Below are 115,591 nucleotides of genomic sequence, written 5' to 3' on the forward strand. Positions count from 1 at the left end.
TCACATCATAGCCGACCAATCAGATTAAACGTAATGCACCACACCAAAACAGAATTGAATAAAGGTTATTTTCTCTGTTTTAGAGTTCATAAATGTAGCTATACTTAGAGCCTGAGAATTTTTGTTTTTATTTTGAATTGAATTCATTGGTGTTCTTTTATTTAAAAAAGAATTGTACATCTTGAAAATCCTTTTTATTTTATACAGATTACATTATTTTTAAGAAACTTGAAAAAAAGTTCCAATTTTTCAATCTCTTCCTTTTTAAGTTTATACATCAGATGTTTACTGTATGCAAGGGAACCGTGGCATGATTTATTACCAAAAAATAAACATGATGGGGGGGGGGGGGGGGGGGGGGGGGGGGTGAAAGTAACTAGTAACTTTCACTTTCAGTACTATTTAATTGAGCTAGTTTTTTCTTGTACTTGAGTATTTTATGTATGACTTACTTGTCAACAATCAAGTAACTTCTTCTTCAGTAGGATATATCAGTACTCTTTACACCTCTGGAAACTACTAAAAACCTTTTCCAACTGTTTGGTTTCTATTAAAATAAGAATAATTCGCTCAAACCTAAAAACACTTTCAAGCAGTGAAGACAGATTTCTGAATGAGGCAGGTTTACTTTTGTTTTAATAAAGCTTAATGGTCAAAGTTCAATCTTTAAGCAACTCCACGTGAGTGTTAATCCTCTTGGATGTAGTGTGGGAGGCTCACACGCACGCAGCCTCTCCACATTCTTCAGTGAGAGTGTTTCAGAGCACGGCCTCTCTGCACCTTCAGCTCCTGCAACGATGGGGATGGACCTCCAAGTCAATACGTCTGGGAATTTTGAGCAATATGAGGGAAAGAGTGTGTTCACCCAAACGGAGCACAACATTGTGGCTGGATATCTTATTACTGCAGGTAAAATATTTAATGTCGACAACAATCTTTTGTGTAGGGTTGGGCATCGTTTGAAATTGAACAATTCCGGTTCCGATTCCTTGTTTCGATTCCGATTCCTAGCATTTCCTGATTCAGATTCTTTTAAGAAGCATGGCCAAAAAAGTTTCCATGTTTTAAATGTGCTGCTAACCAGAGGTTTTTCTGGATGAATTAGTAATAGTAATAATTTTGATTATATAACCTTATTACTTTTTATAAACTTTACTAGGAATTTCTCACAGGATGTTTTCAACTGGTATATAAATATCAAATATATGAACTTGAATATGAATATACACATTTTCTTTTCATTAGAGCTTTATTTTTGAAAACCTAAAGAAAACCAATTTACAAATCCTAAGTATGTGACTGCATTTCTATTACCCTTTGAAATGCGCAAAATCTAAATAGCGCAATAAAAATTGTAATGGAAACGCCTGAATTTTGAAAAAACGCTCAAATAATGCTAAAAAGTTTTTACGCTTTCATGAGGATATTGAAATACTGAAATGTGTCCCAAAAGGAAACATCTTTTCCACAAATACGCGTCACAGGACTTGATGTACCTGGTCACGTGACCACTTCTCTTGTGAATATGATGCGGTACGTGTAAACAGAAGAGGAGACCGGGACATTTCTTAGCATTATACTTAAAGGGCCCATGTTACGCTAAATCAACTTTTCTGTGCTTTAAACATCATAAAGTGCTATATGGGCTTCATACACATGCCCAAAGTGTTTTTCTCATTGATTTCCTCAATTGTTAGTTAGAGGGTGATTTGCTCCTTTCTTACTGCAGGGCGAGGCCAAACACTTCGCTCCAATTTGATGACGCGTTCCCACTTGATGACGAATTTGACGCGGCACTGAGCTGGAGAAGCGGCCTCCAGGAAACTCTCTGCCATGATTGACATGTAAACAGACACGCCCACGAAGGCGAGCATTTCAGGGTCTATGTATGTACCGGCGAACGCCCCACCCCCACCGTTTGTCTTGTGTTTATAAAGCAGCATGAGTTTGGCTACGGAGTGGGTGGGAGGAGGGCGTGCCATCCTCTGGCCCTACGTCACCGTGCAGGGAGGAGGAAGTCAGTGTCCCGTCTACAAACACGCCCACTCATGAATATGCATAAGTGGGACACAAATCAGCCTGTTTGTGTAGAGTTGCTCAAAAAGTGACTTTTCAGAGGCTAAAACTCTGAAAAACAGGCGAGTTTGGGAAAATAAACCTAAAATACTATGTTTTTGGGGCTCTTAGAACAAATGGAGTTGGGTGAAAAATAGCATGATACGGGACCTATTAAAATTATTACTGCCACATTAGAGGTGAAACAACAAAGTAATACGGAGTGTTAAAGAGGTTTGAAGTGTCTGACTTACTGCGGCGAAGTCTCGCGGGATGAGATTTAACAGGAGTTACGAGGCTCCTGCCCAAAACAGCCTTCAATGGAAACACGTTCAAAACTTAAGCCATATCACACTGGAGGTCGTGCTGTTGTGATGAAATATCAGCACTGGTGTGATTCGGTCGTAGGCACGAGGCCGAGTGTTGTAGATAATCACACCAGTGCTGATATTTCAGTACAACAGCACGACCTCCAGTGTGATATTGCTTTTATACAACAGTTCGACAAGCACATTTTATTAGTTAACAGTAATAAGTGACAACAGATTATGATTTATTTGTTTACTTATTCATTTGGTTCCACCAACAAAAATAGTTCCACAAGTGGAGAGCATACACGCTATGTTGACACTGCAGGCAAATGTGACCCAAACCGGATCTTTTTGCTCATATGCGACCTGTATTTATCTGACATCCCTATCCCACTGCTGACTCCAACTCCAAAGAACATTTCTCAGTACGACACACAGTACTGAATGCCTAAATATTTATTTCCATAAACACCATAGCCTGCTGGGTCATGGATCACCTTAGGACCTCTTCTGCGCATGTACGTTCCTTCAGCATCGCATTCCGTTCAAGCTTCAAATTGATTGAAGACACATTTAATATGTAATATGACGATCACAGACCAAAAATCTGAGTTTTTGAAAAAATCTAAACTGTGCATTAAGACCTGCAGTGTGAACATAGTGACAGTGTACTGTGTTGTGGAGGCCAAGATGTAACATTAATGAACTGTATTTAGATCAGCTGTACAGCAGAGTGATATGATCCGTAAGAAGTACCAGTGCCGTTGGTGCTCTATATCGGCACTCTTGGAATGTCTGTCGTCCAATCAAATCACTTGGTCTTAACCAACTGTTGTATAAAAGAACAACTTGTGCAACCCAGTTCAGATTAGCGGCAGCTACAGGATAAAAAAAACTGTTCAGTCACACACTGTAATGCAAACACTTCAGGTGGATTTTTCTTCGTTGGTGTTTGGTGGCTTCTTCTTCCTTCGGTTTGCGGACTGGGTATCGGAAGTAGGAACCAAAATTTAAAAATTTGAACAATTCCGGGAGGCTCGGAAAGTTAGTGCCGGGACCAATCGATGCCCAACCCTACTTTTGTGTCTGCTTATTTAGTTTTCACACCATTTGATTTTAGAGAAAAAAAATCATTTTTTTATTTAACCCTTTCAGTTGTCTTTAAATTATAATCTAACAGCTTTTGGGGTCTAAATTGCACTTCTCTAACTCAAATGCAACAGGACAATCACTTCTACTTAAATGGATGAATACAGACTGTTTTGTTAATCCGCCTCAGGATGAGCTTTTTGTCTCTAATTGCTCTGCATGACTAATAGACGACTACTGTTCCCATCATGTACACAGATTCCTGGCAACCGTAGAGCCCTATTGAAAGGCCATTTAATCAATTCACAAATTAGAGGAAATTAGTCATTATGGAACATTTGAAAGTGACTGCATCGAATCACACTAATGTGACTGAAAGACTGTGCAGCAGCTGATATTATGTCTTCCAAACTTTAAATATTGTTTCATTATTGTTTAAGTGCTCGAAAAGCAAACTTGAAAAACTCTGTATTTACAGTATGTAGTATGTATGTAGTAGTACATACTACATACATATTTGTATGTATGTCACATGAGTCTGACAAAGAATGTTTTCATTGTCTGTTTCATTCTTTTCCTCCACCCCCTTTTTTCTCTTTTCTTCTTCCCCACTCTTTTTTTTCTTTATTTGTCTTTCCTTTTTTCCCTCTTTTTTCTCTTCTTCTTTTGTTTTCATTGTTAATATTATTATTATTATTATTTTGCCTCTTTAATACACACATTTGTATTATTACCCAGTGCTTTGGGAAGAAAACAATTTTATCTGTCAAACTTTGATCAAACTCACTAAGATAAGTTATTTTTGATGTGGCAAACCAACACATAAAATACTGTTACACAAGCTAGAGAGAAAACAGTAAGATTATGGCCTAGGGTATTTACAGGAACCACTAATCCATTAAGAGGAAATATAATCTGGGGAATTATTGTTTTCTGACTTAAAATGAGAAATAGTTTTTTCCAAAAAAAAAAAAACAAATACAAATAATTTGATGCAATGGACTGGTGCCATGTCCAGGGTGTCGCCTCGCCCAATGACTGCTGGAGATAGACACGCAGACCCTGAAAAAGAGCGAGCACGTTTGGAAATTGTTGGAATATACAAATTATTTAAATTTGAGCTTGTTCCCAATGTTTTATTCCTTCATCGGAATTCAGCGATCCCACCAAGCTCTCAAGGAAATCAGATAAATGGCCATCTTCTTTCATTATGCCTGTTTATTTATCCTGTTAAAGGGATCTTCCACTGTTTTTACAAGCTTAGCCTAAAATCTTTTAAATGTACTCCGTAGAAAATCTAAACCTAACAAAACACATTATTATGCACCATATTAATTGTGTTTCCTTTTGAAAATAGGAACTTTACAGTTTTAGAGCCTGTGTTCCACCATCGTTTGTGACCGCAGGGGGCAATAGTTCCAGTGAAGACAATGAAGCAGAGAAGAAGAGTTCTCCTCATGGACATTTACTGTCCCTTAAACAGTGCATGGCTGACGCTCTGATGGCTGAAGTTAGAGAGAGTAATCACGGACTGTTGAAGACACACAAACCCTGAGGATAGAAGTCTTTTTGGGTAGGAGTCCTTCAACAGTCCGTAATTACTCACTAACTTCAGCCACCAGAGCATCGGCTGTGCACTGTTTAAGGCTGTGTTGTAATTGTTATACTAACATACTAAGTCTGAAGTCAAAATGAGTATGTAGTGTGTTTACATTAGATAGTATTAAAAGATTGAGTACATGAGAAATACCCGGATGTATACTATATGGCGACATTTTTTAAGTATGCACAGTGAGCACACTAGTCATACTCAACCGCCCCATGATGCATTGAGCGGAATGTGAAATGATCCTGGGACCGAGTGTCATGGTCTGAGTTCACATCGTACTGAGATTGTATATGCGCATGTGAGCACATGCAAACTACCGAAAAATAAATTTTTGCTAAAAAAATTATTAGTGTTATTCATTTTTGTTTATTTATGTTTTCAAAGTGAATGGACACATGTTTCATTTGTTTATTGGATTAAGTTAGGGTTAGGGGTCAGGGTTATAATCTCAGTACGGAGGTAAACTCAGACCGTGACACCAGCTTCAAGCTAAAAGTCAAACATCCCCTTTTCACAACAAAAGCCTCTCTTCTTTCATTAGTTTTTAACGCTTTTGTAAATAGGGCTCTTGTTTTGAAGTTAAAGGATCAACAGTATATCAGTCTATCTTAGACCTTCCAAAGTCAACTACAGCCACATATGGTTAAAATTTTACATTTTCATACAAATTTATTAAAAAGTTTATTTAAAAATATGACTTATTTTGTTTTAACCCGGAAGTTGAGACGCACGGTTCCTCTGGAGCGCCGCTTCTCCCCGTGACCAGACAATATCTTTTGGTACAAAAACAAAGAGCGATTGTTTTTCCTGTGCAGAATGTATAACAAAGGAAATAATTAGATGTTCTTCAGCCGCTCGCATGCCTTTAGCTCAGAGAGAGTGGACATGTATGTCCACTGTGGAGGCGCGGTGCAGACTGTGGAGGGACCACTCGATTTCAGAAGAGGGCGGAGCAGCAGCTCAGAGAGCAGGATTAGTGAAAATTTCTCAGAGATGCAGGAAGGAAGCCCAATAATACTTTGGGGGTGTTTTTGATAAGGAATTAACATTGTAACAAGGTTAAAAGCTCAAAAAAGATTTAGCATGATATAAGACCTTTGACAGGAGGTTTAGTCAGTAGAGTCCCCAAAAATCTCAGAAATGTCCGAATTAAATGTGTTTCCGCAAGTTTTATGTATCAAAGACCACATATTATCCACTTTTTAAATTAAAATGTTTTCAGAACTTTCAAAGTTCCTCAGTGTGCTTCAAGTTTTTGTCCTTGTAGGTCAAAATGCATCTTAGGAAACTTGAAAGTATACTTCAGTGGGAACGCTCATCCTTCTAATCATACTTATAGTATACATTAGACAGTATATACTCATTGAGTGTGTAGTGTATGTACATAAGCGTTCTGTTTGGAACACAATTAATTTAAAGTAGTGTTTGTATCGCCACCTTAAAAATGCCAACTTTTCATCAGACTGCTCCACACAAATCTGTAGTGATTGTGTATGTGGCGCGTGTGCTGGCACTTGTGTGAAAACACTGGCTCTGATTGGCTACTATGAAACATGACGCCGCCTTAGCCAATCATTTTCTCACACCTTGTTTTTAACCCACCATGAAGCCAGGGATGCTTTCGGATCACAGGTTATTCAATAAATGCATGTAACGCACCGCATTTAACGCTCAGTAACGTTAACGGCATTGTAACGGCGTAAAAAATAATTAGTTAGATTACCCCGTTACTGAAAAACAAACGCTGTTATTTTTAATGCCGTTTTTCCTAACACTGCTTTTAACCCATTTTATTTCTGATTAAAACAAGGAATTACATCTTTAAGATGACTATATACTATGGCCCAAATAATAATAAACTTCCTGGATAACAGTGGATATTATTCAGATCAATAAATAAATATGTTATCACAGATTCATAGAACAATGGACCATCATTTTGCTGACTTTATGGCTTGACCCCAAAAATCTCTCCTTTATTCCCCCTTATAGATGGCCCTGTCTCCACATGACTGTTCTTCAATGTTCATGTCTGTGTTCAACCACCTTCAGCTACAGTGGGGTTCCCAGGTCTCTGGAACCTTTATTTTGGGGGTCACGGGCTGAAAAGGTTGAGAACCACTGCTCCCATATGGAGCCCGTACCATGAGTTTGACACATGTGCATTAACGCGATCATGGGGAAGCCTAAAATGTTCACAGAAGACTGCATTATGAAAATCAGTCTCATGTTTTAAACAAACAGTAACGTAAAGTTGAATGAGAATGTTTGTAGCTGCTAAAAGAATGGTGTTATCTATTACCCCATATTTGTCTTGGGATCCTTTCCACTTTTTTTTTTTTTTTAATTTCAGGTGTCGTCAGTTTGACAAGCAACATCGTTGTGCTGATTATGTTTGTCAAGTTTAAAGAGCTCCGCAATGCCACAAACTACATTATAATAAACCTGGCTTTCACTGACATTGGAGTGGCTGGGATTGGATATCCCATGTCAGCTGCTTCCGACATTCACGGCAGCTGGAAATTTGGCTACACTGGTTGTCAGGTAAGTAAAGCACGCAGCTCGTCTTTGCTAAATGGAAAGCAATGTGATGATTTAGCATACAATAGCCAGACATTTGGGCAATGTTGTAAATGATTAATGTCATTATTGTGGGTTTTCTAAAAGAGTAAAAACAAACAGATTCGATGGCTGCGTCCGAATAGTCCCTCCTATCTCCTTTCCTATCCACTTTTCCTTAACCCCTTGGATGACGTCACGGGTTAAGGGAAGGTATTAGGAGACTTCCTAAAGGAGTTATGGAAAGGCCATCACATTGTTTTGACAATCAGATACACTTCCACTCGATGACTTAATAATCCAACGGCAGCAAAGGTCAGTGACGTCACCTGTGGTGAAAAAAAACAACAAATTTCCGAAAATGGACTATTAAAAAGCGCTTTTTGAAAAACTTCCCCTGTGCATCTAACTGCTGATATAATCACAAATATCACAAGGTTATTCACATATATCAAAGGAAAAGATGCTACCAGGCTACGAAGAACAAAAGTGAAACTAAAAGAACGTCTCATTGAGAATGGTTGCTCACACTCACCTTCCACTCAGAAATCAACATTATTCCAATATAAGTATGATTTTATGAAATTGTTACATTTATGCAAGATATAGGCCTACATAACGTTGTATACATACAAATGTACAACCACACAAAGCATTCCTAGGTGAATCAAATATGTTGAATAAAACATAATGTAATAATAATAAATAATATAATAATACATTTTAGTTGTAATGCACTTTACATTTGATTCCAAATCTCAAAGTGCTAATGTGGCTAAAAATGTCTCTGATCCCTTTTTCTTGAATGACTGAGTGCATATTTTATATCAGTTATAATCTTTATATCAGTTTTAGATTATTTAAAGTCAAAGTCAAAGTCAAGTCAAGTCAAAGTCAAAGTGTTTATTGTCATCTGTACAGTTAGAAACACGTTTCCCTGTACAATGAAATTCTTGCTTTGCCGACCGCCAGTGAATGCCTACGTAATAAAGGAATAAATAATAAAGGAATAAATCGAGATAAAAGAACTATAATAAATACAGTGGCATGCAACACTGTTATTCAACAAAACCTGAACATTAAATACAAAACACCTGTACAATTAAAAATACAAATATATTAGCTATACAGAGGAGAGGTGATATATACAATGGTATGTGCATAAAAGCTGTTTCATAATAGAGAGACATGGTGTTAGCTGTGCATGGGCGCATCTAAAGTGCGAATGCAGGTGGTGTGCAAAGTACAGTGGAGAAGGGGGTGGGGGGGGGGGGGGGGGTGAATGAATAGTTCATTAGACTCCAATCACTTATTTAGGAGTCTAATGGCCGAGGGGAAGAAGGAGTTTTTGAGTCTGCTGGTCCTGCATTTCACACTTCTGTACCTCCGGCCTGAGGGTAGAAGTGTGAACAGTCCGTGTTGGGGGTGAGTGGAGTCCTTGATGATGGCGGCAGCTCTCCTGTGGACTCTGCGCTTGTAGATGCTCTGCAGAGAGGGCAGCGGAGACCTGGTGATCTTCGTAGCAGTCTTCACTACTCTCTGCAAGCGTTTGCGGTCCATGACAGTGGTGTTGCCGTACCACACGGTGATGCAGCTGGTCAGGATGGGCTCAACAATGCAGCTGTAGAAGTTGCTGAGGATCTTTGAGGACATCCCAAATTTCCTCAGCCTCCTCAGGAAGTACAGCCGCTGTTGAGCTTTCTTCACCAGCTGTGTGGTGTTGAGGGTCCAGGTGAGGTCGTCTCTGATGTGGACCCCAAGATATTTGAAACTGCTCACCCTTTCCACTTCCAGCTCCTGGATAGACAGTGGCTGATGAGGACGCCTCTCCTTCCTCATGTCCACTATCAGCTCCTTCGTCTTTTCCGTGTTGAGGGTGAGGTTGTTGTCTTCACACCACGTCACCAGACTGGACACCTCCCCCCTGTAGGCCGCTTCGTCTCCGCCAGTGATACGTCCTATCACTGCGGTGTCGTCCGCAAACTTCAGGATGGTGTTGTCCTTGTGGGAGGCGACACAGTCGTGGGTGAAGAGGGTGTAGAGGATGGGGCTGAGGACACAACCCTGAGGAGTGCCAATGTTCGTGATAAGGCTGGCTGAAGTCCTGGACCCAATCCTGACAGACTGGGGCCTGCCAGTAAGAAAGTCCTGGAGCCAGTCACAGAGGGAGGGGTGGAGTCCAAGGGAAAACAGTTTGTGGGTGAGTTTGTGGGGGATGTAACTCATCCAAAACCGGAATAATGGAATTAATTAGTTGGTCTCTCAGTGCTATCGATCAGATTTTTTCGACGAAAAGAACCGGGGGTGGTGAACCCGCATGTCCAAGCGGGACGTTTGCGGCTGGATACACCCTTGACCCTTGGAACAAGTGGCGAGTTGTGTGTCTGTCCATCCTTTCCGTGGAAGACGTGGAGGACATCTACATGATTGGAATAATGATAGTAGGCATGCTGCTGATCGGAGCTGGTGGCTTCCTAATCTATCGAAAAGTCCGTACTACGCTGGCGACTGTTTTGGAAAAGCTGCCAGTGATTTCTGAAGGATGTAGCAGGGCTCTGAACACTCAGACTCATGTGTTGATCGATATCAAAAGCAAGCAAGAGCTGCTTTTGGATCGTCTACGCGTTATGGATAACAACTGGGAGAAGTTGGAGGCCCGGCTTGGAAGTGGAAACTAGGCCATTCATTGGATTACAGCAGAGAGACCCAGGACAGAAGGCTATTGGAAATTGACATAGCCTGTATCAAATCACATTGCTTATCTCCCTTTCGGCTCCCCAGCTAGCCAAGGCTAAAGCCAAGGTTGTCTCAACTCTTATCACCAGGAAGTTTCTGCAGACGGCGGCTCTTACCCCCACTCCCTCCCCCCGCTCCTTCCCTACATTCCCACCTGGAACTGTTGATGCTGAACTTTTCCACACGTCATCTGGTTGTCAGTAACGCAGCTACAGGTCTTCAACTTCAAATGCCTCGTTGGCCATCTTTCCCCACCTCCCATCCACAGCTGCATGGAGGCGTGGTTGCAGCGCCCATTGGCAGCACGCCCATGTCCCCAAACGGCTGGAATCCTGCTGTTCTTCCCACCTGACCCCCTCCCCCAGCCAACCTCCCACCCAACCCTTCCCACGTGCCTTGTCTCGAGTTGTTTGACTGTGTCATGCTTACATTTATGTTTGCAGAGGCGTTTTTTTTTCCTGGTTTCACACTGTTTTCTCTGTTTAGGGAAATCAGTTTCAAACTGGCAGTTTTTTTTTTCCCCTCACCCCTCCTCTCCTCCTGTTGTTGATCCCTTTTTCACCTAAATATGTGGGCGCCGCAAAAGGCTGCCCCGGTGTGTTGATGTGTCTTCTTTCACTGCAACTACCAAGTCAAATTCCTCGTATTGTTCTAAACTGTACCTGGTCAATAAAGCTGATTCTGATTCTGATTCTGATTCTGATGACCGTGTTGAAGGCAGAGCTGTAGTCTATAAAGAGCATCCTGATGTAGGAGTCTTTATTTTCCAGGTGGGAGAGGGAGAAGTGAAGGGCAGCAGCAATGGCGTCCGAGGTGGACCTGTTGGGACGGTAGGCATACTGCAGGGGGTCCAGTGTGTCCGGTATGCTGCTCCGAATGTGGGTCAGCACCACCCTCTCAAAGCACTTCATAATGATTGGAGTGAGTGCTACTGGCCTGTAGTCATTCAGGCAGGTGGGGGGGCTCTTCTTGGGGAGGGGGACGATGGTGGTGGTCTTCAAGCAGGAGGGTACGGTGCTCTGACTGAGGGAAAGGTTGAAGATGGAGGTGAGCACGTCTGTCAGCTTGTTGGTGCATGCTCTGAGGGCCCGCCCAGGAATGTTGTCTGGTCCTGCTGCTTTGCGGGGGTTTATCCTCCTCAGGACCGTGCGTACCTCGGCTGATGAGACGACCAGTGGGGGGTGGGAGGGCGGTTGGGGGTTAAGTAGATGCCTCCTCTCTGTGCTGGGGTTGGAGATCTCAAAGCGTGCGTAGAAAGTGTTGAGGTCATCTGGCAGGCTGTCTGAGGTGCTGGTGGTGCTGGAGCTGGTCCTGTAGTCAGTGATGTGCTGCAGGCCTTGCCACATCCGCCCAGAGTCAGCAGTGGAGTAGAAGTCATCCAGCTTCTCTCTGTACTGCTTCTTGGCCGCTGTGATGGCCTTCCTCAGTCCGTACTTTGCAGTTTTGTACTCACTCTCATTGCCAGATGTGTATGCAGCAGAGCGAGCACGCAGCATGTGTCGTACCTGACTGTTTATCCAGGGCTTCTGGTTGGGAAACTTCTTGACTTGTGCGGTGGGTACGATGTTGTTGACACAAGTGCTAATGTACCCAGTCACGTACTCAGCATAGTCCTGTACGTTGACAGAAGAGTCCTCCAGTGTGGCTGCAGCTCTAAACACATCCCAGTCTGTCCTAGCAAAACAGTCCTGCAATGTGCCCTCAGTCTCTGGGGTCCAGAGCTTAACCTGTTTGGTGATCGGGGGTGAGTGCTTCAGTCTTTGTCTGTAGGCCGGATACAGGAACAAAGAGATGTGGTCCGATTGTCCGAAGTGGGGGCGGGGTGCAGCCCTGTATGCCCCACGTATGTTGGTGTAAACATGATCCAGGGTGTTTTTCTCACGGGTGGGAATGTCCACATGCTGGTAATATTTGGGAAATACAGACCGTAAGTTGCAGTGGTTGAAGTCGCCGGCGGCAATCAAAACGGCATCGGGATGTGCCGTCTCGAGTTCGCTGATGACGTCGTGGAGTTTACCGAGCGCTACGGTAGTGTTGGCTCGCGGCGGAATGTACACAGCGGCCAGAAACACAGACGTAAATTCCCTTGGTAGGTAGTAGGGACGGCATCTCAGCAATAAAAACTCCACGTCCGGTGAACAGTGCTTGTGTACGGTCCGTATATCTCCGCACCACGCGTTGTTGATAAACACACACACACCGCCCCCTTTCCTCTTACCGGAGGCTGCTGTCCTGTCTCCGCGGTGCACCGAGTGAGTCTCGAGCTGCACCGCCGACTCCGGGACGTTGTGTGAGAGCCAGGTTTCAGTGAAAATGAGGGCACAGCATTCTCTCATTTCCCGGTGTGTTGTCATCCTGGCTCTTAGCTCGTGCAGTTTGTTCTCCAGAGACCGCACGTTAGCAAGCAGGAGGCTGGGTAGCGGTGGTCGGTTGGCACGGGCTTTCAGCCGAGCATGGAGCCCTCCCCTCTTGCCTCTCTTACGTCGCCGTCTCCGGAGCACTCTCCTTGGGTCAGCTGGTTCACTCGAGGTCGAGGTCGGTGCATCTGGGTCTTCCTCGTGGTGATGGCGGTGGCCGCCGGAGCGCACAATGAGTTGTAGCTCCGGAGGTAAAAATCCAGTAAACTCAGATCTTTTTGAGTTTGCAATGTTCAGTAGAGTATGTCTATCGTATGTTAGCAGCGCACGACAGTTGTGCAATGTCGTGGGAAAAAAGAAGAAAACACAAAAAAGAAGAAAAAGCCGGCATTCGCGAGCGGAGCGAGCAAACACGTCTGCCTCGGGGGGCGCCATGCTTGTTCAAGGCATATTATTGCCTTTGATAACTTACATGATCTACTTCCTTTTTCAGTCTTTGTGAGTTTCCATGAAGACACAGATGAGAGGGTCCCTTTAAATGTTGTCGCCGCAAGGAATTGTGGGTCAGCATTATCTGGTCTCCTTTGGTAATGGATGCATCAGAGTTTCCTAGGCTGAAGGAAGTAATAAAGGAAGCATTGAGCCTCCTTTCCTTAGCTTTTAGAGAATTGGAACGCTCCTTATCATGGCCGCCACTTAAACACTTCCGGGGGTTAAGGAAAAGTGTATAGGAAAGGCAATAGGAGGGACTATTCGGACGCAACCAATGAGTGTTGCTGACAGATAATTAACCATGACATTGTCACAGGGTTAGGGTTAGTTGGGTTAGTTCACAGAAACTAGTGGACATCTTGGCTTTAACTAGTTAACTAGTAAACATTTTGAGGCTCACTAGTTAACGAGTAAACACAAAATACATGTTACTAGTTAGCTAGTGGGTATTTAGTACCTTATTAGTTAACATGTTGACATTTTTCCTCTCTACTAGTTTACTAGTACATGTTTCAGTGTTCTACTAGTAAACTAGTGAAGTCAAAGACCTCACTAGTATAGGAAACTGAGCTTTGATATCAAAGATATCTAATAAATGCTCAATCAGCTTTCCATAGACGCTGCAGGTGCAGGCGGGCAGCGAGCACGGTAGGCAGGTGTGTGCATTGTGCGTACATCCTGGAAGCTATAGTGTATTTCATTCATTGGGAAGCATAGTGCTCTGCCCTGTGACTGTCCCTGAACAGCCCCTCCCTCTCTGTATATTCAGCTTTCTCATCAATAATCTCTAAACAATGATGGACACATTTATACCATGTGGTAAATGGAGGCGATGGATACACATTTATCCTTATATATTATTACTGATTGTTTAAACACAGGAGACTGTGGTGATCTCATTATAAGGTATGGGACACATTAAACACATAATAAGATCACGATTCTATCGTCATTTGTATCAATTTAAAATCACATTTAATAATTTACCGTGATATTGTGTTTAATTTTATTTTAAAATACCATATTAAAGTGGTATGACTCTTTTTTCCTTTTGTAGATCTTAAACATCACTAATGACTTCTTTAATAATGATGACATGGCATTATGAGAGTGTGTCTGCAGCTTAAGCCAAGCATGCTGCTTAAACCTGCTGTGGAGCACGTTTGTGCCACGGACTGTGTTACTATGGTAACCAAGGTGTTTTCTTGTTGATGAAACGGCCGTTCCAGTTAGAACTGAACGGAGACTTAACCCTGAGCTGGGTTTGATGAAATACTCCTCTGGGAACACAAAGACAAGAGTTAACGCATGAAACTACAACTATAATAGAAACTAAACAGAACCAACAAAGACTTACAGAACAAAAAAAGGACCACAAGGGTTACAGGCAACTAAAACTAATCAGAACCTGACAAGCACAAGCTGTCATTTTAAGTGAAAAAGCTGCTAAATGATCTAAAAATCAGGCTGAATTCTTCACTCCAATATAAAACAATGGTATGTTTACAGGCAGTGTGACATCATCAATCAAGTGATTTCAAGATGGCGGTATTCCCATTTTTAAAAGGCAATTCAATGAATACAGTGCATAATAATGTGTTTTGTTAGACATAGATCTTCTAATAAGTACATTTAAAAGATTTTAGGCCAAACTTGTAGACACAGTGGAGATCCCTTTAATGCTGGGGTCGAATAATAATTCTGTGTGATAGATTGGATACAAATTCACTTCCAATTGTTGAATAATTCCCAGCAGCGGACATAACTTATTTCATTTGTTATGATTAACGGTGTGACAAAATATCACAATTTTATTGTTGATGGTACGAGTGGTAGCACTAAGTGTGGGTTTGTTAAGCCTATCATTCCAGTTTGTTCTAGGTTGAGTTTTTCATAACTTGTTATATATGTTAAGTTCATGCACAGAGAGGAATATTTGTTTAATGAAGAATGTCATGGTGACATGATATGGTTTCAATTTCAGACTGGGATGAATTGTCAGTGTCTTTATAATCTTCAAACAGGAAAAATTGGTCTTCCTTATGTCATTATTGTGTATTTTATTTTTATATATTCCTATTGAGTTGAAAAGGTCAGAGTTCGTATGCAAATATGTCCAGAGTTAGTCAAATAAAAACTTTGGTTATTTTTCTCAATGTTTCCTCCCTAAAGTACTGTATCGTATTGTTAGTGTCTATAGTCCCAGCATTAGGTATTATGCCTTACTGGATACTATTTCTAATAATATATATCACCTAATCTAATTCAATATGTATAAACAACATGAACACATATTTTAATGCTAAGTCAAAAATAGAAATTCAACCGATTTAGGAGTAATGGTTCTGGTATGTGTTTTATATTTATTGTACATGTTGTGGTGTGTGTGTGTGTGTGTGTGTGTGTGTGTGTGTGTGTGTGTGTGTGTGTGTGTGTGTGTGTGTTTCTCAGATCTATGCAGCACTTAACATCTTCTTTGGAATGGCAAGTATTGGTCTGCTCACTGTTGTGGCCATTGATCGTTACCTCACCATCTGCAGACCTGACCTAGGTATTCACTGGAAGGCTTTTGCTGTTCAGACACAATGTTGACTTCCACACACAATAAACAAACGCATACACACATAATTGGTTTGAACAACATAGTCTGGTCTATGTTCAGCTGCTAAAAAACATTTTTGCTTTGGTTTTTGTCATAACTTCATCTTCCTCCAAATTATGTCTGTTACGCTAACGTTTATCCCTTGCTCAAAAGAACGAGAGTGCGGATTAATTTACTTCAATACTCGTACACATTTACATGGTTGGAACATGTTTTAACAGAAAATGTATGTTTAGAGTGTAAAAAAAAATCTATTTGAAGATATATCGCATTATTTTACTGCGCAATTATCGTATTGTCATGACAATAGTTGTTGTGACCTTGAAAGGTCACAACAACAAGAAAGGGAGACAAGACCATGGTAATCATTCAAGAAATATGAATTGTTTAATTGAGCAAAATCTAACATTCATGTTAAATAAATCAAATTAAACCAAATTCCATCAAAGTAAACATTCCTGTGCATTTTAGCCCGTCAGGTCGGGAAAGCAACCATTATATGGCAACCCCCCTGCAGCAGCGGATGTGCAATCTAACAAGCATAAAGCTCTACACAGAAACCACCACTTTAAGACAAAAAACGGACACTACTCCTGATTAGAAAATGTCCCTCCAACGTAACAGAGTCCTCTGTCAGTGAGTCATGAGAATCAGTTCATCTGAGTGGTACCAACAAACCAGCATCAACCACTAATCAACTAACAATTAAAATCTGAGTACTAACAAAGAGTCATACCAGACAAAGCTAAATGGTCAACTTGTCATAACCCGACTTGAAAGGTCACAACAACAAGAAGCGGAGACAAGACCAAGGCAAACATTCAATAAATCTTTATTGTTTAATTAAGCAAAATCAAACATTCAAGTTTAGTCAAGTTAAGTCAAATTAAACCAAATTCCATCAAAGTTAACCAAATTACGCCAAATAAAACCAAATTCCAATTAATTACATATTTACTTCATAAAGTGTGTATATCAGTAGAGTCAGTAGTGTAAAATGTGCATGACTGAAGATAATGTGAGTGTTGTACGGCGTAAACAAAGCTAAAACTATCTAACATATTTAAATCAAACCAAGGTGTGGCGTATACCTGTGTGGAAGCCGGAAGTGAGTGAGTCTGGGAGCTTAAAGCTGATATCCGGAGTTTCTGAGAAATTTATGTTTATGTATTCTTTTACTAGTCTTTTACTATGATCTTTTGCCGGTGGTCATTCATATACATTAATGTATACAAGTCCCTCCTTCGTCCTATAGACCTCTATACAAATGGAAACGATCGCCAAGTGCACCCAGCCAATAGGCTTTGACTTCCTGTTTTTACTAAATTATAACTAACTTGACCCTTAGTTTACGATTCTCTCTCACGATTTATTTTACAAACTGTTGACAAACTTTCTTCGAAAATAAAAATAATACTATATAATTTTCTTTTATCTTTCATTGTCAAAATAATTCCTTGATAAACTATGCAAAACAATGCAATTTAATTAAAAATAAATCCTGAATGAAATAAATAAAGAACTATGCAAAACTGCATATCAGTTCTGAAACTGAAAATGTGTTTTGTGCCTTAACAATTGGACTTTAAAACAAATCCCATATCAAAGAAATAATATAAATAAACAAACTATGGCTTTCATTCTCTCTTCCTTGTTTCTCCCTTTCCTCTCTGAGCCTCTCTTACCTTAGATTCCACATGTTCTTTCTTTCTCACCTCTTTCATTTTATCTTGGGGAAGCCGAAATGCTTCCATACTTCTGATTTAAAACATGGTGGTGCGTCCTGAATTTCAAATTCAAAATAGATTGCGCCCTTTGCTGTAAAATAAATAAATAACTAAATAAGTGTGTATATATTAATATTTTTTTATGTACGGCGATTCAGTTTCAGAGTATTGATGTGAACCATGACACTTTTGAATCAATTTTTAACTGCCTCATGATTAATCTTTACATCCCTATTTCATACAATTTTGTACTTGTAAAGTTGAAATTTGTAATTATTGATATTGCAATGTATATCATATTGTTTGTTATTGGGATGTATCGTATAGTGACATGCAAATCGTAAAACATATTGCATTGTATCGTCAGATTCATGGCAATGCACACCCCGAATATACTGTATATGTGATATTTTTAGTGCATTTTACATATAGACGTGATCTAGGTATATCTAATACAGTTCCATGATTTATCAGCTGTAGTTCCAGTACTTCTAGCAGCTAAAGATTCAGTTGGCTTGTTAAAATGTTGCACGTGTGGAACATGAGCATTATGATGTGTCTCCTCAGAACAGAAAATGACAACACGGTCGTACAACCTTCTCATACTGGGCGCTTGGCTGAATGCGGTGTTCTGGTCTTCGATGCCCATCGTAGGCTGGGCGGGTTATGCCCCTGACCCCACTGGAGCCACCTGCACCATCAACTGGAGAAACAATGACGCGTATGTTATCCATCTTCATTGGATCTTCAGTAGTAACAACATATGTTTAATGCAGATCTAACAACATTTGAACACAAGTAACACATGTCTAATGAACAATCTGAGCACGCTCAGTTATTGATCAGCTTTAGTAAACATACATGGACAGAATGTTACTGTTGAATTAGTGGCTAAAGCCCAATACATTTAGCTTTTTTTAATGAATCCTCCAATATTAGCATTAGTTCCTGTTCGGAAGCTATTTTGTGTTTTGTATTATGTGCAGAAGTGTAAAGTACTGATATATCCTACTCAAGTAGAAGTTTACATACACAGTGCACTTTATTTCTCAGTCTGAAGTTAAATCAGACTAAACCTTTCCTGTTTCAGGTCAGTTAGGATTACCAAAATTATTTCATTTTGCTAAATGCCACAATAATGAGAGAGAGAGAATTTCTCGGACATTTTTATTACTTTCTTTGAGGTCAAAAGTTTACATACAATTCCTTAGTATTTAGTAACATTGCCTTTGAACTGCATGAATTGTCAAAACGTTTTGGGTTTCCTTCCACAAGCTTCTCACAGTACTCTGCTGTACTCGGCCCATTCCTCCTGACAGAACTGGTGGAACTGAGTCAGGTTTGTTGGTTGCTTTGCTCGCACACGCCTTTTAAGATCTGCCCACAAATTTGCGATGGGATTCAGATCAGGACTTTGTGATGGCCACTCCAAGACATTGACTTTGTTGTCCTCAAGCCACTTTTTAACTATTTTGGCAGTATGCTTAGGGTTATTGTCCATTTGGAAGACCCATTTGTGCCCAAGTTTTAGCTTTTTGGCTGATGTCTTGAGATGTTGCCTTAATATTTCCACTTAATGTTCTTTCTTCATGATGGTATATATTTTATGAAGAGCTCCAGTTCCTGCTGCAGCAAAACAGCCCGACAACATGATGCTGCCGCCTCCATGCTTCACAGTTGGTGTGGTGTTCTCAGGTCTACAAGCTTTCCCCTTTTTCCTCCAAAAGAAACAATGGTCATTATGGCCAAACAGCTCCACTTTAGTTTCATCAGACCACAGGACATGTCTCCAGAAGTTAGGATCTTTGTCTTGGTGTCTTTTTGCAAACTGCAATCTGGATTTTTTTAATGTTTTTTTAGGAGTAATGGCTTCTTTCTAGCTGAGTAGCCTTACATCCCATGTCAGTGCAGTACTTGTTTCACTGTGGATAATGACACTTTCTTACCAGCCTGCATCTTCACAAGGTCTTTAGCTTTTGTTCTGGGGTTGATTTGCACATTTCGGACCAAAACACGTTAATCTCTGGGACACAGAGCCCGTCACTTCCTGAGCAGTGTGATGGCTAGACGATTCCATAATGTTTATACATGATGTACAGTTGAACGTGTCACTTTCAGCATCTGGAAATTGCACCCATGGAGGGACCAGACTTGTTGAGCTCCACAATTCTCTCCCTGATTATAAGCTTCAGCACCATGGGGAGAATTTTGAAGTCCATCAGACAGACATGAAGTATAACAAAACAAGAGAACAACAAAAACATTAGGATGGTCACTATTATTGTAACAACACAAATTCAAAGAAGTTCAGCACCACGGATAGCGACTGCATCATTTTGACACCCACTTTAACTATTTCAACTCAGAGGCTGTATCAGTAGCTATAAAGTTTAGTAAAACTGGCACAGAGGCCCACATGTTCACAAACACTATTTCAATATGAAGTACTATAGGCCTCAATTCAATTCTGGTTCTATAGTGTTACGGCAGAATTTACGGTTGACCTCATTTGAGACATGATTCATTGCTCTGGTTGAATGATAGAATCCAGGAGAAGCATTGATGATTTAATAAAAAATGATTTTATTCTAAACTAAATAAAAGAATACAAAGTGGAACAAAGTGAAACAAAATTAGCGTCCGTCCAGGCGGACGTCCAAAGGAAGTGCCGCGCCCCGCTCCAACAGTTTCAAAGCTTAAGCTTTTTATACAGATAAGAAAAGGTCCCAACAGTGAGAGACAAAAGGGAGGGAGTCAGATGCCCATAGTGGAAATGTTGGAGGATGATGAAGATGTTATGAGAAGGTTTGGCTCCAGTCTTTATCTGTCCTTGATAAGTGTGTGCGTCAGTGTATATCTGCATGTCAGCAGAGACTGTGCTGCACTGAGAATAATACGATCTGTACTGTTTAATCATGATTCAGCTGTTCAAAAGTGTAAAGATTAATGGAGTCGTCATGTATTAAAACATGACAAATTGTACACATGAACATACATTTGAGGATATGATGATGAATATAAAATTTGCCATGACATTCCCCACTTTTGGTCGCCTCAACGACCAAATCAAGAAACAAAATTATTATATTCCACCTTTGCTGTCTGTCGCAAGCAGCTTCAAAAAGGGTAAGGTACAGATTGTTTACGAGGGTATCGGTCAAAAAAATGTCAAAATTTAAACTTGTTGAGGCTGCAGTCCTCAATCTCTGTCTCAATTTTCCTGAAATTGAGTAAAAACAAAAGAGAAAAAGAAGAATCGTTCAGAAATAACAAAGGAGAAAAACGTGTGAGCTCAAAAAAAATCATGGCCAATAAAAATTAAAACTTCAGCTCCAAAAGCTGAGGCAACAGAGGGCTCTGTCTTCAGCGGATGTAACCATATCTTGCATTGTGGGGGCCCTCCCCTCAATCAAGAAAATAAATGAAAGAAAAGCCTTATCAGTAACACTATTTTCTTCCCCTTTGTTTGTTGTTTTCTCATAAAGGCCAAAGCAGTGTAAATAAATGAGCAACATAATGAATAAAAGCAAAGATAAATGATGGGCACACTTGATCTCATGTGGCAAACAGAAGGGTTCTGTGTGAAGTTCTGTGTTTCTCATAGTTATGAATGTGGGTGTGTGACTGTATGTCTGGTCTGTCTGCGTGTGAGAGAATAAATGAAAACAAAATAATCTAGTGCACAGTCAGAAGATAGAGGGGTTAGTATTGTGCGAAGGAGAAGCTTGTTGGCTATTTGCTAGTTGTCCCCCTCCATGCCAAAGTTCAAGGCTAAAGTGATTTAGCTCTGTGCGTGCGCGTGCCTGTGCGTGCGCGTGCGCACTACCACCAAAGGCTGTGGTGGACTTCTTGTGGCTTGGTATCCTTGTGGCTTTTGAAACAGTGTCTTTTTGGTGAAGATTTCCAGCAGACGTGTGACCAGTCTGCAGTTGCTGCCCATCATTCAGGCAGTAGTCGTGGCATTTAACTCGCAACTCATTGGTGGGGGAGTGTCCAACCACTCCGACGCCCACAGGTTCTCAGTCTTTAATGATGGGGCATTGGCATGCGGCCCATTCATAGACGATGAAGAGTTGACTTGGGACTGAGCGAGTTATTTCAGCATTGCTTTGCTGAATGGGAGTTGAGTCCTTGAGTCCTGAAAGGTCACACACCTTTGATTGTCCATTTCCTTCTGATGCTTGGTCCTTTGAATGATGTTGACATTCCATTAGCGTAAGAGTTGAAGGTGATTTCATTCTTTCATTGAAGATGTCGTTTCTTCAGGGGACAACCACAAAGCCAACAGAAACTAACAATTTAAATAATAAAAAATGATAATGATGGTAACAGTAATATTAAAATAAAATAAAATGAAATACTGTATTCATCTGTGTGTGTGTGTGTGTGTTGCCCATCAAACATGAAATCAAAATAAAATTTAAAATAAAAATAAAAATAGTGTCTGTGTGTAATGGCACTATTCTATCGGCAGGGGAGAAGTGAGAAATCACAATGTTGTGTCACAAGTGTGTAGTGCACTAAACTGGCCAGTGAGGGGCGCCACCTCTCTCTCTCTCTCTGTTGGGTGTGGCTCTCTGTGCGTGTGCGTGCGCCCGTGCGCGTGCCTGTGTGTGTGCTCTCTCTCTGTCCCTTTCTCTCTCTCTGTACGTGTGTGTGTGTGTGTGTGTGTGTGTGTGTGTGTGTGTGTGTGTGTGTGTGTGTGTGGCCACACGTCCAAAAAAAAAGAAAAACACAGCAGCGACGTGTGTGTGTGTTTGGCTCTCTGTATTTCTCTCCCTTTCTCAAAAGCTGACACTCGTCAAATGAAAGCATTAAAGCCAAGCCAAAGGGAGAAATCTGATTCCACGTTTAAACAAAATAAAAACAAAGATAAAAAAAAAAAGTAAAACTCGCCTGAAAGCATGATCTGAGTTCACATCATACCAAGATTGTATATGCGTATGCATATATTATTTGTTTATTGGGTTGTTCATCTGTTTGATTCACAGAAACACAATTTAGGTTGGGTTCGGGGTTTTAATCTATTTTGCTTTCGGTACAGAGGTGAACTCAGATCATGACACCGCTGGGATGTTTTGGAAACTTTGGTTGCCCGTCTATCTATGGTCAGGACCTCACAGGCTGTGGGAGTCCGAACAAAACCAAAGTAAATAATGACCTAAACAAAATATCCGAGCCCGAAGAAAACCAGAGAGAACCTACAGCATTAAAAAGCACAGAACCTCAACCATTTGAGCCTTTCTCATGGCTATTCACTGCGTCAAAACACAGAACAGCTGAGGATCAAAATCAAAGCTCAAAGCTGAAAATCAATACAATGCTTGACTGGTTCAAAAAAAAATCAACACAGAGCGAATATATATATATGTAAATGAAAATTTACATATATATATATATTTATAAAGGCAGCTTTACCTTAGTCCGAATTGGTGTTTGAGGTTCAACCGATGGTTCGTGCTCCAGTCTCTGTCCGAGGGGTGGACAGAAGATGATCCTGTTCGTGATCGCCAATTGTTACGGCAGAATTTACGGTTGACCTCATTTTAGACATGATTCATTGCTCTGGTTGAATGATAGAATCCAGGAGAAGCATTGATGATTTAATAAAAAATGATTTTATTCTAAACTAAATAAAAGAATACAAAGTGGAACAAAGTGAAACAAAATTAGCGTCCGTCCAGGCGGACGTCCAAAGGAAGTGCCGCGCCCCGCTCCAACAGTTTCAAAGCTTAAGCTTTTTATACAGATAAGAAAAGGTCCCAACAGTGAGAGACAAAAGGGAGGGAGTCAGATGCCCATAGTGGAAATGTTGGAGGATGATGAAGATGTTATGAGAAGGTTTGGCTCCAGTCTTTATCTGTCCTTGATAAGTGTGTGCGTCAGTGTATATCTGCATGTCAGCAGAGACTGTGCTGCACTGAGAATAATACGATCTGTACTGTTTAATCATGATTCAGCTGTTCAAAAGTGTAAAGATTAATGGAGTCGTCATGTATTAAAACATGACAAATTGTACACATGAACATACATTTGAGGATATGATGATGAATATAAATTTTGCCATGACAATAGTAAACAATGCAAAACTGCATAATAGTTATTTTTCTTTTTAAAACTGCAACTGAAAATGTATTTTGTGCCTTAACAATTGGACTTAAAAAAAAAAAACAGTCTGCATTGTATTTACGTCAGATATTTGTTTGGACCAGCAGAGGGCGCTGGCAACCCAGTGGTCAGTTGCCATGCAGCTAATCTGTACAGTGAAGAAGAGATGCTACGCTAGCAGACAGAGCTAACAGAAAAACATGACTTTTACAGATATTCACGTAATATTACAGATATTCTTTCGGTGCTAAAGGGGTAAGGAATCATTTATGAACATGTTTAAGAGTATAAGGCGGCCAGAAAGAAAGTAGTAGCAGATTCCGCCTGCCGCCTACACTTCTGGATAGCACCCTCTGCTGTTTAAAAAAAGTACTGTGATTCAATTTTCAGAAAATTTATATCAACTGTGATACCTATGAATAGATTTTTAACTGCCTTACGATTACTCGTTACATCCCTAATATACATCCCTAATATAAATATAGATGCATTAAGTCTCTAGATGTTTATAACTACTTGTTATGAATGGGCAGGAAGGCAGGCTGCTGTACTCCTGTTAACAAAGGTTTCCGTGTATTGCCGCGTATTCTGATCAGTTTCAATGAATGAGTTTCCATCTCTACATAAGTCTCCTCACTGTCCCACGTCTGCATATCAGTCCATTTACAGCTTTTTATGGTCACTTTTTACTGGATCCAGACTGAGATACAGCTCCATCCGTTCCTCGTGCACCATCGCCTCAGCAGTTCTCCAGTTGTTTTGCACCGAGCCTGCGCGCGCATGCACCTAATTTAGTATGCATACGTTACACAAAATGGGTCTATATAACCCCTGTATAAATCTGCATGTTGGGTGACTGCCCATACTCTGGGCACAAGTCATGGGAGGGCCCGCCTTCTCCAGCTCCCCTGAGCTGTTGTAGAGGCCCAGGTCCCTTATGTCCTACCTCCTATCCGGAGGCGTGGGTTTTTTGAAAGAACTCCCATTTCCCACCCCAAAAAAATTCCTGCAAAATATCCTCAAATTAAATAAGAAATGGTCAAAAAAATAAAGAGAGAATTTGTTCATCAAGGATATTGTTGGTGCCTTACATATTTTACATATTATTTGTACGTAAGTGCAAACTAATGTTGAAATTGCAAATTTTCCCGCCTATAATCTGCAGTTCACTTGAGATCAAACTGGTCCGAATTGGGCCCCTGAACTAAAATGACTGTGATATTTCTTCTCTTCAATGAAACAAAATGGTAATGTTATGAAAATCTTCGAGCATACACTATATGTCAGATAAAATAAATTCAAAATTGACCAAACTATATTTTGTGGATTTTATTCCAGAGCTCTAGCATGGAAAATGAGTACAGATGAAATGGTCTTGTGGGGTGGGAAAGGAAAAGTGGCAACCACACCGTAATAGCACATATTTCTTATAGGCTGGAAAAGAGCAAATGATCAGAAAGTCTGCTATTGGCTAATCACACTGGAGAGGGGAAGGGAATAAGTTTTTTCCAGCGTAATCTCTGTGGGAACAAGACATGTTTTGTGAACTTGTCTGACAGAGAGACATAACACTAGGGAAACGGAGCTCTGACATGAAGGAAGGGAGAAATATATATAAGTATCTATATTGACATCTTATAAGCTCAGAATTATAATGTGCATATAACGTAGTAACTACATGTAGAAATGTTTGTTTTGCTCTCTCCACAGCTCCTTTGTCTCATACACCATGGCTGTGATAGCTGTGAACTTTGTGCTCCCTCTGTCCGTCATGTTCTACTGCTACTACAATGTGTCCATGACTGTGAGGAAACAGGGAGCCAACAGCTGTATAAACAGCGTCAATGTCGATTGGTCGGATCAGATGGATGTCACCAAGGTAACCAAGGTTTGATTCATGCCTTTAAAGGGTACCTGTAGTGGAAGTGCACTATTAAGAAATAATAATAATAAAAAAATACACAAAAGGACTTCTTAGAACGAATTTATACCTTGGGGCATAAACTATTGAGAGCTGCCATTTTGGTCAGGATATGACGCACATTCGATATTCAGCCCGGCCTGTTGCTTTAAAGAAATGGTGCATTGTGGGAGGTCCAGGCGTAACAGGTCTGTTTACACTGCTGCAAGGTTAGTTTTTCTGCTGTTATCGTTCCATGTGTGCTTTCGGCACAACTACATTTTGAGGACCAGCACCAGATGAACAGAGAAGTTCTCCTGACAGCTTATCATTTAGCCACCAGGAAAAAAAGGGACAATCTGGTGGGGATGTGGTTAGTGTCATAACAGTATTTCTCTGTAAGCAGAAACATAGTGGTGCTCTGAACAAGTACATTTACAAGCTGCATTGAGACTTTCTGTGAAGAAATTCTGTTGGTGCCCATTAGCTTAGCCCATTAACTTAGCCCACAGATCCCTCTTGTAGCAGCACGGCTTGAAGCAGTCCTCCCTTATCACCAAATTTCGACAGACCTGAAATGTTTTTAGTGTATCATGGAGCCAACGTCTGGCTAACTCTAACTTATGGCGCATACACTGTGCAATTTTTTTTGCCCATTTCTTCACTCGTGCGTCTATTTTTGGGGTCGGGCAGAGTCGCAGCTAAATCGTGTGTCATGTACCGTGTAGTACTGCGTTTTTCAACCACTGACAGATTGTCAGGTGTGCCGTGGGAAATTATTCAATTTCACCTAAATGTCTTTGAGACGGAGCAGCTGTAAGCGCCTCGTGACAAAGTGCACTTCTCTCTCTCTGCGCTGTGGGTGAGAAGACGATGCACGCTCACGTTCATCGCAGTTTGTGGATCCTGCGCTGACGGACAGTGCCTTGTTTCCAAGGCAGTGCATTTGATGGTCACACTCAATGCCTGCTGCTCTCCTGTGTACCGCCTCTGTGTGTTAACCTTGCCTGCAAGATGGATTCTCCTGTTGTTCACAAACATCAGAATCCATCTTGTGCTGCTCCAGTCCTTACCCTTCAAGTGGCTACATTAGTAAACTGATCACTTCTGGGAACAAATGTGAGGCTCCATGAGCCGCTATTGCTGTAAAAAAACGAATTGGAGTGAACAGAGTTGTCGCAACTCTCTCTCTATACGGCGCTGGTGCTAACTGTAGACAGTAGTACCAGAGGTGCCAAGCCTCACGCTTTGAGTGTGACAGTCATGCAATTTGATGCATTCTCACATCACACTTGACATTTCTCACGCTTATATTTCCCAATTCAATATTCTATTTATTTTTTTCATGATAATGATTTTTGGTCCTCGCGGCTTGCCGTAACTCGAGTAACTCTGATTGACTGACCGAGATAACCAATCCATGTCTCCTTGTGCCTAAATCTAACCAACCATGACAGGCATCACACAATAATGAACCAATCAGAAGCAACGTAAGGCGGGTCTTGATGAGCAGTCTCTAACTGACACCTCACACAACATGCACCGACTCGTCAACATGCTTTCAGAAAGAAAGTTTCTAGAGAACTGACGCCGTCTGAGATGGTAGGTAACTACTCAATTTTGTTCACTGTTTATATTGTTGTGTGTGTGTGTGTGTGTGTGTGTGTGTGTTATAGTGTTAGTTTACTCGTCTAAAAAACTAACATTTTGTGTGTCTCTCTCTCTCTCTCGCTCTCACTCATGTTTGTATAAGGGTATGCGATCTGACGATATTTGATCGTTAAGGATTAAAACATGACGATGATCTCCCAAATCACAGAGATCGTAGAATCACCTGTAGGTCACATTTTAACCCTGTCTGTGTCATCTGTCTGTGGTCCATACACAGCACATCCAAAGGTTTTTTCTCTGCCAAATCACACCATTTGCTAGTCAGCATGTCAGCATTACAGACACCGAAGGATTATTAAGCGCTTAAACAGGGCAGAAGTACGACAGAAATATGCTGCCTTGTTATGTAGCAAGTGTTGCTAATGCTAAAGCTACACTACTTAGTTAAACAAAGTAAAAGGACTGTGATTATGAGAACATGTCAGCCTTTTTGTTTGTTGTTAATTGTACTTGGAACCAGTTGGATAAATTGCTTACATACAATTTAAAAAAAAATATTTGAAAATTACCTTGTCTTAAATGATCTTTTATACCTTTTTTCCATTTAGGGCGATGATTTTAAGTTGGTGAATTGGTTTGTTTTATTGGTAAATAACTTGAAAATAGTCTAAATGATTTGAATGAAAAAAACTCTCATTCAGCTACTAGCAGTGTTATGAACACTGCTTGTAGCTGAATTGCACTTGTAGGTTATATCAGCATAAATACATAGTAAATGAAACAAATGCCTTGTCTAATCTAATGTTCATTTGAACTGTTCTTATATGATTATTTTTGTATGTAATACTGTGTTTCTATGGATATTGAGTCTGCAGCTAAGACATTCATTCAATCAAAAATGACTTGATATTTTAATGTTTTTTTACATGATTTGCTTTTTATTGACCTCCTTTCTGTTGCAGACAAAGAGAGCTGAGGTAAAGGTAGCACTGCCTTGGGCCTTAGTGTTTTAAGTGGGATCCCCCTGCCTCTGTCATCAAAGCGTCAAAATCTGCAACAAACACCTACAACATGAGACATGTCACCAGCTAAATGATTGAGAGTTGGTTGAAATGAAATATTGACAAATAAATGTATTTTGTCAAATTTGTTGTTGGTTTTCATTTCTAATTTCTGGTTAATTAAAACTAGCACCAGGAGGCCACAGTGCAGGGAGAGCCGCTGGCATGGAGGTGAGGACATCAGTCTTAAGGTATAAATCAACGTTAAAACAAGGACACATTTTTTTTCGCCGGAACGCATCAGGTCACTAACGTCTCACTCTTGTCATTTTATGAAACTTGGCAGCCCTGCAGTAGCCTAGCACTAACTGTAGACAGTAGCCTATCTGTAACAAACTACACATTAAAAAGTAGTACGAGATTAGGGATGTTGCTAACTGACTTTTATCCTTATCGACTACACTGATGTTTCCTTATCAACTAGTGACTAATCTATTACACAAGGTTTTTCTAGAACAGTTTAATTCAAGCACAAATATAATCTACAAGGTGAAAACATTGTCATTAAAAATATTGTGTGACTTTAATATTTATTCAATTCAACTTTATTTATATAGTGCAAATTACAATAAAGTCATCTCAAAGCACGTAACAAAATATAAAGTCTATAGTAAGAAAGAAAGAACCCAACAAGATCCACATGAACAAGCATTTAGCGACAGTGGGAAGAAAAAACTCCCCATTTTTTTAATCAGAATTACTGTTCAGCTCTCAATAATAACATGTTCAGGCATCACATTTTAACAGAGCTACACCTGCAACAAAATACACTCATACCTTTTCATTTCACACACACACACACACACACACACACACACACACACACACACACACACACACACACACACACACACACACACACACACACACACACACACACTCAACTATTATGTGCCCTGTTATGGAGCTATTATTGTAACAAAACTATTTGTGTACTTGACATCATTACATCGATGCCGAACATAGAAGAGATGCTAACGTTAGCATGCTATCTGATCAGCCTGTGTGCTGCCGGTTGTCCCGTTGAAATATCTTAAATGTTTGTCAAACTTTGTCACTCTTCTGTGGAAAGTTTTTACAGATGGAGAAACGTTTTATAGCGCCACCATCTCACAGCATCCATACGAGCTCTTTGCTGCAGAGGCCACACAATTAACGCTTTCTTACTGGATCTGGATCTAACTCCCATTCCACGTCTATCTCCTCCTGCTCATCTTCCTACATCCTTTAAGTGACCAACGCAAATAGATTTTTCTATATTTACATTCCTGCTTCTGGGAAAATAATTGCTTGCCGTGTTGTGAGTGAATAAACCCGTGACGAAACCCCGGGGCCAGATGGCCTGAGAGGGAGAGTTCTAAAAGAAAATGTTCATGAACTTAAAGGTATTGTGCTGGAGTTATTCCAGTGCTTGCTTAATTCTTTAACAATGCCCAAATTATGAAAAATGTCTTATATTGTGCCCATCCTTAAAAAACCTGGAGCTACTGAATTAAAAGATTACAGGCCCATTGCACTTACTTCAATCTTAGGAAAATGTTTTGAGAGAGTTATAAGCAGACAAATCACAGCATCGGTTTCATACAGCTTAGATCATCTCCAGTTTGCTTACAAAAGTCAGAGGGGAACCGATGACGCAACTGTCAGTATGTTCCACACTCTGTCAAAGCACCTTCAAGCCCCCTCCCACTTTGCTAGGGCCTTGTTTATCGATTTTACTTCCGCCTTTAACAGCATGCAGATTCACATCCTACTTATCGATATAGGAGTAAACGGTGGTATTATCCACCTTGTTAGGGACTTCCTCTCTGACCGTCCTCAACAGGTTCTGGTTAATAATACTCGGTCCGACATCATTGTACTTAATACTTAATATGAACTCAGATGTGTTTGTGCAGGCAGACATTTAGGACATACTGGACATCAGCTTTGATTCAAAGTTTAGTGTCCAATAGTTTGGTTAGTATCTCCTTTTTTGGCAGTACTAAAGTTGGTTAATTCTGCAGAATTTTAAGTTGAACTTATGATCTTGGACAAACTTTTTTAATTTTGTGAGCAGATGTCCATCGTAATGATCGTTATGTTTCTGGTGGCCTGGTCTCCATACTCATTGGTGTGTCTGTGGGCTTCATTTGGGGATCCAAAGACCATTCCTGCCCCCATGGCTATCATCGCTCCCCTCTTTGCCAAGTCCTCCACCTTCTACAACCCCTGCATTTACGTCATTGCCAATAAGAAGTAAGTGTTTTCCTTTCAGTAGTTTGTCACGGTATTTGTTGTGCTCAGTTATCACATAGTCACCAAGAACTGGATCTTTAACTGGATCAGCATTAGTCACTAAAGAACTGCAAAAGTTCTTTGTACACATCCAGGTTTTTAGTGGCAGAGGTGTAAAAAGGACTGGTATTTCCTACTGAAGTAGAAATACTGTTAGATGTACTTGTACTCAAGTACAAGTACAAGAAAGTCATACAAAAAAATGCTCACGTACAAGTAAAAAGTAACTCAATTAAAAAGTACTCAAAGTAAAAGTTACTAGTTACTTTCACCCCCTACATTTATTTTTGGTAATAAATCTTGCCACGGTTCCCTTACATACAGTAAACATCTCATGTATGAACTTAAAAAGGAAGAGATAATATCTTCATTTTTTTCAAATGCATCTGTATAAAATAAAAGCTTTGTCATAATGGACAAGTCTTTTTTTAAATTAAATAACACCAATTAATTAAATCAAAAATTAAAAAGTATAGCTAAATTTATGAACTCAAGAAAATAACCTCCATTCAATGCTGTTTTGGTGCAATGCATTACGTTTAATCTGACTGGTCTGCTATGATGGGATGTGTTTGATTGTTGTATGGTCATTTCATTTTTTTTTTGTAATTCCACAATGTTCATTGATCATTTTACATCAAAAAATAATATTTTTTTCAGTAATGGTTGGGTGTGGAAATGTAACAAATTACTTTACTCCTTTTAAGACATACGTAAGTACAAGTAAAATTACTGATTTAGAAATATACTGGAAAAAGTACAAGTACCCATAAAAGCAACTCAATTACAGTAATGTGAGTACACCTCTGTCCAGTGGTGCAGGTCCCTGGAGAAGTGGGTCCACTAAACTTTTTAAGAAAAACTCCCCATTTTAGGAACACTAAGACAAAGCTATTCATATATACTGGACCTCTAGGGACACCATGTGTATGGAATCAGAACAGTATCATAATGAATGAACTCTTGCAGGGTTTTTCACGAATGCACATGCTTTGTTTCACAGTTGTATTTCAGATTCATAAATGCGCACGATCTCTTTCACAAATGCACACACTCGTTCATAAATATATATTTGTTTTGCAGTTGTATTTCAGATTCACAAATGCACACGATCTGTTTCACAAATATTATTTTGAGGCACACTTGCAATATAAATCCACAGATAATGCAAATTGCTGAATGTGCATATACAAACCGCTTCTGTGCTGTGAAACTTCTGTGTATTTGTGAAAGAAATCTCTGCAGTGAATTTTGAGACTGCCCTGACGTCGCGGGTCACCATTGGCTGATAAGACTGATTGACAGATTCATCAGCCAATCAGATGTGTTTGCTTTCAGCCAATCATATGGCTTCTTACATTTTCTCCACACTTTTAAACCAATTGTAGAGCTACTGATATGTGAAAAGTGTTATGTTACTCACAAAAAAGATTACTTGCATACATATAAAGCCATCGAGCATCTCTGTTTACATTATATTCATATTCACAGCACAGATTAGCAGCTCATATTTTGGCAGGACATTTTACTGATGGTGTGTATCATCTTATCTTACAGATTCCGGAGAGCTATCACAGGAATGCTACGATGTCAAACCAGGCAGCAGATCACCATCAGTACCCAGGTTGCCATGACAACCTCTCAGCAACCTTTGACCCAATGACATTTTTATTGCACAATGTTATAGTTATTACAAATCACGCCAATGTGAAGTACAACCAATCAATGTTGTGTGTGCGTTTTGATCACCATTACTGTTGTCTGTGTGTCAAACCATCAATAAAATGTAATCCCCACAGTGTTGAGTGACTGAACGCCAACAACCAATCAACTGTTTCTGAGTAGATGCAGATGTAAAAAATGGCAGACAGTGTGGGTCCAGGGCAGCCTGGTTGAGGTCGGTATTGGCCGCTTGGTAGGTCGGTCCTGCTATCTGCGGACTGGCGGGTGGGTGGGTTCTGCGCCTTTGGCTGGGGGCTGCCGCTCCGCATCGGTTGTGTGCCATTGGGGTGCCTCTCTGCCGCGGTGGCGGCCGCCGGTCTTGGGGGGGGGGGGCTGTCTAGGGCTCATCGCGCAGGCGGCATCAAGCCCCTGGCCGTCTGCTGGGGGTGGGCCTTGGCTCCTCTGCTGGGGTCTCGGGCGGGGGGCTCTCTGGGCCCTCCCCTCGGGGGGTTCGGTGCTTGGGTGTGGGTAGGTGGGGGGTGGGCGGGATGCTGGCAGGGAGGCCTTGGGGTTGGGGGTTGGGGTCGGTGGCGGGATGCGCTGGGTGCTCGGCTACTTGGGGCTTCCTCGGATGTGTGTGTGGGGGGCTGTGGCTGCCTCTCGGCCTGGGATCTCGGGGGCATCTGGGGGGCTGCTCGGCCGTGGGGGGGTGGCCTGGGGCTCCTTGTTCCCCGCTCTTTCTGCTGGCCTGGCTGCATCTGCGGGCCCGGGGCTGTTCCTGGGTTTGGGGTAGCGGTTTCTGCACATATACTGGTCTACGATGCACTGGCACGCCTTGGGATATGGGATAGAACTCATACTGGGCTTAACTTTAGACACGTTAATCCCAAATACCTGCTTTAGATATTACCACTCAATCATTCCCCCTGTCCACAGCCACCAACTTTATAGCTAAACTTCACACTTGTCACCATACTGGCTTGATTACTCAACATAATAAGCACAATATGTTCTACAACTTCACATCTCACCCTCACTCTAAAATAATCTATTCTTCCCCACCCTTTCTATTTCCTACCTTGGGTCTCTCCTCCCTGCTCCCTTTCCCCTCCCCCTCCACCAAGGTGTAACACTGCTCTCCCTTTTTATATCCTCCCTATAATAAAAAAATGTCTTACTGGTGGGCTGGTGATGGTCACAATCAAGCAATAAAATAAATCAATTTATTTTATTGCAATAACAAAAAAGGCATTGCTGTCTCATGATGGATGCACTTCTTGTAGTGTTGACCTTTAACAGCATGTGCAGACAAGGAAAAAAAAAAATGGCAGCCAGATTAAAATTTGTTCTCTAAAGCAGTGGTCACCAGGGGTGGAGTGGGACAAAAATTCCATCCTGGCATTTTGTGTCCAGACTGGTCCACTACGTTATCAGTGGACACCAAGTAGAAGCTGTAATTATAACTGCAGTATGTAAGTTTTTTTTGGCATAATTTGGTCAAAAATCCATAATCATCTTTGAGCATATTGTAATCCAAAGTGTTCTGAGTGGACAGTTAATATCTGCTCCTTTTCCTGGCCCTGTAAATGAGCATTACAAATCCAGGAGCGTGACGCTGGATGTGAGCACTGGTGGATCCCCGTTACTGTGGAGGGTCTGCCACACACACTAGTGTCTGAGAGAGAGTGAGAACAGATGGGATAAATCTCGTCTAAACCTAAGAGAAGCATGTTTTAGGTGAATTCATTTTACAGTCTGGATACAGAGTTGTGGTTTTCACTCTGCCCTGAGCAGCAACTAAGATCACAGCCGCCTCTGTGTGTTTGTGGTGGGGATGAGCTGACGACAGCAGCCGCTGTTCAGGACAGTAACTACAGAGTAATATGTGCATTCCTGTCAGAGTCTCTAAAACACCAGAAAAATCTCCAACATAAGATAACGTCCATACATTTGTCACTAGTCTCTATTGAGGAAAAAGTCACTGAGAGGGTTCACAAAGACACCGGTAAGGGAGGTTAAGTTCGGTTTCTGTTTCAAAATGTAGCGGAGGGAGGATTCCACAAATAGCAGCTTTAAAGGGGACGTATCATGCTAAATCCACTTTTTTAGCCCTTAAATGCATTTTGTTTTATATTTAGAGTGTTTAGAAGTACAGAAAAGTTCAAACTAGTCTCTTCAGGTGCTCCGTAGATATCTTTATATTCTGTTTTGGTCATATTTTTCAATCTGTTTCGATTTTTCGATTCTCTATTACGTTTTTTGAACAATAACGTCACAGTATTTGCAGCGGAACTGCCAAATTAGGACATCGACTCCATGCCCAATAATCCGCCATTTTTATTTCTCGCTTTTATTTTGTAGTCCAAGCTCCAGGATGCCAAAGTTACGAGAGGATAAGTCAAAATGTTTGGTTGTTGGATGTAGTAACCCACACGCTTCATTACACCGTCTCCCAGCATGAGAACCTTTTCGAAGTGCCTGGTTGAGTATTATTTTTCACGGAAATGTATCCACATCTGTGGGTAAGATCATTTTTGTGTGCGCGAAGCACTTCAAGGATGACTGCTTCAGCAACCTCCACCAGTATAAAGAAGGATTTGCCGAAAGACTTTGTCTGATTGAGGGGTCAATTCCTTCTATCTTTGGAGACGACGAGCAGAGCACTTCGGTAAGCTGTAAATAACGCTAAAAAGTGTGATGATAAGATGTCCCTGTCATTGTTTTGTTAGCATTAGCAGTTGCACTGTCTTCAGACTTCATATGTTAACGCTGTGTGCTCATTTTAGATCCTTGATGATATGGCCTACGTGATTTAATTTAAGTCTAAAGTTTTCATTAGTCATTTAATTTTGCCGTTTTTGTCTTTGAAAAGACTGTATTAAAATGCATTTTGTGACGTTTGCTTGGCGCTAGCGTTAGCTCGGTGCTTGTGTTAGCTCACTTGCTAGGGTTCTGCAGGTTCATCATCTTCATTTTCATCTCGCTCCGCTGGGTCAGACTCTGGCTCGAACATGTAAGGCTGGATGGACAAGTCTTCTGTTGTTGACATTTTGTAAATAACCTCTGAATAAAAAGTTTATGCGCCACTAAATAGTCATATCTCTTCTATCAAACTACAAAAATGGCCAAACAGGGTGGAGTTGAACCTGGAGAAGGGGCGGGGTATGAAGTGTCTCATTTGCATTTAAAGAGACCGCACCAAAACGAGTTGTTCTTAGAAGCACATCAGAAAAGGGGTAGAAAAGGGGCCTGTGGAGCTATAATAATGAGGAATTCAGACCCAAACATTGCAGTTCCGCTTTATATAGACCACAACTGTATGATTTATATGTAAAAAAGGAAGGACTTAAATGCATGATATGTCTCCTTTAAGTCAGTGATGCTCAACATGTGGCTCTTTATATCTAAATTTTAATTATTATTCCCCCAGAAAATCTTAAAAGGAGGAAGCTTTTTAACCCCTTATTACCCTTTTCCATTTTGCAACTTCTTTTGTCCTATTGTTGCCTCTTTTCAAACACTTTTCTGACACTTTTATCAGACTTTAGCAACCTTTTGCCAATAAATACCACTTGTTTTCTTTTTTCCCTTCCTTTTTCCTCTTTTTGCTACAAATTTTTGCCCTTTTTCACTATTGTTTGCCACATTTTGCCCATCTAAGCTACCCTTTACCACAGCTCACTGGGACGATGCCCGGTATGCCAACCTTGGTGGTAGAGTTTAGATGGGCCCAAAAAATCCAGCCCGACCCAATCCGAGCCCGACCCATTAACTTAAATTGTAGGCCCGAGCCCGAAGCAAACCCGACGTAAATTATTATTTTATTGAACGTATTGCAGCTGGTAGATTAGTATCACAGTGCCTCTGGGAGAGGCGCACACACACTAACCGCAGCCCAAAAGGTATTATAATAATGTGACTCGAGCCGTTACCACAGTTTTACAGGCTTTAATAAAGGTCGTAGTAACGCCAAAAATAAACAAACACACAAAAAAACGTCTTACACAGTCATACACTCACACTACCGTGGGAACAGAATTTTTCCCTCTTTTCCCGCTTACGCCCGCCCTTTCCCCAGCCAATCAACAATCAGAACACATGTAAACAAAGACACACATTGGCAGAGAAAGCTGCACATAACCATGATGCCTTAACCACGCTGAACAACTAAACGCAACACACACACATATATATATATGAATTCTTCTTTCTTTTTTTTTATCCAGTCTGCATTAAAGTATGGCTGCACAGTCTCACTCCGCTGTGAGACAGGAGGAGGCCACGACCCCCCCCCAAAAGCACACGGCTGCTCTGCCTCTGTTTTCACAGTGTGTTTTTAAGTGTTTGCGCATGCGCAGTCAGTTCCCAAAGATGACAACCATTTACGTCTAAAGGCAGCTCTCTACGCTGCCTTTGGACGTAACCGTGCTATGATAAATGCTTTACGTAAGTTCACAGTGCATTGGTGAATTGATTCCATGTGACCGCTGCGGCGGGATAACACTACAGGCAGGATGACAGCGCTAGAGACGATAAAGAAACTTTTTTTTGAGGAAAAGCGACAGCTTTTAAAACATGGGAGAACAACACCTGAGCTACCAGACCTCCAGCAGAGGTAAGGTCAGAAAACGTTTCATACTTTTCACAGTGAATGGTACAAAAGGAAGGTGTGACTTTGTGGATGTTCCTCACTGAGGCTGTTCCGAGTTGTTGTCATTTTCTCCGTGTTTCTGTGGTTCCAACACAAACAACAGATGTGCTGCCGTGTCATGAGATATACCTTGTTGGGAGAGTATGGAGGCTATATTAAATAATTGTTTGTTTCTTTAATGGTGTTTTATGATGTTGATTTTGTTAGATGGCTAAATGCTTGTTCGTGTGGATCTGGATCTTGTTGGGTTATTTCTTTCTTATGAATTTTATATTTTGATAAGCGCATTGAGATGACTTTGTTGTAAATTGCTTTGTACAAATAAAGTTTATTTGAATTGAATTAACACTTGCCAGCAGAAAAATATGAAATTGTCATTGGTAGTCTCGATTTGTAACATGCCTACCCAACCCTAGTGATCACGACACGTCACTGATTAAAACCATAAGAATATGTTTAATATTGAGGAAGGGAAATATAAAGCATTGTTTAAGTATTTAAAAGAGACTGAGTTATTGAGCATAATTTAGTTTTTTTAATTTTTTTTAAAATTTTTTTTATTTATCTTAATATATATAAAGGACGTAATTCGCTGGTTCACGCTCCAAGTACAGTAGGTGGCGGTAATGCACCTGTAACGCCGTCATTAGAGAAAACCATAGAAGAAGATTAAAATTTAAAAAAAAAAAAAGAAGAAGAAGAGTTGCGTCGCTTGTTGTCAGTGGCTTGCGGGAAGTCACAGGAGCGCAGAGTTGCCGTTGAAAACAGGAAGCAGAGTGAAGCGTCGTGTGCTACCGGAGCAGTAGCTTGTGTTGTTAGGAGCTCACGGTTAGCCATACGTGGTGAACGAGTCTTGACTCTTACTACTGTTTAGGTGGTTTGATCTTAGATTGGATGGGTGGTCAACCTTTGGATGGCTTCTTCCTCGGGAGGAGGAGGAAGGATAAGTCAGGAAGAGGACAGAAGTAAAATAGGGAATAGGAAGAGGGGTGCCGACACCTCACTCGGAAGAGACGGAGGCCGATTTATGAAAATGGCAAAGGCAATTGAAGAGTTTCGAGTTATCTTTAAGTTGAAAGAGCAAACTGGGGACGGGTTTAGATGTGTAAATCCGTTAAAAATCGCTGAGTCACTTAAAAATGTAGGCGAGGGCTTGGATGCTCGAGTGTTGGCTAATGGAGCACTGCTAGCTCTGTGTAAAAGGAAGGAGCAGATGGACAAAGTAGCCAAGGTAACAAAGATTGCCGGGAAAAGAGTGGAAGCAACAATAATTACAAACAAGGAAATAATTCAGGGCGTCATCTACGGTGTATGTGCTGAAATATCAGAGTGTGAAATAAAGGAAAGTATCAAGGGTGGGATTGCCTGTGAAGTAAAACGGTTTAAAGCTCGTGAAGGTGGAAATCCTAATGCCCCAGTGTTAATTACGTTCAGTGGAAGTACTTTACCAGAAAGAGTGTTTATTGGCTGTTTATCATTTCCGGTTAGGAGTTACCAGAAACCTCCAATGCGATGCTTCAAGTGTCAGCGATTTGGGCATTTGGCGGCTTCATGTCACGGTAATAGGCAATGTGCCAAGTGTGGAGGAGAGCATGATATTATGTCTTGTAATGTACCTTCTCCAAAATGTTGTAACTGTGGAGGGTGTCATACGGCATCCTCTAAGGAATGCCCAATGTATGTAAAAGCTAAACAAGTAAAAGAGGTGAAAGAGCAACACAAGATCTCTTATGCAGAAGCCTTGAAAAAGGTGGAGGCAAAGCCACAAGCCCAGAGTGTAAGTATGGCTCCTCCAAGGGTCTTAAAAAGAGGTATGGAGACGGGTGGAAGTTCTAGTCAGGATCCTATTGTAAATAAAGAGTCCCTTATGGCTTTTATTGTGGATGTTGTGTACGGATCACGTGGCAAAAATTCAAGATCTGATCTAATTAGGTGGGTGGTCGAGTCTGCAGTCCGGTTTTTGGGGCTAAAGGAGTATGCCCCCGAGTCCCTGTTCAAATACATGAAGGAGACGCAGGAGGCCCAAATTCAGTCGAGCGTCAGAAGTGGGGTGGGAGATGGAGTAGAGGAGGAATCATTAAGTAATATGGAGGAAGGGGGGCTGGAAGCCTGGTTCAGTGGTACTTAGCTTAAATCTTAATGATCTGCATCCTGCAATGGAATGCTAGGAGCCTTATAGCTAATGGGCAAGATTTTAAAAAGTTTGTCAGAGATTGTGATGTGAAACCAGATATCTTGTGTATCCAAGAGACATGGCTGAAGCCATGCCTAGATTTCTCAATTCCGGGTTATGATTGTTTACGTAAGGATCGAGGGCATAGGTCTGGTGGAGGGTGTGCTACATTTATCAAAATGGGTATTCACTATAAACAATGTGAATGTGAAATTACATTGGAATGTTTAATCACAGATGTATGGAGCACTGAGGGGAAAATATCTATTGTAAATTGTTATAACCCGTGTAAACCTCTGATTTTGGCAGAACTTGAGGAAATTGAGAGGAGGACAGGTAACTCTGTGGTTTGGGTAGGTGATTTTAATGCTTGCAGCCCTCTGTGGGGAAGCCAGGAAAGGGATGCAAATGGTTTAGTGGTAGAAGAATTTTTAGATAGAAGCAATTTTGTAATCTTGAATGATGGAAGCGCTACTCGAATTGATATTAATACAAACAAGACTTCTTGCCTTGATCTCAGTTTTACGTGCCCTTCATTGGCAATGATAGCAAAGTGGGAAGTTTGGGATGATGATACACTCGGAAGCGATCATTTTCCTGTTATGGCTACTTTCGGCAGAGCACTTATGGTAGAATCTTCAGACAGATGTCACAGATTGGATTTTTCCAGGGTGGATTGGGACAAGTTCAGGCAAGGTACTAATAAGGGGTTGGATGGGGTAGATAGTAACGGTTCTATAGACAACATGTGTAAATCTTTGACAGATATGATTATGAGAGTAGCTTCAGAGACTATTCCGAGTAGAAGGTTGCCCCGTGATCGAATAATTGTTCCATGGTGGAACAAGGAATGTGCTGAAGCAGTAAGCAATAGAAGGAAGGCTTTTAAAAAGTTAAGGATGCATCCTACTCAGGAAAATGTTATTGATTATAAGAGGTGTAGGGCTTTGGCTCGGAAAACAATTAAGGGGGAAAAAAATAAATGTTTGAGGGAGTTCTGTAGTACGATAGGACCAAGAACCCAAGTTAAAGAAATCTGGGCTCGGATTCATAGAGTGGTGGAGAAAAGGAGTAATACTGCTCTACCTGTGTTAAAGAATAGCAGCGCAGAAGCTGTCTATAGCAAAGAAAAAGCTGATATGTGTGTAGAAGTATTTCAAGAAGTGCATAACTCGACAGTTTTGGGGGATGAAAGTCTTAGAATGAGAAATGAAGTTCTGCGAGATAATAATTGGAAATTAACATGCAGTGAAGACACGAACAGCTCGTTTAATCTGTATTTTTCTTTTAAAGAGCTTAAAGATGCAGTAGAAGCTGGGGCCAATACTTCACCAGGACAAGATGAGATAAGTTATAAGATTTTGCAGCATCTGGATGAGCCAGTGCTGGAAGAGATCCATGCTTTGTTTAACTACATTTGGGAAGCTGGATCGATGCCAAGGGTGTGGAAACATGCTGTAGTAATTCCAATCTTGAAGCCGGGAAAGGATCCCTCTTCTCCGTCGTCGTATAGACCTATTGCATTGACTTCAGTGCTGTGTAAGGTGATGGAGAGGATGGTCACTAATAGACTTGTGTATTTTTTAGAAAGAACTGGTTATTTTGTGAATTATCAAAACGGATTTAGGTTTGGAAGAAATACCATGGACTCGGTTGCAGTATTGGATCAGGATATCCGAAGGGCAGTGGTTAATAAGGAGGCATCTAAAAGTAAGTACATGATATTTGGCCTGAAAAAGAAAATTCCACAAATGACTTTGTATTTATATGGAAACCAGTTAGAAAAGGTAAAAGTGTTTAAATTTCTCAGAATGTGGATGGATGAGAGGCTAACATGGAATACGCATATTGAAAAGACTGTTGGTAAGTGTGAAAAAGTTGTTAATGTACTTCGTAATTTGGCTGGCAGTGACTGGGGAGCAGATAGGTCAACTCTGATTATGATTTATAGAGCAATGATAAGATCTGCATTGGACTATGGTTGTTTTGTAGTTGGGGCTGCGGCAAAAACTGTGTTACAAAAGCTGGACAGAGTTCAAGCAAAAGCCTTAAGAGTGTGCAGTGGAGCTTTTAGAACCACGCCCATACCTGCACTGTTGGTTGAAATGGGGGAAACATCTTTAAAAATTAGAAGGCAGAAGCTGGGGCTCCAGTACTGGACCAGACTAGCAGGACTGCAGCATAAATCTGCGGCCAACTGCCTCTTGGAGGATTGTTGGGAGTTTGCAAAAAGGGAGGGAAAAGTGCATTTTCTGAGACATATTTGTCAGCTGGCTGGTAACGTGGGTTTGGAGAATGGGAGTGTTGCTGAGCTAATGTGGTCCCCTGTCCCATTCTGGCTTTTGCCAGAGCCGGACGTTCAATTGGGCATGTTGGGGCTGGATAAGAGTTTTGTTTGTGGCCAAGTAAATTAATTTGTGGCTCTAAAAAAAGAAACGGCTTGTCACATTTTTACAGATGGGTCTAAGGATCCGAGATCAGGAAAAGCCGGTCTTGGAGTCTACATTATGAATAATGAAATTGGGAAAAGTATGCGTGTATCTGATTATGTATCTGTGTTCACGACTGAGTTGTTAGCCATTAGGTGGGCTTTAGATTGGATTGAACGAAATAAACCTGAGATGTCGTATATATATTCGGATTCCATGGCTGCCTTGCAGGCAATTTCTGACCATCCCTCTGGGGCTAGGATAGATACTGTGGTAGAGATTTTGTGTTGCCTTCACCGGATAGAGTTGATGGGGTCTAGTATTGTTTTTTTCCTGGATCCCATCTCATTCAGGTATTGTGGGGAATGAAGCTGCTGATAGGCTAGCAAAGAAGGCTCTTCTCGAGACGGAAATTGAATATGTGGTCCGATTGGGGAAGGCTGAGTGTGTCAGTGTTTTCAAAGCTACTGTGTATCAGCAATGGCAAAGGGAGTGGGAGAATGAGTCTAGAGGGAGGCATTATTTTAAGTGTCAACCTTGTGTGCAGGGCACTAGACTCCTGTGGGCAACTTGCCGATCAAATCAAGTTAAGATAACCAGATTAAGACTGTGGCATTGTGGACTAGCTGCATATTTAAATCGAATAGGCAAACATCCAGATGGATTATGTCCGTGTGGTCAACTTGAGACTATTTCCCATGTTCTATTGGCCTGTGGATGTTATTCTGTTGAAAGGGGAACGTTATTTAAAGAACTTTCAACTCTTGGGCTGACAGTGTTTTCAATAAAGTCAATATTTGCACCAAGAACAGAGTCGATTTTAATAGATAAAGCAGTCGTGAGGTATCTTCAATCTTCCAACCTCTATTTGAGAATATAGAATGGAGTGACTAAGTGAACAGAAGAGGGCAGCATTACGCTTCTTTTAGTGTACAGCCTGCCGGAAACCATTAGTAGAAGAAGAAGAAGAAGAAGAAGAAGAAGAAGAAGAAGAAGAAGAAGAAGAAGAAGAAGAAGAAGAAGAAGAAGAAGAAGAAGAAGAAGAAGAAGAAGAAGAAGAAGAAGAAGAAGAAGAGCGCAGAGTTTTCCCTTTGTAAAGCGAATTTGTGGGATTTTCGGTGTGTTTGGTGACCAATGCCAGAGATGGAGGACTACCACAGCAGCAGCAACGAGGTTAGTTCCCACTTTTGTGCCTTTCTCCGGATGGTGGTAAGGGCGGAGAAGTATCTTTACCACGGACGTGTGCTGCTTGATAGCAACATTAGCCTGACCTGTAGTCCACACTGTTCATATTCTATCGCAGAAACATGATGCCAGCTTCACCACATGTAATAATTAAGAGCACTTTGGTCCGAATCATACGTGTCAGGTTTGGGATTTGAAAATATGGGGAATGTTCTGGCGTCCGCTACGAGCCGTCCCACCATTCCAACCAAGCTCCAGTATCCCTTATATTTTAATATAGGTGTAGAAGAAATCTAAAATACCCACTTGTCAACCACTTTCTAAATACAGTTATGTGATTAGAATCTGGTAGGTCGACCTTTATTAACATTGAAAATGCTGTGAACATTCCTACTAGCGCTGGACGATATGGACCAAAACATATCTCAATATATTTTCTCAAAATGGCTATATACGATATAAATCTAGATAATTGTAATGAATTGTAATTGTGATGAAGTCTGACCAGAATCAGCTAAATGCTACACAGGCACATTTATTAACAACCAGCTGAATTGTGTGCCACTTTAGGCTGTTTCACATGTAAGGGACAGCACATGTGAGTGAGTTCTGTAGTGTGGCTTGTTTAGGGTCTGGGCATACCTGTCAAGTTTAGGATATGAAAATAAGGGAAATTTTCAGGCGCCCACTACGAGCCATCCCACCCACCCAACCAAGCTCCTGTATCCCTTATATTTTAATATAGGTGTAGAAGAAATCTAAAATACCCACTTTTCAACCACTTACTAAATACAATTATGTGATTAGAATCTGGTAGGTCGACCTTTAATAACATTGAAGTGCTGTGAACATTTTTTACTAGGGCTGGGCAATATGGACCAAAACTCATATCTCAATATATTTTCTCAAAATGGTGATATACTATATAAATCTAGATAATTTTATCAAAGAAAGTCTGACCAGAAAGACAATTCTGGGTTAAATTTGCTGATGCAAAATGCTACACAGGGACATTTATTAACAAAATCCAGCTTTACATGCTGTTCTGAGAAGTAAAAGCAGCGACTCCTAAAACTAGTATTTTGATACATAATAAGCTATAATATATATATGAAATATTATAGTTTTCTATATCGCCAAAATACTTGATACATCTTCTTGATGTATCGCCCAGCTCTAATTCCTAAATTATAAAACAGCCTAAATAAAAACATAAATGTGTATATGAAGCACATGTGTTTATTTAATATACTTACAGTTTATATACAAGTCAACAAGTTGCATATTTACTGTTAATTTAACATTGCTTGTCTTTAAGTTAGACATTAACATTTTATTTTCATTATATATTTTATTATAATTTTTCATGCTCACTCATGTGGTTCTCTGGTATTCACTAATGACTTATTATAAACATTTGTTGCAGAATTTACATTCTTTAACACTATTTGAAAGCAGTGTATATTTGTGGTGCTTGTGATTGGCTGATTTTTCATGGTGACTTACGTGGTTCCTTCAGCTGTGGTAGACGTTAAAATCTCAGTTATTAATCTAACAGAATGTGTAACTGTGTACTATCCTGATGGTCTTCAGGAAGGTTAACTCTATCACATTTCACAACGTATTTACACGAGTTCTTTGGTTTTTTTGCCAGAACGTCTTCATTCATCATCTCTTTTCTGAGTTTTTTCCGGGTTTGTTGCGCTGTCGACACTAATCTTGCGAGAACTGCCACTCAGGCCATTTCAGGCGGCAGTTCTCGCGAGGCTAGTGACGGCGTTCAGTTTAGTAAGGCATCTTTTAATTATTATTACATTAAAATACCGAATATTTACGAGAAAATACTAATACGGGAATTTCCCGGCCAAAACCGGATACTTGACAGGTATGGGTCTGGGATATATGCGATATTGAAGTTTTTTTTATCGCCAAAATAGTAAACTCAATATATTGCCCAGCCCTAATTACTAAATTATAATACAGCCTAAATGAAAACATAAATTGTTATATGAATCAACATGTTTAATATACTTACAGTTCATGTACAAGTCAACATGTTGCATATTTACTGTTAATTTCACGTTGCTTGTCTTTAAATTAGACATTAACATTTTATTTTCATTACATATTTTATTAGACACATTTGTTGCAGACTTTACATCCTTAACACCTTTTGAATGGAGTGTATATTTGTGGGGCTTGTGTTTGGCTGATTTTTCATGGTGAATTATGTCATTCATTCCCCTGTGGTAGACGCTAAAATCTCAGTTTTTACGGGATAATACTAATTCGGGACAATGGTAGAAAAGAGGAGTAATAGAGGGTCATATCATGCCTGGGGTGGGACCAAGACTGGCACTTTGTTAACTTCTTTCTCTAATGCCATCACGTACCCCAAACACTTGTCTATTGTATCGCAAACTCTGTGTACCGTCCCACCCCTATTGTTTACGTGATTAATAAATAGGGCTTTTGGATATTAATTTGACTTCTTTGTCAAATATTATGTTTTTTTTTTTTTTTTTTTTTTTTTACAGATGATTGATGGTTATTTAATTCTATTTTAATAATGCATACATGGTTTATTCCTATGGTTTTAGTGTAATTGTGTAATTCTTTCTGTTTCAGGGCACATTTAACTCTGATGAAGCTGATGGCATTATCAAAGAGGTAACACATCAGATACTCACTGTTCCTTTTCCTGTCTTATGACGCCTTCAAGTCAACTTCCTGTTTAAAATCACACTTGAAAGCATGTGATCACACAGGGAGCGTTTGCCTGATCCTTAAGGGTGTTTCTTGGACTGTCTTTGTGGCCGAGTGTCTCCTGATGATTCCCACATGACTGTGTGTGTGTGTGTGTGTGTGTGCGCGTGTCTTTTTAGAGCATCGAGAGTGTGGTCGGCGCTGATGACTACAGCCAGAATCAAGTCAATAAATGGACTGCAGGCATCGTGGAGCGCTGCCTCACACAACTGGTCAAACTGGGAAAAGCATACAAGTACATGGGTGTGTGTGTATTCCTTGAAAAAAGAAAGGTTGACCATTTTAAAACATCTGATAATGCTATTTGAAGCATGGAGGGCTTTCTTAATGACATCAACTAGCATGTTTTGCAGAACGAAAATCACTATTTTCTCAGAACACAAAGGTTTTTGTGCTTTTTCTCCATTTCTCTCATGATGACTTCTGGTCCTGGTGCGTCACAATTAGAATAATAAGAAGTGACCAGGGTTGGGGTCATTTATAATTGTAATGGTGTAGTTGATAATTTATTACAATAATGACGTGTGGAGTACTCGTGTATTTCATCCAACACTGGGACTGTCTTTGACAAACATTTAATACATTTTCACACTCACTTACATATTCATGGCATTGCAAATTTTCCGCTAGATTGCAAATTGTTCCTGTCTTGTGCATCTTAAAATAAATAAAGTTCCTAAAAACTATTATGAACACATTTTAGTTTTCTTATGGTGGAAAAAGTTTGGGATCATATTCACAGGCCTAGTTTACACACACATGAGCTTCAGTTGTTTTTTTGGGTGTTGTCTGATTAATTTCTGACTCTGTTCTGACAGTCACATGTGCTGTAATGCAAAAAACAGGAGCTGGCCTCCACACAGCAAACTCCTGCTACTGGGACACAGCTATGGACGGTGAGTGTTTGTTTTCCTGTTACTGATGGAGAGAACTGGCAGATAATGGGCATGAATGTGGTTAAGTTGGCAATAATAAGCATGAAATATGGTGAAAATAGGTTAAAAGTGACAATGATAGGTCAACATATGCAATATTAGGTTGGAAAAGTAGTGGAAAGAGTTTGAGCCCAAAATGTCTGAAAAGGCATTGAAATTTGATGGAGAAGTGGCAGAAATGGAAGTAATGTAGCAAAAATGCATTAAAAGGAGCAAAAAATTGCAATAAAAAGTGCTGAAAATATTTTAAAATATGGCTAGTTTGGTGTTGTTGCAGAAAAAAGGTAAACAACAAGCAAAAATGGCTTGAAATTGTTCAAAAAATATTCTGTTTCTAGAAGGCATCTCGCAAGCTTGAGAACCCGTGGCTTAGACAATAATGCCTTCTTGATAAGAGTTGACTCAGATTGTTGAGCCGTTCGTGGAGTGAAGTGATAATAGGATTATAGATATTTGAGAGATTGTGTCCCAACCCCCCTCAACTTGATGATGTAGAACATACAAAATGACAGAAAAAATGCGCACAACCCCCCATGAAACATTGGTATCTGACCAATCTCAGCGTACAAATGATCACATGTTGATAAATGCGGTGCCTGAAATTAATCGTCATTAACTTGTTGCACCCTCCTGTTTTGGAGGCCTCGCCCCCTGAGGTCAAACAAGATAAGAAGCTTTTCCAAGATGAAAATCATCACATCTGAGGTGGAGCAAAACAAATATGCATTTTGAAAGTGTGAAAATTTCAAAACACACAGAATTAAGAGAGAATTTAAACGTTCTGTGGAAGAGGATCAGCTACTGAGCAGGTGAAGTCTGCTCCCCTGTGTGCACTGCAACCAACTTCATAACAGAGATCCTGGAGAGACACACGGATATGACCTTTACAGCCAAATTCACCTAAAATTCATCACATTACTGATTAAATACTACAGCACATTTGTAAAAGTTTAAAGAACTATTTATATTTAAAAGCATGAATGAGGCCCTGTTTCCTCCCTACAGTACTCAGTGATGCACTGGGTGAACCTATGCGATCCTGCTCGGACGGTAGCAGGGTTTACCAGCGGGGTTGTACAGTATTCAGTGAAAGGAAAACCAAAAAAGTGGTATCAGTAATAAAGTAAGCTTTTTTATTCATTTTATTTAGTTTAATGTGTTTTAATAATTAATTTCAATCTGTTCTGAATGTGTGTCTGCTTATGCTTAAATGACAGCTGAGGCTTGTTTAATAATTGCTTTTAGTCTGAGTCACATTTTACTGCTGTTCCACTAATCTATACACTCAGATTATTGTACAGAAGCTCAGACCTAAAGTGAAATCTGATTGTAGCGTACGCTCACGTCAGAAATGATAAATACTAATGCTTGCGTGAATTTGGTCGCACGCACGTTGTACGATAAGATCTGACCGTACGAACGGTTGATAAATGACTCTGAAACATACTAAAATACACAGTATCACAGAAACATTTATAAAATGAAGACACAAATACACAAAAGAAAACCAAAACACAAACTGAAGAAAAAAACACGCAAAACATGGACTAAAATAGAAAACAGAAAAATACAAGGAAAAAAATAAAGACAGAAAAATATACTGAATGACAACAAAGATACAAAAAATGACGGAAAAACTTAATCCAAGAAAATAAAAAGTAAAATCTGAGAAATGAGGGGGTATTTCACAAAAGCTAAACCCCTCTTTAACGCTTCCCGTCCAACCATTAGCAGCCTTGCACACACTCCAACATCATCATCGCGACCAACCGTGTGCTCAAGTCTCAAAGCGTTTACACTGAGTCACATTTAAAAGTTACACATTTCCACAGCTCGTTAGGTCAGTCTGACAGTCAGTTAGGCTAATGTTAGGTTAATGCTAATGGGATGAGATGAGATATCCTTTATTCGTCCCACAAAGGGGGAATTTGCATTTCAGTTACATCCCGTCCAAGAAATATGAAAAGACAATCTCATATGACATGGGCCACAAAGGCAGCGCCCCGTATCGTAGATGAGAAGTGGTAAACGTGCTATCTCATGTTAATTTTAGGCTAATGCTTGCCAATGTTTATACTAGGTTAATGGTAGGGATGTAATGATTCACTCAATTCCCGATACGATTTGATCACGATTTATTTTACAAAATGGGACTGTAGACAAATGATACTGAAAAATATTTCTTTAAAATACTGTACTATTTTCCTTTCATTTTCTTTGTCAAAAGAATCCATTGATAAACTATTCAAAACAATGCAATTTAACAAAAAATAAATCTTGAATGAAATAAATAAAGGAATAATACAAATGAAGAAGAAGCCTATTAATTTAAATTCTGGTTCTATAGTAGACAATGCAAAACAGCATAATAGTTCCTTATCTTTTAAAAAGTGTATCTGAAAATGTATTTTGTGCCTTAACAATTGGACTTTAAAAAAAAAAAACACCAGCCATTGCATTGTATTTACGTCAGATATTTGTTTGGACCAGCAGAGGGCGCTAGTAACCCAGTGGTCGGTCGGCATACATATATTCATGCAGTGAAGAAGAGATGCTATGCGCTAGCCGACAGAGCTAATAGAACAACGTGACTTTTACACATATTAACGTAATATTACAGGTATTCTTTCGGTGCTAAAGGGGTAAGGAATCATTTATGAACATGTTTAAAAGTAGAAGGCGGTCAGAAAGAGAGTAGTAGGAGATTCCGCCCGCCGCCTACAATTTTAGACAAGAGAAGGATAAATATATGTTTAAAAAAGTACTGCAATTAATTTTCACAGTATCGATGTGAACCGTGATACCTCTGAATTGATTTTTAACTGCCTTAAGAATAATCGTTACATCCCTAGTTAATGGTAATGTTAATGTTTGGCTGATGTTATGTTATGCAAGGTTAATGCTTAATGTTATTTTGAGGGTAATGCTAGCTAATGTTAATGCTCATTAATGTTAATGCTAGCCAATGCTAATGTTAGGTTAATGGTAGTTAATGGTAATGCTGTTTAATGGTACTGTTAATGTTAGGCTTATAGTTGCACGATACCCACAGTACCCCGCGGTGCCAAATTGTAACTGTTCCTACTATACTAGAAATACGGTACTACCGTGGATTGCGATACTACAGGTACCAGTTTCCGCTACATAGCGGCTGCCCCTACTCTCCTCCCGGCTTCTCGCCGCACAGTCTAAGCTCACTGCACACTATTCACTTGAAAACATACCAACATGGCAACTGAACTCCACAGCTGCTGAATGATTGGCTATTTGCCTGTTACTGGTGCCGTACAAGGATATGTTAGGCTGGGTCCACCCGTGTGTAGCTGATTGGCTGTTCGTGTATTTCTGCCAACATGAAGGAACTGAAGACAGCTCTGCTTCAACAGAAACTCGCATCAAAACAAACAACAAGCTAAAGTTCTGTCTCACCTAGACGCATACACGGCTTACAGTCACAAAAACGAGACAACACGTGGTATAAGCACCGGGCCCGAGCAGAGAGTCTGCCGAAGCAGCAGCGTCGTCAGTGGCATCACTCATTTTGCTCAAAAACCAAACTCCAAAAGTCCCATTTGGAACAATTTTGGCTTTAAAAGAGGCAGAGACGGTAATAGGAATAGCAATAGGAGATCCACTGTGCAGGCGCTGCCACCAAGCTATAGGAACTTATTTTGTTCTTTTCTGCACGGACTCAGAGCGATCTTTCTTTTATTTTTATTTTTTTTATTTACAGAGATATTTACAATGTACAAACAATATTTACAAATTATATGCATACAAAAGAGGGATCACATCCAATCTCATAAAACACCAGTGACGTCACCCACAAAATGCATACAAATATAGTTTTCTCAGGGAATCAGTTCCTTTTATTGTATTTTATACTTTATGGTTTATTATGTTGGAGAAGAAGCATTATTGTCAAATAGATTTAAAAAAAAAAAAAAACAGTGAATTTGTTATTCTAAGTTGATTATTTATGTTAGTTGAGGAAATTGACGTGCAAAGGAAACTGAATGATTATCTTTTTAATTTCAACCATATAAATTCTAACTTAATTTATTAGTTTTTTTATTGCTTATATGCTTTTGTTCATGTACTCTTATCATGCACCAAACAACACTATAAATAATTAATAAGTATTTTTAACTTGTACAAATACAATTCAATGCTAGTTAATGGTAATGTTAATGTTTGGCTCATGTTAATGTTAATCTTATGCTTAGTTTATGTTGCTGTTAGGTTAATGCTAGATAATTCTCATATTAGGTTAATGTTAGTTAGTGATAATGCTGATATTAATGTCAAGCTAATGCTAGGTTAATGTTTAGTTCATGTTATTGTTAGGTTAATGCTACCTAATACTAATAGGTTAATGTTAATGCTAGTAAACGTTAATGCTAGGGTTAATGATAATGCTAAGCTAATGTTAGTTAATGCTAATGCTAGCCAATGCTATTGTTAGGTTAATGCTATTGCTAACCAATGCTAAAACTAGCTAATGCGAATGTTAGGTTAATATTAAGCTAATGCTAGGCTAATGCAGTGTTCGACAATGGGGGCAGGCACCTGCATCCTCACTTGCATTTTCTTCATTTTATTATTATTATTAGTAGTAGTAGTATTTTCCCTCTCTTACTGAGTCTGTTTCCCACTTTTTAACACACCCACATATAGTCAACTATTGAGCAAACTGTGTCTATATTAATTCAAGTATCTACACTGTTGAATCACCTTCGTCATACATGCTGCTGTCGGTCTAATAATTAAAAAAATCTCTAATTTCTTGTGTTACTGGTGGCAGGAGTCACAGCTTGTTCTGATCAGCTGAGGGGAATCCCGGTGCCGCTCTCGTTTTATTATTCCCCGCCACAAAGTGTGGAAGGGGGATATAGGTTTGAGCTCCGTCCGTCTGAGTTAAAGGGAACAGCTTTTTTCAGAAACCGTTTAAGATAGAATAACCAAATTCGGTGTGTGGCTTCAGGGTATCAATACCTTGATGGAGTTCGAAAATGACAAGTGTGCAAATATTTTTTCAAAATGTATTGTCCTTGTGCTGTTTTTCTTAACTCTGTTCAAGGTATCTACAAAGGGGACAGCTTTTCTTACAAACGGTTTAAGATAGTCATTTTATATTCTTATATGATATTTTCTTATGTATTCATCTAAGTTCTTAGATTTAGGACATTTAGTAAAAGTTTGTGATGACAACCAATCTGACGGGGGATGTTGATGACTGTGTTATGATTGACATATGTTAATGGAGGCGTGGACAGGGAGGGAGCATGTGTGTGCTCACATCCACCCTGATTGGGATGTTTAAAGGATAGGAGCGTGGATCCAGGTTTATACATGTGTGTTTGTTCCTCTGCAGGAAGCTCCACGGTGAGATGGGAGAACCGCACCATGTTCTGTGTGGTCACTGTGTTTGCTGTGGCTGTCTGACAACAGAAGTAATAGGAAGCACTGCACTGCGTTTCTGCTACCAGCAGGGGGGATTGAGCGCCTTCACCTTTTGTTTCCAGCCTTCCTGTGCACCAGCTATTGTCCTAATGTATTTATCTGCTACACTAGCTTTACATCTATTCCAACACACGGTTTTAATGAAATGTATCCAAAATGAAGAGACAGAGTTTGATTACAAGATGCAAAAAGCAACTATGTATAATGCATAATGTCAAGTTTTAATTGGTGTATACAACTATGGAAAATGTCTCCATAACAGAGACCATGTAAGGATGGGTTTGTATTTTTTGTGTGCATTTTTCTGAATCTGCACAAGTGTGTCCATTAAAGAAAAACAGCAAACTTTAGGACCTCAACAATGAAAACAATGTAAGCAATTTTGTTTTTTTGCCTCTAGCCAGTGCAGTTCTGACCCTATCCAGGAGGGATGCACATATTTGGACTCTGGCGGAGAAGACCTTTCCGCTTACACCTTGTTTAGCAAGATCTGAGTTTTTTTTTTTTTTTTTTTAAAACAATGGGAGAAGCACTCTCAATGCTGGAGCCACTTTCACACTGCTCTCTCCTATAGGGTTACCTGGGGTTTCCACTGGATACGTCTCCGCTGCGCCACGGCACCGATCCGGTATGTCACCGCTGTCCGGTAATTTACACCGGTTGCGTTTTGAGTACGCCGCGGTGCGATCCGGTTGAACGAGTGTGACGTCACGAGACAGAGCAGTTCTCACAATATTTATATAATCGCGTGAGAACGCAGTTAAATATATGTGTTATGAACACAACGATAAACAGGTCAATGTTCCTAACGAAGGAGAACAAGAAGGTTAGACTCTGGATTTGTCATAGACACATTTTTTATCAACAGCCAAAAGAGAAGAGATAAAACTGCACCAGTAAAACATGAACTAAATCAAAGTTGCTGCAGTTTACCGTGAGTTACAGTATGAGAGGAATCAATATAGTGGATTTGAATTTGTTTTTACACATTATGACGTTTTGGTGATGTATTGAAATATAATCTGAAGTGTTTTATTTTGAAAAGTAACCCGATTTTTTATTGCGGAGTACGTGCTTAATTTCCCGTTTAGCTTCATATGCTCTGTGCTGATTGATGCGTCGTGCTTCGGTGTCCACCAGAAATAGAAGCCCTGTGTACATCTGGTGGAGGGCACTGGACTACCGCATCTGGGAAGGAGCTGACACGCACCACAGCGGACCTGGTGGAAATTAACACATAGCCTAAAATGGAAACCTATCAGCTTCAGTGGAAATTGGGGGTTAGGGTTAGTACACGGAGGCAGCGCCCGTGTGGGCATGGTTCCAGCGACTCTAACTGACATGCCCCCAGTCTCTCAGAGCAGAGAGAAGTGCTTGTTTTTGCATGATTTTGAGACCTAATTTTATATGCTTAGTGATTTTTTTCATCTTTCAGATTTGACTCAGTGGTCAATGACTCATAATACAAAATAATTTCTGCTTTACACAGACTTAAAGTCCTTTCAACTTCTTCTTCGACATGAGGCCCCCGGCTGCATGTCGCTCAGAGGACACCGGCAGCCACCCCCCCCCCCCACCCCCCCCAAAGTAAATGGACAAAATGAACTGCATATTTTCTAAAGTATTATTGTTGTTTAAATGTTTTAAGGAGATTTGTTGTTCAAAAATGCAGTTTTGTCAATTTCAGTCAAAATATTCAGAGAATATCTCCAAAATTAAATTGTGTTTAAGTTTGAGTGGAATATTGGCTTTGTTTGTACCTGCAGCTGAAGAAGTTTTTTAAGAAAACCGAAATACTTACACAGATAAAAACATGCAATAACGGTCTGCAAACATTTATAAATTAAAAATGTCTTGCTCAAGCAGGATCTGGCCCAAATTAACCTCAGAGAATAATTAGAATTCTATATTAAACTGCAGTGTTTGTTTTACCTGTGAGGTAGTTTGAGGGGGAGGAGCCCACATTCTTATGTTTGTTCGGAGGCGCCAGGGTTGTCGGGAGGAGGAGTTTCCACCTTATGACGTACTATTGGGGGAAAAAAATCCAACTTGCCCATTTGTTGCTAACTTTTTTACAAAATGTGGAATAACAAGTGAGGGAGGAAACAGAACTTTTTCATCGTTGGCCCTCTGAATGAGGTCAAAGGAATGTACAGTACATCACTATAGCAAAACCATCATAAAGTAATTTTTTTCATATTACTGCCCCTTTAAATCTGTTCAAATAAAACAAAAGACAAAATTGGTAAAGACATGGCTCCAATATATGAAACAAACTTCAGAACAACTCCATACTTTATATTCATAGTTTGTAAACAACTGTTAAATCCTTCTTCAAAAATTGCATGTTTTCAGTTAAGTTGTCTAATTATTCCACAGACTGACAAACATTGTAAGTTTGTTGAAGACAGTTGTTCCTCTAATTCACATCTGCTTTTACAGTTGGTAGTTAATTGTTATCCAGACTAATTGTGCAATGTATCAAAAGCTTAGATCACCTGTAAACTTTGAAAGCTTTTTGTTGTGTTTTGGATGCTGGCTCTTTGTCTCAGGGGCAGTCCTGGTTGTTTGATCCTTGCATGGTTGGATATATTTTTTATCACTGTACATTGGCTCCAAATAATAAATGATAATGATTAAATAAATATTAGAAGAAAATCAAATGTTGGTCTAATAATTCAGACACATTTCTCCCCCCTCTGAGATAGTCATTCAGCCAGGCACAGGTCAATGATTTCCCTCTTTATGTAAGGCAGTGGACCGGAGTCCGAGCAAAGTCCACTCAGGAAATGCATCCAGAACAACTTTTTCATGGTGTGTAACTCATGTCAGTATGCTGCACTGCCAAAGCAAAGCCTCGGGCAGCTGGAGCTTCAGCCTGCGATGGATTCAGTGTGTTCTCACCCTGTTTGTGGTGCCCGTCATTTCACACCCACAGTGTTTGGATTTTAAGCCACCATTCCGTCCATCCAGAGAGCTGGAGTTCTGCTTAATGTACAAGGATTTTGGCTGCTGTGACTATCAGAGGGACCAGGAACTAATAACCAGGTTCTACCAGGTTATGGAGGACTTTGATGAAAGCGGCTATTCCAGCTGTGCAGGGTTTGTGATGCAGTTTCTCTGCCAGGTATACACACACACACATTCACACGCACGTTTGTTAGTGCGCGAATATACTAACACGGTAATCATAATGAAACCGCCTTGAAGAGCTGCTGGTAAAGATTGTGGGTCAGACTGTAGTCTCACAATCAGACCCTTGAACATTACAATACTTTTACAGTGATAATTATTATCTTCAGTAATAAAGTGAAGATATCACAAAGGTATGCATCCGGATTTCAAAGGACGATGTGTGAGAAAAAAAAGTTCCCATAAGTAGTCCATGATTCATATAAACATTTAAGGATATTTCTAAATGTTAAATCTATATCTAAATATTTAATCTAAATGTTAAATCTAAGTCTAAATATTGTATCTAAATGTTATATATCATATCTAAATGCTAAATCACATATCTAAATGTTAAATCTATCTAAATATTAAATCTAAATGTTTAATTCTAAATATATGTTAAATCGAAATGTTTAAATCTATATTTAAGTGTTATATATCATATCTAAATGCTTAATCTTATATCTAAATGTTAAATCTAAATTTAAATGTTAATGTAAATCTAAATGTTGAATTTAATGTTTCGCACATATGCTAATTGACCCCGCCCCTTCTAACCTCAACCAATACACAAGCAGAGAGACACACAGCCGCTCCCACCCACCTCTTCACCGATGCTTGCCTGGGTGATATGTATGGCTGGTTCTCTCCCGGTGGCGGAGATCGAGCGCGCAGTCATGGCAGGTGTCCGAGCGGCACTTCACAGTACACTCATAACACAACAGTGCAACACAGTTATTACAATGTATTTTAATGCTGTATTTTGTCAGTGTTTGTTAATTTAATGCAACATGCTGAGATCTCCTGAGATTCACGTGGTTACGGTAGCTGAATAGATAAGGCAGTGTGCTTGAAAGCATAAGGTCTCCGAATCGAACCCGTCATGGGCCTCTTTTCTAATTTCGTTTTTTTGGGGATGTCTAGAAATTTGTAAAAAATGTCATTCTGCACCATACAATACATTGTAATAACTGTGTTGCACTGTTGTGTTATGAGTGTACTGTGAAGTGCAGCTGGTACACCTGCCATGACCACGCACTCGATCTCTGCCGCCGGGAGAGAACCAGCCATACATATCACCCAGGCAGGCATCGGTGAAGGGGTGGGTGGGAGCGGCTGTGTGTGTCTCTGCTTGTGTATTGGTTGAGGTTAGAAGGGGCGGGGTCAATTAGCATATGTGTGAAACATTTAAGTTCAACATTTAGATTTAGATTTAACATTTAGATATAAGATTAAGCATTTAGATATGATATATAACATTTAGATTTAGATTTAACATATAATATTTAGATTGAACATTTAGATATAAGATTTAGCATTTAGATATGATATATAACATTTAGATTTAGAATAAATATTTAGACTTAGATTTAACATTTAGATATAACATATACCATTTAGATTTAGATTTAAATATTTAGATTTAATGCTTTTTTTAAACCTCTATACATGTGGTTAAATGTTGTGTTAAATGTAGGAAAATGTGCTAAATATGAGAAAAGTGAGATAAATAATGAAAATGTGCTAGCTACAACTTTTATACAAAATTTTTACACTTGGCACCCCATACATGTCGGTGCTTGGCCTTTGGCTCTAATCTGCTGAAATATTTGTGCAACATTGAGTAAAACCTTCGTAAATAGTGTAAATAGCTGTTGTCAGGCAAATGTAAACCCCTCTTAAAATGGCGGAGGGAGTTGCTAAGGCAAATGTCCCGGATGATGATGTCACCGCAAAAAGGTGTACAGTGAGACAGCAGTCTGACCCACAGTCACTACCAGCAGCTCTTCAAGGCGGTCTCATTATGATTACCGTAAGTGTTAGAATATTCGCCCACTAGAAGACAACGTGCGGCTGATTTGACCAGGCAAATGCGAACTACGGCTGGCTTTCCCCCCTCACATACTTTGCTGACTTGGCTACTTCTTAAACACGCCCCTGTTCAAGAGTATTTTTCTTTCTGTAAGGAGAGCCTTGATATCTGGATTAATCCAAGGTTTATTTTTGGAGAAAGACTGAACCCTTTTGCATGGTACAGAATTATTTAATTAAATTCAACTTTATTAGTATAGCAAAAATTACAACATTATTCATCTCGTAGCACTTATCAAAATATACAATTCCTAACAAAATACACAACAAATCCACAAGAGCTGCTTGCATCAGCTAAAATAAGGAGAAAAAAATCTGTTAGAACCAGGCTCAGAGGTGGTGGCCATCTGCTTCCAATGGTTGGGGTTACAGTAGTGGACAGAAAGAGGAGAACGGAACAGTATAGCGAGATGTTGAGCCGCAAACCACAGATCAGGAGCTGCCAGCTCCAGCGTCCAACAGAAAGAGAGAGAAAGGTGAGGAGAAGGCAAAAACTGCAATTATGCACACAGAAAATACAGTAATCTGTAAGATGCTCTGATATCAATGTCCTCCTCATTGGGATCCCACAGTTATCAGGGCATCACTGTCTGTGCAAGAGAGGTTTTTCTTTCAGCTGGATGATACTAGCCTGTAATTGTATTATTCAATGTTCAATACAGGCGATTAGTCTGGAAGCGCTCACAAGGTATTTGAGTTCTGGGGCAGGACAAACATGCACAGAGAAACCAATCAAATGAAGAGCAGACGTGACAACAATAGCGCAATAAGCGTAGATCTTTTTCCCTAAATGCAGCCGGAAGAGGAACATGGCATGTAGTACGGTACAGACTTATGGTTTTAAAGACTCTTCTTGTTGTGGTTTCAATGAAATATCCAGGTCTTTTAAAACAGAGCAGAGCAGCAGCTCTGATAGTCTTCTCCGTGGTGGGTGCCATGTTTGTTTTGACACTGCTTGGTGCAGGAGATATGACGCTGTCTCTGTACGGCTCTGATTAACTCAGTGTTTTTCGAGCCAAGGAAATGAGTAGAAACGGCTGCTATATCATAATATTTTTTCTTACAAAAAGTAAGGAAGTTTAATTAAATTGAAAAAGCTCAACATGCTAATTGGGACAGTGTGATAATTTAAACAACTTAAAGTTTTAAAATACAAATGCATTTCAATAGAGACAGTTTGACAACATGATGTTATCTGAAAAAGTAAAGCATGTGCTTGTAGGCCTACTCATGTCTGCTTTTCTATCAACCTGTTTCCTCAGGAGTGTTCTCCCTATGCAGCTCATCTTTATGACGCTGAGGACCCAAGCACCCCAGTTAGGACCATTCCAGGACTTTGTCCAGATTACTGCTCCCACTTTTACACGACGTGCCCCAGGATCCTGCCCCTGCTATCCAATGATCCACTAATCATGAAAGTCAAAGAAAACCAGACACTTGCTTGCCAGTACCTTGAACTAGATGACATGGATTACTGCTATCCTCATCTGCTCAGCAACCAAAAACTCACCCTGAACCTGGGTCAGGTTCAGTCTAACTCAGAGGGTTGTATACAACTTTGTCTGGAAGAAGTGGCCAATGGGCTGAGGAACCCGTTAGCCATGGTGCATGCTAATGATGGCACACACCGCTTCTTCGTAGCTGAGCAGTTGGGTTTAGTGTGGACGTACCTTCCTGACCGCTCCAGGCTGGAAAACCCTTTTTTGAACATTAGTAAGGCAGTGCTGACATCATCATGGGAAGGTGATGAAAGAGGCTTCCTGGGACTCACCTTTCACCCCAAATTCAAGTACAATGGGAAACTGTACGTGTACTACTCAGTAGAGGTGGGTTTAGAGGAGAGAATCAGGATCAGTGAGTTCCATGTGTCATCCTACGACATGAATGTGGTAGATCATGCCTCTGAGCGGTAGGTTTAATTTATATTTCTAGATAACAGTGATCTAAAGATGTCTTTTTCATTTGTGAACAATTTATGTGTGTGGACAAAGACTTTCTTGTCTCATTGTACTCCACAGTGTTATTTTGGAAGTGGATGAACCAGCATCCAACCACAACGGAGGGCAGCTTCTGTTTGGAGATGATGGTTACTTGTACATTTTCACAGGTGATGGTGGAATGTCTGGAGATCCATTTGGAAAATATGGCAACGCCCAGAACAAGTAAGGAAAGAGTCTAAGGTTAAAAGTAAGGCTGCAATGATTAGTCGACAAAATCAATTATGTCGACTACAAAAATTTGTAGACACAGAATTTATAGTTGTTTATTCTTGTAAATTAATGACAAAATCCAGTCCGCGGCTGCCGCCTGCTTTCTTTCTGCTACAGTACCTTACAATGACTCATTGGGACGTGTTGCGCCACCAACTACGAGCAAGTAAACAACGAAGAACAAGAATGGCGGAGAGAGGAAAACACTGAAGAAGCTTAACGCTACCTAAAGTTTCTAAAGCTTCAGAACTTTTCACCGAAAACAGTGAAAAACTTTGTGTAAATCCAGAAGTTCCGCTGCCAATCATTAAAGCACGACAAAGATACGCGGACACTTAAAACAGAAACACAGCCTCGGTTTGTCCTCGGACCCAGAGAGGAGTGACATCACTACCGCTGATATTTACCAAATCTTTCATTTTTAATCACATGCAAATGTGTTTGTTAGCCGACAGTCAGTGATTCAAATAGATATTTATTAGTAATAGATAGTCTGTGTGTACGTCTGAAAGCATGTTTAGCCGTATTCATCAGATAGTTAGTAACGTACCTGCTTTGAAATAGTTTTTTCTGCTGATACTAATGTTTATTCTGAACAGTAAACCTCTTTAATTTATTATGAATTATGTGATTTGGATAACATTAACTATACATTTCTTAACTTGTAAGGATTCTTTCAAACAACATGTTATTATTTATTATTTTATTTTATGGACTTGATTTAAGTAAAAGCAGCTCTGTGATTGGTTTAAACCTCATTACCTCCACAACCTGCCGGTTAGCTTCAGCTTTTTAATGTTACTTATTTACACTCTTTGTTTACTATTATTTTTTTGTTCAAGACCACTTAAACTTTAACTTTGTGATATTTAATTTATTCATGATTTTATTGTAATTTTGATTATATTTTGTGTTAAATATAACAACTACACTACAGATACATGTTTTATGTCATTGTTTAAACTTTTAATTCCTTATTGTAAAACATGCTGTCACACTACAACAGGGACACGTTCACAGGTGGAAGGATTTAAGCAGGTGCGCTAAAAGAAGCAGTCCAAAATATGTGCTTCAAAACAGAAAACAAATTGTGACTGGTCGACTAATCGGAAAAATAATCAATAGATTAGTCGACTACAAAAGTAATCGTTAGTTGCAGCTCTAGTTAAAAGTCCCTGACAATATCACGTGAGCAAAACATTTATATAGACAGTTAAGTTCTCTAAGAGTGGAGCTTTGCTGCAGATGACTGTGATCTCATATTGAGACGGAAAGTCAATGGTCATCTGTCACAGATAGCTTTACTTGTCAGTCAGGACTCAACAGATCTCAGGGATCAGATGCACACTAACCATCTCCATTTGTTGGAAATGCAAATCATGTTTAAGCCAACAGGAGTATCAACTAGTTTAGACCCAAATGTCTAGTAACCTGTAAATCCCAAACAGTGCCTACTCTGGTGACCAAAAGCAAGTTGGTCATTAGTGCAGCTTCTGAGCAGGCTAAGACAGACTTTAGTTTAATCTCGGTAAAGAAATAAATATATGGACTTCATCATGTTTTTATTACCAAAGATCTATTTTTAGCCATCTCAACATTGTCATAGAAAAAAAAGATTGTTAATCATACTTTGTCATTATTTTAATTGACTAAATGAACACTTTGCCAATCTCATATAAGTTGAGCCTCAAAGGTGGAGAAAGCACTGGCCTCCTGTTATGGAAGCTGGTTCCATAAAGAGCCTGATAGCTGAACGCTCACATCACATTATACCAGCGGACTGGGAGCAAAGTGTTTTGCTTGGACAGTTTAAGGCACTAACATCTCAGTGTAATAGAGCTTTAGCATTAAAGGTGCAGTCCGCAACTCTCAGATCCCTCTCTCCCCCTCCCTCCCCGCTGCTCTCTTGACCTTCCTCCAAACTTTCCAAAGTCCCTCCCTCACAGGAGCGAACAAGCTAACGTTAGTAACTTCAACATCACAGTAATATAATATGCTCTGTTAAAAGCTCTGCATCACAGTAATATAATATGCTCTGTTAAAAGCATATTACTGCAGAGCTTCTCTCTCTCAATGTACAAGCACTACAGAGTTCTAGTGTAACAATTACAAATCAAACATAATATAAATCAAGCAGCAGTAATTACCTTGCGAACAGAAAAGTCGCTAATTCCATCTTCTACTCCTTCAGACCATCACTGTAAAAAAGATGGCGCTACAGCCCCGGGAAAGGAGCGGGCCCTGTGAGCAACAGCTGTCAGACAGTCCATCAAACACAATCCTAGCTCTGATTGGTTCTTTTTGCTCGGTCGCGGTGCTTTCTGGCAATCTGCCAAAGGCTGCTGGAGCAGCAGGGAAGACTCAACGAGTCTGTTTTTTTTTCACACAAACTACTAGTTTGATGTAAAGCTGTTCTTACAAAGTGACAGCTTTAGCAAATATGACAAAAGTCACTTTTATAAGAGTTACAGGCTGCACCTTTAAGTGCTTTGAATGCTAACAGGAGGAGTTTCATTTTCCATCCTAGATTTTACAGTTTTTGTATTATTTTAGTGATTTTATCTGTATTGAGATATTTACACTCTTGCACCTTTATTTCCTAGATCTGCTCTCCTGGGTAAAGTGCTTCGTATTGATGTGGAAGGCAATGACAAAGGCCCACTGTACCGAATACCTCCAGATAACCCCTTCATTCAAGAGCCAGGAGCAAGACCCGAGGTTTATGCCTATGGTGTGCGCAATATGTGGCGATGCTCTGTGGATCGGGGTGACCCATTGAGTAAATACGGCAAAGGTCGCATCTTCTGTGGAGACGTAGGCCAGAACAAGTTTGAGGAGATTGACATCATTGAAAAGGGTCGGAATTTTGGATGGAGAGCAAAAGAAGGATTCTCCTGCTACGACAAGACACTGTGTCGCAACAGTTCACTGGGTAGGCACTCATTAATAAGCTGTAAAGTGTTTACTTTTGTTAAGAAAGTAACTTTATAAAATACTTACAAACTTATACTCACACGCATGCAACAGCCAATATAAAAAGCTGAGACTGAATGAAGAAAAAGGAGTAGGAGACCAAACATAGTGATGGAAACTTTGTCATTTCAAATCACCTTCAAACTAAAATAGAATGTTAAGTCATTTTTTTTAAACATGCTTTGCCATCTGACCCCAAATGTTCCGAAAGGAATTTAAAACTCACAGGATGCTCCAAATGAGCGGTGGTTTTGTCCTTTGTCAGGCGGGTGTTTTAAAGCTGCTGGGGACGGCAATTTCTTAACAGATAAAGCCTTAAGGCAAATTCACTAAAGGTTTAGAGGTATTACAACATGTGCAAACGTCACTCCTCCATTCGTTATTAAAGAGTACAAACCCCAGGGAATCAGGAGTGCGCTTCTTCAGCACGTCATAATGCACTCACAATCCATTTAGAGTGTTTCCCTCTGATGCATATGTAATGTGGGCGGATCTCATAAGTGGAGCATAAAAAATGGGAGGGGGAAATGCAAATAAATTAATCCAGTGAACGCAATGCAATTCATCAAAATCTGGAACTGTTTGCCGTGACTGTTTCTGTGCTGAAAATAGTATGACCCACAGGCAGGTGCAAACTCACACACAGAGGTTATCCCTGCAGTAGATGTTGACACAAAACATAGCAGAGATGGAAAAAAAATGCTCCAGTTAACCTTTCTAGTATAAGAAAACACTTTAAAAAAAAAAAAAAAATAGCCAATATTAATGTCACTGAAAGAAAATGCAGAGTAAAGTGTGTGTGAAGAAGAGAAACAGCTGGAGTCAGTGTGGCTCCGTGCACATCCTCTCTGTGGTGCTGAGAGTCGCTGTGCACGGAGCTCCATGGATGTCACTCGGAATGCTCCAGTGACCTCCTTTGTCTTCCTCTTGTGTCGCGTTGATGTAAGGAGCGTCAGGCCAGAATCAATTTAAGCAGCGATGGAACAATGTTCACATATGAGAGTGTGGTGACAGAGCGCTGCTCAGGAGCTCAGTCCTGCTGGATGATGTTTTTCATGGACTGATTAGAGCAAAGTTACAGAAAATGACAGAGCAGACACATTGATGGGGGGGGACATTAGGTTTGAAAGTTTATTAAACAGCATTTTATTTGTTTGTTTTCTACATTAATGAATATTTGTGCAGCAGACAGAGTCCACCTGCCTCCAATTTCACTTCTTCAAATGTCATTTTGTGCTTCTGTGCACTCACCTCTCTATGTTAAACAAGCAAAATGTTGATTTAATTAGGGCGGTCTCAACCACGTCTATACGCGCAGCTATTAGTGGTGCAATGTTAGTGAATTCCCCACAACTGGTAGAGAAACAGCTGTTACGGTTAAATTTACGGTTACCTCGTCTTTGACTTGAAAACACACTCTGCGGTGATAAATGTTGAAGACCAGACAGGAGAGATGATGAAGTAATAAAAAATGATTTAATCTAAACTAAATAAAAAGGTACAAAGCGGGATAGACAAAGAGGTGGTCTCCTCTGGCCAGAGGAGAAGCGCGAAGAGAGAGACCAAAAGTTCCTTTCACACACATTCGTACCCCACTGTCCCACCTCCCCCCTTCCACAGACAATATAGAAGAGACCAGGGGGGAAGGTCAGTCTGCCGGAGGTGACACCTCCAATGTCGGGGTGAAAGTTAGATGTGTGTGTGTGGGTGTGTGAGTGAGTGTGTATGTGATGTCTGGGGTGGGTTTGGACGTGCTCTGGCCTTGGAGATTAAACTGAGGCCAACTGACATTCCTTTAGAGAAGATGTATTATGGGAGTGAGCCCACTGACTTTGCAGGAAGATGAAAAGACATCAGACAGGCGTGGAAAGTTACATCTTGGGGTATTAAGTTGAATGAGATCAAAAAACAAATATATGAGTATACATAATTAATCAATTTTGCCACCACACAGCGCCACCAAAGGATTTAGGGACGCACCTGCTGTACCACCCTTTATCTCAGATCTTAGTGAACCCGCCTCTATAAATATATAAATCCAACACCATTTACTCACAAACAATCAGATGTCGAAAGTAGAAATTGCTGCTCAAAAGTCTGTTTTTGTCTCCACCAGAAACAAATGCTGCTCATGTGACTTGTGTATTGTATTGTGGGAAGTGAAGTCCCATTGACGGATGCAAATAGATGTTTTTACTTCAAACTTGTTTTCACCAGGAAAGGTGATTGGCTTCATGTCGTCTTTGTTCTGCTTTGGTTTTAGTATGCCCCGGTTTTAGTATGCCCCGAGATATGACATAACTCTGCAAGAACATTCCACTTTGGTTGCTTTTTTTCGAGTAACATAAACATCTGCTTGTTTTGTCAACAACTTTCAATCCGTGAAAACAGCCTGAATGTGGCATCACTAATGAATGAGAACAACTTGAACCAAAATGAGGATTGAGATTGGGGAATGAGCTATTTTAGACAGTGAGCACAGATTCTGATCAAACCAGTGACAATAAAGTGAAGCACTGAGTGAAGCATCAGCTTACTGGTAGAGGTTAGAAACGGACTGACTGACAACTCCCAAACTTCTTACAGTCTCATACAATTTAATATGTTTTTCAACCTTAGGGTCGTGAGCCCATATGGGGTTGCCTGGAATTCAAATGGGGTCCCCTGAAATGTCTAATAATTTATAATAATAATACAAATACTGATTAAAATTTTTTTTTAAAAATGTTTCTTCCTGTTAAAACGTTTCTTCCTGAACCTGGAAGAGTGCGGACGTGTTTGTCAGAGGCTCTCCGGGAGTGCAATACTCCCGTCTGATAACACGACCTTGACTAACAGTGAGCAGCGAACAGCTGCATCTGAAGGGAGCCAAAGACAACCTGAGCCTGGGAAAACTGGGCCCAGATCATGCCTTCAACAAAAAAAGCAAGTCAAATGCCACCACCGGAACCAGAACCTGATCCGGCTATGGAAGAGCTTAAAGAAATGATTAAGGACATGAGACAGGACATGAGACAGGATCTCATGTCCTTAAGACAGCATCTAACTACGCAGATGGAGTCCATAAGGAATGCCCTGGAGAAATCATTGAAAACCGTGGAGAGTGACGTCAAGGTACTGAAAGAAGAAAATGTGAAGAATGCTGAAAAGATAAAAACGCTGGATGCGAGGGTTGAAGATCTGGAAAGAAAAGAAAAAGAAAAGGATGTCATCATCACTGGCCTAAAGATTAGGCCAAGGAGCTACGCCAGTGCAACAAGACAAGCAGATGAACCGACCATCGAAGACACAAAATCGATTGAAGAACAGGTGATTGTTTACCTGGACTCGAAAGGCATTGAAGTGAACCCTGACAACATCAACCACTGCCAGCTGCGCAAAGATACCAGAGATGTGAAAATTAAATTTACCAACGTGAAATTTAAAGCTGAAATAATGAAACGAGGAAGAAAACTTATGTGAACGATGGTGTTTATGAAAGAGAACCTGACGAAGCAGAATGCAAGTATCGCATGGAAGGCACGCCAACTGAAGAAAGGAGGAAAAATTGTGAAAACTTGGACCAGAGGCTGCAGGATCTACATCACACCCCCAGGAGGAGAAAATGGAAAACCTGTTCTAGTCGAAAGGATGGAAGACCTGGAAAAATACGAATGAGGTACCTAAAAGACAAGAACACTGATAGAAATCATGGATATGGAAAGAATCACTAAAAATCATCTACAACATCATCATCAACAACGGGAGAATAATCAAGTAGATGAAGTGGACCCAAACAACTTTTCACACTGGAAACAAGACACGAACTGCCATTACTACACAGAGAATGAATTCAAAGTGGAAACAAAGAAGGAAAAAGGTCTGTCACTTATTCACTGTAATTGTCGGAGTATATATGCAAATTTTGAAGACATTAAGGATTACATCTCCACATTGTATAGGTTTGACATAATAGCACTGTCAGAAACTTGGCTGAAAGAAAAAAAAGGCAAGGAGTTTATGATAAAAGGATATAACTTTGTCTATAAGAACAGATTACATAAGCCAGGAGGAGGGGTAGCACTATTCATAAAAGAAAATATTGAGATGGAGATTATAGAATCGATGAGTTTAACAGTGGAAGAAGTGATGGAATGTATAACAGTGAAAATTACAAGTCCAGAGGGACGTAAGATATTAATCTGTTGTTTGTATCATGCACCTGACTGTAAAATAGACATATTTAATGAGAAACTAACTAAAATGATAGAAGAAATTAAAAATAAGAGATTACTGATATGTGGAGACTTCAATATAAACATTTTAAATCCTTTAAAAAATACACACATTGAAGACTTTACTAATTACATGTACACAAATGGATTAAAACCTCTCATAACGAAACCAACCAGAATTAATAAACACAGCTCAACACTGATATACAACATCTTCACAAACATACAAAACACAGATCTAAAGAGTGGTATATTAATAAATGACATCTCTGATCATTTACCAATATTTATGATACTAAACACAAAAGAGAAGAAAAACCTTGAAAATCATAACACACAGACATACAGAAGACTGGAAGGAGAAAAACAACTAGAAAACTTTAAACAACAGACGTGGGAGAGTGTTTTCAAGGAAGAAGACGTGAACGTAGCATATGACACATTTACAGACACAATAACGACAATTTACGATAAATGCTGCCCTTTGAAACAAATAACAATCAAAAGTAGAACTAACAAAGTACCATGGATTAATAAGAAAATAGCCAACGTATGCAAAAAGAAAAACATACTATATAAAAAATATATAACAGAAAAAACATTAAAAGCAGAAATACGTTATAAAAAATACAGAAACAAAGTCAATAATTTACTAAGAGAAAAAAAAGAGAATACTATGAAAAACAATTAAAAGAGAATAAAAACAAAAACAAAAAATTGTGGGAAATTATAAACACCATAACCATGCGCAAAAGCACAGAAAAAAATGCAGACCATTTTATAATAAACAATGTAAAAGAATACAATAAAAACATAATAGCACAAGAACTCAACAGTTTTTTCATAAATACTGGAAAAGACAGAGAAAGGGATAAATAAACACCCAACATTTAAATGGAACCATTTTGACAATGAGAAGAAAGACATTGATAAGTACCTTGTACTTGAAGAAGTAACAGAAGCAGAGGTGGACAGAATAATCACAACCTGTACCTCAAAAAAATCCAGAGACGTTAATAATCTAACTATGACTCTAATAAAAAACCATAACAGCTGAAATAACCCCGCCATTAACACATATAAGTAATCTATCATTCAAGTATGGCGTTTTCCCAGAAAAAATGAAAATTGCAAAAATCAGACCGATCTACAAGGGTGGAGAAAAATGTAATTTCACTAATTATCGACCTATATCAATATTACCACAATTATCAAAAATTCTGGAAAAACTGTTTATGAACAGACTTGACAAATTTATAGAAGACAATAATATACTACATGAAGGACAATATGGATTTAGAAAAGGACGTTCAACAGCAATGGCTATAATTGACATCACGGAGAATATAAGAGAAGCATTAGAAAAAAAACTATTTGTATTCGGAATTTTTCTGGACCTAAAAAAAGCCTTTGACACAATTAATCATGATATTCTAGAAGAAAAACTTAAAAATTACGGAATAAAGTACAACGCCTTAAAATGGAAGCTTCAAAAAATCCTACATACCAAATCACTTAAAACAATCTATTCTTCACTCATAGCATCGCACTTAAATTACTGCTCCGAAATATGGGGTAATAACTACAAAACGTATCTTGAACCACTATTTAAACTACAAAAAAAAGCTATAAGAATTTTACATAAAGCACCACACAACGCACACACAAACGAATTATTTGAGAAGGCAAAATACCTAAAACTGCAAGAAATAATACACTACAACACACAAATACACGCATTTAGGGCTTCATCTAAAAAACTACCACATCAAATACAAAAACGTTTCACATACAATCAAAATTCCTACGACTTCAGACATAATAATGTGTTCAGACCGGACAGGGTCAAATCGAATGTTGGCAAACATAGTACTGTGTATAGAGCCATGAACCTCTGGAATAGCCTTGACGCAGAGACAACAATCCGTAAATCTGAAAGGATTTAAGGAGAAAACACGGAGGACATTTCTACAAACATACAGATCTCAAGTCAACTCTTCATCGAACTCTACAGCGACGACATGGAACTCATCAACTGGTCATTAAGCGCCATTGACAAAATCTTCACGACGAGGCAACTGCTACAGCACGAATCAGCGTGTCCAAAGGACACATACCCAAGTGGATATGCCATGGATGCACGAGGGAGAAGCCAGATGCTCTGTCTCTCCCAGTTGACAGTGGAAGATGTGGAGGACATCTATCTGCTAGGGGTCATGATCTTTGGCCTGCTAATGACGTGGGTATGTGTATGTGCATGTGCCTTTCTGATGGATCGTAAGCTGAGGCGACTCTCAGAGGATATGAAGGTTCTCCGAAAGAAGAAGAACTTTTCGTTTGGAGAGTTGGAGGAACGTAAACAACGACTGGAAAAGAAAGCTCGAGGAGATACGGAGAAAAAGGACAGTGAGGAGGAGTAACAACAGGAACAATGACTGTAGACGAGAACACATCACATAAAAAAGGACAAAAAAAAAAAAAAACGTTAATGATGAAATTATGCAGAAGATGAGAATGTTTGACAAGGGAAGAAACGAGGTTTGATGTAAAATTATCTGTGTTCAAATCAGGGGACGGATCTGGATAAGCATAATGCTTTTTTCCGTCGCCCTTTCCGGCATGCAAAAGGACAAAAAAAAACAAAAAACAAAAAAAAAACAATGATGTGATTCTGCTCTGAATGTCAAAATGAATTTCTGTGATTGCAACCATGTCGGAAATGAACTGAATAAATAAAAAATAAAAATAAAATTATTTTTCAAATTATAAAACTACTCACTAAACAATTACAAACAACTGTATTCAATAATTTCACTTTCTTAAATAGAGTTTGAATAAAAGGCCATATAAAAATATCTGAGCTGGCACATCTTGTCACTTTGTGCACTAATCCTGGCAACAACAAACATTATAAAATATATAATAATAATAATTGGGTAGTCATTACATCTGCTAATGTGTAATTTGTGGGAATGCATGGAGGCTCCTGACTGCTGGTTGATTTATATTCTTGTTTCCAACTTTTATTTTTTTATTCATGTACCCCTTATAACAATTTGCGTAGCCCTTGGGGTACTCGTACTCCACTTTAGGAACCTTGGAACTAGACAAACAGAAGTGACAAACCAACGGATGATGGTCAGAGTAACGGTACTCAATGCTGCATCATCTTAGAGTGCTTTCACACATACTTCTTTGATCTGCACCATGCTTCGCTTCTTCAGATAGTCCGGCCTTTTTGCGATATGTAAGAGGTGACTAGAACTCTGGTGCGGAGCAAACAAGCAAAAAATGTGGGTCTCGGTTCACCTCAAGCGAAGCATGGTGTGGTTTTTAATCATGTGAGAAAGCAAACAGGACCAAATACAGTATAGGACTTTACATTGAAGCGCAATTGTGATGGAGCAACTCTATCAGTGACTGGACAGCAACACACAGCAATTACACAGACTGTTGTCACGGCAACAGACACGGGCACACACTCACAACCCAGTGCTCCAGTAGCACACACAAATATCAACCCATATATCCTTCCATCCATCTATCCATCCATCTATCCATCTATCCATCTATCCATCTATCCATCCATCTATCCATCTATCCATCTATCCATCCATCTATCCATTCATCTATCCATCCATCTATCCATCTATCCATCCATCTATCCATCCATCTATCCATCTATCCATCTATCCATCCATCTATCCATCTATCCATCTATCCATCCATCTATCCATTCATCTATCCATCCATCTATCCATCTATCATCCATCTATCCATCCATCTATCCATCCATCTATCCATCTATCCATCTATCCATCCATCTATCCATTCATCTATCCATCCATCTATCATCCATCTATCCATTCATCTATCCATCCATCTATCCATCTATCCATCCATCTATCCATCTATCCATCCATCTATCCATCTATCCATCTATCCATCTATCCATCTATCCATCCATCTATCCATCTATCCGTCTATCCATCTATCTATCCATCCATCTATCCATCCATCTATCCATCCATCTATCCATCCATCTATCCATCTATCCATCCATCCATCTATCCATCCATCTATCCATCCATCTATCCATCTATCCGTCCATCTATCCATCTATCCATCCATCTATCCATCCATCTATCATCCATCTATCCATCCATCTATTCATCCATCTATCCATCTGTCCATCTATCCATCCATCTATCCATCCATCCATCCATCCATCCATCCATCCATCCATCCATCCATCTATCCATCCATCCATCCGTCTATCCATCTATCCATCCATCTATCCATCCATCTATCTATCTATCCATCCATCCATCTATCTATCATCCATCCATCCATCCATCCATCTATCCATCTATCCATCCATCTATCCATCCATCTATCCATCCATCTATCTATCTATCATCCATCTATCTATCATCCATCTATCCATCCATCTATCCATCTATCCATCTATCTATCCATCTATCCATCTATCTATCCATCCATCTATCCATCTATCCATCTATCCATCCATCTATCCATCTATCCATCTATCTATCCATCTATCTATCCATCCATCCATCCATCTATCCATCTATCCATCCATCCATCTATCCATCCATCTATCCATCCATCTATCCATCTATCCGTCCATCTATCCATCTATCCATCCATCTATCCATCCATCTATCGTCCATCTATCCATCCATCTATTCATCCATCTATCCATCCATCTATCCATCCATCTATCCATCTATCCATCCATCTATCCATCCATCTATCCATCTATCTATCCATCCATCTATCCATCCATCTATCCATCCATCCATCTATCCATCCATCTATCCATCCATCTATCCATCTATCCGTCCATCTATCCATCTATCCATCCATCTATCATCCATCTATCCATCCATCTATTCATCCATCTATCCATCCATCTATCCATCTGTCCATCTATCCATCCATCTATCCATCCATCCATCCATCCATCCATCCATCCATCCATCTATCCATCTATCCATCCATCTATCCATCTATCCATCCATCTATCCATCCATCTATCTATCTATCCATCCATCTATCTATCATCCATCTATCATCCATCTATCCATCCATCTATCCATCCCATCCATTTTCAGACAGAGACATCTACAAAATGACAACAACAAAAGAACACACAAAGCTTTTGTTGTTTCTTGTGTTAATGCTGTGATTATTATTATTCATTATTCTAATATGCTGACACTCAGATCAGATATGATCATGTTTGTGGCCCCTGTAGGAAAGCCCTGTTATATTAAGTGTTTAGTTTCACTTTCAGTTATGTTCTTACCCTTTAAGAAGAACGTACTTTAGCGGAGTTCTTCCTGCTGTATGCTTGAGCTGAGTGTGTTGCAAGTTGACCAGCTGCAGAGCTGTGTGTGTGTTTCTCTCCTGTTCCATGGAACATGTGTGTACATGAGAAATGTAAGTAGAGGCTGATTCATGTTATAACTCATGATAATGCATCTTGGAGGATATTTGTGTTTATATGTTAACTACTTTGTGAAAGTTGCTAACTCATGCACCCTGGTTAGCTAGCTATGTTCTCCTTATTTACATTGCTGTTAGCATGCATTGAAGAGGTTTATTTTCTGATTTATCTTATTATTTCTCTCGCTAATTGCTTATGTTGATTATTGCCACCCATAGTCATTATATTTGCATTATATGAGAGTTTGCTTGTGAGTTAAGTGCTTTTATGATGCTTCGTGTGTGTTATTATTTATGCATATTTTTTCATTTGTGTGTTAAATTACTGATATACTATATACTGCTGCATTGTGTTTACAGAACCACGTTCTTCCAAGTAAACTTTTATAAGTAAAGCCTTTATCCTGAACTGCCTCTAACCGGAGTCACACTCCCATAGTGTCGCCGGCTCTATGTAGAGGACCCGAACCTCTCTTTCATTGGTCCTTCGAGCCGGATAGAGCCCCTCCACAACGCTATGGATCCAACAGAGCATGACGTCACGCCAGCATACAAGGACGCCACAATAAGACATGTTTGTTCCCAAAGAGAGTGACATCTGCCCATCTAAGTCACTTTATGGTGGGCAATGAACCTCAACACTCAGAGCCACCGCCAAAGGATCTAACCCCTCCCCTCCTGCAAGCTAGCGATTCGAGGGCCACATCTGTGAGGAGAAAACATGCACTCAAGTCACATTTGTTCAGACGCCAACCTGGTGAGTCACGGGTTCCATCTCAAAACAGTGTTATGTCCTGGCGCTCTGCTACACGGTCCATCTCCGAGGCAAGTCTATGTTCCCATCCGAGCTCCTACCATTCATCTGCGGGCGTACACCCCCCACATGCTCTGTCATCAGTCCAGAAAGCGGGTATCCACCGCCTGGAGCTCAAGGAGTTACAGTGCCAGATCATGGAGGACAACAATGCTGACCTGAAGTGTCAATGCCTAAACACTAAAGCAAGGGAAGCACAACCCCTACAGCAGGAGGCATAAGAGGCACGTGAAGCTATCACCAAACGTCTCAACAGGCAAATATAACTCAAGAAGAAGGAGAAAGAGCTTCAGGTAGCCAAGCTGGTAACCTCACTGCTTCAAGAGCCAGAGAAAGAAGGGACATATAGCGGTGCTGCATCACCAAAGAGCTGCTAGTCTTTACCATCAAGCTCACAGCCTTGTAGAACTGAAAGACCCGAGCACATAGCTACCATGCCCAAGTCTTCACATGTGGGACACTCACTCCAGCTGCCTCTCTTCCTACACCACAGAACCAGCAGCCTCCATCAGCTCAACCAGTGATCCAACACTCTTTGGTTCAAAGCACTGTCATCCCTCCTGCAATTCATCCACTACAACAGGTGGCCTTTCCTGCGGCACCCTCTGCATCATTGCACCCAACTCTCACCATGCCTGCTCACACCAAGCCCCCGAGGATGTCACACCAATCCTCTGTAGTTACTGCTGGTATTCAAGACCCACGACATTCTGCTGCAGGACCCACGGTAGAACCGTGTTTGACTACGAGTACTGTTCCCCTATACCAGCACATGAACACTGCTGCACACTTTACGGTCCCAGCTCCGCCTTCATGCACACCAGGGCATCTAGGTTCAGAGTCACTGATTACCTTTCCTTATGGTCATGGACACCTGAATGAACAATATAAGTACCAAGTGCTCCTTGCCCACTTGAAGCTGCCCAGAGCTTTACACCTAGCTAAGGCATATATGTATGACACACAACCCTACACTGCTGCATTACAGGCATTGCAAGATAAGTATGGCCAACTACGGAAGCTCGTCCAGTCAGAGCTGGGTGCCAAACTTAACTTGCCTGCAATGAAGTTCAGTGCCCTCTCCATCCAGTGTCTTGTGGGCATGCTTGGGACACTTGAAGGACCAAATGGTTTCGAGTTGAGGTGTGGATCTCACGTGACTTGCCTTTTTAGCAAAATGCCCCCATCCTTCAGAGACAGTTTTATTGAATATTGTCTGATCCTGATCCTCCGAACAGGCAGTCTGGCTTCAGATGAAGTCACAAGCTAAGCGTCTCTCCAGTCAAGCTGCAGCACTCTACCAGCACAAGACACCCAAACCAGTCAAGAAGGATGTTGTAAACTGCACCTCACTATTATGCATGACTATCCAGCAGACCCAAACCAACGTCCAACCAATGATAACCACACCAACTGCAAGTGTCTACCTCAACCGACCCAACCAATCACAACAAGTGATTTTAAAGGTTGTCAAAGTTATGCTACGGTATGGTGACTGAGCTTTTGAGACCCATGCTGTCCTAGATGACGGCTCAGAAAGAAGCTTTGTTATTCCTCAAGCGGTGCAGCAACTAAACCTTTGTGGACAACCAGAGACTCTCTGCTTCTAGACAATCCATCAGAATGTTGGAAAGCTACAGGGCAGTTATGTTTCCTTTGACCTTTCTCCAATGTGCATGCCTTCCCAGAAGTACCAGATCCACCAGGCCTTCACTGCTGAAGGTCTAAACCTTGCCAGCACTCTTACCCAGTGGATGCACTACAGCAAAGGTACAAGGACCTTAGCGGTTTGCCTCTACAGCCAATTGACCGCATTCACCCACTGCTCCTGATAGGTTCAGATATGCCACACCTCCTAGTCCCCATTCAACCAGTTTGTGCAGATCCACCAGGTGGCCCTATTGGTGTCTGTACCCAACTAGGGTGATGTAGTCCAGCCTACATCAACCTCATAATGTTTCTGCATCTCCACTGTCTCTCCTGCTACTGAGCTCTTCATGAATGCTGAGCGTCTCTGGCAAGTTGACACATTCCCTTGTAGTCGCGAGATAGCAGTCAACTGCTTCAAGCAGGATCAGAAAGCGATGGCCACTCTCCAGACATTCACCACCAGAGTCAAGGTTGATGGAGTACAGCAATATGCTACCCCCTTGCTTAGGCAAGTTATTGTTGCACTGATTCAAGGGACAAAAGAAGCAGTGCGACCCTGTCTTCATAGCATAGAGCGCAGACTTGCCAAGGACCCAGCGAGGAGGGCAGAAGTTTACTGCAACGAGATCCAGAACCTGACTGAGCCCGATAGCTGGAGATATGTGAGCTCAGTCACCAACCTGACAGATGACATCAGTCAAGGTTTGACCTTGCGTGAGCTGGCAAATCCACATCGATGGCATCAAGGTCCAGATTTTCTTCACTTACCTGAGGACCATTGGCCCACCATGTGTTCTGCTGATCCTGAGTCCAATGACAGTAAGATAAAGAAGTCTGCTGTGGTTGCAAATGTGATCATCCTTCCTGGTAACCAGCCTTAATGGAAAGAACTCATAGAAGCCACAGCCAGGTCCCTTCATGGGGCGGCCGACCCGCAACCCACAAATCTGCCTTGTAAACTATCTGACCACCTCGGCGCTGAGTCAGGCTGGTGCTTCTCCCAAATCTCCCAGATACGGAGGACCCTTAATAATCTTTCCTGTTTATGTTCAAAAGGTCTAAAGTAGACTTTTGGGGGTGACTATGTAGGAAATCTCTGTTATAATAAGTGTTTAGTTTCACTTTCAGTTATGTTGTTACTAGCCCTTTAAGAGGAACGTACTTTGGTGGAGCTCTTCCTGCTGTGTGTTGCAAGTTGACCAGCTGCAGAGCTGCGTGTATGACTTTCTCCTGTTCCATGGAACATGTGTACATGAAAAATGTAAGGAGTGGCTGATTCATGTTATAACTCATGATAATACATCCTGGAGCATATTTGTGTTTATATGTTAATTACTTTGTGAAAGTTGCTAACTCATGCATCCTGGTTAGCTAGCTATGCTCTCCTTATTTACATTGCTGTTAGCATGCATTGAAGAGGTTTATTTTCTGATTTATCTTATTATTTCTCTTGCTAATTGCTTATGTTGATTATTGCCACCCATGGTCATTATATTTGCATTATATGAGAGTTTGCTTGTGAGTTAATGCTTTGTGTGTGTTATTATTTATGCAGCTTTAGTCATATGTGTGTTAAATTACTGATATGCTATATACTGCTGCATTGTGTTTAAAGAACTATGTACTTCCAAGTAAAGCCTTTATAAATTCTGAACTGCCTCCGTGACTCTCTAACCGGAGACACACTCCCATAATGTCGCCGGCTCTACTCCGCGCACCCTGTAGAGGCCCCGAACGTATCTTTCAGCCCCTCTGTGAACAACCCTCATGTCTTAATTTGAAATGTAAAATAGGCTCCTATTGTCATCAGTGTACTTATGAATCAGATTAAATGTCTTTCGTCTTTTCCAGGTGATGTCCTTCCCATTTATGCATATCCTCACAAGATGGGTAAGTCTGTGACTGGTGGCTATGTGTACCGAGGCTGTGAATACCCCAACCTCAACGGCATGTACATATTTGGAGACTTCATGAGTGGGTGGGTTTCATTTTATCAGTTTTCTGCTTACAATAACTTTCAAATATTAAATAACATGTATGTTCAGATATTTGGAGGTTCTGAAGGAACTAGTCATGGAGTGAAGGATTGAACAAAATGTGGGGCATTGTTTCCAATGTAACACAATGATAATAACAATAGTAAGGCTGCTATCAGTGTTGGGGTAAATTACATTTTTCAATTACAATTATGTCTTCAATGATCCATGTTCAATTACAACTTAATTACGATTAAAGTGGCATTTTTTCCAATTACAATTGAAATTTCAATGATTATGTTTCCACTGAAAGTCAATTACAATTTAATTCTTAATACTAAATTTCAATTACAATGAATCACAATTACTGCATCTGAATTAAATAAGCCCATAAAACATATCCTTCCTCTTGTGTTAGCTTTCTGTTACGGATCAGTTTTGACCCATGTCTTAAATCGGCTGTAAAATACACTAAAAATATGATCTATCATCCAATTAATTTGTCATCTCTTGGTTACCATGTTAGACTTCCTTCTCCATGAAAATATGTTTTAAATTGTGAAATGATCCTCAAGAGAACTGACAGGTAGTGTGAAAAGTTGATATGAAACATATTTTAATAATTTGTATTTGTATGTGTAAGCCATAGAAATGTAAAACGGTTCCACAGGTTTGCGTTTAATGAATTGTAAATGACAGTTTTCATAGAATTTCCATGACAATAACTACAAGGTCAGTTATCTGAACTCACTTACAATTCAATGACATAACAGCAACCATTTTTTTCCCAATCATAATTTAAAAGAAGTCACAATTGTAATTAATTATCAATTGCAATTATAATTTACCCTAGCCGTGGCAGCTATGCATCGTCACTATTTGCAAAAACATGACAACTTGTGCTGCTTTTGGTTGCTCTAGATGCCGATGTAACCCTCTTTTGTTTACCGAAAGAGGATAAAAACAGTTGTGACCCCAAGAAAAATCTTTGACTGCAGGGGGAAATTATCTAGAGCTACTGAAGCTGCTAAATTATGTAAAAGACAGGCTGAATGCTTCACTGCAAAAGAAAACAATGGGATGTTTACAGGCACTCGGACCGTGTGACATCATCAATCACGTGATTTCAAGATGGAGGAACACAGACACTAAGGGTGCTTTCGCACATAGTCCGGTGGTCGGTGTGGTTCAGGCGGTGAATCTGCAACATTGTTGCATTTCAATTTGGTCCTGTCCACTTTCACACATTCTATTTGCCAAGTGCACCAAACTTTCTGAACAATGTCACGCAGGCAAAACGGCCTGTCGCCTGTTGTACAGAATACTTCAACCTCTATAGACGAAAACAACACTTCTGTCAGAAAAATACATTTTACAAAGGAAATCCTCAAACAAATCCCCCAGAAACGTAATTGATAATGATTCAAAACGACCCATAAACACAATGAGTGTAGAAATGGAGGAGCACTGGGTGTATGAGTGTGTTCATGCTCATTGCCGTGATAACAGTTTGTGTGACAGCTTTGTGCTGCTGCCCTGTCACTGACAGTTGAGCCTGTTTTTGTTCCTTCTTCCTATATTTTCCAAAGGAAGTCTTAAAACAAACGCAGCAGAAAAGTCATTGACAATAATTCAAAATAAGTCATAATCACATGATCTGCGCTAATGCGCTACATAAACACAGCTAATGCCGCTCCGTCTCACACCTGTCAGCGCTCAGAGGCTTCAGAACACCGGTAACTTACCGGTGTGGGTGTTTAATTTGTGAATATGTGAGAATGTGCAGGTAAAGAGCAGTCAGGTGTGCAGTCATCACCGACCATGTGAACAGTCTGAGGAAGAGAGAGAAGTGAAATAAATAAATGATGTAGGAGTAATACAGAAGAGAGTGAGGAAATGTTTGTAGGGCTGCAGCTATCAATTATTTTTGGAATCGATTAATCTAGCACTTTATCAATTGATTAACTGAATCATTTTTTTTTGCGTTTTTAAGCAATCAAAACAAATAATGCATAATGAAAATGACGTGGCTGTAAAATGATCAAGCATTTGGCTTTCATTTCTCAAAAAAACAACATTTGGCTCCAAAACTAAGCCCATTTATTGCAATTTATCCATGTAGTGCCAGTGCCAACAATTAAATAACAATACACTTAAGTCAACTAACTAACTACTAACAAATAATATATAATTTCTGGGGTGAGCCTATTTTCTACGTTAACCTAGAAACCTGTGTATATGTGTTTGACAAACACTGGAATTATGTTTTTAGCAGCTGAGAAAATTAATTTAATGAAGTATTTCTATTCTGTATCAAAATATTGTGCTGCTGACATTATTAGAATTGTCACAGTGATCATCAGAGACAGTGTTTAAAATCCACAACACTTCAGAGCACAGGCACTGAGACCTACCACAATATTTAATGCTACAATTTGTAGATGTGGCCGCTGTAGCAATTCAGAGCTAGAGTTTGACTAGTACTGTTTGATTTACCTAAATCTGAGATTGCCTGGCTGTCGTCTACTATTTTAGAGTAATTACGCTGCAGGTTCACTGAGAAACAGGCATGCAACCAAATACACATGCATATGTCATTTATCGAGGCTGGAAAACTTCTGCGTTCATTTTCATTTATCGTCCGGTTAATTAATTTATTTATTGATTATCGTCCCAGGCCTAAATTAGCGCTACATTACCTTGTTTCAAAGACACTTGTTGAAACAGCATGTGGATGCTTTTGGTTCAGATGCTGCATCACTGAAGTCGTACTGTTGTGGTATGCCAGGTATTGTTTGCAGTAAACACATGATTCATCTTTGAAGATGTAATGATCCCAGACTTTAGACGTTCTGCTGCTTACTCTCCGCCATGGCGCCAAATAAATGCAGAATGTTTGTTGCGCATTGATGACGCGCTAGTGGTGTGCGGTCCCTGCGTGTATAGTGCGCGTCATAGGAATATAACGATGCTTCGAGGCACAATTTTTGCCTCGAGGAATTTTTGTAATCGAGTTAATCGAGTAATTCAATGAATCGTTTCAGCCCTAAACGTTTGTGACTTCTTTGTTTGTTTTCTGACAAAGCGGGTCTGTGAATGAATGGATAGATAGATGGAAGGATGAATGACTGGATAGATATTTGCGTGTGCTGCTGGCTGGAGTGCCTGGTTGTGAGTGTGTGTGCCTGCTGCTGTGACAAAAATGTGTGTGATTGCTGTGTGCCGCTGTCCTGTCACTAATGGAGTTTTTCCATCACTATTGCGTGTCAATGTACTGTTGGTACTGTTTGCTTTCTCACATGGTTTAAGACCACAATATGCTTCCCTTGAGGTGAACCGAGACCCACATTTTATAGAGGACCAGAGTTTGCTTGTTTGCTCTGCACCAGAGTTTGAGTGAGCTTTCACATATCGCAAAAAAACTGGACTATCCAAGGAAGCAAAGCAGGGTGCGGATCAAAGAGGTATGTGTGAAGGCACCCTAAAACTGTGTAACTTTTGGCCACTTGGGGCGCTAGACCTGTAATTTTTATGTTAAGTGCCCCTAGTGGCCACAAGCCCCGCAGCACTCGCAAATTCAACAGTCAGTCGGGCCAGGCTGCCTTGTCTTATGCTTGTGTATGCAGACAGTAGTTGACCTGTAACTTTGGGATAAGGATTGGCTCAAAGGGCTGGGTCGGTCGGGCTGGGGCGCGAAGCGGGGCCACCGACGCAGCGAGGCGGGCCAAGCTCCTGGTCTACGGTGGCGGGAAAAGGAGGGCAGCGGCGGCTGCTCCTCCAGACCTGTATGTTGGCCTGAGAAATCAATTAAAATAACTCATATGGGTCAACTCTTCAGGTCAAAAAGTGCTTTGGCACTATAATAAAGCCTTTTCACACTCTCGGAAATCTTGCCCTTGTTCAGTTATCGTGCGTGAGTTCAATAGTTAAGAGGGATAAATTTGCCTTGGCTGACAATGAGTCTGATAGAGATTTAGATTATTTTTACCGTTGATTACTTAAAAGATTTTTTGCGGAAACATAGTATTGGTCTTCAAGGTAGAAATGCCAAGTTAGCTGCTAAAGCTAATACTGCACACGAGCTGAAAATTCTGGTTTTTCTTGCTTTTCAAACAGTGACCAATCAGCTGATCAGTATGGTTTTACTTATTGACCTGTCCATCTTGTGCATTTCCTTCAAATTTGTAAATTTAATCAAAGTAATAGCTTAATAAAAAATAATCATGGACCTGGTTAGTGAATGGTGTACCTCGTAAATCTACTTTTGTAAAGTGAGAACTACTACCGTCCTTTTCACACTCGGAAATCTTGCTTGTCCCATCAATAATAATAATGCATTTTATTCATAAGTGCTTTTCAAAAACTCAGACACTTTACAATTGTTAAAACAACTACACAAATCAGAAACAGAAACTAATATTAATAAAGGTAAATACAGAAAATACATAACAATCACAAGTTAAAAGCTTGGGAGAAGGAGTGTGGAAGCAGAGGAGGTCTGTCGCTTTGATACTGTTTCTCCCATTGGTTTTACAAAAGTGCTGTGATACTGTATGTGCTTCATTTTCGGGTTGAGTCCAAATTCCACCCGCTGGAGACCCAGGTAGTCAGTGTTTTGGTCCACCAGGGGTCACCTATGTGGAAGCGAGGGCACTGCCTCGCTTCTATACTGCTGCTGAGCTGCTCCCATCGGTTTTTAAAAATGCTCGGATCGGCCAAAAGTGGCTTCAGCGGAAAACCCTGGTCGCCCCTCCAGTCTGAATATGTGTAATATTAATAATTTAATTACTATTAAAACACTAAAGATCTCTGGAATAAAATTACAAATACTGTCAGGTTGGAAATATCAACAGAGTGAACGAGCTATGATGTTTATATCCATCTCAACTTATTTTTGGTAATAAATCTCGCCAGTTCCCTTACATACAGTAAACATCTCATGTATAATCTTAAAAAGGAAGAGACCAAATCTTGCACAATTTGAACTTAATTTATTTTCCACAAAGACATCTGTATAAAATAAAAGATTTGTCAAAATGTACAATTATTTTTTAAATAAAATAACACCAATGAATTCAATTCAAAATAAGAAAAAAATCTCAGGTCCTAAGTATAGTTACATTTATGAACTCTAAAACTAAGAAAAAACCTGCATCCAATGCTGTTTTGGTGCAGTGCATTACGTTTAATCAGATTAGTCGACTATGATGTGATGCATTTGAGCATTTTATTGTTCTCTGGTCATTTATTTTTTTGTAGTTTCACAATGGTCATTTTAAAACAATAATAATAATAATAATAATAATAATAATAATTTACTCAGTAATGGTTGGGTGACGTTTCATGTAATGTTTTTGGACCATATTGCGTCACAATCGAGCACTGTTAGCCCCGCCCCTTTCATAAAAAAAATAAAAACTTATCACCTGTGGGCTTCACAAACTGTGGTGAGTAGGTTGGATTGAGAGAAGAGTGAATAGAGAGGTATATTGAGTAATGAGTGGCTACTTAGCATAGCATATATTGTTCATTGGATATTTTAATAGTATAGAGTGGGCGTGTCTCTGCCCCAGGAGTCCCGCCCATAATCAAGGCATTTTTTGAATTTCCCTCCTAGTGGCAGGTCAGGAGAAAGCAGGGGTTTAGTTACTCTTTAAATACAAGTAAAATTACTGACATAAATAAACTCAAAAAAGTACAAGTACCCATAAAAGCAACTCAATTACGTTCACTTCTGGAATCCAAACCAAAGACTTGTGACTTTAAAAAGGCAGGTTTCTGTAAGAATAAGGGCACAACAGTCCCACATGTCACCCTGTTCATGAAATCAATGCCATTATCCTAGAATGTTTGAACCAGGTGTTGAGGATCTGGGCTTCTTTCTTTATGTTGCAGCCGTTTAATGAGTCTGAAGGAGGATAGAGACACGGGGACGTGGACTTACAGGGAGGTTTGTATGGGAATGGGCCGAACCTGTGCCTTCCCTGGTCTTATCAACACTTATCATCAGTACATCATCTCTTTTGGTGAGGATGAATCTGGTAAGAATTGATTTGACATCATCATCATCATCATCATCAATGCTTGGATCACTTGTGCTGCATGGTGTTGTTTTTTTTTCCCCGACAGGGGAGTTGTATTTTATGTCAACTGGAATACCCAGTGCAACGTCACCGTCTGGAGTCGTTTATAAAGTCGTAGATCCCTCCAGGTGAGTAACAATCATACTCTTCATGAGGAAAGAGACCATTTATGTTGTTTTTTCTTCTTTGTTTTTATAATCCTTCTTCTCTTTTCTTCTCTCTCTTTATTTACAACATTTTTTATGTACAACACAACTGTCTGAGGCATCTCTCCTTGCACCATCTGTAAATCTGTAAATATCTGTATTCTTTATACTTTTGATGTAATTTTTTATATTTATATATAGCCTCTATAATTGTACTGTGTATTTTATGTCCTTCATTGCACTATTTTTCGGGCGTCTTTTGGGTTTTCTGTGTGTTGCCTTCTGTTATATTTTTTTCTTGCACTTTATCTGAGGTGTAATGACAGTAAATTTACAGCTAGTCTATCTATCTCTATTTATTTTTTTCTTTCTCTCTTCTCTTTTTTCTTAATTTTTGCCTCATTTTTTTCCCTGCCCTCTCTTCTTTTTTATTTCTCTTTATTCTAATCTTTTCTCTTTCTCTTCTTTCTCTTTTTTCTTTCTTTCTTTTCTTTTTTCTATCTCTTTCTTCCTTTAATCTTCTCTCAGTTCTTTCTTTTCTTCTTCCTTTTCTCTATTTTTCTTTCTGTCATTCTCCTTCTCATTTTGATGGCATCCACATGGAAGACTGAACGCATAAGAAATATACTCAAAACAACTCCTAAAGATGTACAAAAAGGACAGCAAAATGCACAAAACGACAACACGAATATACAAAATGACTGCAAATACATACAAAATTACTTTGAAATTAACTAAAGAACCCCACAAATACACAGAGGAACAACTAAAATAAATTTTAAAATGACTCATAATACACACCAAAACAGTGAAACCAAACAGAAATACTAAACAAAAAAACTCATATAATGACAATAAATAACACACACAAAAAGAATTTAAAAAAACCATACAAAATAACACCGTGCATACGTAGAAAGCTAGAAGTAGAGAGAGCACTCTACCCTGATCTTCCGTGAGCCCTAGCTAAAAGGCTAAAGCAAGGAGAGCAGTTAGCAGAAAACCTCTGGAACAGAGCAGAGCAGATGTTAATGACAACAAAATGATACATACTGACCTGGAGGAGATGGGGTGGAGGTGGGTTAGGAGATGCTTACTGAGGAGGCATGAAGGCATCTGTCAAGGTTGTTGGTTAGTGTATCTTATATGTTTTGGCCAATAGGGAGCCAAGACATGTTGGTTGATTGAAGGGGTGCCCCGATCCAATATTGATATCGGATATTGTTCCAATATCAGCTAGAAGACAAATATCGGATTTTATCGGACTGCATTTAAAATCTCCGATATATATTATATTATATTTATTCAATTGTAGAATACTGTAGATATTATGTTGAAGGTTCAAATGTATGTAACCAATTGGTTAATAAATGGGTTAGTTTTTCTCATACCTACTATTGCTGACTATTGTTCTCTGTTTGAGTAACATCACTTGATCGAGCCTTTTCTAACATTCCACACTACAAAAATAAGAAATAAAAGTATGTATGATTCGTGCTGATATTGTATTGGATCGATATCAGTATTGGACAGTACTCAAGGCTGCAATATTGGTATCGTATCGGAAGTGAAAAAGTTGTATCGGGACATCCCTAGTGTTAAGATCAGATGCCGTCATCTGATTTAGATTAGGTTAAAGCTGCAGTTTGTAATTTTTTTTGGTATAATTTGGTCAAAAATCCATAATCATCTTTGAGCATATTGCAATCAAAGTGTTCTGATTGGACAGTGAATCTATTCTCCTTCTCCTGGAACTGTAAATTAGGTTTAGAAATCCAGGAGTGTGACGCTCCTGGAATCTGGACTTTAGCCAATCACAAGTGTGCTCCTTGAGCTATTTTTGGCGTTACTATTGGTTGCTTGACTGAAGTCAGGTACCCTCGGTAGTCAACGCGTAATGACGGATGTCCAAGCAAAAGTCTCCATAACAGCGTTAGACACAACAGTTACACAGCAAATCAAGTGTAAAAAGGCAAGAAGTAACAGTTTAAAGTCACAAACATACTAATTCCTTTTGGTGTTTCAGTTTCGGCCAAAAAATTTAATTTCCTAAACTATCCTAAAAAAGAAACAATATCACACAACAAAGTGCCTGATTTCTGCCTGCTGTTAAAATGTTGTTGTCATCCAGGAATTTTTGCATTTACTCTGTATTATTTTATCTGCTCTGTGCTGTAAGTTAGTGGGTCAGAAAATGGATGGATGGATGGATTTACTGTAAGTTATAACCATCCAGTATTTTAAAAACTCTTCTTATGGAGGTTTAAAGAAAAAAACAAATCATGTTTTAGTTAAATATATGCATATTTCTGGCAGAAGGCTGCAGGATGCAGGTTAACTGCATTCGTTAATCTAGGAAATACTTTTCAGCAAATTGTATTTGGCACATATTTAATTAAAGTCACTACCTGTACATTACATGACACATGAAAAATATGCTGACTCCAGTGTAGGGGAATTACTTATAATTTACCCTGGAGCATGTTAATAACTATAATATATACTGACAATTGTTACTATGGTTGTATATGTAACCTTTGTAGCTATAATATAATATATAATAATAGAACTAGTTAAAACCTGATATACCACTTTCAGGTGGTGCTTTTTTGTTTTACATATATTATTATGATTCATTAGTAATGATGAATTCAGTTGAATCATTGACCTAGACCACAGACCATACTATAATGATTATTGTATGGTATATAATAATTGTTATTGTTACAGTTTTGTCATATATGTAAAACAAAAAAGCACCAACTGAAAGTGGTGTGTCAGATTTTGAGTGTCAGCTGATAAAGCTATATAAATTCCAATGCATTATTATTATTAATATTTCTGTGATATTGTTTCTTTTTTAGTATTTAAATGAAACATGATGCAGGAGTTTCCATTAGGGATCTACCCAAATTACATTTTTTGGCCGAACCGGAAAAAAATAAATGATTATGCAAATTATTAGTCCCCCATTGCATTTCTGGCTCCGATTGTGTACTAATCACTAAAATTAATATTAATGCTTAAAAGAATAAATCAGTTAAAAACATGAAATTGTTTATTTAGCATGGACATTCCAACAATGCACAATATAAAATAAAACAATAAAAATTTTAACCTGAACCCACTCATACATTAAATAATGTTGTACAGGCCTATTACTGACTGAGCTGTTGAAAGAGAGTCAAAATATTTATGTTGTCAAATTAAAACACAAAGTGCGTTGAAGTTATTGATGAAAATCAGCTTCTATCGGTTTTATTTATTTATTTATTATCCACGCATGTTCTTTAGACGCACACACAGCTCTGTGAACATGTCTTTTGCGCACTGGTTTAATTTTAATCCAATCAAGAGATAATCTTTATAACGCAGACCATTTACAGTCCTGATAAAGTTCAGATGTACACTGGCAGCAGAGTTGTGGCACAAATATAACGCCATACGTGCTGTGCTTCAGATTGTTGTGTAGGTGTCCCACACTACTACAGTGATGACGTGACAGAAACATAAAACGCACGTACTGTTCCATCAACTCTACTTAGAAAACTCTTCAGATGTATTAAATCCAGCCGCTCTGAGTCAGTCCACGGACACATTGGTCCGTTTCCAGACAAGCGCGTGGTAACCGCGCTGTTCACGTTATCGCAACATTGTTACAGCTTGTTTTACATGTTCATGTATTGTAGTGAACTGCCGTGAAGTGTCTCAATGCGTATGCGCATTGATGCATATTCTGCTTTCTTTTAAAATGTAATCCCCGAAATAATCCCCGTTTTTACAAAAACCCAAAAAAAAAAAAGTGTAATCTGATTACACGTTTTTTAATATACTGTCAGAATACAGTTACATGTTTTTTGTATACTGATTATGTAACACTGTTACTTGTAATCCGTGACTCCCCAAGCCTGCTAATACATAGTGACTGCAAGCAGTCACTATGTATTAGTGTGAACAGGTATCGACTCGTCAGCCTGGACAAAATGACCCGATTTGACATTGCTTTTAGTGACAGCATGAGTCATGAAGAAAAAGCAATGTCAAAATGCAAATGGAAACGACGAAGACAAAGACAAAACAGAAAAAGCAATGACAAAATGGAAAAAGCAATTAAAGTGACAGCCTTAGTCTAAATACATTTATCACTGTTCACCTGAACACACCTGTTTGTTGTCTTTGATTGTTTTTAAGACGAGCTCCTCCAAGACACTGTTACTACAACCCTCTTCCTGTTCGTGTAAAAAGTAATCTCATCAAGTTTGTTCCTGTGGAATGTGAGTCCATCTTTTGTAAAAGCTGCTGCACAACAAAGCAGATGCTCATATTTTCTCTCACATTTTGCATCAGTGCCGATGAGCCTCACTCCAGCAGCTGAACCCACAGAGTCTATCGATTGGCTCCAAGAACTGATTAATCTTCAAGCTGAAGTAGAGAATCATCCGGCCATCTTCAGCTCCAGTAAAGTGGAACCACAGAAGAATTCCCAAGGTGGAGGCAGGAAGGGCAGACCCAGAGCACACAGTGAACCTGCCTTTCAAAACGGAGCAGTGAGGTTAGAAGTAAACGAGCACGGACCAGGTGATCGCGGACGGGTGGAGATCTACATCAACGGGGAATGGGGCACTGTGTGTGACGACCTGTGGTCCATTAAAGGTGCTGACGTGGTCTGTCGTCAGCTGGGGTTCAAGTATGCACTGAAGGCAGCGAGAAACTCTGAGTTTGGGGAAGGGACCCATCTGCGGATTCTTCTTGACGATGTCCAGTGTAAAGGATCTGAGTCCAACCTGCTGCGCTGCAAACACAGGGGGGTGGGAACACACAACTGTGCACACTATGAGGATGCTGGCGTTGTTTGTGGCAATTCAGACTAGGTTAGGTTAATGCTAGTTCCATCCATAGCTGGGTTAGCATACTCTGTTATTAGGTACTTAGGTTACATTAAATCCATGTCTCTGAGAGCTCTGTGACAGCTTTGTACCTTCAAGCACTGGTTCTCAACCTTTTCACAACCCCCAAAATAAAGGTTCCAGAGTCTGGGGACCCCCACTGTAGCTGAACATTAACATTGAAGAACAGTCATGTGGAGACAGGGTCATCTATAAGGAGGAATAAAGAAGAGAGATTTTTGGGGTCCATCCATTAAATCAGCAAAATGATGGTCCATTGTTCTATGAATCTGTGATAACCACATTTATTTATTCATCTATATAATATCCACTTTTATCCAGGAAGTTTACTATTATTTTCACCATAGTGTATAGTCATCTTAAAGATGTAAATCCTTGTTTTAATCAAAAATTAAATGTGTTAAAAGTGACAAAAAAACTGGTGGAAAAGGTGGGGAAATGGGATTTGAAAAACCACAGAAATTGGTTAAAAGTTGCAAATTAGAGTGAACAAAAACGGACAGAAAAAGTGATAAAAAGGGTTCAAAGTGTCAATATTGGCATAAAAGTGGCAGAAATGGGGGGAGGGGGACAATTAGTTTTACCTGGCAGATATGGTAACAAGAGTTTAGAAGTGACATTCATGGGTCAACATATGTGACATTAGGTGGAGAAGTGGTGGAAAGGGTTTAAAAGTGCCAAAAATATGATGAAAAAAATGTGAAGAAAAGGCATTCAAATATGATGGAGAAATGGCAAAAATGGGACTAATGTAGCAAAAATGCATTAAAAGGAGCAAACCTATGGTAAGTTTGGTGTAGTTGCAGAAAAAAAGTTAAGAAAAGGCAAAAATGGGCTCAAATTGTTAAAAAAATATAAGTTTTCTGAAGGCATCTTTGCGATCCCCTCCCAATGTCTCGCGACCCCAAATTGGGCCCACACCCCAAGGTTGAGAACACCTGCCTTAAAGGACACATTTATTTATATGTTAACAGTATGAATAAACAGGTTTCAAATGGTAGCAGTCAGTAATAAGGAAAACTGTATTCGTTTTTTTTTTCTGATTGATTTCACAGCCACGTTCATTTTCCATTCCACCAATGTTAGAATCATTGCACTTCATGTTCATTCTTTGTATTGTAAATAAAAACAAAAGAGGAATAACACTTTTCTAATGTAAAATCTTTACATCATTGTTTTGAATCATCTTTATTTTACACAAATTATTTGTTAAGGGGAAGATAAGACTTAAAATGAGGAGGCTGAATGACTGATGATAATACTAATCAAAAAATAGAAACAAGCAGAGGTGTAAAGAGCACTGATATATCCTACTCAGTAGAAGTACTGTTATTTGATTGAAATTGTACTCAAGTATAAGTAAGTCATGCCTAGAATTCTTAAGTACAAGTAAAAAGTAGCTCAATTAAATAGTACTCAAAGTAAAAGTTACTTCCACCCCCATGTTTAATTTTGATAATAAATCTTGCCACTGTTCCCTTGCATACAGTAAACATCTCATGTATAAACTTAAAAAGGAAGAGACCAAATCTTGCACAATTAGAGCTTAATTTATTTTCCAAAAAGCATCTGTATAAAATACAAGCTTTGTCAAAATGTGCATAAATAAAATAACACCAATTAATTCAATTCAAATAAAAACAAATTAGTATACATACATTTATGAACTCTAAAACAGAGAAAATAACCAGCATTTAATGCTGTTTTGGTGCGGTGCATTATGTTTAATCTGATTGGTCGGCTATGATTTGATGCTTTTGATTGTTGTCTGGTCATTTAATGTTTTGTAGTTTCACAATGTCCTTTGATCATTTTAAAACAAAATATAATTTACTCAGTAACAGTTGGGTGAAATGTAACTAATTACTTTACTTAAAACATACATAACTACTAGCAAAATTACTGATTAAGAAATATACTCAAAAAAGTATAAAAACCAAATCAATTACAGTAATGTGAGTACTCTGAGTTTCTTTTGGGTGATGCTTTTTGTTTATTAGGAAGGAGTTTAAGGGAACTCTCACTGGTGATTCGTGTCAAGCAGTGGTAAAGTGTGAATTCATTTTCAGATCATTTAAGGAATAATCAGCACTTGCAATGTCCAGATTTATTGTGGAAGATGCTCTCTCTGCATCCATAATAAACATGTTTCACACATTGCTTTACTGCGTAGTGTGCCTGTGGGGATTCAGAGGGGCATTCAAAATCCCTTGTTGATATTCCGGTCACAGTAAACAAAGTTGTTTGTTTTTAAGCATCTTAAAATCTAATTTATTTAGGGATTATCACTTACCTATCCATGTGTGTATTGTTATTGGAAGCAAACATCAAAACAACAGTTTCAGAACGTGTGCAAACATGAAGTATAAAAGTGTAACAGTGTGGTGGGTGAACCTGAAGACTTTCAATATAACGTCATTTTTTTTGGGACTATTGTAACTCTTGTGAAATCTCATCCTGTAAGACTTTTCTACAGAAAGACAGACGCTTTAAACGTCCTTATAACATCTGCATTCCTTTGTTGTTTCACGTTTAATGTGGCACTCATGATTTTTAAAGGGCCCATGTTAAGCTAAATGGACTTTTCTGGGCTTCATACACATGCCCAAAGTGTTTTTTTCATTGATTCCCTCAATCATTAGTTAGAGGGTGATTTGCTCCTTTCTTACTGCAGGGTGAGCCCAAACACCTCGCTCCAATTTGATGACGCGTTCCCACTTTGATGATGAATTTGACGCGGCACTGAGCTGGAAAAGCCACTCCTCCAGGAAGCTCTCTGCCGTGATTGACATGTAAACAGACACGCCCACGAAGGTGAGCATTTCAACCTCCTTCGCTCAGTGCTACGTATGTATTTTCTACAGTCTATGTATGTACCGGCTAACGCCCCGCCCCCACGCTTTGTCTCGTGTTTAGAAAGCAGCATGAGCTCGGCTACGGAGTGGGTGGGAGGAGGGCGGGCCATCCTCTGGCCCTACATCATTGTGCGGGGAGGAGGAAGTCAGTGTCTCGTCTATAGACACGCCCACTTATGTTTATGCATAAGTAGACTGCAAATCAGCCTGTTCGTGTAGAGTTGCTCAAAAAGTGACTTTTCAGAGGCTAAAACAGGCAAGTTTGGGAAAATAAACCTCAAATACTATGTTTTTGGGGTTTTTAGAACAAATCGAGATGGGTGAAGTGATCATGTGACCAGGTACGTTACGTTCTGTGATGAGTAATTCTAGAAAATAGTTTTCTATTGTGGTTTTGCGACACATTTCAATATTAAAAACCTCCTCATGAAAACTTTTTGTGATGTTTGAGTGTTTTCATGACCATTTATGATCATTTCATGAACTATTTAGATTTTGCACATTTCCCAGGGTAATGAAAAAGCAGCTATTGTCTGCTGTTAATGAAACACACACGCACTTTTTCTGTTACTTTTTGTCCTTCTTGGTTCTCTCTTCAATTCAATTCAATTCATTGTAGAAACGACTCTTGCGCCACTCCACAAAAAGGTGAAACATGGCAGTGACGACTGGGAAAGGCAATGACCGGTGTGAGGTTTGGAGGGGACCAATCACAGCCCTTGCGTGACGCAGTAGCACGATTTAGGATTAAGTTTCAATGACAAAGTTTATTACACCAGCATCTCAGCATATTCATTCTGTGCAGGAAATCTATTTGCCCGTATCTTTAATAAAAAGAACAGAAACAATGTTTTCCTGATGATTTTCTCTGTTTGGTTTAGTTACAGAGCAATGGAGACAAAGATAAAGACAGTCTTTAGTGTCATTGGACAAAAATAATCAAAGGTTTAGTTTGATGATTCCTACATACATTCATATTATTGCTGTGCTCATCTGTGTAACAGCTTTGTAGAAAGCCTTTAAAAGTCTAGTTGTGCGAGCGAACTTAGCAGATGGCACAGAGGGAGCGCTCAATCTGTGAGCGTGGATGAAGCCTGTAATAAATGCTCTGTAATCTGAGTAACTGCACTTGATCCTCTCTGCAGCTTTGATAATGTGCTGAAGAGCTTTCCTTTTCTCTGGCACACTGGGATGAAGTATGTCAGCACTGGCTCCATGGCTGATCTGCTGTGGAAGTTCTAAGTGATAACACATCATCAGTCTGGTAAAACTAAGCTGTTTCATGACAGTCTAAACCCAGCTCACATTCCCTTTTTTTTTGTAAAACAAAAACTTTTTGGTGTGTATACACCTATATTTTATTTGTCATTCCTGTTGATTGAAACTTACACTAGATGGTTCCAAACCTCAATTTAAACTGAAAAGACAAATAAATTCTGCAATTCCTGCTTTTTTTGTAACATGCAATCATTACATGTCAAAAGTCAAGTAAATTAGTAAAGTGCTTTTAAATTCAAGTAAAGCAAACACAGAACACAGGTAAACACAGGTAGGGTAAACACTACAAATGTAATTATTGAACAAAAAAGTTAACTGAAATATTTCAATCTCACTGCAGGTCAAACACACCCGAGTCAATTAACAAACACAATGTCTGTTTCGTGCATACAAAGTCAAACACCAGTAGTGGTAGAGAAGCCCACCGGTGGCCCACCATGTTTTTGTTAAAAAAAAACAATGTTAAAAGTTGACAGGAACTTTGAAATTAAGACTATTATGTGTTATTATAAGCCATTTATTAACTATACTTAAACATAGAGTCTTGCAAAAAGGCACAATCTTGAGATACGGTTTTAATTTAATTGTTTTCACTTAAGTTAAATCCTATTGAATCTTAAAACATGCCATTGCTGGTCACATTTAAAAGTAAAATAAATTAACATAAATAAAGTGCAAACATAGCCAAGGGTAAAACCAGGAAGCTTTAGCGATTGACAAGCCTAAGCAGCCGCTTAGTCTGCTTATAGGCTGGGCCAGCCCTGGTTACTGTGCAGAGAAATCATAAGAATCCTGAAGCACTAATGGAACGTTTCCATTGGTATCGGCTTTACAAGGCGCGGCACTCCTCGCTTTCGGGACCCAATGCTGTTTTTCCGGAGTGTCTCCATTGAGCACAACCTGACACGTAAAACTGCCAGACTCCACGAATTGCGCTTTTTTTTTTTGCTGTAATCCTCACAAGATTGTCAAAAAAAATCAATGGTGGCCAAATGCTTCCTCTCTGTGTGTGAGTTCGTGACTCTACGCTGTGATGATTCTCAGGCCCAATGGGTGTCTTCTTTGAGCCTACGTCACATGTTCAGACCAGGGCTGCTTTTTTGGAACCTCAATGAAGGACTGGAGGTACTAAAAAAAGCAGCACCAGGTACAACGGAGAAGATACTTTTTCCTAATGGAAACGGGCAAAAAGAGAGTAGAGCCGATATCACCAGTGGAAACATGCCATAAGTTGACTTGTGGGGTTCCCTAAGGTTCAGTCCTTGGACCGCTCCTCCTAGCTTCCCTTAGGACACGTCATTCGTTGCCACAATGGGAGCTTCCACTCCCATTGTGGCAGCTCCCATGGGAGCTGGATGGCCGAATGATTTTAACCTTTTAAAAAACTGCCTCAGAGATATTTTTTGCTGGATCAAACACAACGTTTTACAGCTAAACCTTGATCAGACCGAGGTACTGGCTGTCAGCTCTAGTTCAGCTGGAATTGTGACACATCTACCCCCAATTTCAACTGGATGCGTAACTGCTGTGTATCTGCAGCGCAGCATTGATAAAGCTGATACGTTTCCATTCTAGTCAATGTGTCACTTTCCACCGAATGCGTATACGGTCCATAACTGCTGTGTAACAATTCCGTCAGTTCAGTGCCCTCAAGGCGGGGTTACACCCTGGACAGGGTGGCAGTGGATCATATTTTACATATAAATATTCCACTTATCCATGGCTGAATCACAATAATCTCCACAAAAGCTGAATATCTACAGGGCAGGACCGAGTGGATTTCCTACTGTTCCTCTCCAAGGACACAATGAACTGTTGGTATGGCTTTGTGGTTCTCTTTGTATTGACTACAACTCGCTGTATTGCACGATTGTGTTAATAAGCAAGATCTCCTGATTCTTTGCTTTAACAGTTACGCATGACTAATAGAGGCAGTGGAGATCTCCTCCTCCTGTTTGGACTGTTGTTCTTCACTGTACACATGTCTGAACAGCTGGTCCAAAGTAGAGCTGCTAGAATCCTCACAGGGACCAAAAACTAGACCATATAGCTCTTGTCTTAGCCACCCTCCATTGGCTCCCTGTGAAGTTTAGAATTTATTTCAAGATTTTGACCCTCTTTTCCCTTTCTGCCCAGGGAATGCTAATGTGTTGTCCTTTGGTAAAGGATGCATCAGTGTTTCCTAGGCTAAAGGAGGATATAAAATAAGCTTTGAGCCTCCTTTCCTCAACTTTAAGAAAATTCTAATGCAATTTATCATGGCCACTAAAACACTTCTGGGGGTTAAGGAACAATGGATAGGAAAGGAGATAGGAGGAACAGTTGACCCTTTGAAATGATCCTTCACTGTGTGGAATTGTGCAGCTCTCACGAATCATGGTGACCCAGTTTCTCCAGTGAGCATGCACGCAATGTGACTTTCATGCTCTTTCCTCCCCCTTCCTTGCACCACAAACTGTAGCTCTATCTCTTTTTAAACAGGACTCTCACCAGGAATTTTTCACAGTGTAGGGGTTTTGCACGGGGTTTACTGAAAGAAGATAAAAACAGTTGTGACCTGAAACAAATCTGTGACCGCAGGGGGCGAAGGTTCCAACTCTGCGGTTTGGTTGTAGACAATGAAGCAGAGAAGAAGAGCTCTCCTAAGGGACCTTTACTCTCCCTTAAATAGTGAGCAGCTGACTCTCTGATGCTGAAGTTAGAGAGTCATCACGGACTGTCTAAGACACACAAACCCTGTCCTTCTGGGTGGGATTCCTTTAATCGTCTATGATTTTTTTTTTATGCCTAATTTTCTGTCATTTTGTGTGTTTTTTTAGTCATTTTGTGCCTTTTTGTTGTGTTTGTGTATTTTTGCTATTTATTATGTATTTTTCTGTCATTTTATGCATTTATTTTGCCATCATTTACCACTGTTAATCTTGAATAGCACAGAACATGCATTTAGGAATAAAGATTAAGAGGCAGACCTTCTCTCTCTTGCTCTCTAAGCTGTAACTCACTACAACAGCAGCTGGCTTCCACTTTGTCACGTAGAAACTGAGCTGCTACAATAGAAAGGAAAGAAACCTTGAAACAAACACAAGCAATCAGAATTTGTTCCTTTTTTACTTCAGGTTGACAGAAGTCTGTGGACATTTGAGTGCATGAGGTAAGATTCACTCAGCATCAAAAATACTTTCATTTTACAGAAAGCAAGTTTCACATAACTTGGTGGGAAATTAAATGAAGCTGCTAACAATAATGATTTGTATTTTGAAATAATTTATTAATAATTGAAGTAATTGTTCATGTGTGTTTGTGTATTAGGGTTTAGAGGTTGAGATTTTAAATGTATTTTAAGTGTGTTTACTCTGTAAAATCCTAGTCTAATTTAACTTAATCTAATATATAAATTATAATATAATACTGTACAGTGTGAAAATCTGGTACATATATGAGTCCTACATAAAAACAAACTATGGGATAGATTGTTATCTTCACTGTGATTAAAAACAACATATTTGTTAAATATAATAATTATCCCATATCAAATATTTTCTGAAAATGTTATCATATTAATTTAATTTGTCTAAATATCCAACGGATATTAGATATTCAGTTAGACTGTTTACAGACCAATAAATAAATATCGGAAAAAACAGAAGCTCCTTATAGAAATAATAGAAATAACAATACTATTTCATTATTATTGTTATTGCTATCTTGCCTTTGCTTAATCTAGCAAATAATGTATTATTATTAGTATCATATGCTGAAGATTAATAACTACCAGAAGAATTTAGCTACTCATCTATTGGCACTGGAATTAATACTATTAATCAAAAACCCCTTTGAATTGTTCCATAAATAACATGCTCTACTTTATTAACACATATGTTCTACGATCTTGCATTAAAAACTTCACATTTAAACTTTTTTTTCTCAAACCTGACAAAGATGATGGATGGAGAACGTACGTCATGCATCATTTTTTATTCTGTGTGTGTGTGTGTGTGTGTGTGTGCCAGAGTGATGAGTGAACACACTCACTCCACTGCCCTCCATCAAAGGGCGAAGGTGGGAGATGTGGAGGGCGTGGCTGCTCTGGTAGAGGGAGGCTGTTCACTGGACCTACAGGACAAAGTGAGTGTGCATGTGAGAGAGTCAGTTTATCAAAACTATTGGGAGATAAAATGTATGACGAGTTGATCTTGGAATGATTTGTTTGTGTGTTTAAGGTGGGAAACACAGCGCTGCACGAGGTTTCCTACCATGGCTTTTCCCAGTGTGTTAAACTTCTCGTCAAGGCTGGAGCTGATGTTCACATCCGGAACAAGGTTGAATCATAACTTTTACAATAAATAGATCAATAAATAAAATGTATACATTACAAATATTCCCAGAACTTTAAAGGAGCATAGGGCAGGATCTAGAAATCAGACTCCATATTGACACCATGGTGGTTAGGGTAATTGCAGCTATCAGCCTAGTCACGCGGGATGGATACCTGACCGAACCCTAACGGGACCTGATGGCACTGGCTGGGTCGGGTTCGATCAGATATTTACAACTGGTGGTCGTGTTTGGTCACATAGTGTTGTTTGCACGCAGCGTTCTTCCTTTCCTGCTGCAGCTGCTGTATCCCTGAATAATGCAGCTTTAACTGTAACAGTGAGAGTAGGATCACAGTGGAGGGAGGATGGATCAGAGGACGACAAATATAAAGGAATACACCATTCCTTTTTCTGTACAAATACATGGATTATCCTTATCTTTGATACATGGATGATGTAAATAGATCCGATGGGTCTCTTGCATGCACTGCGATCCTGTTTGTGTTTCACCTTTGCTTGTTACCCATGCGCTAATCCAATGTTGACATTAACAGTTGTTTGGTAATAAGATTGTTGCCTACCAGAAAAACAAACATAAATATATCATTTCTTTAAGAAAACAATAAGGTTTTAACTGTTGGGTCAGACTTAGATGAGAAAATGTGGCCCGATCCGCATTCTGATTACGATACAGTTATTTATTTACTCGCCGTTCATGTTACACTTGGAGTGTGGATAGTGCCGCAGTAAACATCACATGAGGTGCTCAGGTGCTATCTGAGCATAGGGCAGGATCAAGAAATCAGACTCCATAGTGACAATATGGTCATTGCACCCAATTTACACCCCAAATTTCACTTTTCATGTGATTGTTTAGTCCAAGATCTCCACGTAGTTTGGCCCACCACGCTTGTCTTCTTTTAAGGCGGGCATACACTGTGTGATTTGTGGCCCATTTGGAGATAATTTTTCACTTGTGCGTCTAATTTTGGGATTGGGTCGAGTCTTGGCTAAATCGTGAGTCGTGCATTATGTAGTATATATGATGTAGTATGGTGTAGTATACATGATGTAGCAGGGCCGGTTGTAGGCAGGCATATATGAGGGGGCAGTCAGAATTGTTAAGGAGCATCATACGTACACATCATGCTACAGCACTGTGTTTCCCCTGTACTTATAGTAACCGTGTTTTCTTCATTGAACCGTCGTAAGACAGGTTAGTTTTACCCTACTGATGATGTGTTGTTGCAATAATAATCCTGGAGGTTGGGGCTGTCCAACCACCATCTAGAGAAGTGGATTGCACTTAGTCAAGCCCAGTGGCGTGAACAGACATTTTGGGCGGCAGGTGCTCAGTGAACGACAAGGGTACTTTATACGGCATGTAGAACTTAGAGAGGTTTTAAGTAACCAGCAACAATGATAATTATTAAATAATAAGTGTACTCTTTCCCCTGTCAGAACAAAAAAAGTGTACAAAGTGTCATATTGAAGTGAGGAGTGAAGAGTGTGTTAGCACTCTCTGAAGCAGCATCCTCCTTTTTATTATGTCTTTAAAGAGTCTGATGACCTCACTATGATTTACCTGGATGTTTTTCTCTATGGCAAGCTGTTGGATATTGCATAGCTGCTATATTTTTAATTGTGTCATCTCTTTCACATACAGCTGCTACATCATGCCTTTCTTGTTCTCCCTCATTTTAGTCATCAGACAGCACTCCTGATTCTGTAGCTCTGCTGTCGCTGCCTAGAATAGAATAATAATAGTTTTAGTAATTGCCTATATTTTAAGGTTTAATATAGCCTATTAAGGTAAATACAAGATTACTTGTCTTGTAACATAGAAATAACTTGTTGGTACAAAATAATATAATTACCTAAAATAGCTTAATGCCTAATTTAATAATAATAATAATAATAATAATAATAATAATAATAATAATAATAATAATAATAATAATAATCAATTTTATATAGCGCTTTATCATAGGCACTAAAAGTCGCTTTACAGAATTAAGGGATTATTCTTTCACTCACACTACATTCAGTACAGCCAAACCTCTTTGTGTAGTTAAAATAAAATGTGGATATTTCAGTAAAATTAGGAAACAGTTCAACTTTCAAATCTGAGCTTTAAAATCAGTGAACATGACTCTTGACTCTGACCTTTCATCTTCATCTTCCTCTTCCTCCTTGCTGCTGCTGGATGCTTTTATCCAGGAGAGCAAAGAGCTGCTCCCCTGGGCTGCCTGCTGTATACAGCTCCCTTTCTTTTTCCTCTTCTTTCTTGGCATTATACTGCAATTGGTAAAAAAAAAAAAAGAGACCAACATTATGAATAAGACTGTTTGGTTATATTTCAACAAGGCACAGGGCTACTTTGTCATTTAGCAAATAAATTACTGCAAGTGTTAACTATGTCACCTAATGTGAACCTACACAATAGCCTACTAAATATTTATCTTATGTAAGTATACTGATAGATTCACATGCTGTAGGATACCAATGAAAAACTCCGGTGGTCATCATCACGTCATATCTATTACTGATTTTGGGTAGCGTCTAGCTTGTTAAGCAGGTGAGCACTCAGCTAATTTATGCCCAGCCGTTGAGACAGGCTACTTCACAACAAAGACAAATACATGCATTTCTGTATGTGTTACCTCGATGGTGGGCAGGAGAGGAGGTGTGTTTCGGGCTGCAGCAGTGCGCTGTCTGCTGTTACACCATGGCTCTGTGCGTTCACGTTGACAGAGGTGTGTGCGGGTGGGGTGGGGGTGGAGGGAATTATTAATTGGGGCATTATCACACGCTTTCAATCAACGAGCACTTACAGATGACCATGTAAGCAAGGGCCACAAAAAAATAAAAATAAAAATTGAACTTTCAAAATGGCACTTACTTGGTCCAGAGGGCAAAGAGCAGGTGTTTTAGCCTCTATCTTCAGACCTGTCCAACTTGGGTGTCCCACCTGAAGACTAAGCTCCTGCTGGTATAGCTCTCTAGGTCACTGAAGCGCATAAAACCCTGACCAAAATAAGGTGGAAATCCCTCAAGGGGGAAACTAAAATATAAAAATGAAATAAAATAAAATAAAATATCCTTCATTCAGATTTTATCAACCAACAACATAACATATCTTAACTGGATGGCCTAATTTTCAAATACATTTTAACCTAAAGTAAGACTTCACACATAATCAATATTTAAAAAACTGAAAGTAGTCCAATGAATAATAATTGAAAAAAAACAAAAACAAAAACTTCTCAGACTAATTTATAAAACAACAGATATAAAACAGAACATTTTATGTTTTCTTTCTTTCTTTTTTTTTAATTTTGGCTTGTTTTAATTTTTTGTAAGCAACCAAACAGTTCAAAATCTATTTTCTCGCTACACTACAGGAGCACTACATTTTTTAAAAGCTCTGAAAAACAGATGCATTACACAGCATTAACTTTCTCTTTGTGAGCTGAAGAAAGCTGAAGTGAAAAAAAATAAGCTGGTTTTGTAAAAAAACGCTGTGATTAAATGAAACAAAGCTGTTGTTGCAACTGAGAAAACGCAGCTTCTTCTTCAAAGTCTACCGCTCCGTGGCCACGCTGAAACCTGGGGGTATTGCACAAAACCAGTAAAGGGGATAAAGCCTGTAAAAATTGGCTATCCTGGATAAAATCATCCCCAAGTCGGTTGAACAAAAGCCGGCCAAGTTTATCCATGCAAGTTTATTTGGCTATTTTGTAATTTATACTATAATGACAGATAGGTCTGTGTGTGTGTGTGTGTGTGTGTGTGTGTGTGTGTGTGTGTGTGTGTGTGTGTGTGTGTGTGTGTGTGTGTGTGTGCGTGTGTGTGTGTGCGTGTGTGTGTGTGTGTGTGTGTGTGTGTGTGTGTGTGTGTGTGTGTGTGTGTGTGTGTGTGTGTGTGAGCCACGCCAAACTCCACTTCCTTCTGTACCATGCTATCATTTCAAACCGTCAGCCACTGGTGAGTCTTTTGCAGACACGTTTCCCATTGTTTAAACCATATAACTGTCCGTGTAATTGCTCAATAACGCGCTGTTTCACTCGAGTCGGTATTGACCTCAACCCGTTCAATTCTGGAAAACTGCAGATTCTCTGTGGTGCCGTGCATGGAAGTTAAGCTCTGACCAATCGGTTCGAAGGTAAACAATGATTTTTGTTTTGTTTTGTTTTTTGAAAAGGCAGCCGAATTGTAGATAATACTTTAATTTACTTACTCACTCATGTAGTTTGGAGCTTTACATTTTGTTTTGCGCAGTTTGGTTGTTTTTCTGATTGGCGCTACAATCACTATAGAGTTTGGTTATCTGCGTCTCAAACATTTCACGGAACACACACACACGGTATTTATTTATTTATAATAAAAAAAACATACTAAATGAGTAAAATAAAACACAAAAAATGCACAAAAAGACAACTGCAAGATAAAAAAAATACACATGAATCCAAAAAACATACATTACAGAAAAATACAACAAAAATATGAAAATGACTCAAAATACACTAAACTAAATACTTATACAATAGATACACTAAAATGACAACAGAAATGCATGACAATACACCAAAAAACAAACTAAAATACACAAAATGACTCCAGAATCACACTACAATGGCATCAAAAAAATGTACTAAAAGACAACAGAAAGATACAAAAATACAAATATTGACTCCAAAAACATGCATTACAGAAAATACATCAAACAAAAAAAAATATAAAAATTAGTATTAAAAAAAACACATTAAAAAAAAATTAAATCAGGTAAATCACACACGCTATTTTACTTTGCACCCACAAATAAACCCCTTTATAACACTACAGAGTACAGAGTATGTACACCTCTTTGTACATCCAACCTTCAAATATATTCTCATTTGGCTGTAATTGACGACTGTACTTATCAATCAATCAATCAATCAATCAATCAATCAATCTTTTATTTGTATAGCGCCAAATCATAACCAATAGTATCTCAAGACACTTAACAGTAGAGCAGTCTTAAGGACGGACTCTTCATTTTATGGATACACACATATGCATATATACGTATATACACATACATATGTATCCCACACCCAACATGAATTCATCATGGCGGCAAGGAAAACCTTCTGTTAAGCAGCAGGAACCTTGTGTGGATCCCATTCCTATGATGAACAGCCATCCACGTTATGCTGTGTTGGGTGTGTGCAGAGGAGAGGGTGGAGACAGAGTTGTTGAGACTCTGTAACTCCACACTAAGGATCCCACGGACCTGCAAGACAAAAGCCAGAAGGAGTACAGGAGCAAACACACAAGGGAAGAAGCAGACATATAGGGAGTGTTTGAGAGAGGAATGGGACCCTCTCCGGTCCCTCTCTAGCCTAAATGACCTCTCTCTTAACGCCCTCTCCAACCTCTCTCCAACCGAGCATGCCAGACCCCCCCCCGGCAGTCTATGCCTATTGCATCTTAATTATGAGCTATGAGCTGGTTCCTAACTAAAAGCTTTATCAAAGAGGAATGTTTTGAGCCTAACCTTAAAGGTAGAGAGGGTGTCTGCCCCCCGAACCGTGGTTGGTAGATGGTTCCAGAGAAGTGGGGCCTGATAACTGAAAGCTCTTCCTCCTATACTACTTTTAGAGATGAATGGAACAACGAGTAGTCCAGCATTTTGAGAGCGTAGTGTTCTGGGGGGATTGTATGGCACTACAAGCTCCTTGAGATAGACTGGTGCCTGTCCATTTAGGGCTTTATAAGTGAGAAGAAGAATCTTGAATTCTATTCTATATTTTATGGGAAGCCAATGCAGAGAGGCTAATACAGGAGTAATGTGATCTCTTCTCCTAGTTTTAGTCAGTACACGTGCTGCAGCATTTTGAACCAGCTGAAGTGTCTTAAGCGACTTGCTCGGGCAGCCTGCTAAAAGAGAATTACAATAATCCAGTCTAGAGGTAACAAAAGCATGGACTAGCTTTTCGGCGTCGCCCTGAGACAGGATAGATCTGATTTTAGCAATGTTACAGAGATGAAAGAAGGCAGTTCTTGAAGTTTGTTTTATGTGAGAGTTGAAGGATAAATCCTGATCAAATAGAACCCCAAGGTTTCTAACAGTTGTGCTTCGTGCCAGAGTAATGCCATCTAGGGCAGTTAGGCTAGCATAGGTTTCTCTAAGGTGTTGTGGGCCCAGTACAATGACCTCAGTCTTGTCTGAGTTAAGAAGAAGAAAGATGCTCTCACATGAATGCATACTTCCGACGGCACTGTACTATCTTTCTATGAAGCAAGGAATTTCTGTCTGTGTGTGTGTGTTCCTCAAGTATCTCTGTGAATCAGGCTCAGACAAAGCTGAGACTTTCAACATGGCTGCTCTTGGTTCAAAGGTTCAAAAATTATTTCATAAAATTGTCCACCGGGAGACATTTTAGAACTGATGACATCATCACTGTGGATTGAGCCTTTGTCACGCGACTCAGTTGGCCGGGTTAAAGGCAGCCTGTGGGCGCAACAGAGCCAATCACTCTGTGGGCAGAGGAGCAGAAGGTCGACAGTGTCAGCCGGAGGTAGCCTGTCCCGCGGGGAGGCGCCACAGCAGCCCGGGGTGCCATCCGCATGTGTGTATGTGTGCATGTGATTTATTCAGAAGTAAATGTGCATTAGGAATTAAGTGTTTATAAGGTCAGTTTAAAGAGGATTTAACTTTTATTCTGAATTAAAGAAGAAATAAAGCTCCCATGTAAACCATCCATACTTAACCTTCCACCTTTCTATAGCAAGACAGTTCCTACGGGCACTGCACTAGTCTATATTACAATGATGGAGTGTGTGTGTGTGTGTGTGTGTGTGTGTGTGTGTGTGTGTGTGTGTGTGTGTGTGTGTGTGTGTGTGTGTGTGTGTGTGTGTGTGTGTGTGTGGAGCGAATATCTCCCCACGCAGTGTGAGTTCGACCTGAAACTTAGTCATTGGCTTCCAAATACCCCAAGTGTGTGTATCTGTCATTTTGGAGTAATTTGGTAATTTCAAAATGTTTATTTTAATTTTATTTCACCTCTGGACGGCCCCGAAGAGAAACCTATTCAGCTTTTGACCTCAGAGTGTGAGGGGGCGCGAGCGCACCATCTATATCTATTTCACTGCCCAGCTCACTTCCGGTGCTTTCACGAGCTCCCATGGACTTCTCTTTTGAGGAAAAATGCCTTTTTACTGTTTTTATTTGGTGATGACATTTTTAAACATTTATTTTCATGTTAGTTTGACCGTACGCTATTTAGACCAGACAGACCTAACGCGGAAGTTATTGACGGCAATGGCTGCTGTGTTGAAAGCTGCACGTTTCTCAGCAGCGCGCGTGTGTGAGAGAGAACCAACGGAGGAGAAGAGGAGAGTCCAAGGTAGAGAGTCATGCAGTCACACTCACACACACTCACACACACGCCAATCAGGTGCGCTTCACTATCGATCACCGTCTATGTGACAAGAGTGCAGGTACGTAAGTGTGTGCGAGTTGGAGGAACGTAAACAATGACTGGAAAAGAAAGCTCGAGGAGATACGGAAAAAAAAGGACAGTGAGGAGGAGTAACAACAGGAACAATGACTGCAGACGAGAACACATCACATAAAAAAGGACAAAAAAAAAAACGTTAATGAAAAGATGAAATTATGAAGAAGATGAGAATGTTTGACTAGGGAAGAAACGAGGTTTGATGTAAAATTATCTGTGTTCAAATCAGGGGACGGATCTGGATAAGCATAATGCTTTTTTCCGTCGCCCTTTCCGGCATGCAAAAGGAGAAAAAAAAAAAAACAATGATGTGATTTTGCTCTGAATGTCAAAATGAATTTCTGTGATTGCAACCATGTCGGAAATGAACTGAATAAATAAATAATAAATAAATAAAAAAAATGGACCACTATTTAGTCCGATAACAGTCTGTGTCACGACACCCGTCCACACACACACTAAACGACAACAAAAATATGAAAATGACTCAAAATACACAAAACTAAATATTGATACAAAGATTACACAAAAGACAACAGATATGCAAAAAACTACACTAAAAATAGACACAAAACGATTCCAGAATCACACTATTTAAGGCATCAAACATCAATAATTATACAAAAAATGCACAAATGACTAAACAATATTTATACAGGAAGTACACAAAATGACAGAAATACACAAAAATATAGAGAAATGCACAAAAATATACAAAAAGGCTCCAAAAACGCACAAAATGATTCCAAAAAACATATATTACAGAAAAATACACCAAACCACAACAAAAAAATGAAAATGACTCAAAATACACTAAACTAAATACTTACAGACAACAGAAATGCACGAAACTACACCAAAAAAACCAAAAACAAACTAAAATACACAAAATGAATCCAGAATCACACTACAATGGCAACAAAAAACAATAATTATACAAAAAATGCACCAAAATACAACAGAAAGATACAGAAATACACAACTTAAAAAAACATACATTACAAAAAAACCCCCACAAACATTTCTGTACAAAAAGACAACAAATACACATGACTCCAAAAAACATACGATACAGAAAAATACAAACAAAAAAATATAAAAGTGATGATGAAGTCATGCACATGTCCCTTAGAATTAAACCAGGTAAATTGCACCCACATTTTGCCCCCCCAAATATACCCCTCATGCTCCCACATGAATGGATACTTCAGACAGGCACTGTACATTACAGAGAAATACACCAAACAAAAAAAATATAAAAATTTGTTAAAAAAAACAACACATTTATCATGTCCCATAGAATTAAACCAGGGAAATTGCACATGCTATTTTACTTTGCACTCACAAATATACACCTTTATAACACAGAGTACAGAGTATGTACACCTCTTTGTACATCCAACCTTCAAAACATACTAATTTGGCCATAATTGACAACTCTACTTAAGCTCCTCCCACTATATGACTACATACTTTTGACGGGCACTTTACTAGCAACCAAAAACTATTATACAAAAAATGCACAAAAAGACAACTGAAAGATAAAAAAAATACACATGCCTCCAAAAAACATACATTACAGGAAAATATAACAAAAATATAAAAATGATTCAAAATACACAAAACTAAATATTATACAAAAAATACACAAAATGACAACGGAAATGCACAAAAATACACAAAATGACTCCAGAGTCACACTACAATGGCAACAAAAAACTATGATTATACAAAAACACAGAAAAATACACAAATACACATAATGACTCCAAAAAACATACATTACAGAAAAATACACCAAACAAAAAATATAAAAATGAGTAAAAAAAAACCACATTTATCATGTTCATGTCCCATAGAATCAACCAGGGAAATCACACACACTGTTTTATTTTTCACCCGCAAATAAACCCCTTTATAACACTACAGAGTACAGAGTATGTACACCTCTTTGTACATCCAACCTTCAAACACATACTCATTTGGACATAATTAACTCTACTTAAGCTCCCACATTAATGCATACTTCCGACGGGCACTGTACTAGTACTAATAAATCCTGCTTGTGGAATTGCTGTCAGAGGTTTGATTTAAACCGATTATTGGAGTTTTGTTTTTTGTTCAATTATAGATGACAAAGAGAGATGAGAGGAAGCAGATACTACAGTGGATATAAAAAGTCTACACAACCCTGTTTAAACGCCAGGTTTTTGTGATGTAAAAAAATTACACCAAGATAAAGAATTTCACAACTTTTTCCACTGTTAATGGGACCTATAACCTGTACAATGCAATTGAAAAACAAACTGAAACCTTTCAGGGAGGTGAAGTAAAAATTAAAAAAAAAAACAGAGAATGAGGTTGCAAAAGTGTGCACACCCTGTTATAACTGGGGACGGGGCTGTGTTCGGATTTAACCAATTACATTCAAACTCATGTTAAATTGGAGTCAGCACACACCTGTCACCATCTAAAGTGTCTCTGATTAACCCCAAATATAGTTCAGCTGTTCTAGTTGGCTTTTCCTGACATTTTTGTAGCCAAATCTTCCAGCACAAGCCATGGTCCACAGAGAACTTCCAAAACATCAGAGGGATTCATTGTGCAAAGATATCAGTCAGGTCAAGGGTGCAAAATAATTTCCAAGGAATTAAATATAACATGGAACACAGTGAAGACAATCATCATCAAGTGGAGAAAATATAGCACATCAGTGACTTTACCAAGAACAGGATGTCCGTCCAAAATTGATGACAAAATGAGAAGAAAACTGCCAAGAAGCCGACAGCAACATTGAAGGAGCTGCAGGAATTTCTGGCAAGTACTGGCTGTGTAGTACATGTGACAACAATCTCCCGTTTTCTTCATATATCTGGTCTATGGGGTACGGTGGCATGATGGAAGCCATATCTTACAAAGAAAAACATCCAAGTTCGGTTTCATTTTGCAAAAACACATTTGAAGTCTCCCAAACGCATGTGGGAAAATGTGTTATGGTCTGATGAAACCAAGGTTGAACTTTTTGGCCATAATTCCAAAAAGTATATTTGGCGCAAAAACAATACTGCTCATCACCAAAAGAACACCATAGCTACAGTGAAGCATGGTGGTGGCAGCATCATGCTTTGGGGTTGTTTTTCTTCAGCTGGAACAGGGGCCTTAGTCAGGGTGGAGGAAATTATGAACAGTTCCAAATACCAGGCAGTGTTGGCACAAAACCTTTGAGCTTCTGTTAGAAAGCTGACAAACAACACACACACACACACACACACACACACACACACACACACACACACACACACACACACACACACACACACACACACACACACACACGCACGCACACACACACACACACACACACACACACACACACACACACACACACACACACACACACACACACACACACACACACACACACACACACACACACACACACAGCCAAATCAACAAAATAAAGGCTTCACCAGAATCAGATTGAGGTTTTGGAATGGATCAGCCTGAGTCCAGACCTGAATCCCATTGGACATCTGTGGGGTGATCTGAAGAGGGCTGTGCACAAAAGATGACCTTGCAATCTGTCAGATTTGGAATGGTTTTGTAAAGAAGAGTGGGCAAATATTGCCTCATCAAGATGTGCCACACTGATCGACTCTTATGCTGCGTACACACCAAACGCGTTTTCTGTGGCACACGCGAGCAGATTACATGCAAAGTCAATGGTTTAGACGCGCTGGGATGCGAATTCTTCTCCTGCAGAGAAGTACGATGTGAAGACCTCTCGTCCATAGCTGTTAGCTGTGGTCTTGAAGGAGTCACCTGTGACCAGGTACCTGCACAGTGAACAACATAGAAAAGCTCAGATCGATTGATAATCATATATATAATGTGGGTGTGTGTACGTGTGCATAAAAGGGGGAGAGATTAGAGAGAGAACAGGCCTTATCTCCCAGAATGTGTTGCCAGATGACAGTAATTAACAGTAGTAAATAACTAATGATTTATGAATTATTAATAATATGAGTTATAAACAATAAATATTATTAATGAAGCAAGCCTTATCTTAAATAGGTCGACAAAGGACAAAAAATAACAATAGTAAATAAATAATTTATTATAATGATTAACCTTTATTTTAATTATAATACATTTATGATAAAGACGATAATAAAGTAGGCCTTTTCTCCCAGAATAGGTATCTCCAGAAAACAATTATTTTAATAATTATGCTTTTAAACTCCCTCGGGATTAAAAATGTATCTATCTATCTTTATTGTGTATTTAAGAGATGTTTCTGATGAATCTTGGCATCTTCGGTTGCTTATGAAACTTACCGGAGACAGACAGTCGTTCAGCTGCAGAGATGGAACTCCGGCAGTTGGTATCCTACCGGGCCATCCGTGGGCCAATGCGACCCAGCAGGTCATCCACAGGTACCGCTGGAAGCGGTCATCATCCCAGCGCAGCTTCTGAAGCAGTCAGTGAAGCTCACCGAGTTGGATGTGGCGCTGGTTAACCTGGTGAAGCCAGGAACGCCAACGTTTCTTCTCCTTCCAAGGGTAAGGAGCAGCGATTTGTTGAGGGTCCTCCATACTTGAAGGTGGAAACAAACAGAGCCTGGTTGTCGCCTTTTTGGGAGTCTGGTGGGTGGAGCTTCGCTTCAGATGCGAATATGAAGCAAATAGGGAAACATTTTTTGATCCTGCGAATCCTGCTGAAGGTTTCGCGCGGCAGACGCGTCTGGTGCCGCAGGAAACGCGTTTGGTGTGAACGCAGCATTACCCAAAAAGACTGAGTGCTGTAATAAAAGCCAAAGGTGCTGCAACAAAATATTAGTTTAAGGGTGTGCATGTTTGTGCAATCAGGTTATCTTAAGTTTTTTAATTTTTTATTTTTCACCTGTAAAGGTTTCAGTTTGTTATTTCAATTGAATTGGACAGGTTATAGGTCACATTAAAGGTGGAAAAAGTTGCATGCACAAACACCGTAAGGTCCATGCTGCCCATGTCTTTTGAGCTTGAATTTTTTTAGTTCTTGAAATTTTTACGTTGCATTTCCAGAAACACGACCCCGACGTGTCGTATGCAGACATACAGTATGAGCAGTCAGACTGTCAGAGTGTCGATTCGTATAGTGTGAGAACATGAATTGTGAGCTGCGCACATTCGTACTGAGTTGCACAATTTGAGCTGGAGCTGAGTACCAACAATTGAAAAAAAAAAAAAAATGCACAGTGTATGCCTGCTTTTTGTCTCCAAACCATCAAAAAAGCGCATCAGTGTGTGGTAGGACAAAGAGAGGACAAAGCCATCAAGGGAATTTCACCCCTGGGAATTAAAGCTGTTACATTCACCCATAGGGTGCATAGAGCGTGTTTATAAATCAAATTTAGACAAAAGACAAAAAAAACAAAACAAAACAAAACCTAAACAAATATTGCCAACTGATTAAAAGTAATTTAATAACAAGGTTATGCAAAAGAAAATAAAGAAGTTGCCAAGGCAGCAGAAACGGATATCAGGAAAGTGGAATCCACACAAACACAAAATCAACTGTGACACTGCAAATCATTAAGATTGGCACAGTGCGCGGAGTGAACTGCTGCCCGGTACCTAGCATCTGTAAAACAAAAGACAATTAACAGCGACCGCCCAGGAGTGGCCTGTGGCAACCGTCTGGTACTGTGTGATTGTATACATAAAAACATGTTATAAAATATATATATATATATAACTCAATATAGGCAACGTTGTCATTTTCTATATCTCCGAAAGAGAAAGCTCGGCCATAGTTGTAATGTGTGTGTACTTTTGCAGACTCATTTGAGAATGATTAAATCATATCAATTCAATTCAACTTTGTTTTTGTAGCCCCAAATACAATAATAAGTCATCTCCCATAGCAGTAATCACAAAATATACTCTTTCAAAAGTGACACAGATTAAAATCATACAAAGAAATACTGTAACATTTTGGTGTCCTCAGTCAGACCTTCCACCATCCATAGGTGCGTTCAAACTATAAATTAATATCCCATTAACTTGTCAAAGCCAAATCTTTTGCAAAGTTTTGATAAAGATAAAGTGAACATTTTATTTTAGGCAGCAAATCAAGTGGAGTTAACTGGAAATCAGTGTTCCTACTTCAATTTAGTGTTATTCAAAAAAAAAAAAAAAAGCCTTATGAATTAACAGCAGCACTACAGGATCTGTGCAGAGGACTCATATCCACTATCCAGGGGCCCCGCCCACTCCACCATACCTGTGTGTGTGTAAGACGATAGGGACCACATTCTGTTTGTTTAGGAAGCAGGACCAGTTGGGTTTGGACCAGTGATCTTCCTGTAAATGAATGTCTCATTGTGTTTTAGGTTGGAAACACTCCGCTTCACTTGGCTTGTCAGAATGATCACAGTAAAACAGCCCGTCTTCTGTTAATGGAAGGATCCTCACCAGATACCAAGAATAATGTGAGTGTGTGTGTGTTTGATTCTCGAGCTCAGTGTGACTTCCGTATCATTAGCTGAGGTTCACAAAATACTCACTTTTATTTTGAAAACTGCTCCAATACAAGTTAAAGTAGCTTAGTCAAAATATTACTTAACTTAAAGTAGTGAAGTTGTCAGGGTCTTCCTGCTCGTGTCTCCTCCTCCCAGTGATGTTAGTGTGTTTGGGTTGTGAGCAGGGGCGGATCTAGAAAAAAATTATTGGGGTGGCAAGAGAGGGGCAGGGCTTTTTTATAGGTGGCAACATATAGCATGCGTACAAAGGATACTGAATTATAGGGCTGGGTATCGTTAGGTACTTCGCAATGTGATATATTGTGATAATTTTTTGCCAGTGATAAAATTATCGCGATAATCAATATATTGCAGGAAAATGAATCCACGATCCATCAAGATAACTGTGACTGAAGAAATTCAGAATTTATCTATTGCACTGAATCCATTTCACAGGAATTACAAAACACTGTGAATCAATTTCACGTGAATGACAGCCAAGTGTATTCAGCACAGTATAAGACGTCTGAATGTAGTTTTATGGCATGGTTAAAATGAGCCTGTGCAATATTTGCAGTTAAGAAGAACCACTGCAACAGTGACTCTCACTGAGCATGAAATGAACCAACAAGGACCTTTATTTTATTTCATATCTTGGAATCAAAATCTGTTTTGGTGAAATAATCAATATTGACAAATGAATCAGTTGCTTTCAGTTGCTTGGTGCCCATTGTTTTCCTCTCAGATTGGGGACACTTGTCTGCACGTGGCTGCTCGCTACAACAACCTGCATTTGGTGAAGATCCTCCTAAACTTTCCTTGCTCAGTGAACGACAAAAACCTGGTTTAGTATATTTTTGTTGTTTCGTATATTTTTGTTGTTTCTTGAGTTTTTGTCATTTTGAGAATCATATTATTATTATTATTATTATTATTATTATTTGCCTGTTTGATGTGTTTTTGGGGTGGGGCCACACAAAATATGGCCAAGGGGCCACATGAGGCCCCTGGGCCACCAGTTGGATCCAGTTGATTACATATTTATAATTAATTTATAATATATATAATTAAAATATTAATTCTAATTGAGTGTAAGTATTATGTTCACCAAGAGATTACTTTATTTTTTATTAAACCAATCAATAATTGATTAAAGCAGGGATGATTTTATTATAACAGATAATTAAAAAGGTTTAACCGAGTAAAAACTTGTGTACGGCCTGTTGTTAACTGACAGACTACACTTGATCAAAAATCCCCGTTTGCCACATCATTGTGTTACTGTGTTGTGTGTTTTAATTGGACACTGTGTGTGTTTGTGTGTGTAGGCAGGAGACACAGCTCTCCATGTGGCTGCTACTTTAAACCATAAGAAAACAGTTCAGCTTCTCCTCAAGTTTGGAGCTGATGGGAAAATCAAGAACAAGGCGAGTACATTTCAAGCTGTTAAAAGATGACAGGATGTCTAATCAGACGTAAATGAACAAGTGAATAATAAAGCACGAGGATGAAAGAATGCTCAGTGCAGATGTTTGAACATAATACAACATGACAGACCACAGGTTAACGCACTTATAAACTTTTATTAACACAATATGTTCAATTGGTCAGAGTAAAGATTTCTAACACGTTTTACATACTGTCCACTGACAGCACGGACAGACAGGCCTCCATAAAGCTACAGACGACAACCATGGAGGCAAGACATCTCTCCTGGTCAGAGCACTGCAGGTTAGTGTTTGTCTTTCCGTTTGTCCTTCTGTGTGTCCGTCCAGTTGTCTTCGTTTGTCTGTCCATCCGCCTGTCTCTGTCTGTCTGTCTTTCCGTCCGTCCGTCTGTGCGTGTCTGTCTATCTGTATGCCAGTTTTTCCATCCGTCTGTCTGTCCATGCATCTGTCTGTCTGTGCCACAGTCTGCCTGTTCGTCTCTCTGTGCGTCTGTCTGTCTGTCCATCCGTCCGTTCATCTGTTCGTGCTTCTGTCTGTCCGTATGTTTGTCTGTCTGTCCGTTTGTCTGTTGTGGATGTGTGTCTGTGTGTGTTTGATTATTATCGTGTGCTGTAAAGCTTTTGTAAGGAACACCCCGCCCCTTCGTTAGTGCCTTTGCGTTACCTGCTTACCAGTAAACGACTACATTACCCACAGTTCAGTGTGTTCCTGAGCTCTATAACGGTCATGACACTATCTATGTGTCATTTGTCTAATCTATCTGTTGGACCCAGATTCAGAGAGAGGAGAAGTCCGAAGTGAATTAAAAAAAAGTCCATCTAATATTCCAAAGGAAAAATTCCGTGCAAAACAAAGAGATGCAGTCTGTCTTTCTGTCCGTCTTCTCATAGGCGGATATTGTTGTCTTGAGATTTGCACCAACCACACTGTGTGTAACATAGGAGTGTGACAATATCTTGATACGGCGATATATCACGATATTTTTTTCCGCACGATCAATTATCAATATACTCCCGCTAAGTATCGTTTTTTTTTTTTTGGATTTTTAAAAAAAAAAAAATTTCAAAAGCTTTTCTGCTTTTTCACTAATATGTGCAGGTACGGCTTCACAGAAATTTTGTCACCGTTGAAGGAACCAATATATTGTTTACTGGCATATTGCACTATACTGGTGTCACTGGTAAGAAAGACCCTATTTTTTGTTTACAGAAAGCACTATTGGAGATACTTATTCGTATGTTGACACTTATTTACAGAAATGTTGCTCTAAAACAATGTCACTGTTCATAAGACACTTTTTCCATTTATTGTCTTTCAGAGATGTAAAATAAAATTTGTATTTTTTCACTTAATCTTTGTTTTCTTGTTAAATATTCATAGATTATCGTAGATTGATTTCTGACAAATATATCGATAATCGCAGTCTCGTCATAGTGTGAGATAATCGTTATCGTGAGCGTTGTATCGTGTATCGTATCGTGAGGTACCCAGAGGTTCCCACCCCTAGTGTAACATATACAATAATGCAGGCGCTTTGCTGCAGTACCATACATGAACTGTTGGGCTTGGTGTCGTTCACCATTTACATTGTGAAGATCAATTGCACAACAGAAGAAGAACCAACCTAAAGTCTCAAATGGTTTTGACTATTTAACTGAAAACTTATACTACAACAAATACATTACAAAATCTACAACAAATTTAAAATAATTTCATTTATTTATTTATTTGAATTAAGGACATTACATATTGATCGATGTGTCAGCACACAGTCTCAATATGCCAGCGTTAGCAAAATAGCTAAATTTCATCTGTTGTCCTAAGGCAGGTAAACATGTTATGTAATATTATACAGTTTAATAATAACATTTAACATACAGTTAAAGGTATTGTGGACAATGTTATTTTGGCTTCAACTTCTGGGTGGATCATCGAGACTAATGGTCCTCCTAATTGTCAATCGTTCTGATATGTTTACGTAAAGCCGTTGTTCGTGCTCATGTACCGAGTCCTTTGAAAATGGTTTTTCACTTACCACTGGCAAGTCTGGCATAGTGGGAAAAGTGCAAATCTTCTTTTGGAAGGTAAGCTTGTATGAGCTCTGTTTACTCCAACTTGTAAACAAAGCTGTGCACAAGGAAAAAAGCCCAAGAAATGGCTGCATGACTGCCTTTTTAATGAAAAAATATGTTTGTTCGTTCTTTATGCCAGTCTGTCTACCAACCAGGCTTTTTGTTTATCTAACGGCTGTTGTTTCCATCAGGTCCAAGGATTCCAGAGAAGAAAAACTGTGTGGAAAGGAAAGCAAAGATGTGATGATCAGAGCAGAACTCCACCTGCCACCAAGGTTCAAACTTTACTAAACAATACCAAGCTAAGCTCAGGCCTGGCTCACGTCTTATCACCATGGTAACTTATGCTGAGTAGGTAACCTGATGCGTCAATTCTGGATAAAAAATCAGCAAGTATTAAAGCCCTGCTTTCTGACCAATCACTTCTCTTGGTAAATGCCCCACCCATTTTTAGCAGAGAATATGCGTGGCATTTCAGAACATATTCTGTGCTCTGACTGAGCTATGTAATGTATCTGTGGTTTCCGTAACATACATTTTAAATCAAACAGAGCATTAATATGATATTATAAGATAATTTAGATCAGGGGGTGGAGTGCCAGATTGAAATTGTCTTCTTAACGAGTGTGCCATTATTATTAATACCACAAAGTTAAAATATGAAATTTCCAACATGATACGAGGAACTAAGATATCATTATCTTATTAACTTAAAACACTGCTTTCAGAAATACATTTTAAATATATTGCACTGGGAAGACAGGCAAAGACTGAGACTACGGTGCAACTGTACTATAAAAAACAGACCCATAACAGTACTACATTTGTATTATGTCAACAAAAATGCTGCCACAACATTTCCAAGCTATGGACACTTTGAAACGTATGTGAACTTGTTTGTTTTCAAAGTCAAAATAAACACTTTTATCAATCAAACTAAAACCAAGTGTAGGCTGAGGGAACACTTTTTCCATTCATGAACATTCTTAATCAAGAAACTTTTGCTGCCTAATATTTTAGGCAAGACAGGGAAAATGAAAGTGAGCTCTGGGCTCCACTATCTGACTTGTGTCCATGCGTACCCTGCTGACCCACGACTGTTCACCAAAGCACAACTCCAACCTCCTTTTTAAGTTTGCGGATGACACAACCGCGGTGGGTAGTGATGAGACCAATTACAGGAGCAAAGTGAAGCAAACACCACCTCACTAGCCAAGAAGGCTCTACAACGCTTTTACTTCCTCCGCAAACTGAGAAGAGCCAGAGTCCCCGCCACCATCATGTGCACCTTCTACAGAGAAACCATCAATAGTATCCTTTCCAGCTGCATCACTGTGTGGTACGGCGCCTGCACCGCGTCCTGCCGCAGGTCCCTCCAGTGCATGGTGAGAGCAGCTGTGAAGGTAGTTGGTTCCTCTCTCCCTTCCCACCAGGACATTTACAGTACTCGTCTCACCCGCACTGATGTATTCTGGACCAAACCCATTCACAGATTTATACACCAGCAGCAGAACTTTAAAGTCTATTCTGAGGCTGACTGGGAGCCAGTGTAAGGACTTTAAAACTGGAGTAATGTGTTCTGACCTCTTTGTTCTGGTTAAGACCAGAGCTGCAGCGTTCTGAACCAGATGTAGATGTTTGATGCTCTTTTGGGGGATTCCTGTCAGAAGACCATTACAATAGTCCAGTCTGCTGGAGATAAAAGCATGGACCAGTTTCTCCTGATCTTTCTGAGTCATTCAACCTTTCACTCTGGGGCTGTTCTTTAGGTGGTAGGAGGCTGTTTTTGTGATTGATTTGATCTGACAGCTGAATGTCAATCAGAACACCAAGGTTTTTGACTTGGTTTTTAGCTTTTAAAGATTGAGACCCAAGATAATTGCTGACAGCAGTCCTCTTTGCAAAAATTAAAGGTGTTGCATTCAGTTTTTAGAAGAAGCCTTATTATAGTTGCCTAATTTTGTAAAACCTCTGTCCTACTCAATGGGAAAGGGTTTGAAATTAGTAGCTATCATTTGATCAAACTCATCGTCATGTTTGGCTGTAATTCTGTGTCTTGGTATAAAATGACTTACTTTGCTTCAGAGTACATTATACTGGTTTTGTGGTGTAATTGTTCCGAATGGGCGGAGGGCAGGTGATAAATATATCACCTTGGATTGCGCTCAGAGAACAACTTCTGATCCACTCCAAGCAGCCTCTGGTGCAGTTACATGAGTAGAAACTTCTCTAGGCAGAGAAACCTGAAGAAGAGGTTCTCATCTATTTGTCAAGGCGAGCACCTAAGAGTGCTCACAAACTTCTTCCTTCTCCATTTTTTCTTTCACATTCAACAATTGAGCAGCAACAAGTTGCCATGCTTTTGG

General features: G+C 39.6%; 3 protein-coding genes across 3 annotated transcripts; all 3 read left to right on the forward strand.

The window, feature by feature from the left end:
- Window positions 1-761: 761 nt before the first annotated feature.
- On the forward strand, window positions 762-32,157 carry rrh (retinal pigment epithelium-derived rhodopsin homolog). Its single transcript, XM_028442556.1, has 7 exons — window positions 762-909; window positions 7,418-7,608; window positions 15,660-15,759; window positions 18,105-18,258; window positions 25,356-25,524; window positions 30,277-30,455; window positions 32,052-32,157. Exons 1-7 carry the CDS (start codon window positions 798-800, stop codon window positions 32,155-32,157), a joined length of 1,011 nt encoding a protein of 336 aa, XP_028298357.1. The 5' UTR covers window positions 762-797.
- Window positions 32,158-42,393: 10,236 nt separating this feature from the next.
- Window positions 42,394-52,126, forward strand: LOC114460666 (dynein light chain Tctex-type 3-like). The gene is made up of 5 exons (XM_028442595.1): window positions 42,394-42,582; window positions 45,223-45,264; window positions 45,480-45,603; window positions 46,179-46,256; window positions 51,670-52,126. The coding sequence occupies exons 1-5, from the start codon at window positions 42,544-42,546 to the stop codon at window positions 51,738-51,740; spliced, it is 354 nt and encodes a 117-aa protein (XP_028298396.1). The 5' UTR covers window positions 42,394-42,543; the 3' UTR covers window positions 51,741-52,126.
- Window positions 52,127-54,540: 2,414 nt separating this feature from the next.
- On the forward strand, window positions 54,541-87,453 carry hhipl1 (HHIP-like 1). The gene is made up of 9 exons (XM_028442557.1): window positions 54,541-54,885; window positions 58,067-58,713; window positions 58,823-58,966; window positions 61,618-61,946; window positions 75,989-76,115; window positions 82,009-82,154; window positions 82,243-82,324; window positions 86,534-86,616; window positions 86,690-87,453. The coding sequence occupies exons 1-9, from the start codon at window positions 54,592-54,594 to the stop codon at window positions 87,211-87,213; spliced, it is 2,376 nt and encodes a 791-aa protein (XP_028298358.1). The 5' UTR covers window positions 54,541-54,591; the 3' UTR covers window positions 87,214-87,453.
- Window positions 87,454-115,591: the final 28,138 nt, after the last annotated feature.

The sequence above is a fragment of the Gouania willdenowi genome, unplaced genomic scaffold, assembly GCF_900634775.1.
Source record: "Gouania willdenowi unplaced genomic scaffold, fGouWil2.1 scaffold_55_arrow_ctg1, whole genome shotgun sequence".
NCBI lineage: Eukaryota > Metazoa > Chordata > Actinopteri > Blenniiformes > Gobiesocidae > Gouania > Gouania willdenowi.

Excerpts from the sequence above, each read along its gene's own strand:
- rrh (XM_028442556.1), top strand. The coding sequence starts at position 798 with ATGGGGATGGACCTCCAAGTCAATACGTCTGGGAATTTTGAGCAATAT. Across the intron at positions 910-7,417 it reads TGGATATCTTATTACTGCAG|GTGTCGTCAGTTTGACAAGC; the intron begins GTAAAATATTTA and ends TTTTAATTTCAG. Across the intron at positions 15,760-18,104 it reads CATCTGCAGACCTGACCTAG|AACAGAAAATGACAACACGG; the intron begins GTATTCACTGGA and ends GTGTCTCCTCAG.
- LOC114460666 (XM_028442595.1), top strand. The coding sequence starts at position 42,544 with ATGCCAGAGATGGAGGACTACCACAGCAGCAGCAACGAG. Across the intron at positions 45,265-45,479 it reads CTGATGGCATTATCAAAGAG|AGCATCGAGAGTGTGGTCGG; the intron begins GTAACACATCAG and ends GTGTCTTTTTAG. Across the intron at positions 45,604-46,178 it reads AAAAGCATACAAGTACATGG|TCACATGTGCTGTAATGCAA; the intron begins GTGTGTGTGTAT and ends CTGTTCTGACAG.
- hhipl1 (XM_028442557.1), top strand. The coding sequence starts at position 54,592 with ATGCTGCACTGCCAAAGCAAAGCCTCGGGCAGCTGGAGCTTCAGCCTG. Across the intron at positions 58,967-61,617 it reads TATGGCAACGCCCAGAACAA|ATCTGCTCTCCTGGGTAAAG; the intron begins GTAAGGAAAGAG and ends TTTATTTCCTAG. Across the intron at positions 82,155-82,242 it reads TTTTGGTGAGGATGAATCTG|GGGAGTTGTATTTTATGTCA; the intron begins GTAAGAATTGAT and ends TTTCCCCGACAG.